Raw genomic sequence first — 143,664 nt, 5'->3', positions numbered from 1 at the left:
TGTACATTTTCTACAATTCAAATGGCTCACTGTTGATTTTAGCATTAATGGCTCTTTAGTTTTCCAAACCCCGGTGGTGGGCAAAAACTCAAGATGTGACGTTGCAATGAAGGTCTAAAACATGGAATCAATAATACATAAATTTTTCCTTTTGCAGCATCTCTTTTGATGGCACACTGTTGAAGCGCTAATCCCGTGATTCGGTTTCTATGCCATTAATTTGCTCTAATCCTTTACAACAAAAACCCCTGGATCGAGTAGTGAATAGCCAACACTAGCTCATCCCGGGAGAACCATTGATATGAGATTAGTTGCTCTGTAATAATGATGGCGGATTTAGTTTTCAGTTCGGTAAAACCAGTGTTCACTTAACAGACTTGTGTGTCGTCCCGGAGCCGGACTAATCCTCAAGGATAAACATTATCGGAGGCGGGGACAGCACTTTCATGGGCTACCATTAGTGCAAGGTGCTGTTGAATTAAAGATGCTATGTCAGATTGTTTGCTGATTTGACCAACAAATTTTGTTCTAAAATTCAAATAGGTATTTTGATGAGGTCGATAAAGTTACAAGCTTTCATTGAGCCATTGCTAAAAAAATATCTACCAATATTAAAATAAAAGGCCCAAAATTATTGTCGGACCCCGACAATGACCGATTCTTACGTGTTTTATAAGAATATTTTTGAAGTTTTTTCAAGGTTCCCGACCATTAAAAATAAAAGTACAAGTGAAACTATTTTTTCGTTGGAGCGGGATACTCTTTGAAATATTAATATTATCATTCACTCCAAAAGTAATTATTGTTTTATGTTCGGGGCCAAAAATCTGACATAGCATCTTTTGCTTCACCAAGGGTCGATCAGACAAAGAATTATGGAGGAGGAACCATGATCTGTCTAATTATTTCCCCTTCTCCGATTTGACTTGATTTCAAAGCTCCCGAAAAGTGACACCGATCCGAGAAAGAAGAAGCATAAGAAGAAACTCACAAGAAACCACGTTTGAACAAAAGACTCACAAGAAAGTTAGGCAGAAAATGTTGCTTGCTATACACAGTTCCATCTGTTTTCAAATAAATAGAATAGGCTTGAAAAACGGCCTGGTTGGTCAATGAGCATTATAATAATAATTATTCAAAACTTATTATTGATAATTTGGGCATTGATATGATGGAAGTGGGACATTGTTGTGCTTACAGCTCCACATGGGCCGATAAGCTGCTTAGCAGAACTGCTGGACACGTTTTTGCTCAGCAACCATGTTTTTAGGGTAGGGTGATCGTCACAACAATGCAAACCTCATGTATTTTTGGCTCGGTTTTTTTTTGTGGGGGGGGGGGGGGGCGGGCCCTGGCTGGCGGCAGTTCAATCTTGAGGGGAAAAATGAACGGGAAACTGGCCGCACCCAGGCATGGCCGCACCCCTCCCCCTGAAAAAAAAATATCAAAAAATCATGGGAACAATAACAAAATGTGTGATATATTATGATCCTTGTTTTTATCCTCTAGAAAAAAATCAGACTATTTTCCCCTCCAGCCTCGGTTTGGTTACGTTGATTTGAATGGAGAAAATAAAGGCGGCTGCATCAAAATAATGTCCACTTGTCTATAGACTGACTTTACTCTATAATATTACATAGCATTCCTCCATGCATACCCCCAGTCGCTAATTGCACCGTTTTTGGCTTGAGTGAAAAAAAAGTGACAAGAACTCAACCATAATCTAATATGCTTGCACAACCTTGACTTTTAGTCAAACAAAAGCCGACAAACGTGACTTTAAAAGACACAACTGAATAAATAAAATCAAGCAATTTTTTTCCCGACCGCAAAATCGCGAACCGTGACACCCGCACAGTGAGTGAGTTAAAAAAAATGTCCTTCCACGAAAAAGCCGGAAAAGCGGGGGTGGGGTCACCGCTTCAATGCATTCTGGGAAAGGGCAAATTGAAGTACTTCGCTGGTTGCCGACCTCTAAGTACCATTGAATAGCAACATATAGTGAGGCGGGGGCCAGTGGAGGCACCATGATGGCTGGCGAAGTCTGAAAATTGTATGTGTCGCGCGAAGGAGTGAAAATGACAGGGAAAGTGTCGAGTTTCTCTTGATAAATTTCACCGGTTTTCAAAGCCAACATGGCGGTGTAGAGGAAGATAAAAGGTAAATGAGTTGTTCATTGTCTCTTGGAAGTTGTATTATTTGCCCAACATTGGCGAAAGGAATGGATGAATACCGAAAATGTGTTTGACGTTCATTTGTAAAACACCAAGTTGTGACCGGCGAGATTTGTTAATTACACAGTGTACATTACATTGCAATACCTGCTGTCATGTATAGTGATAATCATAATGGTGAAAACAAACTTGTGAACGTCGTCGCCCACTTCTATTCTGAGCTTTAAATTATACACTTTGAAGTGAATGATTATGGCTTTTAGATGGCTGTAGTCAGTCAGTGACAGTCTACCAACTGACCGAAGAAGAAGCGGGTCAAACGTTTCTACGACCCCGGTGCTGGAATTATTACTGCGATATCTGAGAATCTTAAAATCAAGACATGATGTGTGACGTAATGCCAACTATATCCGAGGATGGAAGTCGGGGATCGAGCTACGGGGATGACTCGAACGTCGAGCAGTTGATGGTGAATATGTTGGACGAGCGAGATCGGATTATGGAGTCCCTGAGGGAGACGCAGGATGCGTTGAGCGGAGCCGATATGCGCATTGGAGAGCTGGAACGAGAACGGGAAATGTTACATAAACAACTCTCGACAGGTCTGCCAAGGGTGAGTATCTAAAAATAACAACAATAATTTACTCAAAACTAACAATAACATGACCAATTTGTTATTGCCGGCTGGCATAGTTTATGCATGATTCAAAACCACAATGGGTGATATTGAAGGGTCAGACGGTAGGAGGGTTGACTGTGTTATGGATGCATTCACCACATGTAGTTGCCGGCTGGCGTAGTTTTTACATCATTCAAAACACAATTGATGGTATTGAAGGGTCAGACAGTAGGAGGGTTTACTGTGTACTGATGGTGTTTACCACAAGATCATTTTGCAGGCTGACAGCTTGGCATTATGTACATGTACTATTTAATAAAACATTTCAAAACACAGTCTGTACAACTATGAAAAGGGTTGACTGTGCTCATCCTAATGCTTTATTAAAACTACATGTACCTTGTAACGTAATGTGTACCAAATGTTTGTGTGTGCAATCCACTAGGCCATTTCCACTTCCTTTTTATACAATAACAAAGTTGATTGTTTTAACTGCACACAATGTGAAATGCATCAAAATAATATACGGTTGTCCCAGGGCCTGGCCCACTGTCGGTTGATTGTCTCTGCTTTACCTCTCAGAACTATAACTTAAATTATTTACAAAACATGTACAATAGGCCTACTGTATCACCATTAAAATTAAATTGAAGCTTCTAGAATTTGTTTGGTACAATATTATGATTTCAGAGAGATTGTACACATGTTTGTTTTTTTAGTATGGGCCCAAATTCATAGAGGTACTTTTAGAAGCAGAAAATATGGTTCAGATTTCTGATCAGCAGAATTAAGCGGGACACCAGTTAACAGATGGTTGTGATGTGAATGGTATTTGAGTTGGTACCCTTATTATGGCTAGTAGAAATACTTCGTGCTTTTATCCTCTGGGAATAGGGTTGATGCAGCCCTATGAAATGGGAGACTTTCTGGGACGATAGAGGGCAGCAGACTTACCGGGTAAATCCATTGTTCTCAGAATTATGTGTATGTTCAGAACTACGTAAACAATGGAAATTTACCCGGTATGTCTGCTGCCACCTAGCGTTGGAAAGTCTCCTATTGGCTCAGGTTAAATGGAGAAGGGAGGGGGGGGGGTGCGTTGGGCCTAAGCTGTATGTACATGTGAAAGCTATCAGACCTTTGCATATTGGACATCATCCGCTATGTAGTCTACATACATAGGTACGTTTGCGTACATGCCTGTAATTGTAAAGGACATAAATAATGTGTGTTGCTGAGACCATTACAGGCCATTAGCTAAAATGCTATCATCACAGAATATCATCATCAGCTCTCTAATCGTTGCAATGATCTTGACACATTACCTGCTGGTGCTGTTTGACCGTAGTCTTTAATGGTTTTTCTCATGTTGCTGGATGAGATGACCTTCAGTGTAGGATTTATCGTTATCCTGGATCTTGATGTCTTCAAGTTCTAAAGTGCCAAACAAGAAGGAGAAGTGTGGCCTACTCAATACTTGGGGCTTGGAAATTCAGGAAAATATTCAGTAATGTAGATTACGGGTCATGTCAGTTTTTTTTTATGTTGTTGGATGAGATGACCTTCAGTGTAGGAATTATCATTATCCAGGACCTTGGTGCCAAACAAAAGGAAAAGTGTGACTTACAATACATGTACATCATAGAGCTACATGTGTGTAGGACCCAGCTCTATGCTTACTCATGTACTAGGGTACATGTACTAGGGTTCGGATATATTCAAGAAAATTTTCAGTAGATCATAGGTCAGGTCAGGGATTGCCATACATCGTTTTCAGTGACTAGCTAGCAGATGCGCTATTTATTTCTGTATTCTGCGCCTTGAACACCCAGCAGGGTGGATACATACATGCACATTACAAGTCTTATTATTATTATTATATTATTATTATTATATGTTATGTTTAAAATTTCACACTGTTATTTCACAATGAACAGCATCCATGGATGGGCAAAGATTATAATGTCATTTTTGCACTGTCCATATGCGGAGCTTGACGCATCGACACTCACAATATACGCAGAGTGCAACATAAAATTGGGAGTAGGTTATAGCTTTTGATACCACACTCCAGTCCGAGCATCTGATTGGTGGATTAGCGCGTACTGGAAGTAACCTGGAAGATAATGTTACAATGTACCTTTCAGACCCAACCCATGCAGTTGAATACCTTTAAATGGTTGGTCAACTCTTTGGAAAAAGTTACCAATCCAAATTTGTTCTTGAGTGAAGTAAACATTGTCCATCATACATTCTGATTCACTTCTCGTCATGAAAACCTGACGAGTCAGTTGCCCACGTAGAAATTTACACTCGCTAAGTACACAAACATGGGACGTCCCTCTGCTAACAACGTACAATGTAGTGTTTATACTGCGTCGTTCAAGGTCGAGCGAGGTGCTTTGTGCAACTCCCATCTGTAAATCTTTTATCCCTAATGGTTAAAGAGTAAGATTGAATTATACACGTTCCCGTGGGCTTTACAACACACCTTTGTTATTTTTTATTATTCCGCGGCGTGAAATTGGTAATTTTTTCTTTTCTTTGGAGCTCTTAGTGAAGGTGTGTAGGGTTCGTCTGTGTGGAACATGTACTTGGAGGAAGAATAATAAATACGACGAGGCTGTGTGTTGTCTGCGATTTGAATTGATTCTGTATCCCTTCTGAATTCATTGTAGTTGTTCAAATGGTCAGGAAATTCGTGGAGTAGCAGGGCCTACGTGTAATTTAACAGCTCCCCCCCCCCCCCCCCCCGCACACCCACATATGCAAAGGTTTGAGCCAGGATTTGGTAAAATTTTGTCCACAATTGTTAACGTAGGATATTCATTGAGTAACGGCCTCTAATAACACAGGTCTCCCCCTCCCCCACATGCAAAGGTTTAAGCCAGGATTTGGTAAAATGATGTCAAAATTAGTTTGAAATTTCAAAACTTTAGGATAGTTATCAGTTCATTGACTAACAGCCCCAAACTTACACACAGGGTTCCCCTCCCCCACATGCAAGGTTTTAGCCAGGATTTTGTAAGAGCAAGGGTGTGCAAATAATTTGCTGTGAATTTTAAAACTGGGTGTCCAAATTGTTCACTTGTACAATACATTGTGTAAATGACAGTATAAAACGGTACCATATAAAACAGGGTGTCAAATTTTTAAAGCAGGGTGTCCGGGTGTCCGAAAGACACCCATACACCCCCTGCCCTATGGCTAAATACTAAATGTATATGCCCACATGACAAAAGCAGCGAGGCCAGTCTCAAGACTCAAGCGTTGATGTCCAGGCTGTTTCTTGGAATCGTTTTTGATGACTCGGTCTTCAGTCTTTAGTGACTGGCCAGCAGCACCAGTCAGTGCCAGTGAGCTTGTCAATTCACTAGTCCGTCAGTATTTTCACTTGTCAATATTTCAAATGGTGCTTTTCAACATTGAACTAACGTAGCGAGAGCCGAACCACTTGGAGTGATTTTTGACTGATCCTCGAGTGTTTTAACTGGCATTTGGCCAGGGGACAGGCTCGCTAAGGGAGAACGCTGATCGCACTTGTATCCTGTCACATGATGTAGTAGTAACATGAATGTGACATCCATAAATGTTGTCAAGGCTGAGACAGCCACCATGGGGGGGGGGGGAGCAGTGGCTCAACATTAAACATTCCTGGAAATTAAGAAAGATCGCCTTGCAAAAAGGAAGAAAAAAAACCACGCAGGACACTACATAGCACAATTTTTCATTGTGACATTTAATACTTTGGCTGATAATTTTTATTTTATTTTTTATTTGCCAGTTTTTTTGCTTCTAAAAAAGCAGCTCTGGATGAAATTAGACCCAAGTCTGGCGTGTGTACGTACTTCCCTTTAAAATTACACTTAGATAATCTTCTGTCTACTTGAAGTAAATCCCCCCTTGGGGTCAACCTGGGTTCATTCCCCCTTGGTCTGCTGGTTGGTTTTTATCTCAAGGCTACGGCACTAGGGCTAAGGACAGCCGGGGTCTGGCATACCCATTTTCTATCAAATTCCGGTAGACTCTGGGCATGTGTTGTTTGTGTACAGTGTGCTGCTTGATGATTCAGACTAGAAGCATCTGTGTTGGAATTTTCACTTTACATGTAATGCTTCCCCAAATATTTAATCTGAAGTGGAGGGTAGATTGTCTGCAGCCGTTTTACTGATTACGGGAATACATATTGCAAACGTCAAGGCCTGAGACTTTAATGTGTACTTTACTAAGGTATCAGATGCCAGGCTTCTCCTTAGGATGTTTTTATTATTAAAACTGTGTGAGCATTCTGGACTCATATTTTGGAAGTTTGGCCGAAGGATGCTGAATTGAAACGAGGTCTTTGGAAATGGAATGCTTTCTACTTCCGTGTTTATCTTGGTTTCAAATGCCCTTTCTGAAGTGCATTTTGGAAAAGGTTTTAGCTAAATAAGATTTTTGTGAAACTATGTATATATATAAAAATTAAAAAGTGAAAAAAAATTGTGCATATTGGTCAAAATGTAAGTGTTATCAGATGGAATTCCCGAATGTACAGTATGAGACAAGCAAGACAAATGCCCTTGGTCAAATTTTCTGGAATGGTAAAAATAAAAATAAATCCATATAGTATTTTAGATAATACAAAATTGATAATACATGGAGTAATACACAAGTAACATTTTGTTTTTATTACATTCTTGACACTAAACAAAATGGGCGCAAAGGAGCCGAAAAAGATGGCGAGGCTCACTCTATGTAAATCCGCTCTTCAATTCAAGTTCACATCTGGTGCTATTCACCCCTTGGTTGTACTGTGCAAATATCCATTTAATATCCTAACAGTACAAATCAAGATCATCCTGTCACAATGGCAAAAAAAACAGAAGAAAAAAAATAGCCGAAAACATGGAGGTAATTAAACAACCATTTTATCAGGGCACCGACTTCTCTCCGTACCCTAATGCCCTTGAAATCAAACCAGTGCGGGGGCGACCGCATTGTTGGGATTTTCACTCCATTAGGCTTGTGATTGCAGTTTCATTAGAAACAAATGTTTGCAAACACGTCATTCTTGAGTGTGGCAAAGCCTCGGTCTGTAAAAGTCATCAACGATTCCCAGAGTGTTATTTGTGCTGTACTTAGACGTACAGGATTTCAACTCTTGTTGAAAGCTATGACCTTTGAGGCTCTTTGGGGTCACCGGTAAGGTCAGACGAGGTAGTAGTTGAGGAGTGAAGTGAAGGTGTACGTACAAGCTTGCAAATTACAAGCTTGCAAATTGGTTTTTGTACAGGGAACAATATCCTCCATGTACAACATGTACACATTACATTACAGTAATACATGTTTGTAAAACAGTGATTATTTTTATGCAAGGAAGGGAAAAGGGCATGAATAAATTTGTTCAGCATATTTTGGTTTCAGGCTTGGAGTTAGCCACACAAAGGCTTTGGTCAAGATGCATGTACCCAGTACTCAAAAGACAGTGGAAAGTGCCCTTTTGCAAAATGAAAATGACCATGCCCTCTCAACGATAAAGAAGATGAAATTCCAGCCCTGTTTATTTCTTTAGGCCTATGTTTCCTTTTCTTCTAAGGCCATCTGTATTTTCTCCCATTCAAACAAATGTCACCAAATCAAAGTTTTGAAGGAAAAAATTGTAAGGTTCCCTATTGGAATTGATTACCAGTAGTCATGACGGTTGACAGGGAACAAGACAAATATGGTGGAAAGATGATATAGGCTAGTGTATTAGGGACAGTTGCATCAGTCTCAGTCTAATACCTTGTACCATGCTATGACAACCAATTCTTATTCCCCACATCATTGATTAGGCGCCAGACTATGTACTAGCTTTATCGCCAAACTGCATTTTGAGTATTTTAATAGGAATTGAATGGTAGATAGAAAGGGCAAAAACAAATCATAAATAAATAATATTATTTACAAACAAATACAAAAAACAGGGCAACTAACTTGCCAGCAGCTTTATCTGTTTGTTTCTTGATAAAGATTCGACCCATATTTTCTTTGTGTTTACACAAAAACGTTGCAGAATTATTAGAATTTGTTTGTTGGCACCGAAAATTTTACAAGCGGTGTAGTAACCATGAATAGAAGTCAGCAGGCCCGATACTTCACGGAGGCAACGAAGACGATTGACTCCGTGTCCCCTGGTCATTGCCTTCGTGCCCTTGAAATGCTCCAGTACAAATTTGCAATTTCATCAAAGGGTGCCCTTTACCAAGAAGAAAATGCCTTGGTGCCCTTGCCCTTTCAAAAACGAAGCATACAGCCCTGGAAGTGACTGTTTAATGTTTTTATGTATAGTTTATTTTATTATAATTTGCACACAATGCGAGGCCAGAGGGCCACTTGAGGTGAGGGCTAATTTTTTGTACTAAAGAAAGTGTTAAAAACCTAAAGGTAGAGAATATGCCTGATACTTCACACAGGCAACGAAGGCACTTGCCTCCATGCCCCCTGGTCATTGCCTTGGTGCACTTAAAGGAGAGTATGCCTTGGTGCCTTTGCTTTTTCAAAAACGAAGCATACAAGCCTGAAAGAAGATTCATTCGTGTAGGCCATACTGGTCACATTTCTCTCGAACTAGAAAAATTGTAAGATGGTGGGAAAGTTGATCATTTCATCTCTGAGAGGGGCAAGACAATTTTATTTTTCAAAGAGCACTTGCCAATATTTGCAGGATTCCCCGTTCAAAAGCGAGCATAAAAAGTATTGGGCTGGTCCCAACGATTTGCATGCCAAAATGAACACATTTCAACTGAAATTATAATCTGAATGTACACAAATTTGTGCAACAAGGGTGTTTTTTTTTTCATCTTGCAACTTCGATGGCAAATTGGGGATGCATTTTGGGGTACACTGAGTGATACATGTAACACTGGTCTTTGACAGTTACCAAACATGCCCAATGCCTTTAAACAAAATGAAAAATATAAAAATAAATCCCCTGTTCGGACTCTTGTATGCTGTCTTATAAAGTGAACAGCATGCCTCGCTCAGCGTGGCCCGGCCAACGATGACGTTAATATTACAAGTACATGTGTGTAAATGTTTCCTGCTTCGGGGTTGAAAAATTAATCAAGTGGCATGGCCTGGCTGGTGAAGATGAGGATGCGAGGTACGCATTGTAAGAGGATCGAGAAGGAGGTTGGCACGAGCGATAAACAGCAGAGTCCATGTCCCAATGCTTAAAGGGAACGTACTGTTACCTTTGGTTTTTGGAATGTTTCAATAAATGGATACAAATTTATACAATAAAACTTGATATTGCATAAAAGTACTACACAAATTGGAATAAACACGCAAAATTTTGTTTGAATGAGATTTATCATTATTTGCCCCCCGAAAAAGGAAAAAAAAAAAGATTTAGTCTTTAATTTCGACCCAGCAGAGTCTTTCTCAATGGCTAAATGACAAGACAACCCACTTAGAAAAATAAACTGGTAGGCTATAGCAGTAGAAGTAAAATGGAAAGAAATGAAAAGAGAGAGAGGCAGACAGAAAAAAAAGAAAAAAAACGAGCATTATTTAATGCCCAGTTCCAGGCTTGTACATGTTTGCTTCGTTTTTGATAGGGCAAGGGCACCAAGGCATTTTCTCTTTGTAAAATTTGTAAAATTATACGGGAGCATTTCAAGGGGATCGAGGGAATGACCAGGGGCCAATTTCATAGAGCTGCTTTAAAGCAAAAAATTTGCTTTTAAAGCATGAAAATAGCTCGCTTGTTTTACACGTATGTTACTGGCCAAAATGTCATGCCATACGTTGCTTGTGACTGGTATTTAGCTATTGTTTACTTAGCATAACAATTGAGTGGAGTCTTGGCCGGTAATCTGATTTAACTAAGCAAGGATTTTTTTGCTTAAGCAAAATTTTGTGCTTAAAAGCAGCTCTATGAAATTGGGCCCAGGGGGCATGGAGGCAATTGCCTTGGTTGCCTCCATTTAAGCTTGGGCAATATCGATTTATTTTATTCACGATATATCGCCGACAAAATATCGCGATATTCGATATAATCGCGATTAATTAAATTTGACATCATCAGTCTTCAAACTCCAAGTGATGGTTGTAGTTAAGAGACAATCATAGCATAAGAGAGGTGTTCTAATGACCTATTCTTCGGGTTTTACTCCAAACCCATGGGGTGCAAGATGTCTGAGCTAGCAAATACATCGCGATGTTTAATCGATATCGCGATATAGCGCGATATATCGATATTTCGATTAAAACCAAATCCATCCGATGTCGAAATCGTTTCCAAATTAATATCGCGATATTCGATAATATCGTGATATTGCCCAAGCTTACCTTCATTAAGCATCAGGCCTGCAGTTCATATTTAGTAAGGTTGGTAATTTTGGACAACGTGAGCTACATTACGCTGTGTGTGTCATATCTTGTAGACCTAGTATGCAGTCGCTGATTAAACCTGTGTCAGTCTACATCCATGTAGTAATTGATAGCATCTGGTATCCATTGCTACAAAGGTCAATAGACCTAGCTGTTGCAGGTCACTGCTCCTTCATTTTGGTGTACTTGAACATGAATGTTGTGATTTGCCTGGCACTGCTATCCCTTTGGTTTTTGGCACCATGAGATTAATTTTTAGAATTCTATATTTAAAGCCATTGGACCCTTTCGGTACAGAAAAAAAAAATAAAAGTTCACAGATTTACAAATAATTTACAGGGTTTACAGAAGGTAATGGTGAAAGACTTCTCTTGAAATATTAGTCCATGAAATGCTTTACTTTTTGAGAAAACAGTAAAACAATATAAATTTCGTTAGCGAGAATTACGGATTTATTTTAAACACATGTCATGACATGGCGAAACGCGCGGAAACAAGAGTGGGTTTTCCCGTTATTTTCTCCCGACTCCGATGACCAATTGAGCCTTAATTTTCACAGGTTTGTTATTTAATATATAAGTTGTGATACACGAAAGTGTATTTACATGGCTTTAAATCAGGCATGGATAGGACTACGTATGCATTCTTCCTAAGTATTGTCTCTATTACACTGGATTGCCTCTGTGAAGTACCGGGCTTGGTGGTTAAACATTACACTCGGTAAGTTGTCATACATCAGGAATGGATTTCATGTTCGAGAGGGCAAGGCCATTTTCCATGTTTCAATGTACACTTCCATTGGAAAATCTTAAAGCCTATGATGGGAAACATCTGAAGGGGGACCAAGGCAAAGACCAGGGGCAACGTAGAAAATGGTCTTCGTGGTCTCCGTATAACCCCAGTCCTGATATACAATGTGTATGCAGGTGTAAGCTTGGGCGATATCGATTTATTTTATTCACGATATATCGCCGACAATATATCGCGATATTCAATATAATCGCGATTAATGAAATTTGACATCATCAGTCTTCAAACTCCAAGTGAAACTTGTAGAAGAGACAGTCATAGCATAGGAGAAGTGTTCTAATGACCTATTCTTCTGGTTTGACTCCAAACCTATAGGGTGCAAGATGTCTCAGCTAGGAAATACATCGCGAGTCAAAAATTTTACTCCCATAAATGGCCGACCGTGTTAGTCTACAAGGTAAAAGGAAAACCATGTAATTTGGAGTGATACTTGTGTGAATCATTATATTCTACTTTTAAAATATCTCTCTAACCATATGCATTTTATAACAAACGGTTACAAACGCTTTTCAAAGACCAACTCGACCGCGATCCAAGGCAATGTGTTCCTTTAACATCATGTAATGTGTACTATGGAGTCTCCAACAAAGCAACTATTCATTATGGAACACATTACATGCCTGTACATGTATTGTATGCTAAGTTTTTTAAAGGGCAAGGACACCACCTGAGGCATTTTCTCCTTGGTAAAGGGCACCCTTTGTAAAATTGTAATTTTCTACTGTTGTAAGGCACCAAGGCAATGATCATAGGGCACGGAGGCAATCGCCTTCAGTGCCTCCGTGAAGTTTATAAATGTATGAGGCCTGCACATGCATTGCATTCACGAATGCACTCTCATTCTCAACAATTTGTACAGTTCATGCACAACGTGCATCATCAGGGTGACTACAATGTGTAAAGGTGTGTGGACATAATGAAATTCTTTCACAGCTATTCTTGTTGTCATCAACTACGCGTACAATATACAGTTTCACTTTGTGAGTGTAGTGCACATAATACAGTGTACATTGTGTACATTTCTTACAGTACTTAACCGCAGAATTCCAGGCATACCTGACTGTGTGCACAGTGTGATAATAAACCATTGTTGCTAACTTAACATGTGGTTATAGAAAACAGTTACCGTGACCCCATTTCAAGAGGGTAACCACTTTATTGTGAGGTACAAGGTTCAGAGTGGGATTTGATTCTGGGTTCTTTATATCCTTGGTAAAGGATTAGGGTTCACTGATCTTTTTTGGATTGGTGGTGGTGAGGGGGCTAGGCTGTGGAGGTGTCTTTTGTGAAGATAAATGCATTGTCTGTGGGGGTTGAACATGCAATGTTTCCTGAAGCAATTTAGGCCAAGTAAAAAAAAAAAAAACAGTTAATCGTCTTGGTTTTTCTAAAAAGAGGTGGGCGAGGGCCTTTTTATCTTTCATTTTTTATTTCTTGTGGTGGCCGCCGAGCATTTTAATGCAAACTGGCCACCAGTTCTCCAGTTTAGAGTCGCCAACCACCATAGAGCTTATATTGACTAGAGCGCTAACTTGCCCTGCGTTTTGAAGCCACCCTGGGCGCAGACATGTTTGATGTGTTGCGCGAATTCAGAATTTTAAGAGAACACACATTGCCGCGATTATTTTACATTCGGCGTGTGCGCTTGCGTACGCAACTGTCCACTCGCGTACGCAAGCGCAACGAAAACCGTAACTTCGACTTGATTGCCGTACTAAAAAAAGTAAATGCGCCTTTTAATCATGACGCACATGACGCTCGCAGTTTGTGCGCTGATCAGCAGATTGTGCGTTCACATTTGATGCATTTTTTTGCTTCGATGGCACATAGAAAAGAACAAGCGCACTATCATGCAAATAGCCGTACATTTGCTGTACAAAATTTCAAGCTCTTGTATTGGTTTGTACATAAACATGGATGCGCCCACACGGCTTCAAAACCTTAGAGCGTGTATAACGGGGTGTTAGCGCTCTAGTCAATATACATTAGCTCTATGCCAACCACTTAATGTTAGTTACATGTTGTTACACAGTGGGAATTTTATTTAACTGTGGGTGTTAGAATGAGTGAGCATTATTTTTTAACAAAGTGACAGAAATAACTGTACATTGTACGAGTTCAGTGATTAGGTCCAATGTGCTTAGCCAATTTGTGTGCTTAATCGGCTTTATTAAAGCTGCTTTAAGCACACTTTTATAGCATCATGTATAGATTAGATATTTGCATCAGTGATAAGTATACGTACATGATGTTATTGATTGTTTTTTATCCGATTTGTGTCAAGCTCTATATGTACAAAATGCAAGGTTTGATTTTGACTTTTTTTTAGTTTTAGTTGCCTGTTGGACTAGGGTCCATTTTCATAGAGCAGCTTTTCAAGCAAATATTGCTGAACATGTTCTGCTAAGCAGAAATGAGTCCAGTCACAAATTGTGCGTAGCTACGTACATGTACAGCCGTCGCTTTCACAACGAGTTAGGACTCGTCTTATCTTGAGTTAGGACGAGTCCTAACTTAGGATTAATCTTAAGGTCTGCATGCTACAGTGCAGGGTTTGGAGTCGTCCGAACTAATAAGATTAATCCTAAGTTACAATGTACATGTAGGAAGAGGTTTGTGAAATCGATGGCATGTACAATTATAGCGTTATGAAATTGGGTCCAAAGTGTAAAGTGTGTGTCCATAGTGTCTGAAATGTGTATGCACGTGAGTACATGTAGTTGAAATGAAGAAAATGATTTGGTAACTGTACACTCTGGTACAGGTACATGTTGTGTGTGTGTGTACAAATGTATGTGTACATGACACATCGTACACAATCAGCCCTCGATACATTGTCAATATACCCTTCCCATGAAATATGGAAATTGCACATAGCGCTTGCGCACTAACATTTTGGTTGGCAAAATGAGAGAAAATCGCGCTGTTTTGTACACGGTGCACAACTCTATGGTGTTTGCCAACCAACAGGGTCTGTACGCATGCGTGAATGTAATTAGCATATTTCATGGGAAGGGTCCGTTGTCTCCATGCCTCTACACATGGTTTCAAACATGCATGCATAAATTTAACCGGAAATCATTACCTTGAGTTCACGTCTCAATTTCATTGATCTGCTTAAAAGCAGATTGCTATAACTTGTTTATTTACTACTAAGCATTTAATGAACAGCATACCAGTCAGTGATTGAACAAGTGACATTGTATTTTGTAAGCACTTTTTTGTTGTGCTTACAAACATGTAGCTCCTTTTTTGTGCACCTCCATAAAAATTTACCCTCTAGGCCTGCGCGAGTGTTTCAGAAAGATAACCTATTTTGTTTTTACAAAGGCTCCCTAATAAATTATTCCAACATGCGGGTGAAATGACAGATAACTTGAATATTCCCATAATTCATCTTTTTGATCTTCTTAGGGCAGGGATAAAATCAGAGTCTGGAGGATTACATGTCAATAATCCTTTCTCTCGTACTAGGGAAATAGAAAAAAAATCAAACAAAAAATCAATGGCGATGGAGGTTTTGAATGCACTCAGCACTCACTGTACGCCACCACAGTACACACACCTTGACGTCCTACTTAAAGGGGACGTCTGTCGGGCTGGGATGAAAGAGTTCGGCTCTGAGCCGTTCTTTGTTAAGAAGGATTAGATTTGGACAGAGAGGGGTTTGGAGGTTACTGGCAGGATTTGCTTGAATAATAGAGTAAGGTTTTACCAACAAAAGACGTTTTGTGTCTAGAGTGCTCTGTTGGATTGTTGCACTGCAGTTGTGGATTGATTTTTTGTCTGCCGCTGTGTTATTGTGTGGATGATTTTGTGTTTAATTTTGTTCAACGTCCTTGATGTAAAATCATCCCCTCTGACACTAGTTATTGGTGCAAGTTTTTGGTGCATTCACTATTCAAATCCTGTAGCAAGAAACATTGGGGACTTTTCGTTTTCGACGACGGATGGTTCTGCGACGGTAAATATGACATTTGGCGTCATCTGCGCATGCGTCGGCTTTGAGGACGGTCGTCCCTCAATTTCTACTACAGTACTTGGGATGAATCTTGGTTGTGCTGAAAACGACAACGTTTAGCTGAACAACCGTCGCAGAACCATCCGTCATCGAAAACGAAAAGTCCCTAATATTACAAAGGAATGGTACACCATTCGTCTTCAGAAGATTACATTCATTCCAATCCTTGAGTTATACATGTACACTACCTGACTACTATCAAGAAATGTATCATGAAGGGATTGTAGATTTACGTCATTAGTTATTCGAAGAGGACATTTATTCAAGACGTCTACATGTAGTTATCAAAGAAAATCATAAGAACTGTACGTAATGTATAGCACATTTATTCCAGACGTCTACTATCAAGGAAATATCATAGGAACTGTAGAATGTATACTCGTTGGTCGTTGGAAGAGTACATTTATTCCAGACGTCTACTAACAAGGAAATATCATAGGAACTGTAGAATGTATACTCGTTGGTCGTTGGAAGAGTACATTTATTCCAGACGTCTACTATCAAGGAAATATCATAGGAACTGTAGAATGTATACTCGTTGGTCGTTGGAAGAGCACATTTATTCCAGACGTCTACATGTAGCTAATCAAGGAATTATCATAGGAACTGTAAGAATGTAATACTCATTGGTTGTTGGAAGAGTACATTTATTCCAATCCTCTAGTTTTTAAAAAACATACATCTACGAATATCATGAAGCGATCATTGGTTATATTTGGAAGAGAACATTCTTTCCAATCCTCTAGCTTTCAAGAATATCCATGTAAACTGTGGTGCTCCTTGCCAAAAGTAAGCACTTCTTGTCAAAACTGTGTCCCCCCCCCTCAATACCACATGCAGTGAGATTAGAGTAAGAGCTTTTAAAAAAATAGTACAATTTACATCAACGACAGTGTTAACATCCCTTGGTACAATTTTTACAATAAATTTAAACAATGGTATACATACTGTTTTTAATCCTTTCCATCCTGCAGGCCCTCCTGTATAATTCCTTTAATGTTTTGCAGGCCTGATACTTCACGGAGGCAACGGAGGCGATTGCCTCCGTTGCCCCTTGACATTGCCTTGGTGCCCTTGAAATGCTCTGACAGTAGAAATTTACAATTTCCTCATAGGGTGCCCTTTGCTTAAGAGAAACAGCCTTGGTGCCCTTGCCTTTTCAAAAACGAAGCATATAGGCCTGGTTTTGATCATTCAGTTTATTTCATAGAATCCATTAATACCCTTGGTCATATTTTTTCTAATGCCTGTCACGGTCCGCCCCCCGGGGGGGGGGGGGGGGGGGTTGGGCAAGGGAGGGGGTGCCTTTGTCGTGTTTTGTTTGCTTGACATCACGGTGAAAAGTCACTCTGCGTTGGAATTGTTTGGAATTGTTCGATTATGGGCGAATGAACTTGTGAGTGCTAGTGAAGGGCAATTGTTCAACGTCACTGTCAATGCTGAAGGGTTAGAGTTAGAGCGACAACAAAAAGAGCAAACGAAAAAGAAAACCCTGTGTTTTTTTTATGGTCAAAACATCAGAGATGATTTGTTGTTTAAGGTTTGTACAATTGACAAGGTACATGTAGCTATGTACAAATAAAAGGCTCATTTGTTTTTCTACACCCCCACAAAAAAAAAAAAAAAAAAATCCAAGACCCTGTGTGTTCTCAGTCTTACCACTGTAATGCCAAGTAAAAAAAAAAAACCCACATATTTAGCTTCATGCCTTTTTGAAAAAAAGGAAGGAGGGCCTAATTTTCATCTTTTTTCCCACTTTTTTTTCCGTCTCAGATCGTTAAAATTTATCCCTTTTTACGTAAAAAAAAAGAGAGAAAAAAAAGAGGCAGCATTTAAAAAGGAAGCGGGCAGAGATACTAAACCTGTTTTTATTTTATTTGTCCTAATTATGTAGACCCTTGAAATTGTAGAGAATTTTTTGCTGGCATCGATGCCATCTGTCATAATAATATTTTCCCCCAAAACCACCTTTAAGATCGCGTTCGGAGAGAACCACGACAGAAATTCAGAAAAACAGAATTAAAAACACCACTTCCCTCACTAAGGAATTGGCCCAATTTCACAAACGCAGCCAGGGTGTGTGTCAAGGAATATTCACTCCCCATCAAAAACTCTTGTCAGTGTTTCCACAGAGACCTACAGATCGGCCGTTAATACTAAGGCAAAACAAAAAACTAGTGTAGGGTTCCCGACTGTATCCTTTTTAGAGGTCGCCTCTTTTTAAATTTTTTTTTTTTGTGTGAAAATATAAAGGATAAATTTTAACATTTCAGACAAAAAAAATGTCGGTCGGCCATTTGTAAAAATAAAATAAAGGCCAGCCGTCGATTTCACCAGACTTTTTCTACATTGTAACTTGGGATTAATCTTAGGACTCATGATAGATAATAATATGTAAATTCCGTATCCATAGATATTAGGACTAAGCTTGGGCGATATCAAATTATTTTATTCACGATATATCGCCGATAATATATCGCGATATTCGATACAATCGCGATTAATTAAATTTGACATCATCAGTCTTCAAACTCCCAGTGAAAGTTGTAGAAGAGACAATCATAGCATAAGAGAGGTGTTATAATGACCTATTCTTCTGGTTTTACTCCAAACCTATGGGGTGCAAGATGTCTCAGCTAGGAAATACATCGCGATATTGCGATACTAAAACGATATTGCGATATATCGAGATATATTGCGATATATCGCGATATATCGATATTTCGATTGAAACCAAATCGAACCGATATCGAAATCGTTTCCAAATTAATATCGCGATATTCGATAATATCGTGATATCGCCCAAGCTTAATTAGGACGCATTGAACCCATCCTACATATGTATAAATGTAAGGTAGGATGAGTACTCGTCCTTACCTACGTAACTCGAGATAGGATTAATCGTGAATCAACTGCATGCTACTCCTTCTTTTTTTTTTCAGCAAGGCAGGACCCAAACAAGTTTTTAATTCTTAATGGCCTAAAGTAGAAAGCAGGGTTCAGTCAACCGCGACACTGACAGAACGACTAGCATTAGTCTTAAAGATTCCGTGATCTTGTGCTGCGTTCATACTGTACGTGTACGATGACTAAATGTGATGTCACGAAGGCACGGCGATGCTTTTGTTGGGCGATCGGACGTCGAGCGTGCATGACAAATTAGAATTGGGAATAAACTAACCGTGAAAAGGTAGAAGAAGTTGAACTCGGAATGTTACATTTTTTTTGCAGAAACGGGTTACCAGCCAAAAAACTTTGAAGGGTAGACTGTGTACATGAGTTTACCAAATGGTATTCTATTGCTTGGCATACACGTCAGTGTACATGTAGTTTTAATGTGATAGTCAGAACCACGGTGGATGATAATGAATGGGCAGACAGTAGGAGGGTTAAACAAACATGCACTACAAAATGAGCCTGACTGAAGCTGTTGACCTTTAACCCCACTCCTCCTTCATGTGTGTCCATCATTGTCTAATCACTACCCATCCCTTGAGGTCTGGTTGTTGATCTCTATCAATCCCAAGCTAATGTGTTATTGTTTTTGTCTGCGTTCACCAGTCTTAAAGGGAAGGTCAAGTTTGGTAATCACTCCTAAAAATCAATGGCAATAAAAACTAATCAAGTGGTTATTTTTATTTGCATGCTTAGTATTGGTATTTTCATCATTCAACTGCTATTTTCATAGATTCATGGTTTGAGGGTCGGTTTTATACAATGTACGTATAGCTTCTTTTGCAATTACATTCTCGATGGACCCTAAATCAGTTGTTTTGTTGATAAAAAATAGACTGGTACCTTGTGCCTTTATCAGTGCTATCGTAAGACTCACACATAGGGAACCTAACTCAGCATCGGAATTATTTCATACTGTGTGCATCAGTCGCTGGCAGGTTGAGTTATCTGTTCATAACAAGCAGTTGGGAAGGGGAAGGGAGAGAAATGGGGGGGGGGGCAAGTCACGGTGGTGCATTTGATCCGACTCACTGTTAATCATTGGATGTAATTGCGCTGTGTGCGTCCGCATGCTCCAGTGGCTTGAATTCCCTTCGCTTGCGTAGACGCTTGTGAATTCAGCATATAATCTTCTCTGGCATTGGGTGAAGATTTCGTCAACGAGGGAAAAAGGCTGTACACCTAGTAAATTATCTGCGGCAACTCTAGAAAATATATTGTCAGTGTACATCCCTCAACTAAAAGAGGGACTTTGACGTGATCATAGCTAGGCTCAATTTCATAAAGTCGCTTTGAAGGCACTGGACACTATTGGTAATTAACTCAAAATAATTGTTAGCATAAAAACTTATTAGGTACCCAGCAGTGGAGAGCTGTTGATAGTATAAAACATTATGAGAAACAGCTCCCTCTGAAGTAACATATTTTATTATTATTAAATATATTATTTCTCACTCAAATAATAAAAGACCAGCCGTCGATTTCACAAATAGTTAGGACTCGTCTTATCTTGAGTTAGGATGAATAACTCGTCTTAACTTAGGATTAATCTTAAGGTCTGCATGCTGCAGTGCAGGGTTGGGACTCGTCCTAAGTCCTAAGATTAGTCTTAAGTTAGGAAGAGTTTTGTGAAAGCGACGGCAGACCTGAAGCCTTTTATTGCATTTGAAAGCGCACACATTTTTGTGCAACAAGGCTGTTTTTGTCTTTCATTTTTACTTAGCTAGCAAGAAATAAAGTAAAAACAATGAGGGCATGTTATCAGTGTTTTGTAGGGTACACTGTACTCAAGGAAAGGAAGGGGGCGGGAAGGCGGAGCCCAGAGTGGGTAAGAACGTATTGGGTTTCAAGGCTCCGGTTGCCCAGAAGTCCAGAGCAAACATGTTTGGTAGGATGTGAGGCTGAGGTTACACATTTCATTGCACAGTTGTACTAGCCTTGGTGTGTTGTTTATGTGGAGCCAGGGTTCTTACTTGAAGGATTTGGGTACCTTTTCAAAATGTCTATAGATTTACATTACACTTACAGGGTTTGAAGATAATGATAGTGGAAAGCTTCCCTTCAAATATTACTTACTGAGGTGCTGTAGTTTTTGAGAAATGAGTAAAACAATGTCATGAAAATACGTTTGTACACTTGTAAATGCTTTTAAAAAAATTGTCTCATGAGACGAAAATTATTTTCATGACATTGTTCTACTCATTTACCAAAAACTGCAGCACCTCAGCATGTAATATTTTCAGGGATGCTTTCTACTATCATTATCTTCAAACTGTGTCAGTTTAGTGTAAATCTGTGGACATTGTGATTTTTGTCCTACAAAAGTTACAGACACCCTTTAAAAGGGTGGCGATGTGCCCGGATGGAAAAGGCGAGTGCCATGCCGTATGGAAAACATTGAAGGATGATGTTTGCCAGCTTTGCCGGGGTTACGTTGGGGGAAAGTGTGGGTGTCACTGTTTGGTAATAGGAAAATTTAAAAAAATAAGGTCTTGTTTTTCAGCATGGAATTTCAAGCAACACAAAGTCTTCAAAATCTTACTACTCTTCTTGTACAGGGGCATGGAGACATTTGCCCTTGTACTTTTGCAGCCTCTTGAACTTTTCAGGTGGCATCAAAGTAATACCCAGAGGCGAGTCCCCCCGTTGTTTCGGGCAAATACAGGGGCAATTCCACGGTAACAGGACGTTTTGACTCATTAAACAACATTTAAATCATGGATATCTTTTAACAGTTTAATTAGTTTCATCAAGCAAATGTCAGAGTTTCTTTTTATTAATGATTGCCTTCAAAATGGCCTCCTCTTTTTGGCTGAAAAACTTTTAGCTTATAAAATATGAAAATTAATAAGGTCGGTAACTGAAGGACGCCGGAATGGCCCTCTAGGCCTTCTCCCAAATCACTTACAAGTTTAGAATTAAGTGGACAAAATCTGTCTGTTTGGGTCTTTTAAAATATGCTTGTCTAGGGATGGATCTGAGCTTCAAGCGTCATGGTTTTTAGATCCCAAACACCAAAAGAAGTCACCCAGTGCTAAAGTTAACCAGAAAAGAAAACAAAATTTTGTTCCGGTGATGTGAAAACATTTCTGGTGTATGAAAATGTCAAAGCTGCAAAGCCTATAGTCTCGGGGATAAATTTGCCTATATGTTGAGAACCCGCTGTCATGTTATTACAGAACACACTGCACACCAGTCCCTCGCACATCTCTAGTTAGAGGTTAATAAACATTCATATCCGTACGGCCAAATCCGGCCAAATTGCATAAATTAATGTCACCTCATTTTGAAAAACGCCAAGTGGAATTTATTAAGCTGATTGCCTGAGACGCAATAAACACACTATTTCATCGGATCAACGTACATGTCGTCTACTATCCCCCCCCCCCCAACCACTGTAGTTAAAGGCACTGGACACTAATGGTAATAACTCAAAATAATTGTGAGTATAAAAACTTACTTGGTAACAAGCAATTGGAGAGCTGCTGATAGTACAAAACTATGTGAGAAACTGTGAGAAACTACAGTACAGTATATAAAGTAGTTTTTGAGAAAGAGGTAATTTCTCACTCAAATAATAAAAGGCTTCATGCTGAAGCCTTTTATTATGCATCTGAAAGCACACAAAGTAATGCAACAACGGTGTTTTTTCTTTCTTTCATAAATCTTTCACAGCTTAGATGACCAATTGAGCCCAAACTTTCAAAGGTTTGTTATTTTATGCATATGTTGGGATACACCAACTGAGAATACTGGTCTTTGATAATAACCAAATGTGTCCAGTAGTGCCTTTAATGAAACTCTGCTGTTTTATATTATTATTTTTTTAGGCGTCAGAATCGTCGTAATGCTTCGACGGACAAAGAGTATAAGCGCCCATGTATGATTAATAATGATTGAAGACGGTGTACCGTCTTATGTTGACTCAGACCGACGGAAAGCATGTTTTACCAAATGCGGATGAACTTTCGGTCCTTCACATGTATTGCAAAGAATAAAAAACTGAGTCGGTGGATGTAGATTTCTTTTCTAAATCCAGAAAAGGATGTTTGGACGATAAATAAGCCAAGAATTGGGGCAGAGAAATTTTCACCTGACTGCATGGATTTTTTTTTATTATTGTGAGAAACCGAATTGCTTGGGGTTTATTAACCCTGCGTGGGAAAATTAAATAAATAAAGCGGGTAAAAATTAATATACTCCAGTGCTGTAGTTACCAAGTAAATACCTGTTGTTTTCTGTGTGTATGTCTTATTGGGTCTAGCCAGCAGGACAAGGGCCCAAATTCTTAGAGCTGCTAAGCACAAAAACTTGCTAAGCATGAAATTTCTTCCTTGATATAACTAGGATACCAACCGAATTTCCATTTGTTGCATATTGCTTGTTACTGATATTCAGCTGCTGATTGCTTAATCCTGAAAATCATGTAAACATTTTGTTGGTAACCCTGTTTTCATCAAGGAAGAAATTTTATGTAAATTTTTTGTGCTTAGCAGCTCTGTGAAATTGGGCCTAGTAAAGCCCGGTTCATACTTCCTGCGAAGGCGAATGCGAAGGGAATTTTGGCATCACATTGTTGTTTCGCAGTGTTCAATGTTTCGCAGTGTTTAATGTTTCGCAGGAGAAAAAGGCACCGCACACTATTGGTAATTACTCAAAATATTCATTAGCATAAAACCTTTCTTGGTGACAAGTAATGGGGAGAGGTTGATGGTATAAAACTTTGTGAGAACCGGCACCCTCTGAAGTGCCAGTTTTCAAGAAAGAAGTAATTTTCCACGAATTTGATTTCGAGACCTCAGTTTTAGAACTTGAGGTCTCGAAATCAACCATCTGAACACACACAACTTCGTGTGATAAGGGTGTTTTTTTCTTACATTATTATCTTGCAAGTTCGATGACCGATTGAGCTCAAATTTTCACAGGTTTGTTATTTTATGCATAATATGTTGAGATACACCAAGTGAAAAGGCTAGTCTTCTGCCTTTAAAGTTAGTGGACACTATTGGTAATTGTCAAAGACCAGTCTTCTCACTTGGTGTATCTCAACATATATGCATAAAATAACAAACCTGTGAAAATTTGAGATCGATTGGTCGTCGGAGTTGCGAGATAAATATGTAGGAAAAAACACCCTTGTCACACGAAGTTGTGTGCATTCTGATGCTCAATTTCGAGACCTCAAGTTCTGAACTTGAGGTCTCAAAATCAAATTCGTGGAAAATTACTTATTTCTCGAAAACTATGTCACTTCAGAGGGAGCCGTTTCTCACAATGTTTTATACTACCAACCTCTCCCAATGACTTGTTACCAAGTACGGTTTTATGCTAATAATTATTTTGAGTAATACCAATAGTGTCTACTGCCTTTAACACTATTCAAGTAACTGTTGAGGCTTCGTACTGTTTTTATGAAGTATGGGAAAACAAGTGTGATGTTGAATTGAATTGGAAGAACTTTCAAGTATATGAGAATCTTTTTAAGGGGCACCAAGGCAAAGACCAGACCTGGGTATTGTACTACAAGGTTACTTCTGGGTTTTTTTTAATAGAAAAATTGCCACCATTGAATAGAAATTTGATTTGCAAGATAGTAAAGTAGCAACAAAAAAAAACCTTGGACAGTTCATTCAATCTATAAATTACAGAAAAACATTACAATCGGTTATCAAGGAATAGGTTTAGAAATCCTGTGGCCAATTTCAAGCTGACATTTAAGGAGGCGTTGAAAAGAAGAAAAAAAAATCATCCCTCAATGCCTGGGGGGTTCCAAGAGTTTTCATCAACTGCTTGACTAACGATAACAGGTGCATTCGAGGAATGGACCTAATTTCTGAAGGCAGAACAAGAAATGACATTCGGGAATGTATCCATTTTGATCAACCTTAGAAATATCAGTAAACAGTTTCTGGAAAACACATGGATCGCGCTTAAAGGGCTTGGGTCCACAGATTTAAATTAAACTTCAACAGTTTGAAGATAATGATGGGAGAAAGCTTCCTTTAAAATATATCTTGCTGAGGTGCAACATTGTTTTTGAGAAATTGGTAAAACAATGACACAACAAACAAAAATTTGTCTCAGTGAGATAAAAATAATTTTAGCAGAACATCCCGACTTATCCCAACGTATCTCGGTGGGATATGTCGGGAATCCCGGCGGGATATGTCGGGATCCCGACCACATTTTTTAAGGGGTTGATTTTACGCGACTCTCCTTATTGCTCTGTGATTTTCACTGGTTTTCTCAAAAACTTGACAACTTATAAAGCTGAAACTTCTACCACCTCTACAGGTAAATTATATTACAATCTCCATTCACAGTGAGTAGGGATTCATGTCGTGGCCCAAAACTGGACCTACAAAAAGGAATCAAAAGCTTTTAAAATGGTACAAGTATACATGTATTTCAAGATCTCCTGGGTTGGCCAAAACTTTACTCTCTGTTTTTTTCCACATGCCCTTCTATGACCTAATGCATTCCCCCAAGCCCAAGCCCCCCACCCCCTAAAATTAGTAATGCTTGAGGCCATACTAAATTTATGAATGACCTACGTTATTGTGACTGGTTCCTGACTCTGAGTCTGTACCTCACATGACATTCCCCCTGTAGCCAGACTACAGTTAATTAAATGTTACTTGTCTTTACTTAAAGGGGTTTGATACCTTTTGTAGATGATTTTTTTTTGAAAGACATGGAATCCTACTCACTGTGAATGAAGACGCACAGTATGTAGTGTAATATAGTAGATACCTACATGTAGGTACATGTAGCAGTTTCAGCTTCATTTGTCGTTTAATTTTTTTTTGAAAAAAAAAGTGAAAACCAGTGAAAAGCAATGTTCTCAGGAGAGTCGCGTAAATCCGTTATGTATCATGCTAAAAATAATTTGTCCCATGAATCGAAAATTATTTTTGTGGAATTGTTTTACTCATTTTAACAAACTGCAGCACCTCCGCAAGCAAGGGAAGCTTTCTACCATTATTATCTTTAAACCGTGAAGGAAATAATGTAAATCTGTGGACTTTTGTGTTTCGTGTCGTACAAAAAGTACCCAAACCCTTTAAACAATACTTGTAAGCATCTTTCCATGAATTGTCAAATTTTTACTTCCCCCTGACATAGTTTCCTGCAAGGTTCTCCCCAGTATTTTGAGGGGGGGGGGGGGGGGGGGCGGAGGGGGAGAGGGGATACTTATTCTATACCAAAATATTGTGCAAGTGTCCCTCAGTTTTTTCACCATGTTTATGGTTGGTTCAATTCTCAAAATGCTTTTACTTCCATTAAAAGCGAGTGATCACAAACGTACACCTTCCCTTTAAATCAAACGTTACAAACATGCGATTAATATTCACACACCTAAACTAAAACACAGCCTGGCATCACTACAGGTGTGTGGGCAGCCCCCCTCCTATTCATCATGACATTTACTACGCTCACGTTGCTTGCATTGCGATGTTCGTCCCTTGCTACACAATTGGACTTTTCGGTCAATAATTCCCTCACTCAGAAAAGGCTGTCAAGGTCCTGAGGTTTTGAAGTCAAGACAAGGAGCGAGTGGGCAGCGAGACTGACCTAAACTTCATTATGATTCTTCTAGAGCGACAATCGGGGCATAATTTATCGACGGGGACAAATTATTGTGAGGAAGTCAATTTTTGAAATCATAGCTAGTTTAGGTCATGTGTGGACAGTTTGTTTTAGCGCCAGGGACTTTCTGCAATGCTGGTGGTTCATTGAGTTGACAAAAATAAATGGAAGGGCCCAATCAGAATTGTTAATGTTACATTTTTTATACTTCGAAAATCAGTTGTTAGATGTGGGAGGAAAACTCCAACTTTGGAAAACTACAAAGATTGTTTAAAATCATCAAAACAGTTGGTACATGTAGAATGTGTCCTACTGAGCTTATTGGTTAATTTAAACAAAATGTGTGTGCTTTCAGATGCAAAATAGCAGAATTTAAAAAGGCTTCAGGCCTGAAGTCTTTTACTATTTTTAAGCAAGAAATTACATCTTTCTCAAAAACTAGGTTACTTCAGAGGGAGTTTTTTTCTCACAATGTTTTACACTATCAACAGCTCTCTCCGTTGCTCGTTACCAAGTAAGTTTTTATGCTAGTTTAGTAAACAATTAGTTTGAGTAATTACCAATAGTGTCCAGTGCCTTTAATGTCTATGGGTAACCTTTGAGGTAGATTTATAATATGTTACAAATTATGTTGAGAGATCAACAAATTTTCGAGTTAGTCTATAGTTCGATTTGTCGAGATAATCCTATTGAGGGAATTAACATACGCTCGTTAGACACTCAGTGTAATGACTCAGCACCGGTAACCATTTGATTCTCATTGACTTTTCTACCAAGGTTTCCCGGTACTCTTCACAGTCGTTTTTTTTTTTCATGCCCTCTGACTTTCCTCCGAATCAATTTCGTCATTAACGTCGTGGCGCAGGAATCTCGTTATCGGTACTCGGCAGATTGGCAACGTGTGAAGATATACGCCGAGCACGGGGAACCGGTGTACGACTCATTAAACGATGGTTATTTGCATTATTGATGAGATTGCGAGGCTGCAGCATCATGGACGGCAAGTCTTAACTTTGACGGGACGAGAAACCACAGTCATGCTTGCTTTAATTCCAATTACCGGATAGCCCTAGAAAATAAAGTTTTGTTTGTGGGGCTTTTTTATTTTAGTGTAAAATAATATGTTAAATTTAATTTGTTTATTTAAAGAGATCTTTGATTTTAAATTTGTTTTTGTAAATTTTGTATGAACTTGATATTTTGTGATCATTCAAATTATAATTGGATGAATACCTGATTTTAAAATACAGTTAATAGTTCCCCAAGCAAAGACCGTTCATTTTCGTCTGATATGGTTTGACTTTTTTTTTTTAATTCTACAGTTTTATAGGACTTGAATTAATGTACTCTCCCAATAACTAATGATTTGCCATTCCTTTTAATATGATTGTTTTTTGAAAACTAGACGATTGGAATAATATACTCATCCAAAAACCAACGATGTTCCATGATCTCTTCAGGGTATAAATATAAAATTATTTATTTGGGTTGGAAACAAAAATCTACAGTAACAGATCTGGGGCCAATTTCATAGAGCTGCTTAAGCAAAAAAATTGCTTTAAAGCACGAAAATAGCTCGCTTATTTTACACATGGTAGGCCCTACTGGCCAAAATTTCATGCCATATACATTGTTTGTGACTGGCATTTAGCTGTTGTTTACTTAGCATAACAATTGAGTGGAGTCTTGGCTGGTTATCTGATTCTACTTAGCAAGGATTTCTTTGCTTTTAAAGCACCAAATTTTCAGCTCTATGAAATTTGGCCCAGAAGAATAAGACATGTTAATAACGAGGCTCGGATTTTGACTCTTGAGTAACACATTATAATTCTTACGCAGTACGCTAACTACCCTAACTGTAAGTCATGATTACTTTACTTTACTAATTATTCTCACAAACGAGCTGGAATAATAGAAGCTGCTTCCGGGTCTGGGTAGGAAATTGGTTTGTTGTGTGCACAATGCGTACGGTCGCTTAAGTGTTCTGTTGTGGTTGTTTTGATTAGCGATTCTTCTGCATTGGTTTGTTTGCTGGGTCACCGGACCCCCCCCCCTCCTCCGGATTGACAGACATGGAAACTAACATTTGGTTTTGTCTGAGCACATTTGAACATGTGATATGTGCTTGTATATTGATAGAGCTGCATTCGCGAGACATAGTTTGTTTTTTGGAGAATTGATTCATTCTTAACTGCCCTCTGTTCCTAAATTAACTTGCCATAAAAATCTCCATGTGATATTTTCTTCTAATAAGTTGCGCATGTTTTAACAGCAGTAAAGAATGGTTTGTCAGGCCTGTATGCTTCGTTTTTGAAAGGGCAAGGGCACCAAGGCATTTTCTCCGTGGTAAAGGGCACCCTATGAGGAAATTATGAATTTCTACTGGAGCGTTTCCAGGGCACCAAGGCAATGACCAGGGGACATGGAGGAAATCGCTTATGTTGCCTCCATGAAGTATCATGCCTCAATGTTGTACCAATTTATAAGTAGCCTATGTTTCTTGAAAACCAGAGGATTGAAAAGTAATGTTGTACCATCCCTTCGTGATATTATGATTCTTGAAAACTAAAAACTAGAGGATTGAAATGAATGTGCACAGTCCCTTTAACTGAAAAGGGATATCGGTAAAGCAATCAAATTACCGCAATCTTTCCTAAATTATGTGAACCCCCGACTGTGTGAAAGGCTAACTACTACGCATTGCACTATGCAGAGCAACGTATTCTCAAAGGCCCATTCATCTACACAAGTCTCAGGTGTCGCTTGGTTTTTATATGTTTTCCTTTCCTCAAAGGTGTTAATGTCAACCTGGAATATATCGTGGGTTCGTTCTTTCATTGGAACGCAGTTATTTTATCCCCCCGAGGGATTGTGTAATTAGAGGTGATGTTATGCAGTGTTGTCGTTGTGTACTTTTGTTGTGTGCTGTGTAGAGACACATGGAGAATGAAAAATTCTTCCTCGTTGGAAAATGTACACCATTCCGGTAGTCATGGTCTTGGCCATGGTGCCCCTTTAAAAGTTTCCCCTTGGTGCCCCTTTAAAGGATTTGGGTACTTTTTCAAAATGTCCATAGATTAACATCAAACTTACAGGGTTTGAAGATAATGATAGTGGAAAGCTTCCCTTCAAATATTACTTGCTGAGGTGCTGTAGTTTTTGAGAAATGAGTAAAACAATGTTATGAAAATATGTTTGAAAATGATTAAAATAATTTTCGTCTCATGAGACAAAAATTATTATCATGACATTTCCCAAAAACTACAGCACCTCAGCAGGTAATATTTTCAGGGAAGCTTTCTACTATCATTATCTTCAAACTGTGTAAGTTTAGTGTAAATCTGTGGACATTGTGTTTTTTGTCTTACAAAAGTAACAAAGACCCTTTAAAAGACTTTAAGATTTTCCAATGGAAGTGCCCTTTGCAAAACGAAAATGGCCTTGCCCTCTCAAAGATGAAATTCCAAACGGTATATAAAAAAATATGCAACACTCATTGAGTCCAGTTATTAATTATTAATTTTCAATTAGTGATTAGCAGCAATACAATTTTGTAACATAAATTCTAATGATAGTTTTTACTAATAGATATTATTTTATGTACATGTAAGATAGCAGAAATACTGAAATATTTAACGCAATTGACGGCAAAAAGTTGAATTTCTTTTTGTTCTCTGTCCTCTGTACTATTTTGTTCAGTAGATATTAATTATTTAGAAGAAATATTTAAATATTTACTCTAATTGTCAGCAAAAAATCTAATTGGATTTTTGTTCTCTAGGCAGATTATTACTAAGGGTGCGTTCGTTTAGCATTGGGTTGCCCCGCGGTGCTCACTCTGGTGTGCCCCTGACAAGAGCTTATCGAACGATCACACTCGCCATCTCGTGGTGACATCATGCACCTCGGGTCACCCCCAAGTGACCTACTCCACAAGCAGGGCACTGGGGGCTGACCCGGGTAAGCCCCTGGAATGACGTCAAAGCTATTCGAACAGATCGCGGGCAGACTGGGGTCGACCCAGGGAAGCTAAACGCACGCACCCTATGTTAGAAGAAATACTAAAATATTTACTATAATTACTAATTACTATAAATTCTAATGGTATGTGTTTTCCCTCTCTACTCTTCTCTTTCATGACCTCATCATTCCCATCGACCTTCATGAATATTCATCAATCAGGTAAGAAACACTTCATTCCTAATCAGTAATTAATAGAAATGTTGTTTGATGTCTAATGAAGTAAATAGATAAACATAGCCGCTTTAAAAAGCAGAAAGTTTTGCTTCAAAAGTTTCTGCTAAGCGAAATTAAACAGTTAAACGGTCGCAGATGGTATGTGACATGGCATTTTGACTGGTAACCTTATTCTCGTAAGCATAGTTTTGTGTGCTTAGGCAGTAAACTGCTCCGCTTTTCCCATCACTTTTTTTTGGCTTAGTTTTAATGATTAATGTCCCTCTTTGTTCCTTTATTCTTCTACGATTGTAAAGATGTTCAGATTGTGAACTCCAACTCCATAATTATTCACTATTTGTTTTGAAGTACAAAATGTCAATGGCTAGTGCGATCAGCAACACTTAGGCACAAGAGGGCAGCATTTACATCTTCCATTCTGTGAAAGACTGACAACTCTACTTTCACCAACAGAGGTCTTCCTTTAGACACTCCATAAATATTTTGTAATTGAGCTTGCCGCTTTAGTTCAACAGAGGGGGCTGTTAACTGATTGAATTGGCAATACAACATGGCTGTCTATGGCCAGTAGAGGGCACACTTTTTAAGGTCCAGAAAAATACTGAGAAAAGAGTCCCTGCAATAAGTGGGACTATACATATACATGTACATCAAAGATTGATTGGTTACTGCAGGCGGAACATGGGTTATTTGGGCTAAAATGAAAAAACAAAACAAAAACATTCAACAATCGATAGTGACTATTGCTGTCAATGCTATTACAAGTTGCTCACCGAAATGTCACCCATATTGTAAGGATATATTTAACATTAACACGCACAATCATCTGTCGATAATCCCCCTGGGCACCCCCCTTACCCTTTTGATCAAAATAAAATGCCTTTAAAAATGGTCCCTCAAAGAAACCATCTGGACACCGCGAAGCAATATTATCCGACCGAAAAATATCTCTTCCGATCGTTTTTTTTAAATGCCAGTCCCTCTCCATCTGTTTGTCTGCATAAAAAAAAGACGAAGAATGATTTGAAGCACACTAGAATAATCATAATGCATCCATGTGCCCAACATTTCTAGCTAAACAATGTTCATTTCCTTTTGTGACACGCGAGAAGGCTCTATGTTTTTTCCCCCGAGCCAACGGGGGGACAGGACGCAAATGGATTTTGTTTGTACTTTCCAGAGTGATATGCCCCAGAGGCAAATGACGTTTGTAATGCACCCATCAAGTTATTATTACATATATAAAACAGGTAACTAGTGATTCACACTCGCAATATACTTTCTTTTTGACTGATAAAACATACTACAAATGTGAAACTTTTTACCCGTTTTTTTTCTTCTTCAAGCCGAGCATGAAATTTAACTCTGTGACAAATAAGTCCCAATTCAAGAGATGCGTATGAGAATATCATTTCATGATGTTCTTTGTACCTGAGTCTGATTTTGAATTTGTTTTGTGGTTAATTAGCCTGCAAAGTCTATGAAAGCATACACCATACATTTGAACATTTAGGTCAGCCCTCAGGCCTCAGTGCGATTGCCTCAGTGCCCCATGGTCATTGCCTTGGTGCCCCATGGTCATTGCCTTGGTGCCCCATGGTCATTGCCTTGGTGCCCCATGGTCATTGCCTTGGTGCCCCATGGTCATTGCCTTGGTGCCCCATGGTCATTGCCTTGGTGCCCCATGGTCATTGCCTTGGTGCCCCATGGTCATTGCCTTGGTGCCCCATGGTAATTGCCTTGGTGCCCCATGGTCATTGCCTTGGTGCCCCATGGTCATTGCCTTGGTGCCCCATGGTCATTACCTTGGTGCCCCATGGTCATTGCCTTGGTGCCCCATGGTCATTGCCTTGGTGCCCTTAAAATGCTCACAGTAGAAATGTTCAATTTCTTTATGGTGACCTCTTCCAATCCAAGTAGAAAATATCTTGGTGCCCTTGCCCCATTTAAAAAAAACGAAGCATACAGGCCTGAGCCCTCGCTCTCAATAACATGTTCCGACTTCTTTCCAAGGGCCAAATATTGTGCATGATTTTATCTCCCTTTAAATTTTCTACATTTAAATTCCTTGTATTAAATTCCATGTAGACATCACTTCCAGTGGCCCTTTGGCCTTTTGTTGGGCGATTTTTCATTATACAAAAATGGGAAGGAAAACAAGCTATTAAAACAGAGTTCGATGGGCACTCGCAGCAAATACAAAAAGTCATTTGAAAAGCTGATGACTGATTGCCCACTCTTGTTAATGTTTTTTCGGGTGAAAAATTATCCAAACCATAATTACTTCGAATGGGATCCTCTCTCAGAATAGTTACTACTATCAACAGCCTCAGTGCTTCTGACCAAGTCAGTTTTTATGGTCGTTAATCTTTGGAGTACAAGAAAAAAAATCCTTGTTCTTAAAAGAGACTGGACACCTTTGGTATAATTTTGATCAAGAACCTGTGTTCTCACTTTGTGTATACAAATATGTGCATAACATAACGAATCTGTGAAAATTTGGACTCAATTGGTCGTCGAAGTTGCAAGAGAGTGATGAAAGAAAAAACGCCCTTGTTGCACAAAATGTGTGTGCTTTTAGATGCGTAATAAAAGGAAGTATTTTATTACGTGAGTGAAAAATTACCTCCATTACCTCCATCTCCATTGCTTTTACCAAGTAAAGTTTCTATGCTAAAAATTATTTTGAGTATTACCAATAGTGTCCAGTGCCTTTGTGAAAAACATCCTTGTCCTTTAAAAAAAGTAATTCAGTTTTCTGTTTGATAACTTCCATTCCATCCTCCTATATTTTGCCTTTAGGGGTCGATCTCTTAACCAAGACAAGATCTCATTTTAACTGATCAACCTCATTCTAATCCCGGTAAATCTTGGTCTGTACTCTGGTACATCTCGTCTCCCACCCCCCTAGGCCTGTATGCCTCTGAAAGGGCAAGGTCAAAAGGAATTTCTCCTTGGTAAAGGGCACCCTATGAAGAAATTGTAAATTTTTACTGTAGAGCATTTCAAAGGCACTAAGGCAATGACCAGGGGGCATGGAGGCAATCACCTTTGTCGCTCCACGAAGTACCAGGCCTGCCCCCCACCCCACCCATTAAGCAGAGTGACCCGAAACTCGTCCCCACCCGCTATACCTTTGAGGTCACGCCGCTACCAATCTCGGTCAGTAATGGCTTCTTGACATATCAATCTATTATAGTATCACAACTCTGATTTATATTGTGGGTGAAAAAGGACGGTCTGCTAAAGAATCCACACATCGATTTTACGATATAATCAATCCCTCGCTGTGTATTGACAGAGCTGCGACATGCAATCCACAGGCAAATCGGATGGGATATGAACCTATGACCTTTAAGTTGCTAGAACAGATGTCTTGTCACTAAACCACCAAGCTAGCCCGGTGGCGATACGCAGCTCGAATTGTTAGCGTAGCAGGTATCGCAACTATTTAATTGATCATTATTTTGCATCGGCGATAAAGAATATGTTTTTTTTTTTACCCTTACGCAAGACTTATTCAAAGATTCGTCTTAAAGGGGTTGTTAAGGTTTTATTCTATTTCTGATTTAACAAACAAGGTCACTAGGCTATAAATAAATTCCCAAAAGGCCCAGAAGTGGCTGCAATAGAGTGTGAAAGGATCTCACCCCGGCCGTAAATGTTCCTTTAATTGATCAACAAAAAAGAAAGACCTCTTCTACTCACCCGCAATCCAGTCAAGGAACTAATCATCGGATAGTCGGTCGTTGTTGCTGTGCATCTCGCCCTGTGAGCTCCCTAATGCAATAGTCTGAAGCGTTTTTCATTAGTTAACGTAATTCCAGTGACCGGAGTTTGTTTCTCGCGGGACTCATAATTCTCGGGCAGGGTGCGGGAAAAAAGAAAATGAGTTTTTTTTATATCCGAGAACCGTCGTTGCCTGGCTCTGTTTTTAAAGTTGTTTGGAGACGGCTGGTACTCTGTTGTTGCTGGCGGGCATGGCTTAGATATTGGGTGTTGTGCCAGCAACCGCTGTTCGGGACTCGTGGAAAACAGTTCTTTATTAGATAAAGTTTGGGGGGAAATTGGCACGTGCTCATCGTGCGTACCGACGTCGCGTGGGTCTTGCGGTGCGGGGTGTTATAACTTAACGATTTAGTGGATCGGGTAATGAAGTTAGGAAAGTCTTGCAGTTCTTGGGGGGCCGTGGTTGGAATTTGGAAATGTTCTATAGTCTGGTGTGGGTATGCAAGAGCCACGTACATATGTGATTAGGCACTGATGTGATATGGTAACTGCTTGTAGACTAATTACACTAGGGAGTTGCTTAGTGGAGCTTCTTTATCTTATTTATTTCACCTCTCAGTGTCTAGTATCAATTTAAAGGGAGTGAACGGAGTTGGCTTTTACGAAGAGTACTGTGACATTTTCTTTTAAGAAGTCCAACCGTTTTTTGTCGAGAAATCAACGTTTATCATAATGTATGCTACTGTACATCGTTGGTTTGTGGAAGAGTACATTCATTCCAATCCTCTAGTTTACAGGCATGCAACTTTTTAGCTGATCGGCTGATTTCCACTTTTTCTTTTCAAAACAGTGCCGTAGAAAACTGAAAAACACTGTACAAAAGTTAAGTGTGATTGGACATTTCCTCTTTTTGTTTGCGATTAGAAAGTGGCATGTTTACAAGAAACATCCATATAAATGGATGGTACATCCTTTGGTGTTTAGAAGAGTGCATCCATTCTTATCCTGTACTTTATCAGACGCAGCAAAAGATGATACAAGTGTAGACATCACTTTTTCAAGAAACAAACACAAGAGAGGAGTAATATTTGATGTGGACAGTCTTTACTTTTAAAAGGCACCGGGTACTTTTGGTAACTGCTCATAATAATTGTTAGCGTAAAAACTTACTTGTTAGCGATCAATGGAGAGATGTTGATAGTATAAATCATTGTGAGAAACGGCTCCCTCTGAAGTATTAAACGTTGTTTTCGAGAAAGAAGTTATTTCTCACTAAAATATTTGAACTTGATGTCAAGACCTCAGAATTTGATTTTGAGGTCTCGAATTCAAGCATATGAAAGCACACAACTACGTGTGACAAGGGTTTTTTTCTTCCATTATTATCTCGCAACTTCGACCTCCAATTGAGTTCAAATTTTCACAGGTTTGTTATTTTGTGTAAATGTTGAGATACACCAAGTGAGAAGACTGGTCTTTGACAATTACCAATAGTGTTCAGTGTCTTTAAGAAGAGTATCCATTCTTATCCGCTACTTTATAAGACACAACGAAAGTGGTTTAAATACAAATGTAGACATAACCTTTTCAAGAAACAAACAACGGAGATGAGGAATATTTGATGTGAACAGTCCTGACTTTGAAGGCGGACAAAAACAATCAAGCTGACATTATATTGTAATGATATTGGGAGGGTCCTGGGGAATCTTCTACCTCGACTGACATTTACAGTTTTTTAAAAGTATTTTGAAACATCCACTTGGTGGAACTCAGGGAAATAAAAAAGAAATAAGAAACCTTGTTTTAAGATCAAGATATATTCTCATTGCCTCTTCTCGCCCTTGGCGTTAATTTTTTCATTTTTATATATATATTGTTGTTTCTCTATCGGGCCGTTTTCTCTCTGGGAACAGAAAATGGTCAAGAAGCGATGGCAATATCAAGATGCTCCATCTATGTTTTCCAGCTCTCTATTCATTTCAGACAGCCGCCAGCGTTTGCGTACAAAGCGCTGTGATCTTGCTGCTCACCCCCAGGGGTCACATGGACCGTGGCGCTGTATTGTTATTAAAAATTGTTTGGATGAATTTTGTTATTGCCCGAGTTTTTGAAGATGGCCGGGGGAGCAGAGCTCGAAACTGAACGCTGTTTTGATTTCTTTTTACTTTAAGATGCGCATTCTATTCTGGCTCATTAGTTTGTTAGAGTGATTTTTTAAAACTTATGTTTGTTTATTTATTTTAGATGAAAAATATAATTAGGTGTTGCAGACTACTTACCAACCAAAAAGGACCTGTGGTATAAATGCGAAAAAAAAAATGGAAAACAATGAATGCTTTGACATTTTGAAGGCTAAAAAAACGCCACGCCAACTAACCCTGCCAGTCTTTTAGTTTAGATGTTGTTTGAGTCCTGGTGTTGACACAGTGTGTCGTAGCCGAGCCGTGAAACGAACTACGAACTGTACTCAAGCTCTGGTGTTTCTGATCAGCAGAGTGTGGGTTCGAGTCACGGTCTTGACACTTGTGTCCTTAAGCAACACACTCGACCATAATTGCATTGTCCTTTCAAATACACGTAGGACCTAAACTTTTAGGTCTCATGTGTTGTGTAATACACGCTAAACAACCTAGTATACTGTGTCTAACCAGGGCCCAATTTCATAACGCTGCTTAACGGTAAGCAAATTTGCGTGCTTACTGTAGCAGAAAAATTTGCTTTTAGGCTTTAGTGTACATATTTCACAGGTTAGCAGAAAAATTGGGCGGCCATTATATTGCGTGTTTATCGTGGATTTACATTGTGACGTCATTTATTTTCGAGCGGTAAGCACCGGAAGGTTAGCATGCCATTTCGTGTGCTTAGGATTAGCAGCGCTATGAAATAGAAATTGCACAGTAAGCACAAAATCGGCAGCTAAGCAGCGCTATGAATTTGGGCCCTGGTATGGTTTGCTAAAGATAGCGCCACAGCTTCTAAACCATTACATGATGCTATTGCTATGTAAACATGTGGGTCTTATTATTTAAACAAAGTTCCGTGTACGGAGTGTACATGTACCTTGCCAGTACTTGTAGAAAAAAAAAAAAACACGCGCTTTGAAGCGCCCTCGCCCTCGGGCTTGATCAAGCGCTGTATAAGAACTGCATATTTATTAGTATTATTATTAATATTATTAATTTGCGATGGACATGGTGAGTCTTCTTAATACTCATCTCAGTAATCCAACACCCAGAAGGGTCAGATACCTCCATCCAGGGTCAACCATGGAGGAAGAGAATAGCACCCAGAAGGGTCAGATACCTCCATCCAGGGTCAACCATGGGGGAAGAAAAAAGCACCCAGAAGGGTCAGATACCTCCATCCAGGGTCAACCATGGGGGAAGAAAATAGCACCCAGAAGGGTCAGATACCTCCATCCAGGGTCAACCATGGGGGAAGAAAATAGCACCCAGAAGGGTCAGATACCTCCATCCAGGGTCAACCATGGGGGAAGAAAATAGCACCCAGAAGGGTCAGATACCTCCATCCAGGGTCAACCATGGGGGAAGCAAATAGCACCCAGAAGGGTCAGATACCTCCATCCAGGGTCAACCATGGGGGAAGAAAATAGATCTATTTTCTTCCTCTGGGTCAACCAAGCCCAGGCATAGTACTCTGCTCAATTCTTGTTTCACTTTTTTTGTAAAAAAAAAAAACAGTTTTTTTTTTCACATAAAAAAAAACTGTTTGGCCGTCCTGCCTTGTTGTCCCCCCTCCCCCAAAAAAAAATTCCGCCAGACACAATTTTAAAGACAACTGGCTGGATTTGTTTTTGGAAGAAAACAAATAAAAATAGTCTGAGATCGTTAAAATGTATTATTTTTTTTATGAAGAAAAAAATAAGGAACTGGGCGGGGTGTTAAACATGTTTTTTTTTATTTGGCCTAATTGGGTTTTACAAATTAATTTGAAAGCTGATGGGGAAAGTTGCATCATCAGACATTATGATTTGTCCTTAATCACCTCAAGGGGTTCCTATCCTTCAATGAAAATATAATTTCACTTTTAGTATTTTAACAAATCTGATGAGTTGTTATGGAAGGGTCAGAGGAGAGCAATTGTATTTCTGTATGAGAGGGGAAGAATTTGTCTAGAGTATGGGGATGTTTTGTTGTTGTTGTTGTTATTGTTGTGATTGTTGTTATTGTTGTGATTGTTGTTATTGTTGTTGTTGATTGTACAATGTACTTCTGTAAAAGAGAGAAAGAGTATAGGTATAGAGTATGGAGACGTTTTGTTGTTGTTGTTATTGTTGTTATTGTTGCCCGAGTTAGCCCACACTACTACATGTAGGTCATACATGTAGTACGCTTCTCATACATTGGAGGTACATGTATAGTGGAGGGTTGCAAATTTTCCCTGGAATCTCCCAGGGTTTTATTTCCTGGGGATTAGGCTATTCTAAAAGTATTGTGCAAAATGGCAGGGTTTTGCAGTGGGGACCGAGCCTTGGGTGCCTGTTGCGATGATCTGCTTCTGTTCAATGATGATATCTGATGCTATGATACTCAGTCCTGGGGCTGCCATATACAAAAAGGAGAATCATTTATTGTACATGTTCTGCGCGGAGCAGTGAAAGAAATATCGATAAAATATATTGATCGTCCAGCATCATGATCTAGTTGAGAAGTCTCTGAAAATATTTGACGTTCGTGTAGATCCACCGATTAATGATATTGCTACATGTATGCCGCTTTCTTTAAATAAGGTGCTAAAAATAAGAATTAATATTTAGTCCTTTCAACCTACAAACACTATATGTTAATTACATTGGAATTCCTCTGATTCAAAGTGCCACTTAACAAACTCTAATTAATATTCACAAGAGCTTGCTACTCATGAATATGCATGATAACTTAGTCTATACCTAATATATACATAATTTGATAACACAATGGGATTGTTGTAATATTCATAACAACACGCCGCTCATGAAATATGCACGAGCAGCTCATGAAATATTCAAGACTAGAGCCTGACTCTTTATATAGCTACACTGCAAGCCCTAACCTAATTTTCTTTATTGGCAAAATTGGTCTGCGGCAATATTAAAAACAACATGGTTACTCCTGACTCTATAAATAGAATACTCCAATTTGAGGTACTTTACACCATTTTATCATTTTTGAGATGTTGTCATTTAAGAAACTACAACCCTCAGTCTATTCATGACATTTAAAGCACTTATAAATATGCATGAGAGTGTATTTATAAATGAACTGAATTACTAAATAGTCCGAACTTTATTTGCAAACATTCTGTTTCCAAAATTGGATTGTTCTCAAACAGACGTAAAGTGCAGCCCTCATAAATATTCATAAGGAACAAGTCACTCGTGGGTATGGAGGGGCCTGGCTCTATAAATAGCTGAGTGCTTGCCTTATTTACACACATTCTATTCTATTGATATAATTGGATTGTTCACTAACTGACATTCAAAAGCCAAATCCTCATAAATATTCATCAGACCAAGTTAGTGTTGAATATGCATGAGCCTGGCTTAACCCAATTAAATGAGTGACAAATTAGATTTGCTCAAACCAAATATTCATAAAACCTAAGTTATGTTGAATATGCATGAGAGCCTGTCTTAACCCAATTAAATGAGTGATGAATTAGATTTTCTCAAACCAAAGTTTAAAAGCATTCCAATCGTAAATATTCATTTGGTAACTGCAAGCAATCTGCATTTTAGTCTCGCTTCTCTAACAGCTAAATAGCTTAGCCATAACCTAATTATTGAAAGACTCAAATTTTAAAAGCATAACCTTAAAATAAATATTAGATAAAAAAAACAAGCCTTTTTGTGAAATAAAGCATTATTTTTATATAACCTAATTTTCATTTCAACATATTGGATTCGCTCAAACCGAATGGTTGTATTTCATCTGTAGTATTAATAACAAGCCAATCAAATCGACTTACATTTTATTGACAGAATCGGATTGCTCAAAAAAAAACATTTCTAAAAGCGCAGACCTCATTTCAATTCATAAAAAAAACTGCTCTACATTTTGGTTCCAGTTTTAATCTATAAATAGCGGCCTAGATAGATTTTGCATCAGTGACCCATATTTTGTATATTTTGTATAAAATGTGGGGACTGTTATCAATATCATTTCATTGGAATCACTCCCAAGTTTTGCAGGACACCGGAACGCTAAGCATAAGCTATGTAGATGGAGGACTGTTAAAGCCATTGGACCCTTTCGGTAAACGGTATTTTCCAAGGCCCACACTTCGTGTACCACAACTTCTATATAAAATAACAAACCTGTGGGAATTTAGGCTCAATCGGTCATCGGAGTCGGGAGAAAGTAACGGGAAAACCCACCCTTGTTTCCACACGTTTCGCCGTGTCATGACATGTGTTTAAAATAAATCCGTAATTCTCGCTATCGAGAATTGATATTGTTTTACTGTTTTCTCAAAAAGTAAAGCATTTCATGGACTATTATTTCAAGAGAAGTCTTTCACCACTACCTTCTGTAAACCGTGTAAGTTATTTGTAAATCTGTGAACTTTTTTTTCCTTTTCTGTACCGAAAGGGTCCAATGGCTTTAAAGAAACACGTTGCCTTGGATCGGACGAGTTGGTCTATGAAAAGCATATGAAACAGTTTGTTATAAAATGCATATTGTCAGAAAGATGTTTTAAACGTAGAATATAATGATCCACACAAGTATTACTCAAAATTGTACGGGTTTTCATTTTACGTCGCGAACTAACATGGCCGACCGTGTTTGTCGACGAGGTAAAACAAAAACCACGTAAATAAATGGAACATGGTTCATAGATGATGGCTGGGGGGAAAAAAAAGAAAGAAAAAAAGTCTACTGCGTGACATTTTACGCTTGGTTTAGCGGAGGAGTAAACCTCTCCGAACAGACAACGGACAAGTAATTTATGCCATGATTGGGTTTTGTAGTGGATGAAATAACAAAAGGCCAGGACGTCAATGCGTTGAAACAACAGACTCTGGAGTGTTGTTTTTGTTGGATGCTCCTGATGTATGTTTTGTGGCAATAAGGACTTGTCCTTTTTTTTTTAAAATACGCTTTAGGCGAGCATTTGTGTTAACAATAACGTCTGGATTTGTTTCTATTCGCTCGTCACTTTCTTTACCTCCTAAAACTGTTTCTGTATCATGATAAGGTTACAGTATATTGCAGGGGCGATAAGCAAAGAGAAAAGGAAAAACCACACCAAAACATGTTTAGCGTCCTACCATTTTGAAGAAAGGAAAACTAGGGGGTCCTTTTCCCCCTGTTTCTCCCCTCCCTCCACAATTTGGTCGCCCAATACATTTTTTTATTTAGACAACCTGTTGGCCTATTTAAAAAAAAGGGGGGCGCCCTCTAAAAAGGAAGCAGGCGTGGATTCTAAACATATTTTGTTTCCATTTGGCCTAAAATGTTGTCAATACAGTATGGTGAAATTTTTGTTGTTATTAGGTCTTGGTGATTGCTATCCGAATCCGATACATTGTAGACTCGATGTGGAACTGTGTTTTGTTGTCTGTCGAGCGATCATGTTGTGAAGCCTCTCAGATGAATAATTTAACAAACTTTATTGTACAAGTAATATTGTTAGGTGCTCGTGTTTTCTGGAATTGACTCCCGCGCTTGACGCACCATGTACCAGAGCATAGCGTGGGTTCCCCCCCCCCCCACCCCCTGTTTTTAATTGTGTGAAACATTTCACTGTAATATAATTGTTGTCTATTTTTTCAGTGGGACTGGATTCAAATCTAATTTTCTCTGGTTGATTTTGAAACGTTGCATTATTTTCGTCTCTTTGCTTTGCATCCGACTCCGTTCCGGCATACCTCTTTTGTTCGCTCATTGGTATAATTTTAAATTGTCTATTTGTGGAAATTTAAATCCAATATTTCCATTCCATGTGTGTTTTTTACACCGCTGCCATGGCAACATGGTGAATTATTTGTGCAAAGTTCATTTTAAACAATGAATTTAAACATCGCTTGAAGTGTTTACTCGAACCAAAAAAAAAAAAGAAAAAAAAAACCCTAATTATATTAAATCAATTAATAAATTGAGTTAAATTTTATAAAAAAGGAGAGAAATACACCTGTACATGTATGTTTGGTAACCATTCTTAAAAATAATGACAATAAAACTCTTACTTAATATGTCCATCAATTAAAAACTTTTATTGTGTGTAGTTAGCAGCTTTCGATTTTATTCAGCATTTTTGAGAATCATTTCACTTCGAACTAATGTGGTAACAACTTATGTGGTAACAGAAAAATGTATCAGTTTTTAAATGTTATCCCCCCCCCCCCAATTATAATTTGAGAAAAGTTACTGTGTATTCCAATCACAGAGAATTCCTCGAGGTGGACATACATGTACATGTACATGTAACCGGTGAACTCTCTGGATTTTCCAGTGATATTTCAAAAATACTACCACCTTTTTTTTTAAACGAGGTTGTCACTGGTTAAATTTATTGTAAAGCAGCAAAATTATTTATTCAGCTCAAACTCTCTAGAATTTAGCAATCACAAAATTACATTTAAAAACAATACAAAGAAGATACAGAAGTATACACATACAAATGTATAGGCTACACAAAGCAGAAATCAAACTAGTTAATATTGAAAGCACGAACAGCATAAGGATAAAAAACTATCTGTAAACCGCTTAAACGGTTCAAAAATAAAAGGCGCACACAAAAGTTAATGGCCTGATGTTTTTGACCCTAGCAGAGTCTTTCTTGAAGGCTTGAAAGAAGAAGAAAAAAACCACAAAAAAAAAAACCATGAAAAGGGTATGAAAGGTATAAAGTTCTTTAAGGAGTTTAATTACACAGATAAGTCACTCAGCCACTTTGAGATCACTCTAAATGTACTCCAGACAACACCCCCACAATTCCACACCCACAATTCCGTCTTGAAGCTATCTGGTGTTCATTTCAAACCACTGAAAAATATAAAAAGCACAATAGACAGTTTTAATCGGCTCCGAGGGTCCCTTACATTGATGTTGAAATGATCGTAAAAAAAAAAAATAATAAAAAATAAAAAAATTATAATAATAATAATAGTCAATGGTCTGATGTTTCGACCCTGCAGTGGAGTCTTTCTCGAAAGGCTAAAATGATTGTCAGTTTATCGATGAGAATAATTGATATAGCGAGTGTGAGAGCGCGCACGGCAACTTTATGATTGGGATCACATTCTGTGCTTGAGGTTTTTTTCACTAGCAAATCCACAAATGTCGCTTTCTTCTCTGAAATACGTAGGTCGCAATGTTCGCCCCTGAAAAGAGGACAGGGAAAAAAAAAAAAAAAAAAAGTGTAATCATATTCCTTCGTCCATAATGAAAAAACATTTTGCATTTCTAGAAGACTGCCTAGGCGTTTATAATCCACAGGATTATTAGTACGACAACGGCTTCCCCACGGGTGTTTACTGAGCGTGCTCAGAGTGTGACTGACTCCTGGCGGGCGGCGGGCACCAGGAGTAGCTCCTCTACACGGTCTACCAGCCACACTACGTCTTTCTCCCCCCCCCCCCCACGACAAGCGCACACGTGATTGTCAAGATATACAGGGTTGTTAGTATGTTATTACTCGGCTATATGTAATAAAACTACATAGGCTGTGAACTGTATACATTGCATGTAGTACACACACACACACTACACGCACGCACACTGGCTGGATGTGCTCAGGCATCCTTACCTACTCAAGTGTGGGTACCAACCGGAACATACAGAGTACCGGGTGTCAAGATATTTGGTAATTAATGCCGGAATGTTTCCAGGTCTGGACCATCTGTGCTTGATGTATCGTCGATGGTTATTTAACGGACAGTGCAGTTTGTGTCGCACCATAAGGGATCACGATTAACAGTTGGTCCGCTCTCGGAAGACAGGATGCCTGGAATGCTGTCTCCATCTCGGTGTCCGTGGACAATTTCACCTCGATGTGGTTATATTTCTATTGAGAGATTGAATTAGCGGAGTTGGTATCTCTCTCTGTTGCTAATAATGGCAGCGGGTCTTAAGTGATTACTAATACGACATCAGCTACATGTTTTGTATAAGTCTACTTGACGTTTTTGCACTGCAGACAGTTGTTGTGGATTCTTCTTCCACGATCACATCGTGCTGGTGAAACTGTCAAGGGTGTTTTGTTTGTTCGGTGGATTGATATTTCGACACTCTTTTCAGAAAGATATAAAGGAACGTTATCTTTGTCCAATATTTTGAAATACATTTTTTCTGCGTCTCAAATACCGTTTCCAGAAAAACATTCAGTCTTCTTTAAGGCTTGTCTATTTCTTCGGATTTTTATACCATTGCGTTGGAGAACATCGTTCAGCAATAAATAGGGTTACCAGCTGATCAATCAGCATTGTTAAACACGTTTTCATCGGTGACCAGTTGCACCCATTCCTAAAAAGTGCCAGTGTAAGACCAGCTCATTGAACTCTGAAGTTGAAAAGTGAAACAAGCATCATCTTGAAAGCATCTCAAGAATTTCGTGGTTTCGGACTTTCCTGAAACAGAGACCAAGTGTACATGTAACTGCCTGGTAACTGGAACTTACTGGAAAAAAAACCCACTGTATCTGAAAAAAATGTACACGTGTGCCTATTTTTTTAACTTACAAATTCTAAGAGTCAATTGTTAATTTTGTTTTAGAATTGTGGAGGCAGCCAAATTGTTCACAAGTTAAGGATCTTTACAGGGGAGTACAAAAACATCAATACTCATTCGTAAGAAAAAAAGAAAAGAAAATACATCCAGGGATTGATGCTGTACAATGTAGGTGTGTTCAATTCTGTGGAATGACGCAAGAGTTGATTTAGTGGCCAGCTACTGTAGAAGTGATTCCAGGCATCGTCTTTTTAAAGAAAATTCATTGCACTTGGATTATTATTCCACGGGATGTTGATATACAGTCTACCAGTAAACCATTAATCACTGTAGACTCGGAAGATACGAAGAATCTTGGCGAAACGCGAAACTTGGCAGCCGCTATTTTTTTCTTCAAAGCTGTGTCCTGGCCGAAGAATGTGTGGGTCAGAAGAAATTAGGTGAGGCGAATTCCTTAAGGAAAGCTGGGAATATTTGTGCTCCGTTATCAGTTTGAAATGCTGGTTGTATTTAAGACGTGATGCAGCGAGGACATCGTTGACTTCGCTGGATTATATAGCTGGTTTGAGATTGTCGCATGAAGCTTTATGTGTCTGTGGGTTTCTTTTTACAACGTTGGGAAATTTTGACAAGTGCAAGCACCTCACATCAGTTCAAACGCAACACTTACACATGTTCCGTCACCGGACGGACGAGAAGGACCCAATAACTGTGGAATTGCAGTGTTGCGTTGCTTGAAAGAATAATATCCAACCACACACACACAGTCGGAGAGTGTTATGGTAACCAGTTGTGAGGCATCCCAGCAAAGTAATCCAAAACCTGATTTAGGTTTTTGAAATCCCGGGCATTAACTCTAGCCGGCCGAGGAATATCTCTCGGAAGAAAACATACTGCACCAATTAGGATCTTAAAATAAAAAGACACCTGGTTGTTCAGCAGCCTCATCTTCTAATATGACGCAACCTTCCTGGTTCTGTAATCCTCGATAAAGAGGTTGCTTTCACTTTAGACAATTGCAGACTGGATAAATCTGTCTCCAATTCGGGATTCTCTATGAGCCGCAAGTGCATGGTTTTGAAATCTTAGCGTCAGCATGGTTTGAATTTATCAAAGCAGGTGACTTACAAAAATCCAAGCAAGATTTAGAGTTTCTGTTCTGAAGTTTTTTGAGGACATTTTCTGCTCTGGAGAATTTTTCTGTTCTGAGGACATCTTTTGGTCGACAGACAGTTCCTTTGGTAGTTTTCCAATCACATGATTTGTAAAAGTACATTGTTTGCGTCGATGCATTTGTAAGCAATCACATGGGTGTGCTTTTTGCAATTTATAGACAAAAGCAAAATAAACATTCAAACAAAACTGAGACGTCACAAGTTAAACTTTTCTCAAATAAAAGTTGACCCATCTTTGGAATATAACTGTCATCTTTGGAATATATGTTCAGTGAGGAGGCTTCATCAAGAAATAACTTTGTACTTTTTGTCACGAAAATCTTCAAAATTCAGTGAGTGAAGGCAGATTTAAAACGCGGTAACAATATCAGTCGATGCCCGTGGTTTGACAGGAATTACTCCGCTAGCGAAAAGCACTCTGCAGCATCCAGCAAAGCTTGATGGATGGTCTATCGAACGAAAGCATACATTAAACATTAAACATTAAAAAAAGGGGAACGATAAAAAAATACCCACTCTGTATCATTTGGATTTTTTTATAATTCGTTCAAGAGGGATGGAAATGGACTGCTAAGACCATCATCATCCTGAATTACCCCAGAGTTTATTGCCGATTCGTGGAGACAAACAACGATTGATCAACGACAGCGTAGAGTGGTCTTAATCGTGAGCACCGAACATCGGGGGCTTTGACATCCGAGCGGTGCAAATCAGACGAGTTTTTCTAAATTTGTTGAGCAAATGGTGACTGGCGTGAGGTTTCAACACTCTAGATTGAATTAAAGTGGGGATTATATTTTTTGTCGTCGTCGTCGTCGGGAGGATACATTTTTTTATTTGGACGAGATGAACAGTCGGCTGGCAGATTTGAAGGCGAAGCATGGTCGGCAGAAAGGTCAAAGGTGAACCGACAAAATGTCAACTTGCGCCGCTGGCAGAGTTAGGGTAAGAGACCTTTATTTTCTGTGGATTTATCGAGAATTTTTTTAAAAGTTACTTTTGTTTCTGTAGAATGTGGTCTTTATTGTGAAATAGTTTATTGCCAAAGTAATTGATGCCCACATTTTTAAAATGCCATTTATTAATCATTTACTTGTTTATAATTACTGAACATTCATTTTTTTTTTTTACAATTAATTATTCTGAATTACCCTGATGTGCTAAATGTTTGTATACAGATGTTCATCATTGTTCCTGATTTAAAGGCACTGGACACCTTTGGTAATTGTCAAAGACCAGTCTTCTCACTTGGTGTATCTCAACATAAATGTATGCATTTATAAAAATAAAAAACCTGTGAAAATTTTGACTCAATTGACTCCAGTCAAAAACCCTTGTTGCACTACTTAGTGTGCTTTCAGATGCATAATAAAACGCTTCAGACCCGAAGTCATTTATTATTTGAGTGAGAAATTACCTCTTTCTCAAAAACTATGTTACTTCAGAGGGAGATGTTTCTCACAATGGTTTATAACAGCTCTCCATCACTCATTACCAAGTAAGTTTTTTGTGCTGACAATAAATATTTTGAGTATTTACCAAGTTTCCCAGTGCCTTTAATGGAATGTAGAATGCAATACATGCACTGTTAATTAAGGCACAGAACCACCCTCCTTGTTATTGTTAAAAAAATAAATAAATAAATAAAAACGTTTCCAACCTCTCACTCAGCGATCATAGAATTCCGACACAATACCCAGACCCTCCGACTACGCCAATCCCGACTAGCTCGAAAAAGAAAGAAAGAGAACACCCTGTCCTTGCATAATTGAAAATCGTTACGGCCGACTAACGACGTCCCAGCCTCTCGTTAACTACTTACAAAGGAAACATCTTGTTGTTTCATAAAACTGTAAGGTTGCAAACCAGAATCCCTCGTAGACAATAATTAAATATAGGGTCCTCCTATTCTTCTTCTATGGATCAATATATTGATAGCGGTGTTTTGTTGTTGTAGTTGGGAGGTCAGTCGTTTGATTGGGGGGGGGGGGGCGGTTGGAATGGCTGCACGATCGGCTGATGTTACAAGGTAGTCTCCTAAGCAGAATGGTTGAAACAGAGCAGGTAAATCGTTGATGTGAGGTGGTCCTCTGTGGTAGAGAAGCGCAGGGTTCAGTCCAGGGATGGGAATAGTTCAGATCTACATCTGAATTCAGATTTTTTTTATTAGGATGTTGGCCTTGTGAAGAAAATCAGCACAGGAAGTGTTTTTGTGTTTTGTAGTGTATTGGGAGGTCGGTCAGTTGAGGGGGGGGGGGGGGATGGCTGTACGATCAGCTGATGTTACAATGCAGTCTCCCAAGCAAAATGATTGAAACAGAGCGGGTAAATTGTTGATGTGAAGTGGTTCTATTCGGTAGGGTCAGTCCAGGATGGGAATCGTTTAGACTTCTATCTGAGTTTAGACTTTTTATGTTAGCCTGGTGAAGAAAATCTGCCCAGGCCTCGAAATAAACCATGGCACCCAAAGCCATTGCCTTCAGATACTGTGTTTCTGCTGTGGTGCCCTCTGCAAAGTTTCCTTACAAAAATGAGATTTTCCTCATCGGAGTGCCCCTTACCAGTGGAAAATTGCTGTGCCCCTTTCAAGTGTTCAAGAACGAAATTCAAGGGGTGTTTAAAACCTCAGAACCTAGCACAGGCTGCAGGTTAGACTATGGAATGGAAACCTGCTATAAAGAACAGTGGGGTTAGATCTAGGTAGGTCTGTATGTCTCTGCACAACTTTTTTCTCTCAAAGTATTGACCCATCATTTCACCTGACAGCATCATCAGAAAAATCTTGAATGCGCCATACTGGTGGGCAATTTCACTGTGCGTTTTCATATATAACTCAGATGTGCAGAGTATGCTGTGCGTTATGCAGTGAGGTGCGCATTTTATGCAACGCGGCGTTAATACATGAAAACCTAACTGCCCACCAACATGGTGAGCGTGGTATCAGTCGCCGCGTGTGACGCGCGTGCAAGGGGTCAATATGAATGTTTTCTGCCCCTCATAAACTGCACAACTCCGGGACCTGATAGTGTGATACCCCTCTTAGATTCATGGAGTGGTCCATTGTAGGATACCAAGGGCTTTGACTTCCCCAGGGCATTGCACTGTGGGGAAAAACAGCAAAGTAAATAAAAATGTGCCATGACTTAGTGTCACCAAGCACTCACTTTAAGAATTTAAATCTTGTGCCTGCTCACTTCAAGAAGGTTGGAGGCTTCAGACGCTGCAGATCATTCATGTTTTTCTTTTCTCACAACGTTGAATTTTCAAAGTTGATTAAATAGAAATTACCCGACTCGTTAAAACAGCACAAGCTTAAATTGCATTTTAAATTTAATTATTACCGGTGCCGCTGCTTCGCCAGCCTTAGCGTGAGCTTCTTTCCTGTCCCCCCTTGCGTACCGGCCCCGCTCGACAAAATAAACCCCCCCTCGGCTACGAACCCGAGCAGAGCAAACAAACCCAGTCATTTTTAATCCTCAGAAAATAGTGTACAAATGTAGCGGGGTCGCCGGGGGCCCGTATGACGTTTAACCGTTGTTGATTATGTTAACGGCGGGTTCAGGTTGCCGATTCGCTGACGTTGGGTAAACAAGAGTTTGTGTTTTCGTTTGGTGGACGGGCTCGGAAAAGTTCCTGTCATGAGTGAATGCGCGGAGGGTGGTTAGGTTGGTCTGAACTGTAAAGAGGGATATGACATCATTTTTTTAAAATATTTTTTTTCTGGATCTGAGGAAATTCAGTCACATGGACTAGTTTGACAATAAACACGCAGACCTTTTTGAAAATTTCATGAAAATGATTTGGTTGTTGTCATGATTTAATGATTTTGCATATGTTGAGATGCACCAAGTGAGAACACTGGTCTTTGACAATTACCAATAGTGTCCAGTGTCTTTAAAATATCTATCTAATAACCATTTGAATTTCATAACAAACGGCTTCAAACGCTTTTCAAAGACCAACTCGACCGATCCAAGGCAGCGTGTTCCTTTAAGCAGCTTTATGCAATCAGGACGTGATTACTGTTCATGTACATGAACTACATTTATGTCATGTATGCAAATGTTGCAGCCTGTAATCAACCTAGATCTAAACATAAGGAAGGTAACAAATAAAATAGAAAATACTTGTATCAAATGTAAACGCTTTAAAGCATGTTATACGTGCAGCGATAGCATTCGTCTTCTCCACGTATAGTGCTTGTGCGTCGAGCGTGACTTATTCGCCACACTCTGCACTTGACATTGTACAGCCCAAATATTTTCACTCGCTTCACAATATTGCAAATTATTCGCACGTTTGGCGCTTGGTGAGAGCGGATAACACATTTTGGAGTGGTGGACTTCGGAGGGTAATAGAAAGAGTCGGATAAAAAAAGTGAGATTTCCAATCACAATAATTCACTTCAATTCAATTCTATATTCACTGTCCATTAAAAGGAATCTTGCTTTGTTGAACACGCTCATAACACTCAGTTTATACTAATACAATTTACAGAATAAGAATTTATGCTTAAGTATAACTAACATGCCTCTAGCTACTGGGCAACCTCGGTGGTCTAGTTGGTAAGACACTGCTCTGGAATTGCAAAGGTCGTGGGTTTGAATCCCACCCAGGTAACATGCCTGTGATATTTTTTCACAGGACTCGGGAAAGTACTGAGTATACAGTGCTAACACACATCGGTGTGTATGGGTAAAAAACACAAATTAATAAACAATTCTTTGAAAGGATCCCTTGTGTGACATGGTCCATTGTTTATTGTCGGGCGTTGCTTGCAGTCTTACAACGCAGATGTTTGCGTTAATCGTCTTCTATCATAAGGGAGAGGTGACCTCTTCAAACAAAACATTTAAAAAAAATTGCTAAATTATTCTTTGAAAAAAATCAAGTAAGTTGCTGCTAACTGCTAGCCAACCAAAATGACCTATGGTATAAATGCAAAAAAATAGTTAAAGATGCTATGTCAGATTTTTGGCCCCAAACATTAAAATGATTTTTTTTGAGTGAATGGTATTTCAAAGAGTATCACCCGCTCTAACGAAAAAAAGGTTAACTTTTACTTTTAATGGTCAGGAACCATGACAAAAATTTAAAACATTTCTTATAAAACACATAAGAATTGGTCACGTGATATATTGTCGGGATCCCGACAAAACTGATTTTGAGCACTTTATTTCACTGCTACTAATAATTGGGGGACTTTTTCGAGCAATGGCCCAAATGAAAGCTTGTAACCTTCTCGACCCCCATCAAAGTACCTATTGAATTTTAAATCAAAATGTTTTGGTCAAATCGGCCAAAAATCTGACATAGCATCTTTAATTGCCTAAGGTTTCATCCCTAGCAGAGTCTTTCTCCAAGGCTGAATAACAACACGACAAACCGGACAGGTAATTATACATAAAGCAGTGACGTGGTAAAACATAAATAGACAGAGAGAGAGAATCAGAATTTAAAAAAATAATCTTTCTGACAAGAACTAAAAATGATATTAAAATTCCAGAGACACCATGTATCGTCATTGCCAGCAAAACATTGACCGAAGCCACAAGATTAAAATTAAAATGTCATTATACCCAAGTCGAAATCAATACACTCCCTTCTCCCCACCCCTCCCCCCATCCTTCACATTTTGAGAGTCTGTCTCCACATTGAAGGAGGAGTTTGAGACGCTCGTTTCCGATCGGGACTCGACGATGCGGCAAGCAAAAACAAAAAGAGAAAAGATGTGACGGAGTAGGATTCAAGGTTATGCTATTCTTGTGATTGATTCAGGAATAGCACCCGTAACAATGGACCCGCACAATTTATAAATTCTACGCTCAGAAATTGTTGTCGGTGCTGTTGTGGGAGAAATCTTTGGAGAAACTATTATTGATGAGATTTTTTTGTCACTTTATTTTGGGATTCAGTTAAAGAAAGTATACCGGATTGGTTGAGGTGGTACATGTATTACAGTCGCACACCAGACAGTGCTCATGTTTTGCGTGATCAAACACATTACATGTATGTACACGTGTACAATATTATTACTATTAAGTAGGATTTGAAACTTTGCATGGTGGAAATCCATATCTTTGTATCTCTTTTGTGTGTCATTTTTAACGAACTTGTGGAGAGAAATAATAACAATAGTGATTATATGGAAAGGTTTGCGGTAATACCATGTAATGACTATTTCTAATGAGTAGGGGTGGTTCTGAAAAGAACCGTTGGTTTCAATTTGACATTTCGATCAATATGCTCTGATCGTGTTTGGGAGAAAGCAGAAGACGATCAGAGCATACTGATCGAAACGTCTAGTTGAAACCAACGGTTCGTTTCAGAACAACCCCAACTCATTAGAAATAGTCATTACATGGTGTTACCGCAAACCTTTCCATATAATCACTATTGTTATTATTTCTCTCCACAAGTTCGTTAAAAATGACACACAAAAGAGATACAAAGATATGGAGAAGGCTAGACTGAGTAGAAAAATAAAAATTCTTCTATTATCTAAAAGTTCAGTCTGCCGATAACAATACTTCTAAAAGATATTTAGACTTGGTATACAGGCTTGACAGGGGAAAAAGGGATAAACGTGAAGTGATACATTTTTAAGTGAACATTTGGGCATTTGGAGTATTTAGCTTATAGTGGCTACAGCTGCGACTGTTGCTAAGGGCAGCCATTGCTTCAACGCATGTTACTCAGAGATTCAGCCATGGCCGGCTCTAGCCAAAGCCTCCAATTCAGCTTGATAAACTTTCTACTTCTTTAAACTCAGTTTTGAATACTTTATTTTTTTTTCGCAGACAGTGAACTCTCTATGTTGACCCGCCTTATTTTAACAATATTTAAATTCCTTTTTTTTCCCCCTGGGGACCAGACAGCAATTACAGTTTTGATGACCTGGGGGTTTATTTTTAATTCGAGAAACTCAACACCAAATTCTCTTGTGGTTACCTGTCTATTTTTAAAATCCAGTTTTGAATACTGGCGGTCTTCAGGGAACTAGACTCTCGTGGTTACCTGTCTATTTGTTAAGTCAGTTTTTAATACATGATGTGTTAGGGGGGACAAGACAAGGGGTAGCACTATTTCAACAGCGGTCTGTCAGAAACAATTCCATCAGATCTTGTCAACCGCCTCTTAATGCCAATCATTTCCCTGGTCCCCCCAGACTGATTCCCCCTCTGATTAAAGGAACGTTACAGAATAGGTAAGAAACAAAAATCATTGAAGATCACAGATTTTACATGAATCTTACTTGGTCTAATGATGATGCTAGTAGAAACCATCCTTTTGAGCATTTCTTACTGAAATGTCATTTTTAATTGATGAGAAATAAATAAACTAATTTCCCGTTTGGAGTTTATCACTCAGTGAGCGTTTTATTAAAAAAAAAAATTAGTAAATGTCATTCAAAATGTGTAACCATTTTCACTATTTTCTAGTGACCCAGATGGCCGATTGATCTCAAACGGCTACAGGTTGGTCAGTTTATGTACATACAGTGGTTTACATAAAGTGCTTACACTGCCAGCAATTTTTTTGTAAGCAAATTCCAATTCTGTAATGTTTCTATAGCCAAGCCCCTTTAAAATACATTTTTCTGACTGAGCCCGGCAACGTCGATGACATAATGACGCTAGCTCAGCAGCAGATCAAACCAGTCAAATGATTTCACGGCCAGATTTGTTTGCTCATCAGGGACGTGCTCGAAAATTTCTCTGGGGTCGGCAGTGGCCGTCGTTCGTTTTAATTGGACAACGAAGAAACTGGGCATGTGTGTTTGTGTGAATGGCAATCATATGCCATGTGGAGTGGCAACAAACGTATGTAATGAAACTCTACGTGTTTGCCGGCAATTTTCGGTTTATTGTTAACGTCAACATTGCCTGCGTTTACGTGTGGCTAAGGAAATCAAAAAGTCGGGAGCTCGGTATGTGTGGGTGTGTGTGTGTGTGTGTGTGTGTGTGAAGGTTGGGGTCTCTGCATGTCACTTTCCGTGTTGTGGTGAATTTTGAACAGCACCTGTGTTGAAGAAAGGAGGGGGACTTTGCAGGGCCTGTTTATGAGCAAATATGGTTTGAGGAAATGTTTTTAACCCCCATCACTTGATAAGATTTTGTGTTATAAAAAAAAACAAAAAAACCTGCCCCCCCCAAAAAAAATATATATATATAAATTATATATACTGGTTCTGAATTTTGAGAACATCTCCAGTAGAAAACACAATTGTGCTTACCAGAACAATAAGGTTACCAGCCAAAACGTAAATTACCATTTGTGACTGGTGTCCAGGGCCCAATTTCCTAAAAAGAAAAAAAAAAATTCTGCTAAGCAAATCTTCGGGCTAAGCAAGAAATAAGACGGTGCAGGGGTTTTGTGTGGGTGGGGTGGATTCCTGATGAGATGATGCTTTGAAAGTTTGTACAGTTATAAAAATCAAGACAGGGTCACTTCACTGACAATTACAAATACCTACTGTATGTAAACCAATAGAAAAAACATCAACAACAACACAAATAAAACAATATTGAGAAATACTAACTAAAGCATTTTTTACAAGGTAGGTTTCTTTGTCCGTAAGCATCACAACATGCTTATGAGATATGAACCAATTCAAAAACCCATGGTCAGACGGTGGGGAATATTTGTCTCCCCCCAACCTCCTCGACAGTGTTCATAACAAAAAAAAATCATCACAATAACAGGCCTGTATGCTTTTGTTTGAAAGGGCAAGGGCACCAAGGCATTTTCTCCTTGGTAAATGGCACCCCTATACCTCGGGGCCCTATGAGGATTAACTTCTGGAGCATTTTAAGGGCACCAAGGCAATGACAAGGGGGCATGGGGTCAATCGCCTTCGTTGCCTCCGTGAAGTAACAGGCCTGCAATAAACTAATCAAGTTAAGAAATTTCATGATGACATAAGATTATCCTCCAGCGTTGCCCACAATGGGAACACTCACATCAATGGAAGTGTTTCATCTATAGAGTAGTCCTGACATTAAAAACCCCCACATTGCAATGTGTTTGAGACGACCCGGTTCGCCAACACATCGTTAGATTATTAAATGTCACGCTAAACAACACTTTCGCAGAAGTCCCAACTCTCGAAATGTGATCAAGTCCTCTGGGTGGTGTGACATTTTGACAGAAATCACTTGTTGTTTTTTAAAAAGGTCGGAGTCGTCCAAAAAAGTAACTTGTCTGACTCCCCCACCATTCCAGTCTTTAAGCGGAATCCATTCTCAGGCATGTATGCGAAGTTGAAAGAAAACAAAAGCGATTGCCTCCATGCCTCCTGGTCATTGCCTTGGTGCCCTTGAAATGCTCCAGTAGATATTTAAAATTTCCTCACAATGTGCCCTTTACCAAGGAAAACAAATTCCTTGGTGCCCTTGCTCTTTCCAAAACGAAGCGTACACTCCTGGCAATATGACGACAAAATTCGCTTCACATTCGCAGGAAGTATGAACTAGACTTTGCTGTCTATTCCCCCTCCCCACAGACTCTCAGAATCCTGCACTTGGCTTTCAGACGTTAAACGACGTAGATCTTATTGAGATTAAGCAAGCTGCGGACAGTTTGCACACTTTTGTATAATTGTTAGTAGATTGGTTTTTTTTAGTTCAGTGTGTGGGCACAAAACCCCGGATTTGGTTGAATATCAACCGATGGTTTCGCTGTAATGTGTGGGCTTAAAGTCATTTCGTCTTTTCCCGTCCGAGGGTTTCTTGAGGCTTATTGCGAGAAAGAGCTCCAGGCAGTTTTTCCCCCTTAGATATCCAGACAGATGTGTTTCTTGAACTTAAAGGCAGTGGACACTATTGGTAATTACTCAAAATAATTATTAGCATAAAACTTACTTGGTAACAAGTAACGGGGAGAGGTTGGTAGTATAAAAATTGTGAGAAACGGCTCCCTCTGAAGTGGAGTAGTTTTTGAGAAAGAAGTAATTTTCCACGAATTTGATTTTGAGACCTTAGATTTACATGTAGAACTTGAGGTCTCGAAATCAAGCATCTACACGTAAAAGCACAGAACTCTGTGTGACAAGGGTGTTTTTTCTTTCATTAATATCTCGCAACTTCGACGACCGATTGAGCTCAAGTTTTCACAGGTTTGTTATTTTATGCATATGTTGAGATACACCAAGTGAGAAGACTGGTCTTTGACAATTACCAATAGTGTCCAGTGTCTTTAAGAGCGCTTGTAAAATAGTATAATTCATAAAGGGGCAGGGTCATCAATTGGGGAATACTTGTGTACTCCATAAGTTTATGACCATAAAACCAACTGAGAAGCACTGCAGGTGTTGATTGTTTGAATTATTTTGAGAATTCAAGGATTCCATTCTATGTCCTATGGTTGGACAAGTTTTCACCCCAAAACGCTTGAATTTTAGAAACAATTTATGCATGAATCGTTTCTCAGAGATGCAGTTTGTAACTGCTGTGAGTGAGGCTGTCGTCTCACTAAAATGAAACGTGGATGGATTTGACATTCATGTGAAAATGCCACGACAGTGTTCTGTGGGTTTCTCACTGTATTCAGCTTGAACTTTCATTTGTGACTTTTAATTGTCTCTTTCTTGATAATTTCGACTATAAATCAGCAAATAATTAGGATTTTTTAGATGAATTGAGATATAAAACACAAATAAATTAACGTCATTGTTGCCTTTCGAGGCCGAGCTGTTAAGGGCACTGTACTCAAGCTCCGGTGTTTCTGATCAGCACAATGTGGGTTTGAGTCCCAGTCGCGGCACTTGTGTTCTTACGCAACGCACTTTACCATAATTGCTTTGTCCTTTGGTTGGGACATTAACCTGTGTACTACTACAGAAGTTAAAACTAGGATTGGTCTTGCACGGAAAAGAATTTTAAAAATCCCTCGAAGTTGTGTGGTTTTCCTGTAACTTTGTGAATTACATAACACGGTCTGTCGTTTTCTAGAACTACTTTGTGAACTAACAGGGTCCACTATTGTAGAACCAAATTTTGGACTCTACAAAATAGGCACAGTGTCCGAACGCTTGCTTTGAAAAGCTTCAAAGCTCTCTGTAATTAAAATAAATAAATAATACAACAAATTATGAAGGCAGCTAGTACAGAAGAACAGACTGTTGCATGCTTGGTTTCCCCTCCTGGTTTTTGCCGATAAATATTTCAAAGATGTACTTGGGCGAAATGAGAAAGTGGATCCTGGTTGACTGGGGCAGAGTTTCCTCATTCGGTTGGCTGGTAACCATAGCTGGTAACCATGGCTGGTTACCATAGCAAGAGGAACAATATTAATAATGCCGTCTTTGAGCAAACAATCGGAGTGCCATTAATCAGATGGTTTTTGAAAGATATCGCACGCAATTACAGTCGGCCACACTAATGGATCATCCATACATGTAGGCGGAAACAAAATTTCCTTTGAGGAGAACTATTGTTCGCTTTCTTGTTGGTGAAAAACGAGTAGACATTTGGTGTTGAAACTCCTCCATCAAACTGGAATACACGTGGCGTCGGAGCAGCTACATAAATTTATGTTTTGACGGCCTCAGAATATCCAGGGGACCACAATTTAAATGTTTTCAATTTGTGATAATTAAATAAATATTTGTTTGTTGTGTATATCAACCCACAACTCGCACATTGACACAGTATTCTAGATTGTTCTTAGCGAGAACTCTATAATCTATTTAGTAATTAAATAAATTTGACAATCCATTCTCTGCGAATTCCCTTAAAAAAAAAAAAAAACTAATTTCACAAATAATCTTTGTTTCAATTTGGGTACATAACATTTCCCCTGCCGGCGTATGTTTCACCTGGTGGTGAAAACAAATACTTCTTCCCCGAAAAACATGAAATTAGAGGGAAAAGCGACGCAACCTGATGTCATGAGTAGAATGTGCTCTCAGATTACGCTGATCGACTCGCCCACCGTCGTCCCCGGTCGTCGTTTCTTGTGTTGAGAGCACGTTCTCTTATTGTCAAGACTCTACCTCTGTCGTTCCGTGAGATTAGAATGCAAGGATCTGCTGTAGCAGAACATGGTTTTTGTAAGGGTGCGACTTTGAGGAGTGGAGTCAAATGTTATGTGAACTGGTGATTTTAATGTTAATGTTCACCCTTAAAGCCATTGGACACTTTCGGTAGTTACACAAAATAATGATTAGCATAAAACCTTTCTTGGTAACGAGTAATGGAGAGAGGTTGATAGTATAAAACATAGTGAGAAACGGCTCCCTCTGAGGTGGCGTAATTTTCAAGAAAGAAGCAATTTTCCACGAATTTGAGGTCTCAAAATCAAGCATCTGAAAGCACACAACTTTGTGTGACCATGGTACGACAAGGGTGTTTTTTATTTTATTAATATCAGTAACTTGGATGACCGATTGAGTTCAAATTTTCACAGGTTTTTTATTTTATGCATATGTTGAGTTACACCAACTGTGAAGACTAGTCTTTGACAATTACCAATAGTGTCCAGTAAAGAAGGAATAATTCTCAGAGTAAACTATCTTTATTGTACTCATTTAATCCTTTGACTAGATAGTTTTTCGTTCTGACAGTCTTTAAAGGGAAGGTGTATGTTTTGTAATCGCTCTTATTTTTGTACCTCAGTTCATTCCTGAGTTTTGATCAAAACAGCATTGGTTTTGACCTTTCGGCGTGTGCAGATATTTATTAGTGAGACCCATTTTGTATTGTTTCAAATTTTCCTGTGAAAGAGTGTCAAAAAAAATTACATTTTACACCACATTGACTCAAGAATAGACAAAAAGGACACCGTGAAAACTGAATCTCTAAAAGATTTTTTAGGCGATCTGTGAAGATTCAAATTTTATGACATAAGTGTATGTACTTTTATCGATTTCACTTCCATTACCATAAAGGTTAGCTTCAAGTTAGAAATTGCAAATTTAAATGTTTTAATTGTTATTTTCTTTATTTATTTCTTAATTACTTTTTATTTATTGTTTTTGGGGGGAGGGTTTAGCATTATGAAATTATTATAACTCCCAATTTTTAACTCTCTTATTCTTTCAAATTGAAATATAACTTTCTTTGAAAAGGAAGTAGGTCACTGTTATTAAAACCCCACTGTAGTGTAGACTGTCCCAGACAATCATTACTAGTTAGCGTTAGTCATGCATGACGTGGCTGTGTAGATAACTCCATTATACGCAAAGATTACTTGCCCATCCTCGTTCGTCAGTTGTCGCAACTGCTGATGTATATCAACGCGGATAGAAGGAGATGTGTGTGTGTTGGTTGGGCTACACATTTAAATTGGGGACCAACACGTATGCACAATGTATAAGAAACGATGACAATAGGGTTCACTGGTTAAAATGAATCCCCAGTTGGGTGAAGGCCTCAGTTGGGTGAAGGCCTGTTGTTGGGTGAAGGTCCGTAGTTGGAGAGTGTTTACACAAATTGAGGACCTATAACATGATTCGTTCATTTGGGTAGAGGTCCTATTGTCATCTGTTAGAGCCCCAGTTGGAGAGCCCCATTCACCCAGGGAACTATAACACATGAGGACAGAAGGGTCTCCAGTTGGGTGAAGAACCCCAGTTGGGCGAGGGGCCCCAGTTGTGTGAGGGACACAGTTGGAGAGTTTGTACACATTCACCCAGGGAACTATAACACATGAGGACAGAAGGGTCTCCAGTTGGGTGAAGAACCCCAGTTGGGCGAGGGGCCCCAGTTGTGTGAGGGACACAGTTGGAGAGTTTGTACACATTCACCCAGGGATCTATAACACATGAGGACAGAAGGGTCTCCAGTTGGGTGAAGAACCCCAGTTGGGCGAGGGGACCCAGTTGTGTGAGGGACACAGTTGGAGAGTTTGTACACATTCACCCAGGGATCTATAACACATGAGGACAGAAGGGTCTCCAGTTGGGTGAAGAACCCCAGTTGGGCGAGGGGCCCCAGTTGTGTGAGGGACACAGTTGGAGAGTTTGTACACATTCACCCAGGGATCTAAAACGCATGAGGACAGAAGGGTCTCCAGTTGGGTGAAGAACCCCAGTTGGGCGAGGGGCCCCAGTTGTGTGAGGGACACAGTTGGAGAGTTTGTACACATTCACTCAGGGATCTATAACACATGAGGACAGAAGGGTCTCCAGTTGGGTGAAGAACCCCAGTTGGGCGAGGGGCCCCAGTTGTGTGAGGGACACAGTTGGAGAGTTTGTACACATTCAACCAGGGACCTTCATGTATAACACATGAGGACCTATAAAACATGAGGACAGTATTGGGTCCCCAGTTTGGTGAAGAACCCCAGTTGGGTGAGGGGCCCCAAGCACAAAACATTCTGGCTCAACAGAAATAGGTTACCAGCCAAATTACCAATCTATACAGTTACCATCGCCGGAACTGGTACCCCAGCCTTTTTATGCTTAGTCACGGAATTTGCTAAGCAGAATATACTGCTAAGCAGCTTTATGAAATTGCCCCTGAATGGCAGTGAATGATTTACTGTGTTATTAGTAGGGCTGTGATTTATAGAAGAGGAAGTTGTCAACCAGTAGTGCAACCAGATGGTTTGGTCATTGTCCAAAGATTACGCTGGAGCTTTACGTCGCGGCGGCGATTCTGAGCTCCGTAATCGGGATGGAAACCCCGACAAATGAAATGCCGATTGAGCACTAAAACCGTGGCATTTATACATAATTGATGTGTTTATTGGTGACGACTCCATGTATTATGTGCATTTTTAGATCTCCTGGGACTCGTCTTCGATTAGACAAGTCCCATGTACTTTTTCTTTCTCTGAGACGATCATCGTTTTGAAAGATGAACTTTCTTTGGTGGTTGCTAAGTCTCTCTTTCAATTATCTCTCGTCTGTTAAAGGCACTGGACACTATTGGTAATTACTCAAAATAATTGTTAGCATAAAACCTTACTTGGTGTAATGAGCAATGGAGGAGGGTTGATACATGTAGTATAAAACCTTGTGAGAAACTGCTCTCTCAGTTGTGTAGTTTGTGCAAAAGAGGTAATTTCTCACTCAAATAATAAAAGACATCAGCTGAAGCCTTTTATTTGGCATCTGAAAAAAAGCAGCAAGGGTGTTTTTTTTCTTTCATTGTTTTCTTGCAAATTCAATGACCATTTGATCCCAAATTTGTTATTTTGTGTTGGGATACACCAAGTAAGAATACTGGTCTTAAAAAATATCCAAACGCGTCCAGTGCTTGTCTAATGTCATCCAGCTATTTAAGCAAAACAAATGCTGAGCAAGTTTTTCTGCTCATCTAAAATTTAGCAGGGAACCAACAGCAAAAAATGTACATTACTCAGTGTTTTTGCTGATTGACCTGTTTTGGGGTTTTGTTTTACTCCCTAAGCAAGACGTTTCTATGCTGGGCGATTCTGATGAAATTAAGGATCTCTTGATTCGTCACTGCGATGTACCCAGGCCTCCTCCGTCATCATCATAATTTAATTTCGCTCAACCGTGAACTTCATCCATATTACATGAGCCTAACACCTGAGCGGGGTCCCAGGGGGGCGTTGACCCGGAGGTTTCCTTCGTGGTGGGGTAGATAGAGGATGGTGGTGAGACTTGTTTCGTCAAGTAGGTAGATCCCGCTGAAGGGGTGGGGTGAATGGGTAGTAGTTTATTCAGGAAGTAAATGACACTTCCCCCGCTGTGTGTTATAATTAGTTTACTGGAGCACTAACTCCCCTCCAGTGGGGTTTGATTACGGAGTAGCCAGCTTTATTGTCTAATAAAACTAGTATCACATTGAGGCGGAATATTAAAGATGCTTTTGAAAGGAAGTTACTTTTGGTACTCGCTCTTTAAATTCAGGTCAGATACTTCACGAAGGCATCAAAGACGATTGCCTCCATTGCCCCCCCCCCCTGGTCATTGCCTTGGTGCCCTTGATATGCTCCAGCCTTGGTACATGGGTACCGTAAATGGGTACCTGTGAGGGCAGAGATGGTTCTTGTGATTGATTTAGCCGAGTAGCGCATATTAATCTTGCACAAGGCTGCATACTCCCCACCAGGGAGCTGAGATGGTTTAAGGAGTGATTTAAGGCCCAGTGACCAGGGGTAATAATGTGAAGCGCTTTGGGACGCCCTCCGGGTGTGAAAAGCGCTATATAAAAACGGGTTATTATTATTATTATTATTGGTGCCATTGAATTGCTCCAGTAGAAACTTACAATTTTCCTCCCCCCAAAAATGCCCTGCCGTCATTTTCACAAAACTCTTCCTAACTTAAGACTAATCTTAGGACTTAGGACGAGTCCCAACCCTGCACTGTAGCATGCAGACCTTAAGGTTAAGCGTCCTAACTCGAGATAAGACAAGTCCTAACTCTTTGTGAAATCGACCTCTGGTGCTTTTGCCCTTGAAGATGAGGCATACAGGCTTGCAAATTTTACTTGGTAAAAACCGGCAACCTTAATATATGGTTATTATAAATTTCAATTGGAGCTTTTTAAGGGTATATGACCCTTGACTTGATGACACAAAATGGATAACCGTCTGTGTTTTTTCCTTCTCTGACTGAACACGCGATGTAGATTGAGTTCAGTGTAACAGATGGGCTTTGGTTAATTTGATATCTTAAAGCAGTAAGCAATCGCCGTGATCAACAAACATCTCATTCCCGACTTCCGACTAATATTTCGCAAAGATACCTCAAAGATCATGTAGAAAGATCTCTCTGATAACTCACAGAAGGGAATTTGGCTAAAAAACATTTAAATAAATGTAGCGTCCTGCCTTTTTGAAAAAAAAGAAGGATTTTTTGTTAACGGACCTCTGACAATCCATGCTGATTGCTCACAGCAAGTATTAGGCCGAATAAAAAATAAAAATCATATTTAGCGCCCCAACTTTTTGAAGAAAAAAATGGAGGAGTAGCCTTAAAAAAAAAAAAAAAAAAACATTCTTAGGCCACATATGGGTTCTTTTTGAAGGATACAAAACAAAATTGTCCACAGATTTACATTAAACTTACACGGTTTGAAGATAATGATTGTAGAAGGCTTCCCTTAAACCAAACCCTTTTAAAGACAACTGGCTGGGCTATTTTTCAAAATTGTTTTTTTCTTTTCGCGTCTGAGAAAAAAAAAGGAGGCAGCCTTTAAACAGGAAGCGAGCGGGAACGCTGAAGAAGTTTTCTTTATATATTATATATAACCTTATCCTAACCTTGATATTTCATTACGCGACCCCTATCCTTTTCTCCTCCGTCTGTGTGCGGAGAAAGACGGACGAAGAATAGCGACAAATGGAGTGTCAGGAGAAAAAGGAATGTCCATTTGTGGCTAGGGAAGCGACTAACTTAATTACCCCCATTTTCATGTCTTTCTGTAATCCTGTTACTCACAAACCGAGGCTCTTTGTAATTGTCTCCCGACAGAAAAAATGACACATGTTTTTCTTCTTCTTCTGGTCGGGCCTTTCTTGCAGAACATGAAGAAATTCAACTCAGTGGATGAGAAAACTATTATAGAGTGTTGGAGAGGTTCTGCCAGTGTACATGTAGGCATTTCTTTTCATAAGGTTAAGGCATTTAATGCTTTAATTTACAAATCAAGGGTCTTTATTTATCTCCCAACTGAAAAATGACGCATGTTTTTCTTCTCCTTCGTGTTCGGCTTTTCTTGAAGATAGGTTGAGAAATTCTCAGTGGTTGAGAAAAATTACGTGTTTAAGAGTTTGTGCTAGTGAAGCAATATTTCAAAATGTTATGGCATTTGATCATTTTATTCACAAACCAAGGGTCTACATGTATTTATAAGTAACTAACGCCCAACTAAAAATTGAAGCATGTTTTTTTTTCTTGTTCGGCTTTCTTGAAGACAGGATGAGAAATTCTCGGTGGTTGAGAAAATTTATTGAGGAGTGTTTCAGAGGAGTTTCTGCTAGTGTAGGAATGTTTCATAGTTTTTAGGCATTTGATCCTTTTATTCACAAACCAAGGGTCTTAGTAGCTACTATTGCCCAACTAAAAATTGAAGCATGTTTTTCTTCTCCTTCTTCGGCTCTTCTTGGAGATAGGTTGAGAAATTCTCGGTGGTTGAGAAAATTTGAGGAGGAGTGTACAGAGGAGTTTCTGCCAGTGTAGGAGTTTTTTTGTAGTTTTTAGGCATTTGATCCTTTTATTCACGAACCAAGGGTCTTTGTAATTATCTCCCAACTAAAAAAAATTAAGCATATGTTTTTCTTCTCCGTCTTCGGCTTTTCTTGAAGAAACGTTGAGAAGTTCTCAGTGGTTGAGAACATTTATCAGGGAGTGTTGGAGATGTACGCCTGTTTAGGAATGTTTAATAATTTTAAGGCCTTTGATCCTGTTCATATATTGAGGCCTTCTATCGTTATTATGGATTTTAATTGTTTTAATGCCAGTTTTTCTTTTGCAGTTTGAGCTGAAAATGCCACAGGTTTTGGAGGTTTTTCGAAATTCTGTTAAAATAAAGTCTTTCTTGACAACTTGCCATAGCTCTTTGAAAAAAAAAAAAAAAAAAAAAAGGAGTGACAATTTCTCAATGGGTGAGAAAAATCCTCATGGGATGTTGGCTTTTTACTGATGACATGATCAAAGTTCTAATCATAAATATTTATTTCTTCTCTTTTCATGAACGTATCGTCCAACCCCTCTTCCTTGTTCATCCATCAGGTAAGAAACATTTTCTTCCCCCCCGACCCCTTATTTTTGGTTTAAGATTTGTACTCCCCAAGTTTGTTAAAAACGAAGTGAGTGAGTTCAGTGAGAGATTGTGCCTCAGCCGACGCCATCTCGCTTTGGAACCTTTGATGGTCATCTTTCACTCCGTTAACCATCGTGTTTTTTTCCTAACCCTTACCCCAACCCTAACCCTAACCCTGCTTGTATATCATCAGGATTATTTGTAACATGGCTGTCGAAACATGGGTGGTTGGGGGGGGGGGGAGTTGGAATATAGAGCAGTCACCCAAAAATGCTAAGCAAAATCTTTCTGCATTTTTAAACTTGGCTGTAAGTCGCAACACGAGTCGGTCTGGCTCTCAGAGTTCATGGTCCAACGGGTTACACATGTTAACCCCCCCCCCCACACACACACAGTCCACTTATCTAATAGTTTGCAAACCCTTCATTGATTGACCAGCGCTGTCTTCATAAAAATTGTCCTCCTCAGTCCGCTTCGTACCCGATTTATATATTTCTCCGAATTGAGGGAAGAATGTGGCCCCCCGGGGGTGATTGATCGTGCCACGTGGCCTAAGATTAATCTTTACTTGACTTCACGCCGGAAATATAGAGAAGAAGCCACAGGACTAGTTGTCTAGTCTAATGTCTGGTTCCCCGAAGGGTTTCCAGTAAAGATGTGTATCATGTCGGCACTGGCACCATGCTTTTTGAGGGTATGGCGGTTTGCTCCTGAACGTCACCTTGGACAGTAGTAAACTAATACAGAACATCATGGTGATTAATTGAAGTGAAAATCCATAAGACTGCAGGCCTTGTTGCTGAAACTTTTTACCAGATTAATTTTTGTTTACAAGAACCGAATTGAAAGCACAGTTTATGATGTGATTGTGTACTGTTTTAACTTCAGAACAAGCACTAAGAGAAAATTGTTTTTATTTGTATTAGGCCATCGCCCCCCCCCCACAAAAACAAAACAAAACCAAAAACAAAAACAAAAATGATCTAAGCTTCCCCTCCCGCTTCCTTTTTAGAGGCCTCCTTTCTTTTCTTTTTTTCTAAAAAAAAAAAAAGGACATATTTAACCACTTTACACATGTCAGACAACAAAAGTAAATTTTGAAAAATAGCCCATCTGATTGTCTTTCAAATTGCATGTATTTCCCAGGTAGACAATGTTCTGTTTAGAACTTTTCTTGCTTTAAATGTACATTTACATTTTACTATCAGGGAGCTACTTAGATTTGTTTGGAATTTGGGAGACTTCTCAATTCTGAAAAGAACTGTCCTGCTTTTCCTACATGTACTCATGTAGTTGGAAGGTTGAAAAATTGGCCGAGGCAACTACTTTAGCTTTAATGGATCGTGGTGACTTCTCGTTCAATATAAACTTCACTACCGCGGAGTGAGTTCTTCATTGGTCTCAACTAGCATGCATGAGAAAGAAGTACGAAGCCATTTTTCAAATCTAATGCATGGAGTGAAGATAGAATTGTTGTTCTCCCTCGTTCAGAATTTGATTTTGATTCTTGTTTATCTAGCTTTGGAAAGGGTGAGGGGAAGTTGTCATTTATCCCACTACTTTGACACTCCTCTAAATTTCGGCTAAATTGTTTGTTGTTTTTGTTATTATAGTATTGCGGTAGTATATTCTGTGCGTCACCGACCATTCCTGTTTAATCAAACTGGCCTTGTTTTGCCCATTACGGACGTGCCGAGGTATTGTTTCAGCCTTGGCAATTCTGAAAGCCAATTATCCAGTCGTTCTGACATGTGTGGTACTTTATTTTAAATTTGTAAAAAAAAATTTTTAACTCGGTGATGATAATCATAATGCGATGGATTTCTAAGCGAGGGTGCCCGCTCTAAATATGAAATTAATATTTTGTACCTGTTTGACATTTTGCGGTTCGTTCAAATGGCCTGGCTTTGGATCAGGGGTTTATTGCTTACTGCTTAGCATGGATAAATGTAGGTCACCGGATAGAATGCTAAGGGGAGGGTTTGTTTGGCTGGTAGCCTGATACTTTTCACTCAGCAGTAAGTTCGCTTAGCAATATTATCAGCATTTATAAAAAGGTTCTTTTTCCAAAAACTTATGCACAATCCGTTCATGATATTTTTTCTTAAAAACTATGAGGACTTGTATGAACGTGCTCTATTAAAATCCAATGGTGTACCTCCCCTTCATGATCTGTGTCTTGAAAACTAGAGGATTGGAATTAGTGTACTCTTCCAAAAACCAAAGATGTTCCATCCCTTCATGATCTGTGTCTTGAAAACTAGAGGATTGGAATTAGTGTACTCTTCCAAAAACCAAAGATGTTCCATCCCTTTATGATATGTTTCTTGAAAACTAGAGGATTGGAATTAGTGTACTCTTCCAAAAACCAAAGATGTTCCATCCCTTCATGATCTGTGTCTTGAAAACTAGAGGATTGGAATTAGTGTACTCTTCCAAAAACCAAAGATGTTCCATCCCTTTATGATATGTTTCTTGAAAACTAGAGGATTGGAATTAGTGTACTCTTCCAAAAACCAAAGATGTTCCATCCCTTCATGATCTGTGTCTTGAAAACCAGAGGATTGGAATTAGTGTACTCTTCCAAAAACCAAAGATGTTCCATCCCTTCATGATCTGTGTCTTGAAAACTAGAGGATTGGAATTAGTGTACTCTTCCAAAAACCAAAGATGTTCCATCCCTTCATAATCTGTGTCTTGAAAACTAGAGGATTGGAATTAGTGTACTCTTCCAAAAACCAAAGATGTTCCATCCCTTTATGATATGTTTCTTGAAAACTAGAGGATTGGAATTAGTGTACTCTTCCAAAAACCAAAGATGTTCCATCCCTTCATGATCTGTGTCTTGAAAACTAGAGGATTGGAATTAGTGTACTCTTCCAAAAACCAAAGATGTTCCATCCCTTCATGATCTGTGTCTTGAAAACTAGAGGATTGGAACGAATGTACTCTTCCGAAAACCAATGATGTTCCATCCATTTAAATGTTTCTTTATAACTAGAAGATTGGAACGAATGTACTCTAACAAAAATTCCTTTATGATATGTTTCTTGAGTTTGACCTTCCAATGGCAAACCTTGTAAGATCCCTTTTGTATGAAAAATACTGTTGTTGATCACCAGACACTTGTAATAGGTAATAAGTCTTCACAACCCAAGCATACGTACGTCTGTACGTACGTGTGACAAGGCCTGTACAGAAACCATTATTTGACGTTTTAATTGCAGTCCGTCTTCTTAGGTCACGTCACTGGCTTTATGATCCTTAACTTGATAATAGCAAGCCTAGGGTTTGTACTTTGGCTGAACAACAGCCCTCCCAGGGCCCTACTCTTATATTATAAGCACAAAAAGCAGCTAAGCACATTAAAATTATGCTTACCAAAATTAGGTTACCAGCCAAACGACCATGTCACGCGTACAATTTGTGCCTGGTATCCTGCTGATTCACGCTAAGCAGAACATTAATAAGCAACACTTTCTGCTTGAGCAGCTCTGTAAAATTGGACCCTGGTGTCATTAGATGTACCCATATCAATTTGATGAGAAGTATTAGATTAGCCAATATTGTGGCGTCCTTTGAACACGTGTCCCGTTCTATATATTTTTTGAAATTGAATAACCCTTTTTATTTGATATTGTCATGGACACGACTCTAAGGATGCTATATTTTTTATACCCTTGGATATTCATGATGGTATAATTTTCCTTTTTGGGGAAGTTTACTTGAGCAAATTCTCCGGTTTTGTAAGAGATCTACAAAGGAGCATTAAAACTAAACTGGTCCGTAAATCCTAGTGTCCGTTTTGCGTAGTAACTAGTTTAAATAATTGTTTTCTTCTTTTTGTTTGGACAAATAACTGTGCAAATATTTTTTTCCCTCTGAAGTATAAATGGATTACAAAAAAAAGCTAAGCATAGATATGTTTCGGCTTTTAGTCCTTAAAGGAACACGTTGCCTTGGATTGGTTGAGTTGGTATTTGAAAAGCATTTGAAAAGCGTTTGTTATAAAATGCATGGTTGGAAAGATGTTTTATAAGTAGATTACAATGATCCACACACATTTGCCTCGAAATTGCGTGGTTTTACTTTTACTTTGTGAACTAACATGGTCAAACTTGCGAACTAACTTGTGGGAGTCAAAACTTTGACTCCCATAAATGGCCGACCGTGTTTCTTAACGAGGTAAAAAGAAAACCATGCAATTTGGAGTGATACTTATGTGGATCATTGTATTCTACTTTTAAAATATCTTTCTAATCATATGCATTTAATAACAAACTGTCACAAACGCTTTTCAAAGACCAAATCAACATGTTCCTTTAAACTTTATGAATTGCAAATGAACTTTCTCAAAAGAATTTTGATTGATGTTTTCTCTGACAAAAACACAATTGATGCTTCGTGTTTGGTAAATTGCAAATATCTGTGCAAATATTTTGTTTGTATAAAAGGAAAGTTTATAACAACTTTCCTGTAAAAAATGGAAGTAGTTGTTGTTCTCCTTTTCGATTTGGTCAAATTGCAAATAAGTGGTCAACTTTATTCCCAAGGGGAATTTAAAATCAGTGCTACATAAATTACTCATTCATAAAAGGGTATTGTTTTGCTTAGTTTGGTCACTCAAATTTCTATCCATTCCAATTTGATGGGTTTAAGGAACAATTCTTCATTGTTTGTTTGGTTGCTTTTGTGAAAGTTGAACTTCTTCCTTGAAAACCAGAGGATTGGAATAAATGTTCCCTTTATGATGTGTTTCATAAAAACTAGGGGATTGAAAGGAACGTACTCTTGCAAACACAAATGACATACCACGAGGCTTGTATGCTTTGTTTTGAAAGGGCAAGGGCACCAAGGCATGTTCTCCTTGGTAAAGGGCACCCTATGAGGAAATTATGCATTTCTACTGGAGCATCATTCAAGGGCACCAAGGCAATGACCAGGGGGCATTGAGGCAAATCGCCTTCGTGGCCTCCATGAAGTATCAAGCCTGTACCATCTGTCAAATTTTTGACTCCCATAAATGGCCCACCGTGTTAGTTCGCACTGTAAAAGGAAAACCACGCAATTTCGAGGCAAATGTGTGTGGATCATTGTACTCTACTTTTAAAACATCTTTCTAACCAATGCATTTTATGAAAAAACGGTTACAAACGCTTTTTATAGACCAACTCGTCCGATCCAAGGCAACGTGTTCCTTTACATAGTAAACTTCCTGGTACAACCATGTGTAAATCTCTTTTGTGGAAGCGTTGGCTCTGAAAAGTGCTGGTGTGGTCTCAACGTTTCAAACAGAATGTGTAATGTTCATGCACTCATTGTGACATTTTGCGTTGGCACATACTTCATTAACCTTAACCAATGTTATGAATTGACCCTATTGAAGGACACCTTTTCTCTAACACGCTAATTAATTGGCTGGCGATAAATGCTAATCAGGGGGTGTTCTGTACTCCATTTCTCTTCAATTAAAAGCTTACCTATTAGATCCGGAGAACCTTTGAGATTCCTGAGTCCTTCTTAACGAGCTTCGCTAATTAGTTCTTGAAAGATCTTAAAGGAACGCTTTTTAAGAAGAAAAAAATCGTGAAGATCACAGATTTACGTAAAACTTGCTTGGTCTAATGATGATGATAGTAGAAAACATCCCTTGTAATATTTCTGTCTGAAATGTCATATTTGATGAGAAATAAGTAATCCAATTTCGCGTTTGGAGTTTATCGATCAGTGAGCATTTTATTTATTTTGTGAAAATTTGTGGATGATTTTAGGATACATGTATGTAAGTAACTATGGACATGGGTGTTGCAATAAGACTGGACAAATGGCATGGATGATGTTTTAAAAAATCAGTGTAATGGTTGTAAAATTTGATTTCATTTCATTTAATAATTTCAGGCTGGTAAAAATGGAAAGTACAAAAATAAGAACGATAGAAAACATCCGTAACAAAAAATTATAAAATTATCATTAGTTAATCTCCTGAGATGCCACAATTTGAAGAAAAAAAAACCCAGACAAAATTATTGGACATTATGGAATTAATAAACCTTGACTTGCAGTATAAAAATAGAAGAATATGAGCATCACGGCTTACAGTATAAAAATACGAGAACTAATTAAACTATAAAAGCTCATTAAATACAAAGATGCATAACACATAAACAAATTCTGCACGATTGTGTAAACGATATATGAAAATGCGATGACGATTTAGGGATTTGGAAGTATCTACACAAATTGCACACAAAATATCAGCGTATGGTTGGGAATTTTCATTTCATTTAATTCCTTAACTTCGGTTATTAATTTTATGCAGATACAAATGCAAAGTTCAAAAAATAAGAACGATAAGGAAAACATAACCTTGCCAAATCTCTGAAAAGGATTTAGGGATTCAGAAGTAAGTATGCAACGTGCAATTAAACAGTACAAACGGCACAGATCACAAAAGAAACAAAAACTTGTCAGCGTATGGTTTGTGAAATGACCATTATATGTAGCACGGGAGTAACTACATGTATGCAAATTACAATAAAACAGGACAAATAGCACGGATCATGTTAGAAAGAAAAACACATCAGCGTATGGTTTCTAAAATGACCAGTATGTACATGTAGCGAGGGAGTATGTACACGTGACCACTGCACACGTGAGTCTCTAACCAGTGACCAGGGTGTCCCTCCCCCACCCCCATGCTTATTAAATATACCATGCCTTTATTTCCCTTTCACCTCACGGACGTACAGTGCTTGCACTCAACGAATCGTCCACACACAGATTCACCATAAGTCAGTGCTCAGACGACTGTAGCACTGCCGTGCACACACACACACACACACGCAGCGACGTTAAATATTACTGACGTTTTTTTAATATTTTAAAGAGGTAGAGGGTCCTGACAGAGGGAGATGTACTCTGAATGATCTCATCGTTTGTACTGCATCGTCTTCTCAGGAGTGTCATCACGTCTCAAGACGCTCGGTACTTGGCGGGATTATTCTAAGCCGGTAACGTGTGACGGAATAAATAGTGGATACACAAGTTGTTCATCGGAGTTCTTGAGGATTGGCTCTGGCGTGAAGTGGCCGCACTTGTCCTGACATTAATTCTTTGTTTTTGTTTCATTCCCGATCTGTGCCTTGGGTTTAAAGAAGGGACAGCGTTTTACTTTTAGAGGTGATGTTAAGGCCTCTGAGCTTTAAATCCTGGAAATTTGATCTCTTTTCCCTTTTTTTTTTAATATCCGGGTTTTTGTTGGTGTTGTTTCAGATTAATGTTGAGAAATTTGAAATATTTGCTTGTGTATAAAGTCACCACAGATGTCAACATATGATTTGGTGTTCGTGTGTGGAGTAGGAAACGCTGAAGAAGTTTGTAAAGTGACGGGAAAATGTTCTGCAATCGCGGTTATTGATGAGTAATTTGAAACAGTTGTTTGTGTTAAGTAAGCACAGATCTCAACATCTGATTTGCCGTTTGCGTGGGGAATAGGAAACGCTGAAGAGCTTTGTAAAGTGACGGAGACATTTTCTGCAATCGCGGCTTCAACTCTTGGAAAACAAATATAAACTCAAAGCCGAAGCATCTGAGACAGAATAATAAGAAGAAAGTCATTGGGAGTTAAAATCTTAAATAGAAGGAGAGCGAACTCGTCGTCTTAAGAAGAAGGTTTGTAAAGTGACATTTTCTGCAATCTAGGCCTCAACTCAATTGGAAAATATTAAATCAAAGAGTAATGTGAGACAGAATAATCAAGAGAAAGTCATCAGTCTGGGGGGTTACAAATTTTAAAGAGTAGGAGAGTAAACTCGTTGACTTAAGAAGGAGAGAAGAGGTGAGCTGGAAACGAGGACGATTGCTATCGGCATGGTCGGCTAGGAAATGATGCGCCAAGACTTGACGCACTCGAAGATGGAGAGCAAGGGCCCTCTCGGCGGGGTATCGGTTACAAAACTGGTAACCGTAACATTGTAAAGCTAGCACCTGGTACATCGTCGGAAGCTTTAGAAATACCCCCTACTGGCCTTGCTTTCAGTTAATGTTTTTTTTTGTGGTGACATATTTAGGCGGGAATTATAAGCACTTTCTGTAGAATTGCAGCGGTTGTCATGGTAACTCATCCTGTCGTCAAGCGTCATGTATGAGGAGAGTCGTTGAGCTCAGAGGGGGATCAAAGTCATGTTTTTTCCCATCCTGTGTCTAATTAATCGGCTTTTGCACTCTGTGATCGCTCCAAACTCACTCCCCCCCCCTTCTTGATGGCTTCGACAAACACCCAATGTGGATGTACATTCCGGTTGCCATGGAAATGTATCTGATTCCCAATGATGTCTCGTTTCGTCTTACTAATGTTGAGGTTTCAACTTGTCCTGGACTGATGACAGCCGTCGCTGTTTTGTTTTTCCAAACAAAAAGCTCATTCCCCGCTCCTCTTGATATTCGATACAACGGCATTAATTCATTTGTCCCCTGATAGTTCTGGTATAATTACTGATCGGTAAAGAAGAAGAAAAAAAAAAAGTGATCTAAACTTGCGGTCGTCAGGAAAGGAAAAGTCCCCCGGATTTAAGTCTGCCCTCGGAAGCCATCACAACACGTTCATCTTCTCTTGTAATTAACGCCACCCTATGATTGTATCACCAGACGCGTGTGACCAACGAAAAAACATAAATAAATCAGCTTCGAGGAAATAACGATGTTGACATGTTCTTTTGCGAAACAAGTCTCGAGTTTGTGTAAAGAAGGAGGAGTTGAAAATGTGATTTTCTTTTTTCCCCGTCACTCCGGCTTGTCCGACCGACTGAATTTGACTCCGTCATAATCTGCGTGACATATGCGTCTCGTATTGTTCGTTTCGAAAGGATGGAATGACGTGAATACAATAACAACGCCTGATCATTGCCCCGAAGAGGTGAGCCCTAGTGAAACTTTACTCCTGCCTGGTCGGTGAGGGAGATTAGAGAGAAGGGAAGAAGGAAAAAAAAATCCTCAAAGTCTGTCGGCCAAATTGGATTAACCATTTCTGATGGGAAGTGCCTACATACTCCACGTGTCTTATATATTATGATCTGTTCGAAACCCCTGTATGTGGGAGACAGATTTGCTGAGATTGGATTATAAAAAAAAAAAAAAACGGGTGGATTCTGATCGACGTTAAGACAAGTAATGCATGGGTACTGGTCGATGCCCGGGTACCAGTCGACACCAGAGAAACAACCTGATTACCAGTGTACACACCTTAGTGAGAAAACACTAGCCGAGTGCCCTTTGTAAGACGACACTGTTTAGACCCTCGGGCCCTCGCTTGGGGGATTCTTGCCAGGGCACGTAGGCCGATTTATCGGACTCGTAATGATGGAACATAACTGTTACTTCAAGCAGCGCCAACGATCTTTCTCCGTTTGTCTCCAGTGCCAAGTAAGATTTAATAACTCTTTTTATCTTTCTTTACTTGTTTTTATTTTGCCCATAGATACTTTTTGCATTTTATTTTTTGCCCTTTTTTTTCTTCGTTCTTTTCAAAGTTGATATTTTGAAGAGTTGGATCTTTTTTTTCTTCTAACACATGTTTTTGTTGCATGTACATGTACATCAACTCGGCAGTACCGCAAAGTTTGCAAACGTAATTTTTTAAAACTTGTTTGTAACATTTACCTAGGGCTTGTTTCTTGCTTTAGAATAGTTTAGGTTTTTGAGGTTTTATCAAAAGTAACTAAAAGAATCGGTTAATTCTCTGTCATGTATCACCCTTGTTTTTTTTTGGTCTTCCTCATCTACACCAGCAAGAGGGGACCCAAGCCCACTAACCTAGATTTGTAATTGAAGAATTGTAAAAGTGGTTTTCTTTTTCTAGACCAATGGCAAGCCCGGACCCACTACATGTAGTTCTTTATTTGAGGTGATGTAGAGATTTTAAATCCACTGTAAGGAGGTTCAGGGGTTATATCTGTATCTTCTAGACCAAGGGGGAGACGCAGACCCCCTGCCCTAGTTCTGTATTTGTGGTGATGTAGGGAGTCTGTAAATCCTCTGAAATGTAACACCCGGGAGGTTCGGGGGGGGGGGGGGGGGGGGCTTCATCCTCTAGACCAATGGAAGACCAAGACAAACTACCCACAGTGGACTGATCTTTATGATGTCAGAGAGTTTGTAAATCCCCTGTAATGCAACAACCAGGAGGGTCAGCCTGGCTAAGTTATCCCCAACCAACACCAAAGGGAGTTTAAGGACCCCTCTTACCTTGTCATATATTTCTGGTCATGCTGAGTGATAATGTAGTTAGTCCAAAGGAAATTCTGCTGAAATCTTACACCCACATTTGCCAGGGTCTCTGTCCTACGTATATAGACGAAAAGACTGCTCTTCGTTCCCTCAAGAAATGAAATATTTACCGATGCCGTAAAATGATCTTACATGAGAAACAAACGTTCCAGAACTCAAGCCTGTATGCTTTGTTTTTGAAAGGGCAAGGGCACTAAGGCATTTTCTCCTTGGTAAAGGGCACCCTATGAGGAATTTGTAAATTTCTACTGGAGCATTTCAAGGGCACCAAGGCAATGGCAACGGGCAACGGAGGCAATCGCCTCTGTTGCCTCCGTGAAGTATCAGGCCTGAGAACTGCATGTACACAGGATCAGATAGAGGTGATATTTGCTGCGCCTTGTACCCAAGCCTAGTTTCTTGGATACAGACTTGTACACTGTATCGTTTCTAAATCCACTTCTAGTGTTTTTTCGCCGGGGGCTTTTCCGATTTTATAATCTTGTTAAGGTGCATAAAAGGTTGAGTGGAGAGGGGATTTGTGCGGTTGGACTAACTGCAAAATGCATGTAATCGTTTCGTGGGGGTTGCTGGTGAGCTCACTCTGTGGGTGTACAGTTTAGGTGAGTGGGGTTTGAGGGTTCGGATAGAAGGGGTAGGGTGAGTAGGGTGGGGTGGGGTGGGGTTGGAGAGGGGATTTGGGCGGTTGGACTAACTGCAAATTGCATGTAATCGTTTCGTGGGGGTTGCTGGTGAGGTCACTCTGTGGGTGTACAGTTTAGGTGAGTGGGGTTTGAGGGTTCGGAGAGAAGGGGTAGGGTGGGGTGGGGTGGGGTTGGAGAGGGGATTTGGGCAGTTGGACTAACTGCAAAATGCATGTAATTGTTTCGTGGGGGTTGCTGGTGAGCTCACTCTGTAGGTGTACAGTTTAGGTGAGTGGGGTTTGAGGGTTCGGAGAGAAGGGGTAGGGTGAGTAGGGTGGGGTGGGGTGGGGTTGGAGAGGGGATTTGGGCGGTTGGACTAACTGCAAAATGCATGTAATCGTTTTTCGTGGGGGATGTCTGGTGAGGTCACTCTGTGGGTGAACAGTTTAGGTGAGTGGGGTTTGAGGGTTCGGAGAGAAGGAGTAGGGTGGGGTGGGGTGGGGTTGGAGAGGGGATTTGGGCGGTTGGACTAACTGCAAAATGCATGTAATCGTTTCTGGGGGGTTGCTGGTGAGCTCACTCTGTGGGTGTACAGTTTAGGTGAGTGGGGTTTGAGGGTTCGGAGAGAAGGGGTGGGGTGGGGTGGGGTTGGAGAGGGGATTTGTGCGGTTGGACTAACTGCAAAATGCATGTAATCGTTTCGTGGGGGTTGCTGGTGAGCTCACTCTGTGGGTGTACAGTTTAGGTGAGTGGGGTTTGAGGGTTCGGAGAGAAGGGGTGGGGTGTGTGGGGAGGGGTGGGGTGGGGTAGGGTTGGAGAGGGGATTTGGGCGGTTGGACTAACTGCAAAATGCATGTAATCGTTTCGTGGGGGATGTCTGATGAGCTCACTCTGTGGTTGGTGGGTCAGGGATGAGGGGAGAGAGAAGGGGATGGGGGATAGTGTGGGGGTTGAGGTTGGGAGAAGATAGTGTAAGGGATGGGGATGGGGATAGTGTAGGGGCCGGTTATAATGTAAATAGGTATACCTGAGGTGTATTGTTGGCAAGTGTGGGGGAATGGGGTAACTGACAATTAAAGGATTTTTTTTTTTTTTTTTTTACAAGGTATACATTTACTTGAGTGTTGTCAAGGAAGGAAAATGGATTACAGAATAATAATAAAAATGCTGAAAACGGAAGTTTTTTCAACTCCCTCTGAAGTAAGAGGTAATTTAATACATCTAAAAGCACACAAAGTAATGCAACAATGGTGTTTTTACCTAGATATTTCTCTTTCAAATTCGTTGACCAATTGAGTAAAAATGTTCAGTTATTTGATGCATACATGTATGTTGGGATACACCAAGTGAGAATGATGGTCTTTGACAATTACCAAAGGTGTCCAGTGCCTTTAAGAATTGAATATTTGGCTTGAGAGGGATCAAATATTGAAGAGGCCTCACTTTAGCAGATGTTTGCAAACGCTACAAAATGCACTCAGCTTATCCTAGTGTATATTGGTTTTCAAAATTCTTCAGATGCTTCAGAAAATAAAAAAAGGTGGCCGGCTTATATCTCCATCTCTTTTCCTAATCTACCCACGACATTAAGAGAAATGGCTCGGCCGACCAAGTCGTTGAAAAATTCATAGTCTGGCATTACCGCAAAATGTAAACGGCGAGGACCATGCTCTTCTCATGAGTGAGTTGTTGTGAGGGGTCGTTGACTCTGGGATTGGTTGGCGCGGGGCACCGGTGTCAAGCCTGTGAGCTTGATATGCTTTTATAGTGTTGAAGCCCGCACCAATTTGGCTGGTGTACGTCGGGGTTATTTGCTTCAGCCGGTGTGGCGTTACAAGTATTTTTGTTGGCTGGTGACGTTTTGTTGTAATCCCATCTTGGGTAGAGTCCATCGACCTCAAGCTAAGCATTTATTTTTTTGTGAGGAGCTTGAGGTTTTGAGTTATTTATTCAAACACACAAATTCAATTTTTTTTTATCTACATTTGCATAGGATTAAAACAATCAAAAAGTTCCAAAAAAGAACAAAGGTATACTTTTGTCTTTAAAGGCTTTGTCACATGAGGCAACTTTTACAGGCAATATGGAGGCAACCAACTGCAGTGAATGTCACCTGAGGCTTTTACAGGCAACTTGGAGGCAACCAACTACAGTGCATGCTACACTGAACTGCCGTCGATTTCACAAAACTCTTCCTAACTTAAGACTAATATTAGGACTTAGGACGAGTCACAACCCTGCACTGTAGCATGCAGACCTTAAGATTAATCCTAAGTTAGGGCGAGTTACTCGTCCTAACTCGAGATAAGACGAGTCCTAACTCTTTGTGAAATCGACGGCGGGACCACTTCAGCACCACATGACTGATTTTCCCCAAAATTTCTTTCGATCCCAAAGAAAAATGTGTTTTTCAAATGTAACTGCCCTTTTCTTCTTGGAGATAACTCTAGTTGCCAGTAAATTAGCTCGTGTGACGTGGCCCTTAGTCAGAAAATATAATCACAAGCCTAAATTTGTGAATATTTTGTCAATATTTTTTATATGCTCTCTAATTGTATGCACAAATCCATAGATCCTCGTCCATTTGCCATGTTGGGTTATAGACTATTTTTAAACAATCATCTCTTGTTGTTTTTCTCCCCGTCTCCGCTGTCTTAATTGTTGCCATTTCTAACCTTTCAGAGATCGTGACATTGCATCGAGGACGACATCCTGTTTCTTGAGTGTTTGCTCTCCACGATCGTTCTCCACGACTTGCAGCGTCCTCGACAGCCACAAACAATTTTATTTCTCTCTCCTTTTTTTTTTTTACAAGGACGGGTTAAATATAGTATCAGGCTGCCCATAAATTTAATGGAAAAAATCAAGGATGTGAAATTTTCTATGACTCTGTACAAATGTATATTTTTGTATTTAATACCTAGTCTTCCAAGCACCTTGGCCTAGCTTCATAGAGCTGATTAAGCGGCAAATATTCCTGTGCTAAGCATTAAATGAGCAGGATCCCAGTCATAAACTGTACATGTGGAATGGTAGTTTGGCTGGTAGCCTTATTCTTGTAAGCTTAAGTGCTTAGCTACTTTTCGGGGTTATGGAAGTGGGCCAAGTGCCAAATTTTACAAACCTGTACACTGTAAAAGTAGAAGATGATGATTAGAAAACATTTCTGGACGCAGAACTATAGACCATTTCGACGAAACAAAAAATGGTAGCGCCCTCTATAGAAAATTACCAACTGCAGTGTCTTTAGGTGCACAATCGCAACAAATGGCGCGCAGTGCTCAACACTTGCGCGCCCGGTGCGCGTTCGAGTGAGTGCGTCACCGTTGCTGGTCAGTTGTCGACCAAATGTGCGCACTCGATTTTGCTCTAAAATAGCCACAGCTGTTTTCGATGTTACATGTAGTGAGAAAGCCTTATGGAAACCCAAGACAGCATCATGAAAGTACGTAACATTACAGACTGTACTGTACTCTGCAATGTGACTGCACTTTCCTTTGCTTAATTACCCTCTACAAATACCATTTCATTAAAGATTGATACGACTGTTCCGAGAGAGTTGGCTTTGTAATTTGTTTCATGTACGTTGCCGAGTATGATTTATTTAAATGCGCAATAAGCAAATGAATCCCTTCCCCTCGGGCTAATTCATGTTTTTCAGCCGACAAAGAACCAGATATGTGAAAAAAAGGCTTTATAAATGTAGGGGATTAGTTACAAATTTGTATTACATTTGTACTATGACTATTATGAAATTTCTTTCCAAGGGGTTCATTTCGTGCTGATTTTTTCCCTCCCCTTTTTCCCCCTTGTTTATTTGTTTACCCTGATGTACATGTAGTGTACATGTTATTGATGTTTGTGAATGAATAACTTTGGAAGTGGTTATTATGCAGTCGTCTGAATTAACACTGAACCGTCGGCGGCAAGTAACTTTGGCAATGGACAAGTAAACTCATGACTGGCCAAGTCCAGCTGTCTTGTTCAAATTTTTGTTCAAATATGACTTTCTGTCTGAAGAAAAAAAAAAAAAAATCTTTAAAAGTCGCAGGTTTCATTCCAGCTCTAACAATTTTTTTTTTTTTCAACCTCAAATTAGGTAACATTTTCCCTTTTGTATTTTATAATGTATAGTATCCAACCTGATTATGGTTGCAAATAAATGATCTTTATCTTACCTTGTGAGTTATTACTTGAAACTTAAAATTGAGTGAGAAAACAAACAACAAAAATTAAATGCTTTCTCCACAAAGCCTTTTTTTATTTTTCTGTTGGGGAATTTTGTTGTTGCTGCGAGTATCTGATATCGATGCAAAATGTAAGAGACAGCCACTAAACAAAGCTAAGCAAGCCAACCCACGTTCAGATTATCAGGGGAAACCGTGTTAGGTGCGCAGTAGAATTTACACAAATAAAAAGCTTACTTGTGCTTGTGGGTAATCCCCAAGCAATCCTCAAAACGTCAACCCAAGCAATTTCACTTTTTCAACCATACAAAAAAAAAAAAGGGGAAAAAAAAGGGAGAGAAAATTCTGTAGCAAACTCAACGTGAGTGGTTTTTGTTGTTGTTAATGTTTATACAAATTTCTCAGAGGCAACGATTCCTTTGCTCGAGCAATCCAATAATTTCTGTAGGATTAAGGCCCATAAATTTAATCAAGAGTCGCATTTAAGCGGAATTTTTGTCTGCCGGCCTTCCTGAAAATCACGATTGAGAAATGTCGCTGGGAATTAGGGGAGATGTAGCAACATTATAACATGAGCAACGGGAGAGTGGAGCAATTAAGCGCAGTTTGAGGGTTTGTTTGTGGTAAATGATGGCGTGATGTAGTGACATGAGATGGTAGTTTGTGTCGCGGTTGTCGATGTTGATTAGTGAACTTGAACTGTTAAGAGAGTTTGATCGCTTTGGGACACGGCCAGGGAATGTTTGAGGAATGATTCGAGGCAAAGTCTCTTGACCACGTTGACCTTGGTTGTCTGTAGGCGTTTTCTTTTGTTTTTTTTTGTAATTCGGCGACAAAATATTATTTATTTGTTTCTCAGTACAATACATGCAGAGTTGCAAGTCTGCTTCATTTAAAACTGTTTTTTTAGTGATGAAATAATTGCGTTGGGGATGTACAGAATATAACTTTCTATTTGTACTCTTTGGGCCATGTCACACGGGGTAATTTACAGGGCAAGAAGAGAATCCATTTGAATGTTCCCATATTTGTGGGGAAACCGTAAGTGATTTTCCCCCTAGAAGTGCCCCTTACGAGAGAGAAATTACTGTGCAATGCTGAAAATGAAATTCAAGGCCTGCTAGCCCTATTTTTTCTGTCTTCCGGGAGACGTATAATTTGCACCCAATTTCATAAGGACTCTACAATCCCGGCCAAAATGCTTGGGCCACCCATTCCTATTGTTATATAAAACCATTCCCTGTCCACTTCCCACTTAAAATAAACATTGGCTCATGTTATGTCTTTTCAGTGCAGGAATGTTGTCAGTCCATCTGGTTTTCGGTCTTCCTCTTTTGCAGCACGACCAGCCCTCCTCTATGCCCCTTTAATCTAAACCCTATCCGACCCGAATCATGATCGGCTACTTGGCCTTCTCAAATCTCACTAATCGGATAAAATATGCTGCAGTACCCCCGTCCCATTACACTGCTCCGTACACCAATCTATCCTCTCAGTGAATTTAATTCACTGGAAAAAATTTCAAGATAGGATTCGGAGGTGGAAAGAGAGAAAAAAAATAAACCAAGGAATTTTACTCGGCCATTTTGTCAGCGCCACGTAGATTTTTATCAGGAAAGTTCATCAATGGTCAGCTACAGCGATGGCCCGTGGGCGACTTTGATATGAGTATATATGAACCACGGTTACTCATGCGGAATAGGTAGCATGCTATCTCTCCCTTCTTAAAGGAGCAGTCGTGATGTTTTGCAATGGCTTTAGAGGGGCAGTTGTGTTGCGGTTAGGGCGATGTGCCAAAATAGGCCTTTAGGGGACTTTGATATGAGTGTATATGAGCCATGGTTACTCCTGAGGAATGGGTAGCATTCTATCTGTCCCTTCTTAAAGAAGCAGTTGTGATGTGTTGCAGTCGGAGCGGTCAAGGTTCGAAATTAGCGGTCGCCCGGTCGCCAAATGCGAGTGAAAATAGCGGCGGGCGAGTGAAAACCCTTTCTCACTAGCCCGCCGGGCGAGTCAAAATAATTATTCCAAATAATTATTTTTCAGTGGCAAAATCCCACAGAAAACTTTTACTGAAGCTTTTAAACTCGTAAGTTTGACAATTCTAGATACTTGCTAGATTTAATTTTGCCGTGATCAGGACCGGAATTGCTGTCGTTTGTTTCAGAAAACACGTACAATCAATTGAAAACACGATGCACAAACCACATGGTGCCGAGTATCCTTGCAGTACTTGTACATGTACACGGTCGCCCACTGGTACGTCCATGTCCATGCAGTATGCACAGCACATACACAACACACACACAGTCGTCCAAAGTCCATTCTGACCAACACTCTACACGCTGTGGTTGGCTGTTGGTGGCTGTTGATAATTCCATATTCATGATGTTCTTGACTAGACTTCAATGCAGTACACGTTCGCGAACGGAGTAAATAATTGCCGCACAGTGTGCAAAATGCCTGCAGACTGTGCACAATGTACAGACTTGGAGGAATTCCAATAACATGGACAACTTTTGCCAACAGAGGGCGTTGCGAGGCAAAGTTCATTGAATTATTTATCGATGTGCGTTGTTGACTGGTTGTTGATTCATGAAGATTTTGTTGCAAACGGAGTTCAAAACATATTCAAATCAACCGACCCCCTAACCATGAAGTCATTAAAGTTGTTGTTGATGGAAAAGGGATAGTTTAAAGTAAAAATTCAGATATAAAATCCTCCAAAAAAAGCAATTTTGAGGGCTTCATTTTCGTTTTGTTTTTTTATTATTTATTTTTGAAAATTTTGCGTATAAATACATGCGGGCTAGTGAAAAAACCTGCGGGCGATCGAGAATTGTGGTTGACTCGCCCTGCAGGCGATTGAAAAAAAAAGTTAAGGGAAACCCCTGGCGGTGTGCCAAAGTAGTCCTTTAGGCGACTTTGATATGTACATGTATATGTATGAACCCTGGTCACTCCTAAGGAATGGGTAGCATGCTATCTCTCCCTTTCCTAAAGGAGCAGTCATGACGTTTTGCATGGCTTGAAAGGGGCAGTTGTGTTGCGATTGGAGCAATGTCCCAAAAGAGAACGGCTGATCGTGAACAAACATTGAATGCTGACAACGGATGCACTTCAAATTGAGCTTCTATGCTTTCAAGTGTTTTATATAGGGTATGTACGAGCCACCTCAGTGCATACATGTAGTATATCAATTCAAACGGTGAGAACCTGCCTATTCTCTGACTGCTCCATACCTCACTAGGCCTGGACGATTAGTGAAATTTACTACTCAACTAGTCGCTCCTCAAATAGTCGCAACTTCTTGACGACATTAGTCACAACTGATTGTTAATTCTCAAGATGCACTGTGGCATCCAACTTTTCTTTAGCCGTCCCTTTTCCATTGTCAGTGAGTTGACTAACATAATTCACCTGATTTGATGAAACCGAGTGAGCGTTTACACCAAAGCAGATGTTGCAATAAACTAGGATTTGTAACTTTGCATGGTGGAAATACGATATGGAAAGCTTTGCGGTAACACCTAGTAATGACTGTCTCTCAATGAGTTGGAGGGTTCTGAAGAGAACCGTTGGTTTCAACTCGACGTTTCGATCAGTATGCTCTGATCGTCTTCGGGAGGTTCTTTTCAGAACCACCCCAACTCATTTAGAGATAGTCATTACATGGTGTTACCGCAAACCTTTCCTTACTACTATTAGACAGTACCTTGTTTTGACCGTACACCGACTCACTTTGTAACTGTAACTTCACCAGAACCAAGAATAATAATAATAATATGGATTTATAATGCGCACTTTTCCAGAAAACCGATCAAGGCGCCTACACAAAATGAAAACATTATACAATAGAAAATGAAGAATAAACAAAACATAATGAAACCCAGTGAAAGTCTAAGTGAACAAGTGTGTTTTCAGTTCCCTCTTAAAGTTGTTGAGAGATGTTGTTTGGCGAAGTGAGACTGGGAGCTTATTCCAAAAGGCAGGAGCAGCTTTGGCGAATTGTTCTAGACCATGGCTCTACCAGCAAGTGAGACCCAGCAGATCGTAGAGCACGACTGCTGTGCTTAGTCAAGAAAGCAAACAACTACCCTTTTCCCTCCTGAGCAATATCGATGAAAGTAGTGCGTGATTTGTTCCATTTACACCCGAACGGTATATGATTAAATTTCTTTACTTCAACCAACGATCAATACATTGTTGATTGAGTTATTGATAGAACATGATACATGGAGCCAGGACCTTGTTTGTTGTTAAAAAACACAAAAACCAATAATAGATAAAAAGTAGAAACCTCGGCATAGAAAATTGCTCATATTTCCCTCCAATCGAATCAATAATGGTAAAGCCAAACTGAAATGTCAATGGGTGGGTGAGTGTTACCAGTCTGTTAAAGGCACTGGATACTATTGGTAATTACTTAAAATAATTGTTAGCATAAAAAACTTACTTGGTAACGAGCAATGGGGAGAGGTTGATAGCTTAAAACATTGTGAGAAACGGCTCCCTCCGAGTAATATAGTTTTTGAGAAAGAAGTTAGTTCTCACTAAAATATTTGAATTTAGTTAGAGACCTCAGCTGAGGTCTCAAATTCAAGGCATCTGAAAGCACACAACTTGTGCGACGCTGATGTTTCTTCTTCCATTGCTCTCTCGCAACTTTGACGACCAATTGAGTCCAAATTTCCACAGGTTTTCTTATTTCATATGATGAGATACACCAAGTGAGAATACTGGTATTTGAAGGTGTCCAGTGCCTTTAACTCCTGATGTTTTGCTGTTGGTTGTATGGTTCGGGCCAAGGGGAGTGTAGGCGGGTGTAGGTGTCCGGGACGGTTTTGCTTTGAAAATCGTTGACTTTTATTCAAGGGCTGGTTTGGTTGAAGATTGTTGAGAGACACTTGTGATAAGGAGCTGCCCTTGTGTTTACTTCATTACTTCATAGAACTAAACGTTTTTTTTGTTCAGTCATTAGTTTACTGGCCCGACACTAAAACCACTTGCCTCAAGCCTGCAGTCCAGTGTTAAGAAAACTCAGGCCTTGTAGCGTTTTTGTTTGCAAGGTTTTAAACTAAGATAACAGAGAAGATAAAAAAAAATGCTAATGCCCACGGGCAAAAAGAAACGGGCAACAAAACAGACGGGAGATATTAAGGGTTTTTTAAAAGTCAACTGGCCCCACAGGACGTGTTTCATGCACCATGCAACTTCAAACAGAGTAGAAATTACACCCCCATAGAAATCAACGGGTAAAAAATCGAGCGGTACAATTTTTTCCCCGGCAAATATTTAAAAAATTTGACTTAAAAAAAGAGAAGGGCAAGTGGGCATGGCAAAAGCATGTTTATAATCAGGAGGAAGTAGTCAAAATAAAGTAAGGAATGTTTTTGGCGTTTCAATTTTACTAATTTTGTTGTTGAAAATTTCATTGTTGTCCTGTTTTATCTGTAATTCTTTGTCTGATTGTCCTAGCTCTTTCTTTACTGTGTGAGGATTCACTCACCTTAATTTGGTAGATTTTGGCGCCTTACAAAACTACTTTATATTTCTATTTGTCTTGTTTAAATCCATAATTTTATTTCTGACAGTTGACTCTTTTAGCCTGATTGCATCACACATGTTGTAAATTATATCAACACCTACATCTTGTAGACTTATTACATCTTCTTTCATTGTGTTCAGACAGCAACCTCGAACCCCTCTCTCATCTCACACATCCCATGAGACCTTTTCACGTAGGTGGTTTCAACCATCTTGTTTTCCATCGCCGAAGTCACAGTTACACAATTGATTTTCTTCTCGTTAACGATCACGTAATGATATGTGTAGGATGATGCTTTCTCTCATTGTCCCTTCCTCCATTCATGTCATGTTTTAAAAAAGATCAGGCCGCATTCAGAAGATGTGACCTTTCGTATTTCATTTTTTTTCCCCTTTTTTTCCCCTGGTCTCCTTTTGTTCGGCGTGTTTTTGTGTGCGCTGTCGAGAAGATGTCGTTTGCTCGGTACTCAAGTAGGAGACTCTGTTTCTAATTCGGCTCAAAAATCGTCTCCATGGAAGGTGTAATCAAATATCCACCACCCAAGGTCTTTGATGACAACTGCATGTTTTAATTGCGGTTTTCTTTATGTATGATGTTTGGTTTTCAAAAAAATTACTGTTTAAAGGCAGTAGACACTATTTGTAATTACTCAAAATAATTATCATCATAAAACCTCACTTGGTAACGAGTAATGGGGAGAGGTTGATGGTATAAAACATTGTGAGAAACGACCCCCTCTGAAGTGACATAGTTTTCAAAAAAGAAGCAATTTTCCACGAATTTGATTTCAAGACCTCAAGTTTAGAATTTGAGGTCTCAAAATCAAGTATCCGAAAGCACGCATTTCTTGTGACCATGGTGCGACAAGGGTATTTTTTCTTTCATTAATATCTCGCAACTTTGATGACCGATTGAGCTCAAATTTTCACAGGTTTGTTATTTTATGCATTTAAGGTGAGATACACCAAGTGTGAAGACAAGTTTTTGACAATTACCAATAGTGTCCAGTGTCTTTAAAGGCACTGGACACCTTTGGTAATTATCAAAGACCACTATTATATTATCACTTGGTGTATAAAATAACAAATCTGTAAAAATTTCGACTCACTTTGGTCATCAAATTTGCAAGAGGTTAATGAAAGAAAATACACTCTTGTTGCACAAATGTGTGTGCTTTCAGATGCCTAATAAAAGGCTTCAGGTCTGAGATCTTTTATTATTTGAGTGAGAAATTACCTCTTTCAATTTTATCAGGGTCTGTTCATCTAGAGGTTGCTATATATACAAAAGCTTGCCCCGAATCATGTGACATAGAAAACTGTGTCTATTGACCCAATTCACCCGACGTCATCATCAGAATAATCTTGGATTCGCCACTTTGGTGGGCAATGTCACTGTGCGTTATTCAGTGAAGTGCGCATTTAGGGGACACAGCGTTTACACGTAAACCTATTGGCCACCATAATGGTAGGCATGGCACAGTCGCCGTATGTGACGTGCGTGCAAGGGGTCAATAGTCTAAGGAATTCAAATGTAAGCGGTAACTTGAGACTATTAAGCAAGTCATCGTACCAGACATTATTCAAATTTATATAACACCCAAGCAGATCCTTGCCATTTGATTGGAGGATTGTCCGTCACGTGATAGCAAATAAAAGTACCATTGCACGCTGAGTCACTCGCCGTGCTTTTTCGTTCCATCCGAAAAGTACCATTGCACGCTGGCACGCTGCCAGCGTGCAATGGTACTTTTCGGATGGAACGAAAAAGCTGAGTAAAAACATCACTGCGTGCGCGTGTCTTTGGTAACGCAGCAGGTGTTACTGCAAGAAAGCATAGTAAAATTACTAGCATTCGGCTTCTACAGTTGAAATTGTTTGTTTTGGAAGTTGTTTCTTTCAATCAAAATGACAAAGTTCTACTTGGATGTTATATAAAACAAATAATGAATGTTTTTCATTCGTGCAATGGTGCGAATATGTTCATTCGTTGAAAGCTGGAATGTTCCATTCAACGAGGCGGAGCCTCGTTGAATAGAACATTCCATCTTTCAACTCATGAACATATTCGCACCATTGCACTCATAAACATTCATTATGTGTATACTAACTCTCAAATGGCTTATTGAGGAGCCCATGCATAGCACCATTTCACGTCACAGACCAATAATTCCATGCAGCCACCCCTTGCCAGTTAGCAACACGGATGCACTATACCCCCCAGTTGGCGACATGCACCTCTACAACAAAACGCACCCGCGATTAACTCTAACAAGCATTTTGACCTTTTTAATATTGCATCAGAACATCACGTCATACTACAGGTTTTTTTTTTTTTGCAAAATAATTCCCGTTAAATAATCTTCCTTTCCTTAGGTAATTCAATCAAATGGCAATTCGTGGGAGTCCGAGTTGACCTTTTCCCTCTAGTGGTTAAAAGTATTATATGGAAGCTTAGCATTTATCGACTGGCTCAGTTTCCAGTTTCCAGTTTAAAGGCAGTGGACATTATTGGTAATTACTCAAAATAATTATTATCATAAAACCTTACTTGGTGACAAGTAATGGGGAGAGGTTGATAGTATAAAACATGGTGAGAAACGGCTCCCTTTTCGATAAAGAAGTAATTTTCCACGAATTTGATTTTGAGACCTCAGATTAAGAATTTGAGGTCTCAAAATCAACCATCTAAAAGCACACTACTTTGTGTGACAAGCGTGTTTTTTTTCTTTCATTATTATCTTGCAACTTCGATGACCGATTGAGCTCAAATTTTCTTAGGTTTGTTATTTTATGCATACGTTGAGATATACACCAAGTGAGAAGACTGGTCTTTGACAATTACCAATAGTGCCCGGTGTCTTTAATAGTGAAACTGAAACGGCTTGACGACTACCTGTGTCTAAAGCATTTATCAAGCGCCTTTTAAACAAGCGACCTTTCTCAAACCTCAGCTTAGGCTCAGGCTTAGGCCTTTGACCTGCATCTTTCGGCAGCGTATTGCACGAACATCGGCTCACGAAGGCCTTGACCCGGAGCCTAAGACGAGATTTGAGAAATGCCCAAGATCAAAGCGCTACAAAGTGACCAAACCAATGCAACTATACTACGACATATTACATTTGATACAGATAAGTTTAAGAGATTTCTTGAAGTAAGGCAAAGAGTTACAATTTTATAATGGATACTGGGAGGTTGTTCCACATTTGGGGAGCCACAGATAGGTGAAAGCAGATGAGAGTGTTCTGATGGTTGAGTGTTCGGTTAGGCGTGTGGTGTCAGAAGCTGATCGGTTAACTCCGAAAATGGTGAGTGGGGCATGTTCACCACGTTCGACGTGCACGCAAGGGGTCAATAAAATACATTAACACACAAAATAAAACAAAGAATACACAGCTACTTGTATTGTACATCAAACAGAAACCTTTAACCAGCCTTGACAAGCTTAATCAGTCATCGATCATCATCACTCTTGTCAAGGTTAGTTAGGCTACCCAACCTCAACTAGCCTTTAGTTGTCTATCACTAACTCCATCTTTAATCTGTCATCAACCCCCTTCTCTAATCTTAACCAGAAACTCCAAGTTTAACTGCTCACTGGTCATCACCTCATCTTGCAAATCCTCTGCCATCTCCATCGCCCCAGAGTTCCCCACGGACATTGCTCCTAACCCTTCTCCCTATATTTTTGTCCTCTTCAATTCGTCCCCCCCCCCTCAATCTATCTCGGGGCATTGCCCGATCTGCCATCACGGTTATTATCATTTAGTTGTCGAGCAGGGCAGCCTTATATGTCTCGCGGGGGACCGTATTGTTATCAGAGCTTCCCTGATTTGAGGGGATTAGATTTACCATTTTGTCGCGGCCTGATCCACTACGGGTCAGTGAAGGGTATCTAGTTTGTGAATAAGGCAAAATAAATAAAATTATGTTTAGCGTCCCCGTTCCCTTCTTATTTTAGAGGCCGCCTCCTTTTTTTTAATTTTAAAAAATTTATTATGAATAAGTCTGGAAAAGTAACAGTAATATTAGGAATGAAAAAACAAGCCCAACACGCACACAAAAGGGATGGGGATGTATATGTACATGTACACATGGTTGTACCCGCAAGTTTACTACTATTCATTTATAGTTTCTTTCTACAATGTACATGTATGTATGTATAAACTTAACAAAAGGGAAATTAAAAACCAAAACGAAAAGCCCAGTATTTAAAAATATTTCAGGCGGCCATTTTGAAAAGTAAGAAAAAACCCTCCTTCCTTTTTTTCAAAAAAGGCGGGATGCTAAACAATTTTTTTTTTTTTTTTTACTAAGCGGTCGGATGGGACTTGAAATGAAGCCCAGAGTGGACATTGCACCTAATACGCAAGACCTCTTGTGTTTTTTTTAAACGAATAAATTGGCTGAAAACGTTTCTTGGCTTATATGCTCTGCTGATGAGATTGCATTTGATGTTTTACATTTTAAAGGGAAGGTACAGGGCTGGAATTACACGTAGGCCCTGAAGGCCATGCCCTCCATTGCTCTGGTCTTGTCCTTGGTGCCCCTTCAAAAGTTCCTGTTAACTTTGAGGTTTTCAAAAGGGAGTGCCCTTTGCAAAATGAAAATGGCTTTGCCCTTTTAACATGTTCAAGGATGAAATTCCATGTATTTCCACTTCACTGCTTATGTAACACTTAGTTACTTAATCATGTTTGTTGTGTTGTCTTTTAGCCCATTATGCCATTAACATTTTTTTAATTAATGTGTATTTTTTCCTGTGACTTTTTTTTTTGAGGGGGCAGACTACAAAAACAAACGTCAAACGGATTATTCCAAGACTGCTCTTAAAACCTTCAATAAATTATTTAGAGAGAGAAAAAAAAACCCACCATAAACATCTTTTGGGAAATAAATTTTTAGAGGTAGTGTCGCTAATCCGAGGTTTAATTTTCACAACGATAATAACCGGGGAATTTGGTTCGCGCCTCATAGTATAAATTCAGATAGAAAATGCACGACACTGAAAGATGAGACACACACCACTATATATTCAGCTAATCAAGGCGCTGTGAAAATGTGAGCGTTTTTCTTCGGCGGTAATCATAAATTGTAAGTTGACCACACACAGCCCGCCCACTCGTTCTTTGTTTATTTTTTCGGAGCTATATCGGGGCGAGGGATAGAGGGGGACAGGTTTGACGACATTCCTGGGATGATCTGTAGAGATAGTGAAGTGTTATTTTATAGGGATGGATTGTGTGGGACCAGAAGACTGTTAATTAACGGAACGTCTCGGAACCGTGAATCAAGAAAATTCACTTGACACAAATTGTAGCATTTGACGGGATGTGGCACAAGATGGGTAGTTGTCGGAGGGCAGTTTATTTGCTGATCAGAGTATGCTTTGGCTTCGTTAGAAGTACTGCCGTCGATTTCACAAAACTCTTCCGAAACTTAAGACTAATCTTAGGACTTAGGACGAGTCACAACCCTGCACTGTAGCATGCAGACCTTAAGATTAATCCTAAGTTAGGAAGAGTTACTCGTCCTAACTCGAGATAAGACGAGTCCTAACTCTTTGTGAAATCGATGGCTGATCCCTATTTATGGGTTGAATAAAGAAAATACTGCCTACAATACATGTACATTAGGACTTGAACTTGTGAACTCCGGATTAACGTGCTGGCGCTCTACCAACTGAGCTATCTAGCCCTATGATGGCGATCTCCCTATTTTGGCGGTATCTTTGTTCGGGGTGTCAGAAAGAAGCCATACAACCGTTTGTGAAACAACCTGGACAGCAACAGCTGAGAGGTCACTCAAAGGGCTCACATCTGTTTATGTTGCCACATTCTTTTTTTTTTTGCTTAGCAGAGCAGTTTGCTAAGCAGCATTTTCTGGTAACTAGCTTATAATGATAGGGCTGCACGGCACTTGCTGCAGTCTCCTTGCCACTACTTATAGATAATTTATGTTTTATTTTTTCGTTTTTTGATTGCAGGAATTTGCATCTCTAACCAAGGAACTAAACCAGTCGAGGGAACTACTTCTAGAACGGGAGGAGGAAATTGCGGAGTTAAAAGCAGAAAGGAACAACACAAGGGTAAGAAAGGAAGATGGCATACTTAAACTTGCACAGCTTGTCTTGAATTTCAAGAAAATTTCCACTAGACTACTGTGCCCAATTTTATAGAGCTGCTACATGTTAAGCCCCTTTCACACCAGAGCAATTTAGCAAGGGTCCCTTGCTAAATTGTAGCATGGTTGTAAATTTTTACAATGTACCTCATGTGAAAGGACAATTTGTTCTACTGTCCAAGTTCTCTTGTAAAGTCTTGTCAAACATTGCTACATTTTACAACCATGCTAAAATTAAAGGCAGTGGACACTCTTGGTAATTACTCAAAATAATTATTATCATAAAACCTTACTTGGTAACGAGTAATGGGGAGAGGTCGATAGTATAAAACATTGTGAGAAACGGCTCCCTCTGAAGTGACGTAGTTTTCGAGAAAGAAGTAATTTTCAACGAATTTGATTTCGAGACCTCAGATTTAGAATTTGAGGTTTCGGAATGAAGCATCTGAAAGCACACAACTTCGTGCGACAAGGGTGTTTTTTTCTTTCATTAATATCTCGCAACTTCAACGACCAATTGAGCTCAAATTGTCACAGGTTTGTTATTTTATGCATATGTTGAGATACACCAACTGTGAAGACTAGTCTTTGACAATTACCAATAGTGTCCACTGCCTTTAAACAGCTCTATGAAATTGGTCAGTGGTTTCAAAAGGGCCAGATAGTGGGTAGTTAAATTTCTGTTAGGTGAATAGCACTTTAAACACAAAAACTAGCTCATTACAACAAAATATTGTGTACCGGCCAACATACCATTTTACACCTGTAACTATTTTGTTCATTTTTACTGTGCAGAAAACGTTAGAAGCAATATATATTGTCTGTTTAAGCAGCTCTGTGAAACTTGGCCGAGAGCTGATTTCACAAAGAACTAAGAGTCATCTTAAGATGAGTTGTCAGTGTTACCATGGTGATTTCTACTGTGACATCACAGTTTGCTTTAGCAATTAAGATTGATTTGCACTGATTGATCAATCTTAAGTTCTTTGTGAATTCGAGCCAAGTCTTGTCGCTCAGAATGATTTGCCGGAGTGCAATACTGACCATATTTTGTTATGGTGCTGTTAGTATGTAGGTGTGAAATGAATAAATTAAGTTTGCTTTTTAATTAAATTTTCAAAAGTTTTTGTTTGGTGAAAAATGCTAGCCCTCAACACGAAGGTGCTGTTTTGTGATGTAAGGCAATCTCTCATAAAAAACAGAAAACTAAAAAGACCCCCCCCCCCCTGTTTTTAAATCAGGATTGTTTGAGGCTCAGTGTTGTAGCCACGGTGGGCTATGCTGGGCGGCCTGCCCAGAAGTAACAAATTACCCCCAGCACTCTGAGCAAAATATTGTACACTGTGCTGCCCAGCACAGATTTCCCATAGATTTCACTTCAGTAATGATGGCCCCCATATCTAAACATGAATAAGTTTGTTAAACCACTCGCCCTTGGTGGATTGAATTGGATTTAAAGCCCATCGCTAAATCTGGTCTACATGTTGCTACAACACTGTCTTTAGACTGAGATGATTACATTTGAATTCAGTTTGATTTTGATTTTTTTCTTCTTTTTTAAATCTCAGTTGCTTCTTGAACATCTCGAGTGTTTAGTATCGCGGCATGAGCGCTCTCTAAGGATGACCGTGGTCAAACGTCAAGCCTCGTCTCCCGCCGGGGTCTCGTCCGAGGTCGAGGTCCTCAAAGCTCTCAAGTCGCTCTTTGAGCATCACAAGGCGCTGGATGAGAAGGTGCGGGAGCGGCTACGGTTAGCTCTGGAACGGGTGTCGTCACTGGAGGATGATTTAGAGCGGTCCAATCAGGAGGTGAGTGCTTATCTTGTTGACCAATCAGAAAAGCCGTTAGTCTGAATTTTTTTTTTTTTCGCGGGAAACTTTTTTACTAATTAGAGAAGCTTTTATTCTGAAAACAAACTTAATCAGGAAACTTTTTGAACTGCAAATCCTACTTACATGTATGTAGTTTACAACTTGACCATGGTGTGGTTATTATAATCTGGTTCATGGTATACACAAATTGAGTGAAAGCTGCTAAGCAGACATTTGGCTTCAAAACCTCAAGAAATTGGTCCCTGCAGTGCCCAATATGATAGAGCTTGTTAAGCAGAAAATTGCATGCAAAACATTAAGCAGGAAACCGGCTAAAGCAAATAATTGGATGCGTTCGTTTAGCTTCCCTGGGTCGACCCCGTTGTGTGGCGTTTTTTTTGACCAGGTCGAACGTGGGTAATTATCTGCATACGTTCGTCCTGGAAAAAACCCCACCACACACCGGGTCGACCCAGGGAAGCTAAACGAACGCACCCATTATATGGCATTTTGGCTGGTAACCTCATTCTGGTAATCAAATTTTTGTTGTACTGAGCTACATTTTGTGCTTAGACAGCTCTATGAAGGTGTTGGGGCCCTGAGTTTGTTTGTGCTTAAGCAGCTTTATGAAATTGGGCGCCAAGTTTATAAAGAACGAGGTGGCTGAAATAGGGTGCTGAGTTTGTTCCGAACAAGATGGCCACCTTGTGAGAGAAGGTTGTGTATCTAAGCCAGAAATGTAGAAAGACAGACGAGGCGGATTATTTGACCTTGCAGGCGAGAGACAAAATCAATCTCTCGCTCATTGTTGAAACCGAGAATATGACATATCATCCCTCACTGCGTGGGTGGGTGGTGCAGATTTTAATTGACGTTCACTTAAGGCCCAAAAAATAATAGAAAATATACTATCCCAGAGGAAAATTAAAAAGAAACTGAAAAAAGTCCGGCCGACTGTCTTGAAAAATGTGTCAGGCGGCCATTTTGAAAAGAAAAAAAGGTCCATCCTTTCTTTTTTCAAAAAGGCAGGATGCTAAACATAACTTTTCTTGTATTTGGCCTTATACCATAACGGATGATGGGTTGCCAGCAACCATGAATGGTTTGGGCTCAATTGGTCATCAAAGTTGTGAGAAAATGATACAAGAAAAAAACACCCTTGTTGGACGAATTTGTGTGCTTTCAGATAGGAATAAAAGACTTATAATATTTGTTTTGAGTAATTACCAAACGTGTACATGTACATGTACATGTACCTTCACTTTAAGATATGTTTATTAAAAACTAGACGATTGGAATGAATCCACTCTCCTCAAACCAATGATGTACAGTAATGCACCTTCATTTTATGTGATTCGAAGAAAGCTGTTCTCCAGACAACCTTTAAAAGAAAAAAAAATCTGACGACAAAGGGAAACTTTATACTGACGGGGGAACATTTCTTTCTAAATTCAGATGTATTCGAGAATTGATCAAAAACTGCTGAGATCTGTCTCCGTCACAGTCCCCCAAAGCTCTGTGTATCGATTTCATTGATTGGCTATCGGTTCCCAGTTAACCAATCAGAGGCTAGATGAGGCTGACCTTCATCCAATTAAGGGATCCTTTACAGGAGGAAGGTGTAAGGACGGAGATAGTGTTTCAGGCAGTGCCTTTGTGAAGTTGTCTTAAGTCTCCGATATTTTCTGGATGTGTCGATGTATCGTCTTACCTTTTACTTTCAGGCACATGAAGGCCTTCTTTTAGGCACATGAAGGCCTTCTTTTACATCGTTGTCATGTGCCATGTGTTCAGTCCAAAAAAGGAGCTGGACCATTCTGTCTACCCACTCTCTGCCCCTTTTGAAACCACTGACCAATTTCATAGAGCTGTTTAAAGACACTGGACACCATTGGTTATTGTCAAAGATCAGTCTTCTCATTTTGGTGTATCTCAACATATGCATAAAATAACAAACCTGTGAAAATTTGAGCTCAATTGGTCGTCGTCAAAGTTGTGAGATAATGTTTAATAATGAAAGAAAAAAAACCACCCTTTTCATCCATTAAGTTATGTGCTTTTTTTTTAGATGGTTGATTTCGAGACCTCAAATTCTAAATCTGAGGTCTCAAAATCAAATTCGTGGAAAATTACTTCTTTCTCGAAAACTATTTCACTTGAAAGGGAGCTGTTGCTCACAATGTTTTATACTATCAACCTCTCCCCATTACTCGTCACCAAGTAAGGTTTTATGCTAATCATTATTTTGAGTAGTTACCAATAGTGTCCACTGTCTTTAAGCACAAGTAGCTAAGCACATATAAAATTATGCTGACCAAAATATTGTTACTGGCCAGCCAAAATAAAATTCCACATGTAAATTTTGTGGTCGTCATCTGCTGTTTTATGCTTAGCAGAGACTTGTTTAAAGCCATTATGTAGTGTTTAAGTCGGTAACCTGCTTATTGCTAAGCAGCATTTGTCTCTTCTAAGCAAACTTAGCAGGAATTCAGGACAAAACAGATTACATTATGTAGTGTTTTAGTCAGTAACCTGCTTATTGCTAAGCAGCAGTTGTCTCTGCTAAGCAAATTGAGCAGGAAACCAGTACGAAACAGGATACATTACAGTGTTTTCGCCGGTAACCTGCTTAATGCTAAGCAGCATATTTTGTCTCTGCGGAGTAATTTGTGCGGTCGAACAGCGTTGTGAAATGGGAGGCCGGGTTCCCATGGCAAGGATGGAACAATATTTGTGTCTCCGCTCACACTCACACGCCCAGTGTCAGTGACACGCATTTTGTGTCAGCATTAACGAAAAATGTGAGTAAGAAAAACAGGTTAATGGAGGAATTACGGCGAGTAAATTTGATTTAATCTCGCAACGAGGAGATCGAGTGATCACAAATATAGGTCTAGCATGTTGGAGGGGGGGGGGGGGGTTCCAGAGTGGTTTATGATGAATGCTACTGGCCGTGCTGGCATGACAGGCAGGGGGAAAGAGCTCATGTATCACAGCTGCAGGTGGCATTGTGAAGTGTTATTTAAAGGGCTGTGCAATCCTTTGAATCAGTTTGTCTATAACGTTGATCACCGGCCCGCTATCATGGTTCGGCCATTGTGTTTGTCTTCCCTGCATTTGATCAATGTATCCAAAGTGAGGCTTGAAGGGACGAAATGGTCTTGGCCTCATTATAGGGAATTTGTAGGTGTACGCGTACATGTGTACTTGAAGGTGTACTTGTACTTAGAGCAGTTTAATCAGTGTTGACTGGTTTGGTGTTGGAGTTGTTAATACTGTTTGCTGTTGGAATTTGATAAATTTGTGGAGGAGTGAGCAAGATAGTACAGATTGAGGAATTGGTAGGGGCCTGCCTATTGACTTGAAAAATACAAGATCTGACACAAGTTCAAAGATTAGTTTACTGAAATCACTGTTCACTGGCCTGCTGTCCAGTGTAAAATTTTAGCCCGCTGTTACTGGTTGTGCATGGCAAGATGCCAGGCAAAAATGTACTAATAGTCTAGAATACTTATCATTAATTCAGTCAGCTTTTCCAGGTTTTGTCATGTTGGTAGTTTAACTCCTGTAATGGGATTTGAGGTATTGCACGATGAGGTATTAATTTGGTTTGCTGTAACGCCATGAGTATCTAATGTACTTGCCAGGTTGATTTTGTTCTTTAGAGAACTGTCTTGCTTTATATTCTACAACATGGGAGTAGATTTTCAATTCGGGAGACTTCTCAGTTTTGAAAAGAACTGTCCTGGTTTTTAACTACTACTACCTGGGCAGAGAGTAGGAAGTCGGTCGGTGCTACTACTTTAGTTTTTAGTGGATTGATTATTAACTTTACTACCACGGAGTGAGTTCTTAATCAGTCTCAACGTTTCTACTAGCTTGCTCTAGTCATCGTCATAACCTACATGTGTATCTGTGGGTTCTTCAAGTTCTTGGCGAGGGCAACTTCTTATGAACAACTGCCAAGGCGTTTGTAATTGAATCAGCTTTTCCCAAGAATTGCAACAAACACAAAAAAAAGTACTGTATCCTGAGTGCGAGTCAATCGTCTAGAAAACGAATGCTATCCCCACAGTGATAATGATCAATTCTTCAGCCTCCAATACCTCTCCCACCTCTGCTGTCCTCTCGCCCCGAACGAATACAACTACAAGCATTGAAGGAGAAGGAAAAAACGGTATCTGTCACCTTTTTGCATTATTGTACCCCAAAACACATGTTCCAGTGCAGCCCACCGGCGAGGACAGCTTGCCGTGCACGCCCCAACACCTTGGCAGTAGACTAATTGGCTTGGTGTAACCGTGCCGACAAGCCATGACTACTCTTCTCGTGGGGGTGGTTGGAGGGGAGGGGGGGGGGGTTGGAATGAAGGCAATGAGGCAACCAGGCAGAAGACGAATATATGAAAACTTTATGCAGGGAAGCAAAAGGGAATGCATTTTCTTCTTGAAGGAGCAAGGGCACTAAGGCATTTGCTCATTGGTAAAGGGCACCCCTGAGGAAAATGTAAATTTCTACTGGTGCTTTACAAGGGCACCAAGGCAATGGTGTCACCAACCGGTGCTCATTTTCAAAAACCATGTTCTAACTATTAGTGTTTCCCTCGTGCCCTGAAGGCATAGTCCAAATGGAAACGAAACATTCCGTAGATTGTCTTTCCGTACATTCAACTCGATACGAAACGAGGAAATAAAAAACCCATCAACCGTTCCCTACCCTACCCCCCCCCCTTTATCAACGAACATAAATTTAAAGGATTGATCAAGTTTTTCTTTTTGAACCGGTCCTTTCTTGGCGAAGATCCGCTTGCGAGACGAAATCAATAGGTTTGGCTGACACAAGTTGTGAAGATCGATACAAAATAATGACATTTTTATGGGGGATTTTTTTCATTCAATCACAGTTTTGTTGTTGATATTTTCCGGTTTTTTTTTAATAAAATTTTTTTTTTTTTTTTTTTTTTTAAATGTCTCTGAACTGAAATTTCATCTGTACAAAACCCGCGGGGTGCAAAAACCACTCAATGCTGTAATTGTCTCACATTCATCGGGCGAGTTTGTTCAAAGTAAGACGTGACTTATAAATTTTCATCGAAAAAAAAAAAATGTAAAAGAATATTGCAGGTGCTAACACACATCGGTGTATGGGTAAAAACCAAAATTAATATTCTTTATCCCCGATGCAAATTTAACATCTATTATATCGTTGCGGTACCCACTGCCAAAACATAGGATTCGAACTGCCTCTAGCTGCCGGGCAACCTCGGTAGTCGAGTTGGTAAGACACTGCTCTAGAATTGCAAGGGTCGTGGGTTCGAATCCCATCCGAGTAACATGCCTGTGATATTATTTCACAGGACTCGGGAAAGTACTGAGTATACAGTGCTAACACACATCGGTGTATGGGTAAAAACCTCCTATGGACTGTAAAGCTGTAGAAGCCTTTATCCTGAGGCAAGAATCATAAATAATTCATGAGGGATGTGGTGCAATAATCATGAATAATTCATGAGGGATAAGTTTGACACCAGGGCCTCTTACTCTGGGATTAATTTGTGAGATGTTAGTGACAGTCGAGAAAAGTTGTCAGCTTTTGGCCGTGGAAACTCTGAAATTGTGTGAAATATATGTAAATAAGCTGGGAAGAGAAGTGCACGGTTTTCCTTTTACGTCACGAGCTAACACGATCGGTCATTTATGGGAGTCAGAAATTTGACTCCCATAAATGGCTGACCGTGTTTCGTCGACGAGGTAAAAAGAAAACCACGCAATTTCGAAGCATAGTTGTGTGGATCAATGTATTCAACTTTTACAACATCTTTCCAACCATATTGCATTTTATAACAACTGATTACAAACGCTTTTCAAAGACCAACTCGACCGATCCAAGGCAACGTGTTCCTTATACTCACAAAGCCAACTGCGATCAATCTTGTTAGTGCCAAACTCAAACTTTTCAAATCAAAACAGTTCAATGCATATTAAACTTTGTCAGGACATCGGGAAGATTTTGTCTCATTTTATTCTTGCCTTGTACAAAGATTTCTGGTCCAGTAAAAATATTGAGCACAAGTCCTGATGCCTTGTTTATTTTTTCTCCCGAATTCAAGCCCTGGTTTTATGGAAGGAAATAGTCGGACTCCTTGTTGTCTTATTAGCCTTGGTTGCTAATAGTACACGGGGATCATGACATTGATCAGTGGCCTGGTGGTGTACTACACAGCTTGTATACAGCTGTCAATAAACTCAGACAGGATTATAGAAAATTTGAAAACCAAGCAACGGGAGATCACAGGTTAGAAATCTGCGGTCTTGTTTATTTTTCTCCCGAATTTAAACCTTTGTAGATGGAAGGAAATAGTCGAACTCCTTGTTGTCACTTATTAGCCGCGGCTGCTAATAGCACGCGCGGATCATGACAACGATTTTGGCCCAGCTTTGTGTACAGCTGTCATAAAACTCAGACGGGATTTATAGAAAATTGAAAGCCGAGCAACGAAAGATCGCCGTTTGGAAATGTCAGACTTTGAAACCATGGTATCCTATTCCGATTCAGTGTGTTTCAACACAGGAACCCCTTTCCTGTCATTTTCACCAGCACTTACAAATCACCTGCCAGCAAAAAAAAAAATTGACTGAAATTTTATTTTGCCAAAAAAAATTTTAAAAAAATTACAGCCTGATGTTTTCGAACCCCTTTCTTGAAGGCTGACATTTTATTTTATTTACATGTAATACCGGCTTATGAAGTATGATGTGTCGAGCCATTGATACCCAGGGGAACTTGTGGGCGGAGTTTGATGAGGGGTTCGGGAGGGGGTGAGATGGAGGCGTCTAGCGCTGGGATCCTGAGGGAGGAGTGATCGGTGATGAGTGTGTTTGGAGAAGTGAGACTTGCCCATGGGGTAACATTAATGTAACGATCTTTGACAGCGTGTTTTCTTAATGTTTGTTGAGGGTGGCAGTCTGGTGATGATGGCGGGCATATTGATGAACGGGTAGCAATTCGGCGATCATGGTTTGCAGATTGATGGCTGGGGAATGTTGCACAAGGTTGACGGAAAAAGAATGGTGTTCAGAGAAGTGATTATTGTCCAGGGTGTAATATTAATGTAACAATCTTTGACAGTGTGTTTTCTTAATTTCTTTTGAGGCTAGCAATTCGATGATCATGACGGGCAGTTGAATCGATGGATGGGGAATCATTCACAAGGTTGATGAAAAAAATGTTGTTCAGAGATGTGATTATTGGCTGTGGTGTAACATTAATGTAACGATCTTTGGCAGCATGTTTTTTTTAGTTTTGGTGAGGGTTGCAGTTGAGTGATTATGACGTCCAGATAAATTGATGGACAGGGAATCATGGACAAGGTTGACAGAAAAAAATTTTGTTTAGAGAAATGAGACTTGTCCGTTGGGTAACATTAATGTTACAATCTTTGACAGCTTGTTTTCTTAATTTTTGTGGGGGTAGCAGTTTTAAGCAGTCTGGTGATCATGGAGCGCAGAATGATGGATGGAGAATCATGCACAAGGAATATTATTTGTTTTTTGAAGTTTTTTCCATTCCAATCTTCTAGTTGTCAAGAAAAACATCATAAAGGGAAGGTACATCATTGGTGTTTGGAAGAGTACATTCATTCCAATCCTCTAGTTTCAAGAAAAATACCATAAAGTGATGGTACATCATTTGTGTTTGGAAGAGTAGATGTATTCCAAGAAACTTATGGAAATTCGTAGAAACTAAAAACAAAATAGTATCCACAGATATATAAATGTTTATAGTTTCGAATCATGAAAACATTTTGTATAAGTGGTTCAATTTTCTGACAGTTTTTGGTAGCGTTGAGTACCCATATATACATAGCTCTAATGTATGAACACAAAGTCACGTACATGTACTTTAATGTTCAAACAGACTCGACACTTGCACTTCTATAGCAAGTTTTTATTTTATCGTGGAAGAGTGGGTGAGGTGTGAATTGTGGAATTACATGCATATAAGCTAAGCTAAAAATTACTTTGCAAGGTTTTTAAATTTATTTTTTTAAATACAATCTAAAAAAAATATTCATTGCTTTTTGGATTACTGCCAAAATGAATTCATGCTGTGCCAATGCATTTATTGATTCGTTACGATGAGAAAATCCTTGCTTTTAGAATGTTTATTGGACAATTCATTCAATGGCAATAGGTCTTGTAAAAGCAGAAAAAGAAGTAGATGATTTTGTTTTCTTCTGACGCCAACTCGAAATGAACCCTCTCATACTAGCCTCTTAGAAAGCATCTCCCCATCGGAGACGAAACCCACGGGTAAACATGGGAATGTATCGCATCTGTGAAACAAGTGTAGTCGAGAAGCCCTCAGAGAATGGTTCCGTGATAATGGGTCGAGAAAGCTTCAGGAGAGTCAAAGACGGGCCAAGGAAATGTCTTATGTCTGCCTCCTCGACCTCAAGAAGCGATGAGGAGGATTCTTGTGGGAGAAACCCGAGAGATGTACAAATAGGTCGTCTCGCGGTGATGGCCTCCGTTTTTTTTTTCTTTCTCTCCGACGTTTTTGTCACTCAGGCAGGAGTAACACTGGGGAGGGTTGATCAATAGCAAGAAACATCTTAGAGAAACGCCCCGCCGGGCGGGCGAGAACTAGAACAAATGTTTTCAAGTCGAGGGGATTTTGCAGGAGTGCAGTTTGTTCAAGGGGGGGGGGGGAGAGCTCGGATGATTATTTTGAGTCATCGTGCTTGTCGGTCCGCAAAGAAAAGGCGGTAAATACAGGTGTATGGCTAGAATAAATATTTTTTGAGAGCAGAAGCAATTTTTGTTTGCTTCTTTTGAGAAGAATTCATGGTCAAGAGATCATATAAATGGCTGCACCCTAAATTCTTTATAACCTCAATTTTTGCTCTTGGATTGATTTCTGAAACAGTTGCAGAAAATTAAAAGCAAAATTTTAATTGGAAACCCCCAACTAAGAAGTTGTTCCAAAATTTTGGTCTTGAAATCCTCTCGATTTTGAAAACTCCTTGGGAGAACCTGGATGGTAAAATTTAAACTCATTCCTTTTTTCAAGATTGTCTTAACTCCTTTATTTTTACTTTGTGTTCTCAATGTTTAAGCAACTCACGGCATAGTTCTGGTGCTTAATCAATTTGGGGCATATTAATTTCCCATTTTTATCTTTTTAAAGAATGGACCATAACATAATGCTGATTTACTGGAAGGACAAAAATTTAAAAAAATTACCAATTGTGTTTTATTTTTTTAGAATATGGTCTTGAGGGAACAGAGCTCCATAAGAAACCAGAATGGTGACATGAAATCCATCTCATCTGTTAACCACGAAGACGTCGTCAGCACCAATAGACGGAACTCAAAGGTGAGGTTATTGCGTTTTTACTAGTTTAGTTTGAGGGGGCTACATGAACAGTGATGTTCAGCGCCCAGTTTCAAAGAGTTGCTTAAAGGCACTGGGCACTATTGGTAATTACTCAAAATAATAGACCAATCCATTAAGCCCTGCCCCATTATGTATAGACCATTCACAACCCATTGCGCAACCAAAAGTCCGACAAATTAAGGTCCGACATGCGTGCGCGTATGCTTGGCGTGCGCGGCAGAGTTGTGCAGAATGGCATTGGAGAGGCTCATGTGTTCTTGCTCACATGTGCGCCGTGTGCGGAGCCTAATGGATCGGTCTATTGTAAGCATAAAAAGTTACTTGGTAACAAGCAATGGGGAGCTGTTGATAAAATAAAACATTGTGAGAAACGTCTCCCTCTTCAGGTTGTTTCTCACTCAAATAGTAAAAGACTTCAATCCGGAGCCTTTTATTATGCATCTGAAAGCACACAAAGTTTGTGCTACAAGGGTGTTTTATTCTCTTTCAACTTTGATGACCACTGGAGTCCACATTTTCACAGGTTTGTTATTTTACGTATGTTGGGATACACCAAGTGAGAATACTGGTCTTTGACAATTATTACCAAACGTGTCCAGCGCCTTTAAGTGAATGAACATCAGGATACTTCATACCCACTAACTCTTTAACATTACATGTACTTTTTTCTTTTCAATCGCGACGCCGTGCTCCATTTCTCGTCTTCACACCTTCTTCGTTCCTTCCTCCCACATCAAGAATGTATGCACATAATGACATTTGCGCCAAAATGTAGCGTGACATTTTATCAATTGTTTAGCGACGACTGCGTAACTAGTATCTTTTCTAGCATCAATAATGCCTGACTCAGCACACGGGCTTTGGCTTCTCGCTAACCGGATCATGGGTTATGTATGAACCACGGACGACTGAACTGTGTGTGAAGTGGGGGAGTAGGGAGGTGACGTCTTGCGGGTATTGCATCCATGTTTAAAATGGTCCCTCGTTCAAGAATGATTCCTTTAGACACACTGTTAGAATGGCTTGGGGAAAGATACTGCTGGCATAATGCCAACTCTTTACTCTGTTACGTGTGGTGAAATCGCAGCATTTGTGAAGCATTATTGAAGCATTATTGTCTGATCATTTTGCAGTTTTGTCCTTGTTTGTATGAGGCAAAAAAAAAATAAATAAATAAAATGTTCAAGTCTTGAACTTTGCTGAATTCCACTTAAAATGTTTTCGATGAATAAGGAAATCGAGTCATATAAGTGCCTTTGAGCAATTATTTGGATATATGGCGCTTTATAAATGCTGTTATTATTATATGATTATAAATAGGTTTCAATTGTGTAAAAAAAAACAATCATTTTGTATGCCCTTGTCCAGAGTTTTTCTGCGAGATTTGTGAAAAGCCCCGTTACGTAATCACTCTCAAAACGTCATAAGTAGATAAAGCCGCTTTGTTGCAGCGTGGGTGTATAACAAAGCAAACTCCCACAAATGACGTCAGTGGCATTGTCCTTTGACGCCCGCTCTCAACAGCAGAAGTGTTTTTAGTTTTTCAAAAAACCTTTAGGTAGGGGCCTGATTTTTTAATCGATAATTGCGAAAAGTTCAGAAGTGTACACATATCAAAATTACATTAAAATGGTGAACAAGTGCGTTATAAACAAGTAAAAATAGCATTTCTGTTGAAAACATTCCGCTCAGGTAGCTGTTTAAAGATGATTTTTTTTATTTTTATAAATATAAATTTGTCTTTAAAAGTTAGAATGTAGATTAGCTGTTTCTTTATTGATGAACTGAAAATTTACCTACATGAACATGTATCATCACATGTAGATTAGCTCGATCAATTTTTTATATTGATCAATCTGTTGATTGATGAATTTGAAATTTAACAAATAATCTGATTGATTCCATTGATTGAATCCATTAATTGATTCCATTCTGTTTGTCTTCACAGCGATTGTCCAACGGATCGATCGATCCAGACGATGACGTCTCGAGGGTCATCGAGCTCCAGGACACCCTGGAGAAGCAGAACAACGAGCTCAGCCTCTCCAAGGAGCGAGTGACGGAGATGACGCTCAGAGTAGCTGACTTGGAGGAAGCCTTGGCCAAGACGCAGAAGGAGGTCCTCAGAGCTCAGGAATCGGCCACTAAGTTTCAACGAGATGTCAGGGAGGTGGGTGTTAACAATCCTCCCCCCCCCCCTCCAACCCTCCGTCGTTTTAAAACTTGTGGTTTTGTACAAGTACCGTTTTTAGCACTGTACGAGTAATATGCCTGGGTTTGTTTTTCACAGAGCTGGGGAAAGTACTGAGTACATGGAGAATACAGTACTCATTCCTGTTATTACTCTTTAAAGAAAAATGCATAAAAATGTGTGTGGATGTTGGTTTCCCAGGCAATGGCCCAGAAGGAGGACATGGAAGAGAGAATCGCCACGCTGGAGAAGCGCTACTTAAACTCCCAACGGGAGACTACCTCATTACACGATCTCAACGATAAACTGGAGACGGAACTCGCCAATAAGGAAACGGTGTTAAGACAAGTAAGTTCCTGGCTAGTGGTTTCTAAAGATTTTCCTTTGGTCTCCCTCCACCTTTGAACTTTTCTTGGAAGAGGCGAAATTGCTATCACAAGGGATGCGGGTTTTTTAACCCAAAAAATTTGACTCCCATAAATGGCCGACCGTGTTAGTCGACGAGGTAGAATGAAAACCAGGAAATTTCGAGTGATACTTGTGTGGATCATTATATTCTACTTTTAAAATATCTTTCTAATCATATGCATTTTATAACAAACGGTTACAAACGCTTTTCAAAGACCAACTTGACCGATCCAAGGCAACGTGTTCCTTTAATAATAATGCACATTTTTCTGCACTATATCCAAAAATAAAAAATATTAATAAAGCGCAAAGTATTTTGCACAAAAATTGGGTGACTCCAAACATGCACTTAAGAGTTTCCATGCCCAGTGTTATTTAATCGAGGCCCTGCCGATGAAGTACACATAGTCCAGGCGATGATTTAATTAAAATCATTGGATTTGCCTCAAAGTAACTCAAGAGGCTGTTATGTTTCGTGTTTTTTAGTCTAACTTAATCTTGCGACGACCGCGTTAGGCGATAAATCAAGTGCTGCCCAGACATCCAATAATATCATTCACCTGATATTTCTATGGTGGTACATCTATTTATTTGTTTTCTTTGTCGTGTTTTCTCTCTCCGCTTTTAACAGACCGAGGATAAAATGCGCCATTACCAAGAGAGATTGGAGATGTCCGAACAAAAGTTGTCGCAAACGCTGCGGAAAGCCGAGGCACTACCCAACGTTGAGGCGGAACTTGCAGAGAGGATGGCTGCACTGTCGCAGGTATTCTAACTTTCATTTAGTGCTGAGAGGTCGATTGGTTAATCGTCTCGGGAGGAGCGAGTGAAGAAATGATTTGAATAATGGCATCACATATTTTAACTGCCAACTCTTCCTGACTCTGCAGAAGGTCCCCTCAAAATAAAACAATGTTTCCTTGTTCTTATGGACAAATGTTCTTTAAGAACTTGTTCTTTGAGATTTTTCTTACACAAACTTGTTTTTTGAGATATTGTTTTATAATAATAAATAATAATAACAACATCAGTTATAAAGTTCCTTTTCCTAAGATTGCAAAGAGCTCATGACAGTGAACAAAAAGAGAAAAAGAACAACAAAAATGGAAATGAAAATCAGGAAACCAAGAGGGAAACCACTACCAGGCCAAGAAAGTCCAGCAAAAGCCGGTCTCTCTATAAAACTATTCATTGAGAACGTGCTCCTTGACATTTTTGAGATTGTTCTTTGAAAACTTGTTGTTTCAGATCATTCCTTCAGTTCTTGTTCTGTGAGATTTTTCTTTGAGATTGTTCTTTTAAAACTTGTTGTTTGAGATTGTCTTCTGACAACTTTTTCATTGAGATTTTTTTATGAGAAATTTGAGATTTTTTGACCGGTTCAAAGAACAGTGGAATTGGGGTTTCTGTCAGAGCAGCGACAGATAGGCCGTATCTGAATTGCTGTCTACAGCTATGTCTATGGCTGTTGCTAAGGGTGTTACTAAGGACGTCCTATACCTAAATGCAAGATGACGCTGAAATCTAGCCGTAGCCGTAGCTGTAGCCGCCAATTTGGACACGACGTAACACTCTATAGTTTTTGATGTGCGCCATTTTCTTCATCTAATACTTTGAGATTTCGTTACGGGTTAAAACGACAGGAGAAATGGGGGTGATGTCAGCGATAGTACGGCCATATCCAAAATGGCGGCTACACAGCTATGACTGTGGCCACTAATTCCAGACACTGCCAACCACTTGATAGTTTTTGATGTGCGCCATGTTTTTCTTTTAATACTCGAGCAGGCGGAGGAGAGACAGGGAAGTGCAGAAGAAAAATTACGGCAGCTGAGGAGCGAGCTGGAGGAATGTAAACAAGAATTAGAAAGAGTAAGTAGAGATGATTCACAGAGGTCACTGGCCCCACCCCCTCCCCCACCCATCTCCTGGCACACCCTTAAGCTTGTATTGTCCTAAATTGAGGAATGTAAACAATAATTAGAAAGAGTAAGTAGAGATGATTCACAGAGGTCACTGCCCCCCCCCCCCCCTCCCCCACCCATCTCCCGGCCCACCCTTTAGCTTGTATCGTCATACATTGAGGAATGTAAACAATAATTAGAAAGAGTAAGTAGAGTTGATTAAATCATCAGAAATAACGAATTCAATTTCATGAAAAATCCAAAGAGGCCAACCCTGTTGACAACTTAGTTATAGATAATTTTCAAGAAACCCTAAACATTTTTCCAATCTTCAGTCTTCTTTCTTAAAACAGGAATCAATGTCTAAAGTTTATCACCCCCCCACCAAACCTTTTTTTCGTCTTCTACGCCAAAGAACAAGGCGTATGAACGAGGAACACAACAAATGTCTATCTGTCCAGTACTTCTGACCACTTAGTTATCGATAATTATCAAGAAATCCTAACCCAACCTTATGTCTGCTTTCTTGAAACAAGAATCAATGTCTTAAGTCCTCCTCTTTCTAGGCCAGTGAACGAGAATGTATTAACAAGGAGTACAACAAACTTCTGTCCAGTACTGTTGACAACTTAATTATCGATAACCTTATGTTATCTTTCTTGAACCAAGAATCAATCTCTTACATCCCCATTTCCATCTCACTTCTAGGCCAGAGAACGAGGACGTACATCTATGATTGACGAGCACAACTAATGTCTTACCAGTACTGTTGATAACTTAATTATCGATAGTTGTCAAGAATCAATGTCTTATGTCCCCCTTTTTCTCTCTTCTAGGCCAGAGAACGAGAACGTATGAACGAGGAGCACAACAAACGTCTTTCCAGTACTGTTGACAAGTTACTATCGGAGTCTAACGAGCGTCTTCAGCTGCACCTGAAGGAGAGGATGTCAGCGCTGGATGACAAGGTCAGACTCCCTCTTTAGTCTGGAGGTCCCGTCCCTTTATTAATTGGTTAACTCGAGGGGGCTTGTCAGATTGTGCCCCGGGGGCTTGCTAGATGACATGTTGACGATCATTGACAGAAATATTACGTCGGTACGTGCACAGACGTACGTGAACAGCTTGGGGGTTGGGAAACAAACAAACAAACAAACACACAAAAAATAAAATAAAAAATGAAAAACTTTCCCAAAACACGCACACACAACCTTACTGTTCCAGTTATTGAGGTACTGCTATTGTTCCTCTAATATTCCCTTTTCTATATTTTCAACCAGTTTCTTAAAAAATATTTGTTTGTTGAAAGACAATTTTACAGGAAAAAAAAGATTGGTCATGATGCAAATGACGGTCAGTCGGATGTGGACAAAAATAAATAAATTGTTTCGGCCCAATCTTCTTAAAGTTTGTGAGGGAAAGCTTCCGCCCCCCCCCCCCCAAAAAAAACCCCTTAAAAACAACTGATGAGATTTTATCTTTCTTTTTAGATTAATGTACAAATGTATTGAGCGCTCTTCTAGTGGACTTAGCCATTGTTTGTGAAGTGTTTCACATTAAAAAGCACTTCAAGAAAATGCAAAATTAGTCTGGAATTATTGATTCTTGTTAAATTCCAGAGAATCTTTGCGGATGTTCTGTTTGTTGCGTCCTGGACTGCACTTTATTTGGAGTACTTTTCTTGCCTAGAAAGCAATTTTTCAAACAGTTTTGTCTCAGTTCACTCGGACGTAATTTTTTACATTAAAACTCTGAAGTAATGCAGATATTAAGATTGACTGAAATATTACATGTGGGGCGACATTTGGTTTTAGAACTTCATTCCAATTTAGAAATGATCACGACCATCATTGGTTTTTGGAAGAGTACATTTATTCCAATCCTGTAGTTTACAAGAAACATATCATAAAGAGATGGTACATCATTGGTTATTGGAAGAGTACATTCATTCCAATCCTCTAGTTTTCAAGAAACATATCATAAAGGGATGGTTTATCATTGGTTATTGGAAGAGTACATTCATTCCAATCCTCTAGTTTTCAAGAAACATCATAAAGGGATGGTACATCATTGGTTATTGGAAGAGTACATTTATTCAAATCCTCTAGTTTTCAAGAAACATTTCATAAAGGGATGGTGCATCATTGGTTATCGGAAGAGCACATTCATTCCAATCCTCTAGTTTACAAGAAACATATCATAAAGGGTTGGTACATCATTGGTTATTGGAAGAGTACATTTATTCAAATCCTCTAGTTTTCAAGAAACATATCATAAAGGGATGGTACATCATTGGTTGTTGGAAGAGCACATTCATTCCAATCCTCTAGTTTACAAGAAACATATCATAAAGGGATGGTACATCATTGGTTGTTGGAAGAGCACATTCATTCCAATCCTCTGGTTTTCAAGAAACATATCATAAAGGGATGGTTCATCATCGGTTATTGGGGGCACTGGTTGCCAAAACAAAAAGTTACAGTGTTAAATTGCCTGTGATAAAGCACCTGACTATGACAATTTGATCTCGTCTTTTCTTGCAGAATGCATTGACTCATGAGCTCGACAAAGTCAAGAAATTCATGGATGAGATTCAGATGGAGAATAAGAGGTATAGAGACGAGCTGGAGAGATACAAAGTGGAGCTGAAGAGAACGAGAGAAAGACTGGCTCAACAAGGAGCCCAGGGTAGCTCAAGCAGTATTAGGTGAGTATACCAACAGGATGGAACCAGTTATTACCAGTTAGAACCAGTTAGAACCAGTTAGAACTAGTGAAAACCAGCTGCAATCTCTAGGCTGTACATGTAGATCCGGTTTTAGATTTGTTTTTTTTTATTCTGATTAACTTTCTCTGCAAGGAGCCCAGGGTAGCTCAAGCAGTATCATGTGAGTATACAGACTGGATGGAACCGGTTAGAACCAGTTAGAACTGGTGAAAACCAGCTGCAACCTCTAGGTTTGGTTTAAGAATATCTAAATGAAATGGAGTTGAAGGGATTCACTTTCTCTGCAAGGAGCCAATAAGGGTACGTAGCTCAAGCAGTATTAGGTTAGTGTTCAGATTGGATGGAACCGGTTTGAACTAGTTAAAACTTGTGAAAACCAGCTCTAGGCTGTATTCACATCGGGGAAAAAAATATATAAGAATTTTATACAAGAAGGTTGCACAGTTTTTAATGGCCCACAAGACAGGTTGAGAAGTGGCGTTTACTAGCCTGTAGCAGTTTTTCCTAGTTGGTAAGATATATACTCTAAAATTGCAAAGGTCTTGGGTTTGAAATCTCACTCAAGTAATATGCCTGTGAACTTTTTTTCACATAACTTGGTTGGAAAGTTCTGAGTATAAAGTGTTGAACACACACATGTATCAGTGTGAGGGTAACACAAGTAATGTTCTTTATCCTCGATGCAAATTTAACATCTAGTAACAATCTTTTTTTGATTTTCTGCCTCAGTGAAATGGGTCCAAGTGGGGCGGTGCCGGACGTTGTCATCGCGAATGCCACACAGGCGACAAAATCGCTGGATGACGATGATTACGACATGGCCGGTGTGGTCAGACGACCGCAGCCCGGACGTCTTCAGGCGCTTAAAGCTGACCCAGCTAAGGTAACTTTGGTGTTGGGGAGGGTGGGGGTGGTGTCTGTCCAGCTTACGAGATGCAGGTTTCATGAGACACCATGAGATCTGGGCCAAATTTCATACAAATCTGTAAGCAGAAAAACCTGCTAAGCACAGAAAAGTATTGCTGAGCAGAAACAGGTTACCAGCCAAAATTACATTTAGTTTGCAGTTTTGTGGCTGGTGCCCCACTAAAGTGGTTTCTGCAGTATTTCCTGCTAAGCAGCGTTATGAAATTGGTCCCTGGGCCCAATTTCATAAAAAAAAAAAAAAAACTGTAAGAAGAAAAACTTGCTAAGCACAGAATAGTATTTCAATTTCCTTAACGAAGAAAAAAATATTTCTTAGCAAACTGTATGGTTATTACTAGCTGAATTGCCATGCATTCTATACTACTTGTGCCTGGTTCCCTACTTGATTTTGACAACTACATTAATTTCTCACGCACTGTTTTTTTGTGGATGAAATCTTTGCCCTAGCTTCAGCCCCAGCTTAAGCTATTAAGTCAGTGTCTTTTTTTGGTGCGAGCTTTAGAAAGTCACACCTGTGGTTTGAAAAGGATAATTTGACATTTAGGTTCTAAAAGTTTGCAACTCACACAAAAGCTAGCATCAATTTACATCAGAAGCCCTCAGTATTTTTCAACCAAACATTACATAGCCCCGCAGGTGTAAGATGTGCAACTTGAGCTCAAATGTGAAGTACATGCACTGGATGCCATTTTAGTAAGCAACGCTTTTGATACAGTAATATATCTGTGCAGACAATGACATTGCTGTCAATGCTATCACAACACATTTGCTTAACAAAATGGTGCCTAAGTACTTGGTTTTCCATCGTCTGTTTTTGCGACTCAACACAATCTTTTGTTTCAACTCTTCTTCTTGTGCATACTTGTTATTCAACCTTTTTATCGCAAGCCCACCTTGGCACAATTAAATATTCCACCACCCTCTTTTTATGTCAATGGAGTGTTCCATTCACACTATTCTGAACATGCTGAACATGTGTCAACAGTTACTCTAGCCTATTCTATTACGTTGTGGGTGACTATTTCTTTTACACCTTTTTCTTCCTGCATCCTTTATGTCCTCACCAATCCATTGTGTGTGTAATATTCCCCTCCCAAAAGTGTTCACCCCTTAAGGTCTTTGAATTGGAATCACCCAAGGTAATTGCATGAACACAAATTTGGTTCAGTTTATTTTGTAGAGTAGGGTAGATCCTTTTAAAATCATCTTTACTTTCAGATAGCTTTTGTTGATTTATTAAGCATGATGTGGGCATCTTATTTTGTACCAAAGTGCAGAGACAAAAATAATTGTGTATAATTTTTTTTTTTTTAAACTGCTTACTGAGTGGCCCTAAGCAGAGCTTCCATTTCATAACCACTGCTAAGGGTAAAAAGGCTAAAGGCACATTGACTAACGAGTCCCACTTTCATTAAGCCTGTAAGCACACACATGTGCTAAGCACTGAATTTTTTCCTTAGGAGACACCGAATCAAGCCAAAATTCCATCAATTTCACATTGTATCAACTGGTGCCTCACTCATTTGTTGCTTAGAAAAGGAATTTGCTAAGCAGTATTTTCTGCTCAACAGCTTTTTGAAATTGGGCCATAAGCAATTTTTTTTCTTCTGCTTAACAGCTTCGTGAAATTGTGCCATGTGCCCAGTGTGCCCAGTGCCATGTGCTGTTAAGCTAAAAACACTGCGTAGCAAATTTCTTTGCCATGTGTTTATGTAGGTGAATAAGCCATTTGAGTTTTAAACGTAAAGTTTGAAAATTTAATTAAGTGCATTTGATGTAAGTGTCAAATCAATATGGACAGTGATTGTTATGCCAAAATGTCCATCGGTGTCTTGTCTTGCCTGAACAAAAAATGTTTTCCTTGTGTAGTACATTTAAACGTTTACCTCTCTCCTTTTCTCTTTTTGGACAGTGGTAGTGCGACAAATATTTGGCTGCATTGTGACTTTTCAAACAATATTTGTGTCATTGTCTTTTTGTTTAGGTTGGTTGTGGGGGGGGGGGGGGCGGTACATAAGGCTTGGCTTGACAACTTGTTAATGAACAGGGGCATAGAGGCACTGAACAGGGGCACCAAACTAAGGCAATGAGGGCAATTATTAGGGCGCACATGGAGTCAATGAACAGGGGCACGTTGGCAATGAACAGGGGCACCAAACTACATGTAAAGCAATGACCATCCTTGGGCATGGAGGGCAATTTCCAGGGCGCACATGGATTCAATGAACAGGGGCATGTTGGCAACTACAGGGGCATGGATGCAATGACCATGGGCATGGAGGGCAATTTCCAGGGCGCACATGGAGTCAATGAACAGGTGCATGTTGGCAATGAACAGGGGCACCAAACCAAGGCAATGACCATGGGCATGGAGGGCAATTTCCAGGGTGCACATGGAGTCAATGAACAGGGGCATGTTGGCAAACTACATGTACATGTTGGCATTGAACAGGGGCATGGATGCAATGACCAGGGGCATACATGTAAAGACATTTGCTAGGGGCACCAATACATGACCAGGTGAATAGATTCAATAGGAGACTTTCCAAAGCTAGGTGGCAGCAGACATACCGGGTAAATTTCCATTGTTTACGTAGTTCTGAACATGCGCATAATTCTGAGAACAATGGATTTACCCGGTAAGTCTGCTGCCCTCTATCGTCCCAGAAAGTCTCCCATTTCCTTCATTGCCTCAGTGAAATACCAGTGAAATACATGTAACTGTCTCAAATATTTGTTCTGCTCGTTATTTGAAGATGTTGTGTGTTTTTTGGTGTATTTGTGTTTGGTCTCTCTCTCTCTCTTTTTCTTGGATTTGTTGCGTTTTTAATCTTCTGAGAGAGAAACATTCTACAATGTATGTCCATCATGTTTAATATTTAGAAACGGTCACTAACTGAGTAACTCATAGTTTTTGTCTGTAAAAATTGTAGTCTCGCAAAATGCAACATAATGTTACATGGAACAGTCTAACAAAGTTACTTGTCTGAAAACTATTCAACTATTTAAATATTGATTTTGTTCAATTGTTGAAACTATTCAGATGATGAGATTATTCAAATAGGATTGAAATGTTGCTGTATACACTCGTACTTTCAGAGTATTAGGGGTAAACAAAACTTAAAAATCCTAAACTGCCCCTCTGGATACCCTTTTAATGAGGCCCCCCTTCCCCTTACTCCACCCCCACCCAGCCCATCTTGTCCCTAGATCTAATAAGCCATTTGCGCAGTAGACTTGAATCTGGTATAATGACGTGCTTGATCACAACTCAAACTTAAATTTGAATTCCTCGGACTATAGAGATAGTTGCTATACATTAAAAAAAAATTTTAACAAATTCCTTTATTTACCCAGGGTGAGCCAAATCAGTAAGAAACTGGTTTCCATTTGGGCCCTGCGAACAAACTAACATGTTAAAAGTAAACATAAAATCACATGATAAAATTACGATATATAAATTACGTAAAATATTTATGAATGTTACGGAAAATTAAAAGCAATACGAACAAACAAAAAAGAGTAAACAAATAATACAAGAGTAAATTTTATAAACTGTCACAGTGAGAGGAGGTTAATAAAAACAAAAGGGGCAAGCTTTTGTGTAGTTACGGAAGAGACGGTGAACACCCGTACACAATAAACAATTCTGAATTGATGTGGATGACACAATGGTACCAGGGTTTGCTCATCTGGAGGTTGCTATGCAAAGGCTTGCCCTGGCAACTGTCTCTATAGTCTGAGGAATTTATCTGTAAGCGGTACATTGTGACTAAGCAAGTCATTGTACCAGACATTATTCAAATCTAACTCGCAAGTGGCTTATTCTTAAGTGACATTGCTAGCAATCTTGACACGTATTGCATGTAGCCACTGTTCAATATCTGTTTTGTTGGTGTCAGCACAAGGCCTAACAATCAAAAACTTGTCTCCAAGTAAAAAGCTAACGCCACTCGCTTTCTTTAACAATGGATCTTTGTGACCAACAGAGGGAGCTGTTGCTGTCGGGAGGTCGAGAGACAACAAAACGACAGTGTTAAGTTGTGTACTCATTTTGATTTGTTGTGTTTTTGTGAACAGGTAAACACGCTGAATGAGCAGGAATGGGAGAAAGCCGAACAGGCGAACGTCCTCGCCAACATCGCTCACGCGTTTGAGAGCGATGAGCCCGCCCATCAGTCGGAAGACGAGTCGGAGTCAATCTTCGGGGCTGTGGATATGTTGTCGCCCCAGGGCCACACGGACGCCCAGACGCTGGCCGCTATGCTCCAGGAGCAACTGGACGCTATTAATAATGAAATCAAGTGAGGAGAGTCGCCAAACTTCATTTAAATATGGCAGTTTCAAACAGTAGAAAAAATAATTAAAAGTCAGAAAGGCAAAACTTAGGATTGGGTGAAGCATTGGCTTTTGTACCAATAACCTATTGACAGACTAACACTGCATAAGACACACAAAGACAGACGAACAAATGTAGTTGTTCCAACAATATACCAAAATCAAAGCCTTGAAGAAACCTCCTAAATTAGCAGAAAAAGTTAACCAGCTAAATTACTACATTATATTTATATGATGTAGCTGGTTCCCTTTTTGAGGAGACGTTTCCTTGTAAAGAGTTTTGGAGTTAAAAAAAGAAGAAGAAATATTTTACTAGGGCGGGATTTGAACCAACGACCTCCGGAAACATGGCGGCGCTTGACCAAATGAGCTATCTATCTAGCCCTATGTTGCAGTCTCCCTGTGTGTCAGTATCTTTGTTCGGGGGTGCCAGTCAGAAGCCATACAGCCGTTAACTGCCATGTAGCCAGAGATCACACTCAAAATAACGATACAATCTGAGAATATAACAGTTTGAAATCACTTTTTTTTTGTTACTAAAATTAACGAACTCAAATTATCGATACAATCTGAAAATATAAGTTTGAAATCACTTTGTTTTACTTTACAATTAGACTTATCCAAGAGGAGAAATTTTCCACCGAGCAGCGCGCCGAGGAGATCGAGCATCGCGTCGGGAGCGTCGACAACTTTGATCTCTTCCAAAGCAGCACGGGGCGGAGTCGTTACTACTGGAACACGGAACCCCGTAACCTCACCCGCTCCCTTCCCGGCAGTATGGTCATGCACACCGACCACGAGAGAATATCACCCCCGGGGAGCGAGGAGTCAACACCGCGGATCGAGAGGAGAGGACCGGCCGATGTCTTAGGCAGCCAGTACAGCTACAGCCAGCCGCAGATTCCTGCCCTGGCTGGTTTGGCTGGCCAGGGGGATGAAGACGTACTTGGTGCTACTGGGCAGGTAAACGGCTTTTTAGAAACTATTGTGGCTTGTATTTGTACTTTGTAAATCAAAGCCAAAAGTGTGATATGCAGAAGCACAAACCATCACCCTCCCCTTCCTAAGAAAGAGATCGTCAAAGACACTAAGTAGCATGAGTTGTATAAGAGTTGGACAGTCAAAGTTGGCTTGTGGCTGGTGAATAAAGAAGCCACTTTAGCGGCCAACTGCATGTAGTGACCACCATAAGCCACTTACATGTACACTTATTAGAGTCCAACCCATAAGTGTAGTTGCTTTTCACTACTGTTACTCTTGGTTCGTGGCCCGTGAATCAAGAAGCCATTTGCCTCTTATTAAAGTCATTTTGGTCACCCTGGGTAAGTGATCAAGAAGCCATTTTGGTGGCCAACTGCATGTTCAGGCCAGCCCAAAGCCACCTGTTGTCAATTCCAGCCAATGGGGTTAGTTGCTTTTCACTAGCATCAGACTCGGTGAATGGCCTGTTAGACACGAGGCCATGATGGAAGCCAACCGCATGTATTGATCAGCCACAGCCACCTTTTTTTTATGACCTGCCAATGCGACTAGGTGCACAGAACATCTTGTGTGGCCCTTTATTTAGGAGGCCGTGGTTGTCAAGAGCATGTTGTGGCCAGCCACTGTCGCTCGCACTATATGGCCAGTTCACGGCCTGTCAACCGTCTCATTGTGGCCAGCACATGCATGCTTCCCAGCACAATATGGCTAGTAGGCAGTGGCGAAATGAGGCCACCTCTTCATTGTTGTCAGGCACCATAACGAAAATGTGTTGTACTTCAATGTGGCTCGCTAAATTTGGCTGTCATATACTTAGATGTGGCCAGGATCAAGGTGGCCTGTTCCTACAAGCCATTGTGACCTCTTCGCTCACTGTTGGCCACTGATCGTGGCTATTGATTGCAGTTTAAAACAAATTTGACTGTTCATCACTCTCGAAAGAAAGCTTGAAATTTGACAGGTTTATTATTGCTTTTTTGATAAAAATTCCCCAAAAAATAACGCATACCCCCAAGCTGCCTGTAAACACTGCAGAATTCAACACCCCAAAGCAAGCCAAGTGCGCATTGCTGTTCAAAATATACCACCTGCTTAATGCTTCTCAAGAAAGTAAAAATTTGAAGTGAACTTTGCTTCTTTTAATGTGAACCACATGTCTCCCATTAGACCCCTTGCATAATACACCGATCTATTAGGCTCCGCCCACGGTGCACATGTGAGCAAGAACACGTGAGCCTCTCTCATGCCATTCTGCACAACTATACAACTCTGTCGCGTGCGCCAAGCATACGCGCACACATGTCGGACTTTATAGTGTCGGCAATTTGGTTGTGCAATGGGTTGTGATTGCTCAATACGCAATGGGGCGGAGCTTAATTGATCGGTCTATTGGCATCAATACTGGTTAGTAGATTCGCTCGCTCGTTTTGACATGGCCATCGTCCAATGATCTGCCTCCTTTTGCCTGGGTGAGGGCGCTCTTTGAGTCTGATGTCATATGCAAGGGGTCGTTAGCTGGCAATTTCCAAACTGCTTCTCGCTATAAAGCTTTATTAATATAAAATTCTCTCTTTTCGACCTTATTATTTATGAAATCAAAAACGCAAAGTTTAACACAAATTCTTTAGCAAGTTTTAGATGAAGGATCAAGTGGTCGAACGAATCTTTATAATATGCAGGCCTGATACTCTAGATTGAGGCAATTGCCCCTATGCCCCTGGTCATTGCCCGGGTGCCCCCTTGAAATGCTCCATGAGGAATTTTAATTTCTCTCAGAGAGTTTCCCTTTTTACTCGGGCGAAACTGCCCTGCCCTTTTTTAAGATTGAATGCCTTTATGTGCCTTTCAAGTCAAGAAATCAATCCAACTAAAAAAAAAATTATTTTATAAATATGAAGAAGAAAGGAACTGCACCTTTTTTTTTTTAGTTAAGGCACCTTCTAAAAACAACTCCAGGATAAGTTAAGGTAGAATTCACCCACAAAGAGTAAAGTTTGGAGGATAAATTGAGGGAAAGTATCCATAAGGGTACAAGGGTACATCATTGAGGTATAATTGCTGGGAAAATTCTTCCACAAATGGTAAATTATTTAGGACAAGTTGCAGGAAAGTTTATCCACAAATCATTGAGGATTAGTTGTGGATGGAATTGATTTTCATGAGGATTACATTAGTTGTGGACGGAATTGATTTTCATGGTTGCCCAGAACAAAGCTCATTTTATCTCGGAGCACACTGACTGAATTCCCACTGAGCAGTTGATCGTTTGACTAACTCATAAGACGTCATAACCATTGGTAATGGTTAAATCTTGTGACAACCCTTTTGTTCAACCGCACATTTTAGTCTTGGTACTTGTGGGAAGTCAATGAAAGTGCCTAACCTGGACCACTTAATAGTACAACAGAATCTGATGGTCTGTGGTTTAGTCATCTTGTAAACAAATTGCAATTGCCTGTTGTTGTTGCTGTCATACTTTCCCATCAAAAGTATCCCTCAAACTTATCCACAATGTAACTACACTGCCTATGGATATCTTGAGGGTTGGAAAACCAACTGTGGACAAATTTTATCCGCAATTTATCCCGGAAAAGTTTTCCAGAAGGAGCCTTATAAATGTCGTAGCTACTGCAAGAATACTTTTACAGCACTTGCTAAGGCTTCACATTTTTTTTTTTTTACAGGAGTACTTTCTCGTACAGTTGTAGAAGCTTTTTTTTTTTTCAGTCAGTCAGTAGTAGATGCGCTAATATTATAGTATATTTGTCCATGTTTTCCCCCCTTCTTCTCTATTTGCCAACCCCCATTCGCTGTGTTGCTGTTCGACGTCTCGCTGTGCTTTTTAGCGCAAAGGCGTGTACAGCCGTTCAATGTCTTTGTCCGAGTCTCAGCTGCACTATTGGCAAAGAAATAGAAAGGTTTGAGAATTATCCAGATTTTTTGCAATCGCACGTTGTTTGAGGAATGCTTGGAATGAGTATGGACTGCCTATAATAAAAGGAGACAAAAAGAAAAAAGTTTTAAAAAGAATGACATTGTTGCACGGGTTTCTTCATCACATGACTTTTGCCTCGACAATTTCTCCCCAAACATGGAGAGAAACAAAGAACAAAAAGTTTTTTTTTTTTTTTTTCAAACGTTTGCTGTGATTTTTCATCCGAGCGTGGTTTGGTTTTGCACCTGGCATTGGTTTTTACGTTTGCAACGGCTGTTTATTCTTTATACGCTTTGTGTGCAATCATAGGGTTTATGATTGTTCTTTTTTTTTGGTCATTTGTTTCTGACTGTGCATGTTTCTTGTGACTCACCAACAGCCACTACTTGATCTTCATTAAAGGGACACTTTGCCTTGGATCGGTCGAGTTGGTCTTTGAAAAGCGTTTGTAACCGTTTGTTATAAAATGCATCTGAGTAGAAAGATGTTGTTAAAGTGGAATACAATGATCCACACAAACATGCCTCGAAATTGTACGGTTTTCCTTTTTAATCGTCGACTAACACATTCGGCCATTTATGGGAGTCAAATTTGTGACTCCCATAAATGGCTGACCATGTTAATAGTTCGCAAAGTAAAAGGAAAACCACGCAATTTCGAGGCAAACTTGTGTAGATCATTGTATTCTACTTTTACAACATCTCTCTAACCATAAGCATTTTACAACAAACGGTTACGAATGCTTTTTATAGACCAACTCGTCTGATCCAAGGCAACGTGTTTCTTTAACAACACTCTAGGGATCATAAACATTTGCCGATGCTAGTGCCTTAAGATTTAATTAAGATTTAACTTCAAGATTCCTGCCATTCTTGAGCCATATCTGAATTAACTGCTACAGCTACGACTCAACTGTTGCTAAGAACGTCCTTTAATTCACTGCATGATGACGCTGAAACCTAGCTGTAGTCGTAGCTGTAGCCACAAATTTAGACATGCTATCAAGATAGACTATGCAAGATAGACTATAGTTTTCAGATGTTGCAAGATTTGATGTCTCTGTGGGAACTTATGGTTCCCCCCAGACAAAATTTAAATATTTGCAACACTTGCACGGTCGTTCTATTACTACTTTTTAAAGAGTATCGAGAAATTATGTTTCCCCTTTTTGGTACAACAAAGTTTACGATTTACAGAGTGTTGCTGTTTGCTCCAACTCAATAATACCAGTTTTTACATCAAGTGGCGGCCATCTTGGTCTGATTCCCTGAAGCCAGTAATGTGCATTGTTAGTCTTTTCAGATGGGTGCCAGTCTAAATATTTCCACGAATGTATCCAAATTAACTTTGACTCCAGCTTGGGCGCCGTCCTCAATTTGGAGCAGTGTATATTTTGCATCGTGCTTCAAGATCACCAATCACACGGAGCCCAGAGCTGGAGCCTAGATCGAGGTTTAGAAAACGCCTTACACCATGGCAGCTGTTTAATCACCAATAGCCCCAGCCATTGCCAAATAAATCCTCAAAATTATGGCTTCAATTGCATGGAAAATGCAGCCAAGATGGCCTCCACTTGATAAAAGTTGTGTTCCACCTCATCTAAGGCCGTGTCCGAAACGACGACTTCGGCTACAGCTACGTCTAGATCAGCGCGTCTACCAGTGTTGAAGAATAGGCAGACGCGCGCGATCTAGCCGTAGCTGTAGCCAAAGTCGCCGTTTCGGACACGGCCTTACCATGACTTTCTTAACTGTCTTCAACTCTTAACTTTCCTCCGATTTTCTTTTCCTCATAACTTTCATTTTTCCTTCATGTTTCAAGGTATCAGTCATGTCTGGCTAGACTTTGGTTACCTTCATCGAATTCATAAAGTTGCTAAGCACAAATGAGCAGGGGACCAGTTAAAAACAGTGGCTCTTGAGATGCTACTTTGGCTGGTTTCAGCTAAGCAAATTTGTGTGCTTAGAAGCTGGCATAAGCAGATTTGGGATTGTGCTATGAGAGGGGAGTGGAATTAGGAATGGAGATGTTGGCTGGGAAAAAGGGAGACAATTTGAAAATTTTTAATGTAATTTGAAGTTTGGTTGTAAGCAAATTTGTGTGCTTAGAAGCTCTATGAAACTGGCTAAGCAGCTTTGGGATTGTGCTATGAGAGGGAAGTAGAATTAGGAAGTAATGGGGGCGGGGAAAGGGGGACTAAATTTGATTAGATTTTTTCAATATAGTTTTAATTTTTGGTATTTGAAAAAATGTAAAATGATGAATCTTGCATTAGTTGATTAATCATGAACTTCCCCATGCTGTGCCTCTTTGATCTTTCTCTATTATTTCTCAAGATTCTGACATTTATCTTTCCATCTGCTTCTTTTCTTGCTCGTCTGGATTGTATTTTTTCTCTCATAAGTATCTTCATATCACGTGAATAAATATAAGGTCATTGTGTCGGTGCAAAAATGTTGTATCTCAATTTTCTAAAAACGTGATTCTCGCACAAACACGCCATGCAAAAACATTTTATCCCTGCCTTGTTTCGTGTGTACATCCAGGCTTTCTGAAGCGAGATACAACGTTGTAGTAGATATGACCTTTTTTTGCACTGGCACAACGATGTTTGAATCGTGTCACATACATTTTAATTACATTTGCTTCCGTTTATAACTTTGCCCCTGAAACAAATTCCTTTGAAACCCTCCTGAAATAAATCCCAGTTCATCTGTAATGTACATAAATGAGAAATTTCATTTTCTAGGAGTGTTTCAAATTCAATTTTTCAGAGGTTTTATTCTTGAATTCATACAGGTTTTAATGTCAGGTTTCCCGGAAAAGTCATGGAATCAAATTCATTTTCCTGAACCTTGGAAAGTTGAGGGGAAAAAACAGGAAACTATAAGTATATAAAAAGCAGAAACTGTTGAAATTGTTTAGGGAAGTTTTTCTTTAAAAGACAAGTTAAGCTTGGATGAAATCTCTTTAAGAAATTCAAACACTTTTCAATGTTGATTATGGACAACTTTATATCCGGGAAATATCATGAAACTTCTCTGACTTCTCCAGGAAACTTGGACTAAGACTTCCAGGTGCATCCCCTTCATTGGCATTACATCACCAACCTCGACAGGGCTCAAATTTTGGATGAAATTCCACAAGACTGTGGTCCAGTTTAAAGTTCGAGCCCTGTTCGATGAACTAATGTGGCATGATGTGGAAACACAGTGCATGAGGGATCAAACAAAACAACTGATCAGCGGTTATTTTAAACTACATGTAGTGCCTGTAGATGTTAAATTATATGGGCATCTGTTAAATCAGGTCGCTGGAAAGTACTGATTATGATTACAGTGCTAACACGAATCGTGTTTATGGGTAAAAACCAAAATTTATCCCTGGTGCAAATTTAATATCTATTATCGTTGCAGTACCCGCTGCCAAAACATAGGATTCAAACTACCTCTAGCCACCGGGCAATCTCCGTGGTCTAGTTGGTATGACACTGCTCTAGAATTGCAAGGTCGTAGGTTCGAATCCCACCCGAGCAATATGCCTGTGATTTTTTTCACAGAACTCTGGAAAGTACTGAGTATACAGTGCTTACATCCATTGTTGTATATTGGGTAGAACCAAAATGAATTTACTTTTAACTACATATGGATTGTAAAACAACCTTTTATTTTGAAGCGAGAAAATACAGATAGAAATAATGGTCCTTAAAGTGTAGAGAATTATTTGTTTCTTAAATGACAACAGTTTGTGAACGCTTGAAGAAAGTTAAAGTTTTTGATTAATCCTCTCCATTTCGGTGATTTATTTTTACGAATAGCCCGCTGCCAAACCTACAGAGGAAGGAGCAGCAGATGAGCAGCAAAGTCAACCCCGAGCGACCCCGCTGTCGCCGCGGTCGCAGCAGTTAGAGAAGATTGCCGCTGCCATCACAGCGCAAGGGAACGAACAAGAACAACGGAGGTACTGTCTGCGAGAACAAATTCTGACTTTATTAGGAAGTGCTAAATTGGTCCGGTTTCTAACATAAGAAAAGCTGGATTTGACTGGTTTGGTCCGATTTTTAACATAAGACATGCTACATGTAGGTTGAACTGGTTTGGTCCGGTTTCTAACATCTGGTTTGGTCTGGTTTCTTATGTAAGGAAAGCTGTCTTGAAATGGTTTGGTCCAGTATGGCTGGCTTGAACTGGTCTGGTCTGGTTTCTAACATAAAGAAGGCTGGCTGGAACTTGCTTGGTCTGGTGTCTATCTACCATGAGGAAAGCTGGATTGAACTGGTTTGGTCTGGTTTCTAAACAAATATCAGCTTGACTGAACTGGTTTAGTCAGGTTCTTGACAAAAGAGAAATTGTGTTGATCTGGAATTGTCTGATTTTTAACCATACAGGTTCAACTGGACTAAAATGGTTTTTGTGAGGTTTAGACTTGAAATGTTAGACAAAGAGCATCACAAAATCTTGACCATAAACCTTTCTTTAAATGACTCCTCTATTTTCACCTCTTCCCTTCTCCCTCAGGGGTTCCCTCGACAGCACCCACAGTACCCCAAGCCCCCAGTCCAGCAACAACAGCAGCCAAGACTCTCTCCATAAGCAGCAGGCCAAGAGACCCGGTCTGAAGGGGTCACTAGGTAGGTTTTTTGGAAAGAGAGACAAGGCCGGATCGCTACGGAGAGGAAGGGAAGGCAATTACGGCGAGAGCGAGAAAGGTAAACAAAAATGAGTAAACGAGTAAACAAAAACAAAAATTACGATCACCATTTTTACATTTGTTCTACCAGATTGAAAGAATCCTCCAAAGTGAATGAGAAATCAGTGTTGCAAAAAAAAGAGATTTTCAACAACAACAAAACAGTCCCTTTTTCACTTTTTTTCTCCCCGACTAAAGGTGTCCTCCAAAGTGAATGACACAAAATCAAATTTGATAAAATGTTTCTGAGACTTCAAAAAATCATGATCACCATTTTCATATTTCTTCTACTCGACCGAAGGTGTCCTGTGAAAATCAAACTGTAAAAAATATTTCTGAGATTTCAGAGGGGAAAAAGTTTTTTTCCTTGACAAAAGGTCCACTGAGTCCCCATTCGCGTTCTGCCCTGATTATCATCTGTTAAGTTCAAAGGTCGCACAATTCGAAACGTTAAAAGGTTGTCAAATTTAAAGTACCATTATTAGGTCATCAATTTTAAAAGTTCAAAGATCATCATTCATACTTTTTTGTTTTCATTTGGAGTATGATAACGTCACGCTGTCTCTATCTCTTAGACAAAATGGTTCCATAGGAGAAAAGTTTAAGGTTGTCAAATTTTGTGTAAGCATAAACAATTTGGTTCACTTTTTATAAAATATTATAAATTCTTGCAACGATTTAAAAGAGAGAAAAATGCAACTACGCTTTGTGCAAGTGCTGTTTTGGAAGAATTTACCCCAAGAATGTTTTGCAATTTTCTGCAAGACTTCTCCCCAATCCAAAAGATTGGGGGTGTAAGAAAAGTGAAAACCATAAAAATAAAAAAAAGCTCATAATAAAATTGATGTGTATGAAGAACACAATAAAAAATGTACAGATTTATTGAAATTGGAAAAGTAAATTCTTTTTTAAAGTAAATTGAAATAAAAAATGTGTGAAGAAAACAAGGTGTAAGGAAAGAAAAACCCTACACATTTGAAAGTATAATCTCTGGGGGGGGGGGGGGGGACCTTCATACTAAACTTTTCTCCAACTGGTTCAACATTCTCACTAATTTCATTTAACATACATACTCCCTCCATCCCATATTAATCCACACAATCTAATCAACCCCAATCACTACTGATTCGCTACTAACAGAGCAGGCCTGGAATTTCATCTTCAAAAGGGCAAGGCCATTTTCATTTTGCTAAGGGCACTTCCATTGGAAAATCTTAAAGACAGTGGACATTATTGGTAACTGTCAAAGACCAGTCTTCTCACTTGGTGTATCTAAAATTTTAGCTCAATTGGTCGTCAAAGTTGCGAGATATGAATGAAATAAAAAACACCCTTGTCACACGAAGTTGTGTGCTTTCAGATGCTTGATTTCGAGACCTCAAATTCTAAACTTAAGGTCTCGAAATCAAATTCATGGAAAATTACTTCTTTCTTGATAACTACATCACTTCAGAGGGAGCCGTTTCTCACAATGTTTTATACCATCAACCTCTCCTCATTACTCGTTACCAAGTAAGGTTTTATGCTGATAATTATTTTGAGTAATTACCAATAGTGTCCACTGCCTTTAAAAGTCAACGGGAAACATTTGAAGGGGCACCAATGCTAAGAACAGGGGGCAACAGGAGCAATGGCCTCCATGGCCTACTTGTCATTCCAGGCTTGCGCAGATGCCATTCTAACCAAACCACCTCCTCATCCACACTAACATCAACTTTTTTCTTCTTTTTTTAACGGCAACTTATAAAAGCATGTTACTTTGCTAGAAATTCCTCACATTGTTTTCTTACTTAGCTTACTTTCCGTATTGATGTTTTTTAACAGCGCAACTAGAATGTTATCAATTTAGAGTTGCGAAACATGTAGTATTTTGTTTGGTTTTTAGAGTGTTCTTTTGTTTACCAACTATTTTCAATTTTGGTCCTTGAGTCTTGACTTAGTTGTGTAAAGAAATCAAATTTCTGCCTCAATAATAAGAGTCGATGGGCAAGGACTCCAAGTTTGGGTTAACAAATAAATCACAGTATTTGGATTTTCAAGAGCGAATTGAAGACCAGGGCCCGATTTCATAAAGCCTGTAAGCACAAAAACTTTCTTAGCAAAAATAGGTTACAATCCAGAATACCATGCGACTGGTATCCTGGTCATTTCTTAAATAGATGTTAAATTTGCATCGGGATAAAGAATATTAATTTTTTTTTGTTTTTACCCATATACACCGATGTGTGTAGCACTGTATACTCAGTACTTTCCCCGAGTCCTGTGAAAAAAATCACAGGCATTTTACTCGGGTGAGATTCGAACCCACGACCCTTGCACTGCCTCTAGCTACCGGGCAATCTCGGTGGTCATTTCTTGCTTATCCAAGAAAATTTGCTGAGCAGAAATATCTGCTTGATAGCTTTATGAAGTTGGGCCCAGGGCTGGCTACATGTAGCTGTAGTCGCCATTTCGGAACTGGTCTAAGGAACTGTCTTCATCAATTTTCTGCAAGATTTGTAAGAACTGCAAGAACTGCCACTTTATTAAGTGGCAGCCATCTTTGTTTGTTCACTGTTATGTAGGCCAAACACAATCATGGCCATGATTTAGCAAATGTGTCTAAAATCACAACAAAATTAGCAAAATTCAGAGTGCATGCTTTGGCTGTGACTTACGCCTCTAGCAAAGTCTGTCTTTGTACATTGTAGGTATTTCGGAGGGGAATTACATAATGTTGTTGAGTTTAAGGGATAAAACACGTAAATCTATTCAGACCGTTGGCTGAATCATTTGTGCAATGTTATTTTGTCCGTTCCTTGTAAAGCAAGATTGTTTTTTTGTTTTTTTTATAGAGAATATTGAAGTGAATTCAGTTTATGTTTGATTGGTCTGTCCAGTTTTAAGTTTTGAGTTTTGTAATGCATACATTTTGATTGATGGCTTTGTGTTGGCTCATTGCTAAGCCTTGCGCATGGTTGTGATTGAGCTGGCAGTGTGCCAGCCAACAGTTTGCCTGACTGCATGAAAAAAGTGTCATGGTTACGGAAGAAAATGGCCGCCTGATTCTGAGCTGAAGCTCGACATGAAAAGAATTCCTGATCCCTCCAGATCATGTTTGAAATCGCCAAAAAAAAATTTCTTCATATTTTTTGTTTATGACAGGTCAACTTTTTTCCACATACACAAATCAAATCAAATCAAATCAAATACAGTCTTCATCATATGAAACAATTTTATTGCAAGTTATTTCACATTTGGGTCACTTGTTCAGAATTTATTTATTTAGAATTGTTTGCGTTTAATTAATATTATATGCAGCACCTGTAGTGGAATGATCTCCATGTAGACTTCAAAACATAGCAAAATGTGAAAACTTTCAAGAAGGGACTGAAAACCCATTTTTATACTTTTGCACCTTTGAAAGTGTTTCTTTAGATACTTGAGCTTTATAACGTAGTTTGATTGAGTGAGTGTCATCCTAAAGAACAAATTATGTTATTGATTTTTTTTTTTTGGGGGGGGGGGTTGAACAAAGAATTGACTAGAGTGGGATTCGAACCAACGACCTCCGGATTAATGTGCCGGCGCTCTACCAACTGAGCTATCTAGCCCTATGTTGGCGGTGTCCCTATTTTGTCAATATCTTTGTTCGGGGGTGATTTATTTTGTAACACTATAGGGCATAAAGAAGTATTTTAAAGGTAGGGTGTCCCATAATTGTAAAGCCATCACAAATGTCCGAGGGCAGCCTTCAGAATGGAGTGAATGTCACATAGTCATTTAGTTAACACATTTTGGGTTAAAACATTGCCTTTGGCTAGCAGTTACGGTGTTTAGGATTTTACTTGTTTGATTTGTAAAGTTTTATTGTAATGCATTATTCAAGCATCAATGTTACTGCGCCTTGAACACCCAGCAGGGTGGATATGTGCGCATTACAAGTCTTATTATTATTATTATTATTATTATTATATGCTTGGCATGTGCCCTTCCAGCTAGTCTTGATACAAGGCTGTTTTAAAGCTATCTCTGCTCAATACATGTACCTTCAGTATTGCACGCTCCCCCACACCCCTCCCTGAGAAAAACCCACGACTGAAAAGTAAAAATGGCAGAAAGCATATTGAATGTGATGAAGCATTTTTTCTCTGCAATGTATATGCATGTAAAAAAATAAAGTGCCTGTTTAACTTTTAGACTGCATTTTCTTTTTGTATCGTCGAAAGAGATAGTGACAGCTCGTTTAACCTCTATCATAGAGCGGCCATCTTGAATTTGTTTAATTCCCATTCAAATTGAATGATACTAAAATGTGTGGTCCCCTGTTTTGTATGAGGAGAATCGGCATTCTTTAGTGCTGTTGTCTTCCGGGAACAAGACAGAGGTCACGATCAACGACTTTCAAAAACAAACATCAATAAAACTGAACAATATCGAGCATGCCTTCTTAAACTGATCAAAAAATTTGAGCGGAACAGACATTTCAAACCTCAATCTTTCCCTTCCCATGATTCTGAATTGAACTTTGACCCCAAACTTCAACCAACTATAACCCTCCTCTTTCTGCTCCAACTGTCCAAGAATTCATCTTCGAAACCAAATTTTGTATCTTGTATTTTGTCCAACCCGTAAATCAGTAATCATTTGCCCCTCCCCATTATTTTCCTCAGTACCACATTTGACCCCCAACTTTGACGCCTTTTCTCCCCTTTCATCTGGACTCGTTGCCTGATTATATTCCATCTTCAAGCCTTTCTCGCCTCTCGATGAGAACTCGCCTGTATTTGCCTTTCTTTCATATTCCATCTGAACATGTCTGGTCCGGTTCCATCTGGCATGAACCAGATGGAACCGGTTGCAACTGGTTTGTGCTGGATCCAAACTTTCCTAAAAAAAAAAATCTTTGTTTTGAAAGAAAAAAAAGTACAATCAATTAAACCAAACCACTGCAGAAAAACGAGATGGAAAAAAACAAGAAAAGTCTGCACACAGAACCAGTTTGAATCAGTGAGAACCGGTGCAAACCAGTTCGGCCCAGTTGTTCACATTTCTTTGCATGTGTAACATGTCTTTTCCTCTCCATGATATCTACTCTTCCAGTTTCAACATCTCCTCATCTCAAACTGTAAGACGATTTATTTAAACTTTCTTGAATTGTATTTACCGAGACCAAGGTTTGACTATGTTTGCGCCAACGATTAACAGAATTTTTTTCCAGACTTTCCAAAAAATGTTGGACTTGTTCTGTAATCAATTGTGATGAGATAGAAACAGTTTGTTGATACTTAAATTTTAAATTTGGGTCAAGCAAAGAACAATTACCTAGAGTGTGACTTGAACCTGCAACCTCTGGCCTAACGTGTCAGCGCTCAATCAACTAAGCTATCTAACTCTTATGTTGGTGGTCACCCTACTTTGTCAATATCTTTGTTCGGGTGTATTTTCTGTAAACATGGCCGGATTTTTTGTTAATGAGGTTTTGGGGGTTTTTCAAAAGTGTTCCTTGGGTGGGAGGGGTAGATCGGGGTGAGGGAGGGGTAATGTTTGAAGATAACTTTATAAGGAAATTGGTAGACACTAAATCAGAAATGGTTATGAACCTAAAATGTCACTGTTTTGACTGTCTTGATGAGTAGAGTTGGATTCTGTTTCAGTTTGTCGAAAATAGCTTGGCATCTTCCTAATAACCAAAAAAGTATGGTTCTGTTTTTGTACTAACAGTTATTTGAAAGCTGAAAGGCATGCCTTTACAAAAAACAGCAGAAAAATATTCTGTAATTTTAATTTTTTTTTATTTTTGTTTTTTATTATTATTATTATTTTTTTTTTTGGGGGGAGGGGGAGTCTTATTTGAACATTTGAAGCAACTTGTAGAAATGGGATCATCGTTTGTTATTTTTAATTTTAAAGTTGTTTAGTAAGTTTAATATGAAGTAAATTTCTTACCATTCTCATTTTCTTCCATTCATGGTTTTTATTTTCCCTCCATAAATTTCCCAACCCCTTTCTGAAATTTTCCCCTACCCATCTTTTACGCCCCATGCCCCCTCCCATCTTTTGTCCCCCCTGCCTATCTCCCCAACACACCCCCAACTGCCCATGTGATCGGCAACATAATTCCAAAACAACTCTCCTGCAATATGCTCCCTCAACCATTCCCCGTCTACCCTCCAATTGCTATCAATTAATTTTGTTCATTAATCCTATTAACCTCTCCAAATGACCTTTCACCAACCCACCTTGTCCATAACCCTTACTCCAACTGTGCCAAAATTTAACATTTGACAACAATCATAACCATATCCTGTGCAATCTATATAACAACACCCTGTGCAATCTATATAACAACACTTTACCCCCTCACCCCAAATGACCTTTGACCGCAATGACCCCCTCACCGCAAATGACCTTTGACCGCAATAATCCCTCACTCCAAATGACCTTACCCTTATCTCTAACCCTTCCATGAAACAAAAATACATTTTGAAAAAATGCAACAAATTCCCCCCACTGCAAAACAAAATCCTGTCTCTCCCCTCTTTATCACACACGACCCCGTGACCTTTCCCACAAAGCAGCTGTAATGCTGTGGAAGCGATATGAAGGTACACTTATGGAACTCCCATAATGCACTGGTCGTGTTTTCGGCCACTTTTATTTGTGTATGTCTTGCAGCTCTTGTTATGCAAATTATGCAAATTATGTTTAGATGCATGAAAATAAACAAGCCAGAGCTCCACAGTCCTAATTCTTTTGCACCGTTCATTCTTGTTCAGCTCAACAAATTTGCACCGTTCATTCTTGTTCAGCTCAACAAATTTGTTAGCGTGTAGTCAGTATCGACTGTTAAATTGACTTGAAATGTAAAAGCTTTTAGGATAGTCAGCTGAAGCCAATGAGTTGTCAAAGTTGCCGTACAATTTAAGTTGTTTAAGAGAGTCTCATTTTGGGGGACATAGCTTGCAGGATTATTCTCGATACAAGCCAATTCTGAGCCGATGCGCGCAAGTAACTTTTTATATTTGTTTATGTTCACAAAAATGATAAAGAGAAAACCGTATAGAATGCTCAGGTATTTTTTTTATTGGGGAAATTCACTGAATAGTTTGTTTGGGCAGTTTGTTTGTTTGTTTGTCCTGTTCATTTGGTTGTTTTTTTTTAACAAAGGAGGCAAATTATTTGTAATGTGTGTTTTTTGGTTTGTTATTCAATTCAATTATTTTGTTGTTTTGTGTGTTCTTGGTATTGGTTTGTAAGTTTTCTTCAACAAGCGACAAAAATAGTTGTACATGTTACTGCTTTAAAAAGGACCCGTTAAAGGCAGTGGACACTATTGGTAATTGTCAAAGACTAGTCTTCTCACCTGTGAAAATTTGAGCTCAATTGGTCATCGAAGTTGCGAGATAATAATGAAAGAAAAAAACACCCTTGTCACACGAAGTTGTGTGCGTTTGGATGGTTGAATATGAGACCTCAAGTTCTAAATCTGAGGTCTCAAAATCAAACTCTCGGAAAATTACTTCTTTCTCTAAAACTATGGCACTTCAGAGGGAGCCGTTTCTCACAATGTTTTAGACCATCAACCTCTCCCCATTACTCATCACCAATAAAGGTTTTATGCTCATAATTATTTTGAGTAATTACCAGTAGTGTCCACTGCCTTTAAGTATAATCTGTTAATTAAATCAAGTAATCCTCCAAGAAAATCCTGAGTACATGTAGTTTCTTGAATCGTAGCAAAACAATCAGTTGTTTTGGTCATTACAGATTTGAAAAGTTGTAAACCAAAATTTCACGATGTAGTTGTTGACTATCACTATTAAATTAAACTAGATCAACCCCTGCTAGTTGTTTAGTAGTTTAATAGAAGTAGAATAGCTTAAATGTTGGCATGTTATTTTAACCAACATTTTGCTTAATTTTTTTTAGAAACAAATTAATTTTAAAGTTGCCTTTTTTTGTTGTGCACCACTAAAAAAATGTGGACATTATTATTGTTTATATATATATCATAAACTTAAATGCAATTGTATGTGGGGTGTGTTTTTGGAGCCTGTGATCAAAAATGTGTCTATGGCCTGAGCAAAATCATGGACCAAACTGGCTGTGGAGAGATTTTCACAGAGGAATCCCTTAAAGGAACACGTTGCCTTGGATCGGTCGAGTTGGTCTTTGAAAGGTGTTTGAAACCGTTTGTTATAAAATGCAGAGGGTTAGAAAGATATAATGATCCACACAAATGTGCCTCTTAGTTGCATGGTTTTCAAAAAATTTACTCCCATAAATGGCCGACCGTGTTAGTCTACGAGGTAAAAGGAAAACCACGTAATTTCGAGTGATACTTGTGTGGATCATTATATTCTACTTTTAAAATATCTCTCTAATCATATGCATTTTATAACAAACGGTTACAAACGCTTTTCAAAGACCGACTCGACTGATCCAAGGCAACGTGTTCCTTTAATAGATTGTCACGCTCCAGTGTTGGTCTTTTTAAAGTTGTCCAAAAAATTTGGAACTTTTTTTCAAATCTGAAACCAACCTTGAATTGCCCAAAACAACATACGAGCCACGAGCAGTGTGAAAAATATTTTTAAAATGATAAAATCACAATGTTGTTAATGATCTGATTCCCAACAACACACCCTCGTTCAAGATAAAAACTCCATACAATTTTTTCGCTAATAAAAAGATAAACAAATTATATAATAAATTTAACAAAATTAAGCTATATTTTGAAAATGTAAAAACAACAATTTACCCTAGCCAAACTGAAGCCATCTTTTTAAACCCTGTTTAAAATCAAGATATGTCAAATAAAGCTGGTGCTTTTGATTTATTGTACTGTAAACACATCCAAGCAGTAATGGAACCTGACAAAGATGGCAGCAGTTTGGTTGAAATCTATTTATATTTCATGTTTGACTTCACAACGAAAAGTTGACCATCTTAACAGGCAATAATACATAATAAATTTAACACATAAATGGCAATGCATGTAAATTCTGTGAATCAAACTGGTACTTTTTGATCAAAATATTTAAACAACGATTATATTTGATCTGGTTTTTTTTTTTTCATTGATGATTTGTGAATTTTTTTTATTTTAAATTTTTTGATGATAACGTTTCTGTATTGCGTTTACCCCCGGCAACAGCCCAGTACATGGATGATGCTACCTCCCAGGATTCATTGAACGTCAGCTCTGGTAATCAACAGAGAGACTTTGACAGGAGGAAGAAGAAAAAGTAAGTTTTGAAATATCGCAACTTTTTGTTTTATATAAAGGCAGTGGACACTATTGGGAATTAATCAAAATAATTATCAGCATAGAACCTCACTTGGTAACGAGTAATGGGGAGAGGTTGATAGTATAAAACATTGTGAGAAAGAAGTTATTTTCTATAAATTTGATTTCAAGATTTTGGTCAAGTTTAGAATTTGAGGTCTTGAAATCAAGCAAAGCTCACAGCTTCGTGTGAAAAGGGTGCTTTTTATTTCAATCATATCTCTCAACTTCGATGCCCAATTGAGCTCAAATTTTCACAGGTTTGTTATTTTATGCAAATGTTTAGATACACCAATTGAGAAGACTGGTCTTTGACAAATACCAATAGTGTCTACTGTCTTTAAAGACATTGGACACAATTGGTAATTGCTAAGGCCAGTCTTCTCACTAAAGGTCAAAAAGCGGTCGTTCATTGGCCAGCCCTGTGCGCCATGCGTAAAAAATCTGTGCGTTTTGAACATTATAGACCTTATGCACATGATGTCATATCGGTAGCGTTTTGATTGTTTTATCTTTGTTTTACCTCTAAGACGGCAGCTGGATGACGTCACCACATAAGGTCTATACCTAGATGGTGGATAATTAGCAATGATTGTAATTTCTTGTCTTTCATTGCAGACATGAACTCTTAGCGGAGGCTATTAAAGCAGGTACTCCCTTTGCCCTATGGAATGGTCCAACCGTCGTCGCTTGGCTGGAGCTATGGGTCGGCATGCCAGCGTGGTACGTCGCAGCATGTCGCGCTAATGTTAAGAGCGGGGCCATCATGTCCGCTCTATCCGATACGGAGATCCAGAGAGAGATTGGGATCAGTAATCCACTCCATCGGCTCAAGTTGAGATTAGCCATACAGGAGATGGTTAGCCTGACGAGTCCGTCGGCGCCACCAACGTCGAGAACGGTAAGGTTAAAGGGTTTGGGTACTTTTTGTTTGATTCTTTTTGTATATATGCTGTCTCTCGATGTCGAGGAAGACTATTTTATCTGAAGTGCCCCCGTTGATTAGAAATCAATTAAAGCCAGTGGACACTATTGGTAATTACTCAAAATAATTATTAGCATAAAACCTTACTTGGTGACGAGTAATGGGGATAGGTTGATGGTATTGTGAGATGGTATTGTGAGAAACGGCTCCCTCTGAAGTGCCATAATTTTCGAGAAAGAAGTAATTTTCCACGAATATGATTTCGAGACCTCAGATATAGAACTTGAGGTCTCGAAATCAACCATAACGCACACAACTTCGTGTGACAAGGGTGTTTTTTTCTTTCATTATTATCTCGCAACTTCGATGACCGATTGAGCTCAAATTTCCACAGGTTTGTTATTTTATGCATATGTTGAGATACACCAACTGTGAAGGCTAGTCTTTAACAATTACCAATAGTGTCCACTGCTTTTAATGTATGTCAAAGAATTTTAATCTTCACAGACACACCTAAAGCCAACTTTTGAAGATTCAAATTTACACGGTGTCCATTTGTCTATTCACGCGTTAAAGTTGTGCAAAATGTAATTTTATTTGGTCCTCTGTACTTCTAACCAAATTTTTTGTTAAACACCATATGTAAATCTCTTTTGAGTAGTGTTGGCTATGAGAAAAACCATTGAGTGACAACTCATTGTTTTTCGATCAGTATACTCTGATCGTCTTCAGGAGAGTTGCCAACCACAAGTTCTTTTCAGAACCAACACTACTCAAAAGAGATTCACACATGGTGCTACCGCAAACCTCAACTAAATAATAAGAACAAGACAACTAAAATATTTTAAAAAATTCCTCTGGCAAAATGTAGACTCTGGCATTTGGGGAGATGAACCATGAATGGATTGGAAACGAATGGCTGCCCAGTATAGGACTTCCTCAGTATCGATCTACATTCATGGAGTGTTTAGTTGACGCCAGAATGTTGGACCACCTGAACAAGAAAGACATGAGGGGTCAACTTAAAATGGTCGACAATTTCCACAGGTGAGGAAACGCAGATTTAAAGTTGAGCTTTATTTGAAGCTTTTTTTTTAAACCTATGCTTGGGTTTTGGCACTGGCTTTGTCTCAGGCTTCAGTTTGGGCTCTGGCTTGGGCTGGGGCTCTGGCTTGGATTTTGTCATCGAATGTAGAGGAGTGTGAATTTTGGAAATATGCCCCAGGCAAGGATTTTCAGTACATGGACTCTTTGTTCTATACCTCAGCAAAGCAAGAGTATATCCCATGCAATGATTTACATTAAGGCTGTGTCCGAAACGGCGACTTTGGCTACAGCTACGGCTAGATCGCGCGCGTCTGCCTCTTCTTCAACCTTGGTAGACGCGCTGATCTAGACGTAGCTGTAGCCGAAGTCGTCGTTTCGGACACGGCCTTAGATTACAATGGCCATGGCGGCCTCTCTTGCTCCCGGTCTAGGCCTTGGTGCCCCTTCAAAAGTTTCCCATAGGTTTTCCAATTGGAAGTTTCCTTTGCAAAATGAAAATGGCCTTGCCCTCTCGACCCGTGAATTCCTCTTAAAAAATCTTGAGATTCCCAGACAACAATGAAGGCAAACTGAGGAGGGGGACACCTTGGCATAAATCCAGCACCGAATAAGTTTTCACTATCGACATGACACGTTTCTTAGCAACTTACCCGGCAATTCTTGCATTTTGAAAGTCTGAATTCAGTTTGTTGTCTTCTTTGTTTACATGTACATCAGGACCAGCTTCCAATACGGCATTTTGTGTCTGAAGAAAGTGAACTACGACACGAACGAGCTTCAACGGCGAAGAGACCAGACTGCTAATGAAATAAAAGGTGAGTGTTTCCCAGACTCGTTCTTACAAAACCACTTTATAGACAGTTACATGGGCCCTGACTTATTTTGGAATCTCGCCTCATTCTGATTCTATTATGGTCTTGTTCGGAACACTGAAAAGGTTTATTCTTCAACATTGTAGCCGCAGCCAGCCGCAGCCAATAGCCATAGCTGTAGCCATAGCTGTAGTCAAGCTGATGTTGCTTTGCTTGAACCAGACTGGTCCCCTGTCTTTATCTGTAAGGTAAAGAGGATAAAGAAAGGCACTGGTCTTACAAGCGTGTTTTGCCAAAATGAAATGAGGGTGCGTTCGATTAGCTTCCCTGGGTCGACCCCTGTGTGCCCCCGGTACGTTCGAATAGCTTTGACGTCTTTCCAGGGGCTCACCCGGGTCAGCCCAAAGTGCCCTGCTTGTGGAACGGGTCACTTGGGGCTGGCCCCAGGTGCATGACGTCACCATGAGTGATCGTTTGATTAGCTCTAGTCAGGGGCTCACCCGATAGAGCACCGAGGGGTCGACACGGGGATGCTAACGAACGCACCCAAAATATCAGGTGCTTATCACTGGGGGGCCAGGCATTCCAATCCAAGTTCAAACTGTCATTCTGATTCTCATTGAGATGTATGTAGAAAAAAAATCCAAGATGTCCGTCTGTGCTGTATAATTGGCGTGTCATGGCCGAGCGGTTAAGAGCTCCGTATTCAAGCTCTGTTTTTTGATCAGCAGAGTGTGGGTTCAAGTCCCGGTCTTGACACTTGCTACGTAAAATTGGGGAGGTAGTGCTTTTTGCTCTACCGGCAAGTCTTCGGATTGATGATACCCAAGCCTATATCCATATGGACTTTAAAGTAAAGGGGGTAACCCTGTTTCAGCCCTAGGAGTAGGTGGCAATGGCCTCTGCAATAAAAATAATTGTAGCCCACACCTTGAAGTGGCCTTGTGTGTCTGGCGACTTGCATTAAAAAAAAATTATAATTAAGTATATCTCCCAATACTGTCTTTTTAGACGTACTAGTGTGGAGCAACGACCGCGTCATCAAGTGGATCGTCTCCATCGGTCTGAGAGAGTTTGCCAACAACCTCATCGAGAGTGGCGTCCACGGAGCTCTGATCGCACTGGATGAGACGTTTGACCACCAGGCCCTGGCGCTGGCTCTTCAGATACCGACCCAGAATACGCAGGGAAGGCAGCTACTGGAGAGGGAATACTATAATCTGCTGGCTCTAGGCACAGAGAGACGGATGGAAGATGTGAGTAATGTTTTTTAAGATTGTTCGTAATTTTGTATTAATAGTTTATTATTATTATTATTATTTTTTAAAAGGTATTTCTTTATGCTTACTTAAAGGCAGTGGACACTATTGGTAATAAATTAATCAAAATAATTATTAGCATAAAACCTTTCTTGGTGATAAGTAATGGGGAGAGGTTGATGGTATAAAACATTGTGAGAAACGGCTCCCTCGGAAAGGCCATAGTTTTTGAGAAAGAAGTAGTTTTCCATGAATTTGATTTTGAGACCTCAGATTTAGAACTTGAGGTCTCGAAATCAACCATCTAAACGCACACAACTTCGTGTGACTAGGGTGTTTTTTTCTTTCATTATTATCTTGCACGTTCGATGACCAATTGAGCTCAAATTTTCACAGGTTTGTTATTTTATGCCAGTGTTGAGATACACCAACTGTGAAGGCTAGTCTTTGACAATTACCAATAGTGTCCACTGCCTTTAAAGATTTGTTTTCTTGTGCAATTTTTCAAATGTTTGTTTTGTTCAAATGTTATATCTCATCGTTGTTTTTGCGTTGTGATTGTGCTTTCTTAATTAAATTTTATTTTAATACTCTTATTGTAAATTTTCTTGCAATTCGGCTGATGCCGCGATTTGTAAACATGTATAATAACCATTGATGAAATGAAATCAAAGACAAATGTCCTCTTCTCTTACATTGTCCGACAGCATCCAATACCCTCCCCATTGCTCCTATTTTACTTTATATACTGGTACTTAAAACCCATTAATCAACTTAAAGGAACATTACAGATTTGGTTTTGCTAGCAAAAAAGTTGCTGGCAGTGTAAGCACTTGATGTAATCCGCCATATATACATAAACTGACAAACCTGTAGAAGTTCGAGATCGATCGGCCATCTGGGTCACGAGAATAGTGAAAAACCAATTGCACTGCATCGATGCCAAAACAAAAATGATAAAACGCTCACTGAGTGATAAACTCCAACAGCGAAATTAGATTATTTATTTCTCATCAAATATGAAATTTCGGACAGAAATATTTTAAGGGATGTTTTGTACTATCATCATCATTAGACCATGTAAGTTTTATGTAAATCTGTGATTTTCACAATTTTTTTTTTCTTACCAATTCTATAACGTTCCAACATTTTTGAAAGGAGTATTTTTGTACTACATACATGTACAAAGTGTTTGCACAGTGGAGACAACATTTATTGCCACAGGGCATTTTCTTGCGAGATTTTTTTTGCAAGATTTTGCTCTGATGCGATGTTATAATCTCTTTGTGTCCATCGTCTCATACAGGATGCAAGCAGCCGGTTTAAACGTGGCCCCTCCTGGAGGAAGAAAATCTTCAAACCGAAAGATGGCTCCTCACCGAAGGGCAAAGATACGGCATCCGCCACATCTCAAGACTCCCCCACACCGGGGTCGCCGAGTCAAAGGTCAAATGCAGCTCAGAAACCTCAGGGTCAGGGGTCAACGACGGCGGATGGGCCGGGAGTCAGGACATATTCCTGTTGACATAAGGAATAAGTGACAACTCAAATCTCAGGTAGGAAATCGGCTAAGCTTCAGGTTCATCTTGGAAAGAGCATTTTCGTATTTTCCTGTGGATACGACGTGTCTTATCTGATTTTTTAGACCCCCCAAAACATCGGTGCGTCTTATCTTTCGTTTGCGCCTTGTCTGCTGACGATTGATTTTTTTTTTAAATGATAACTGCATGAAATAAAAAATACCTTCTTGTCCAGTTCAAATCAACAATGACCAACTGTCTTTGTGTGAAGATTCCTTACTCAATAATGCTGTCAAACAAGGCTATTCAGACAGTGAGACTGTATTTTTGTTCGAACAGTGCCACAACCCCCCAGACCGTCCTTTTTTATGTAAAGTGTAAATCACAATCACTAAGGTTTTATTTCTGTTTGTCTTTAGGTGGCAGCTAGATAAATAAGCTATGGGACCAAGATGGGTGGTGTGCCACCGTAGACCAACCCTTCTCACATTCCATGTGGAATCCATCACAAGCGGTTTCAACCAGTCAGAACTGGTTTGAACTAGCCGTATCTGACCAAACCCAGCCCGGTGGAGAAGTGGCTGATGAAACATTTGTTTGTCGAAACCAGTATGGACTAGTTGAAACCAGATGAAACCAGATGAAACCAGATGAAACCCGAGTACTAGTGGATGATGATTATCTTGATGCAAGAGCAATGCTGTCAGCCAGATTGGATCTCTCTGCAGGATCCAGCTTGGACTGGTTGTAAACCGGATCCCTCTATCGCAGATCCAGTTTGAGCTGGTTTTAATCAGTTTTCTCTTGCGCAGATCCAGCTTGGACTGGTTGTAACTGGATTCCTCTATCGCAGAACCAGTCTGAACTGGTTGTACTCAGTTTTCTCTGGCCCAGATCCAGCTTGGACTGGCTGTAACTGGATTCCTCTATCGCAGAACCAGTCTGAACTGGTTGTTATCAGTTCTCTCTCGCCCAGATCCAGCTTGGAATGGTTTTATCAAGGGAGGTTTTTGATCATCATTGATGACCAGATTCAGTCTACATGTGTTGAAAAGTGTGGATCACCATACTTGGCAGGCTATTACCGGATACAGCCGGTTTGTAGTGGAATATTGTCCTCTGGGAGATCTGGTTCAGACTTGATCAAGCGAGTTGAAGATTCGTCAGTTTTTAGTATTCAACATGGATTTGTGACCAGATGATACTGGTCTGAACCGGTTTCGAGCAGCAGTTGTAGAATAAAAACACATCCAGCTTATAAACTGGATTGAATTGGTTGCTCAGCATTTTTTACTCTCTTGAAAAGCAGCTGAAACATGTCTGACTGTCATGAGCAAGACTATTAAACCAGTTCAATCTGGTTCAATCCAGATTTGACCACTTGGAACCAGTCAAGACCAACCACAACTTAGTACCACACTGCGTACAACTCAAATTGGAAGAAACTAATTTGTCAAATGCAACAGCACGGCTTGGTACTCATTCCAGCAGAAGCAGTGTTGTCGTATATTATGTAGGATCCAGATCTGACAGGTTCCATCTAGTGTAAGCCAGTCACAGCTGGTCAGAACCGGTTACATTTTTAGGTATTTACTAGATTTGTAATATTTATTGCAAAGTTATGAAGGAAAAAAAAACCAGACATTTTATCGTAAAAAGGTGATCCCACCAAGAGGCTTGTACTTAGTCTCTGTTTATTTATGTTCGTTAGAAAAACATTTGTCTCTCTCTCGTGAGAAGTACGAGTCTTGTTAACATTGATCTCTGTTTGTGTTACCATGGAAACATCTTCCATGGAGATACCTATTTTGCATTATTAAGTCATTATCAAGGACTAACAAGTTTGGGGTTTTTCAAAATGTCCTCCTGAATGGCAGGTTACCTCGATACAAATAATCGGATTCTGCTGGGAAAAGTACATGAATTGAAGTGCCAGTTAGTCAGGAAGCGTGGCCTTGCTCCTCCTTGAGTATAAACTCCAGACCCGATACCAGAGTTGTAGTTGAGTACTTTTCCATGAAAATAAGTACAAGCACGAGTACGAATACTCATCCAAGAGTTTCTGAATAAGCACTTTTCAAAAGAGTAGAAGTATGCGTTCTGTTCTCGTGAGTAGAGGTACGAGAACGTTGTCTCTGAGTACACAAACTTATTCATGAATTTGAGTACAATTACTATGAATAAGAATGAGTATGTGTACTTTTTCATGACTTGGATATCGAGTATACGTTCTTTTCTCACGAGTAGAAGTACAAGAACGTTTCTCTGAGTACAAGTACTTTTTCATGAGTTGGATATTGAGTAGTATGAATACTTTCTCCATGAATTCAAGTAAAAGTACTTTTCCAAGAGTACGAATAATGAGTACTATTCCATTGGTACAAGTATTTTTCCATAAGTATGAATACTTTTCTATGAGTAACTGTATGTCTGATTGCGCGTACTTTTGCAAGATATCAAGTATGAATAATTTTCCATGAGTATGAATACTTTTCCATGAGTACAAGTACTTTTCCACGAGTACCTGTATGATTGTGAGTACTTAACTTTTGAAAGGTATCAAAGTATGAGTACTTTTCCATGAGTATGAGTACTTTTCCATATAGTTACGAGTACTTTTCCACGATATTGAGTATTCAAACTTTTGTATGAGTACAAGTAAGAGTGCAAGTACTTATGCAAGATACCAAGTATGAGTACTTTTCCATAAGAACCAGTAAGAATGTTAATACAAGTACTTTCCGAGTGCAAGTCTGAACACATTTGATGAGTACTACAACTCTGCCTGATACTTTATACTCGTGTTTCTTTACGTCAACCTCTTGTTCTCTGCTTTAAGGAAGTGTTACCTACTTAGCGACATTTCCTTCGTATTGTCTCGCAATTTCGATTTAAAAAAAAATTGACTTCAAGGAACAAAGTTCTGGGTATTTTATCATCTCACCAAAGAGTAATGACAAATTCAGGAGGAAAGCTTTTATCAAGTTTAAAATGTTATATATGCAAATTGGATAATCAAATGATTATGACTCTAAAAAAAAAAAAAAGACAAAACGTCTGACCTATTTTGAAAAATGGTATCTTCTATTTCTTTTATTTATTTAGCTGAATGGAAGAGTACATTTTTTTCCGAAGGTAGGGTATCCGATTGTACATTATGCTTTTTTGTAAATTATGAAAATTCTGAGTCTGTTTTAGGAGTAAATATACTAGAAACTTCCATTTTTATGATAACAAAAAATAACAACTATTTCTTCCTAATTGTAAAAAAAATGTACAGAAAAATGAGATCTGAAACCTGCAATGTCCATAAAAACCCTTGTGGGGTGACTCTTAAAGGCAGTGGACACTATTGGTAATTGTCAAAGACTAGCCTTCACAGTTGGTGTATCTCAACATATGCATAAAATAACAAACCTGTGAAAATTTGAGCTCAATCGGTCATCGAAGTTGCGAGATAATAATGAAAGAAAAACAACCCTTGCAACACGAAGTTGTGTGCGTTAAGATGGTTGATTTCGAGACCTCAAGTTCTAAACTTGAGATCTCGAAATCAAATTTGTGGAAAATTACTTCTTTCTCAAAAACTATGGCACTTCAGAGGGAGCCGTTTCTCACAATGTTTTATAACATCAACCTCTCCCCACTACTTGTCACCAAGAAAGGTTTTATGCTAATAATTATTTTGTGAAATTGCCAATAGTGTCCACTGCCTTTAAACAGAAGGAACCAACTTCACTCGTTGACAAGTTGACAAAGTTCTCCTCAAAAGTGCTAAGTTTTTTTTTTATTATTCTTCTAAGCCAGGGCCCAACAAGTTTTAAAGTGGGGTTAAGGTTCACACAAACATTTTTAAGCAGAAGGTTTCTTTAGTAAATGATTTCAGCAAAATATGTTGTGCGTCACCAGTTGCAGCAATGTGAACACCATGGGTTTTGCTTGGTAACTGATTTCTATCGAGCTAAATATTTCTTTGTGTAGTGACATTCGGGCTAACCAGATTCACTTTAGACCCAACTTTGGTTTGTCATTTGTTTACCCCCCCCCCCCCTTTTTTTTTTCCTTTTCCTCCCAGAGCCTTGTCAGATAAGAATTTGGTTCTTGGTTTTATTAAGGGTCGTTTCACAAAGGTGAACGTTGGTGAATTTTGATCGATTTCCGTGTCCAGTCATCAATGTTGGAGAGAGCACAGGGCATGCATTATATCATCGGGACACCGTGAAATGGGAGTAGATGGGTTTCCATTATTCAAAATGGAGATCGCCATTTCTGGATTCAGAAGAAAAAGAGCTTTTAAACGACATACACTTGATGTCACAAATAATTATCACAAAGCAAATTTTTTTACAAAATATTATCCTGGGGGTTTCTTCCCTCTTAAAAAGGATCAGTTTTGAAACGCAAAATAGACTGGTCACTTGTTTAAGGTTGACAATTAAAACTTGGGGTATTAGATGTCCTGTATACAGGGAACTAGACTTACCTCTGTATTGGTATGGATTATGAAATCGATCCAAAACATAGCCAACTCTGTAAATCACCCCTTGTATAGTTCCTGCTAGGCTCAGATATTTTCTGTTAGTATATATTTGTAAAATCACAAGACGAAGACTGGGAGAGACCACTGGTTTATTTCCCCCTGGGTAATGGAGAAGACAGAATAAGAAAAGGAGTGCCACCTCCTTTCGGAAGAGTGGAGAGTATATAGCTATGCAGCAATAATTTAAACTGTACAGAAAACACAACTCTTGAACTGTACACCATTGTCTGATAA

General features: G+C 39.4%; 1 protein-coding gene and 1 non-coding gene across 10 annotated transcripts; one reads left to right on the top strand and one right to left on the bottom strand.

Moving 5' to 3' along the window:
- Positions 1-74,133: 74,133 nt before the first annotated feature.
- Positions 74,134-142,295, top strand: LOC117304987 (liprin-alpha-1-like). 9 transcript variants are annotated; one of them, XM_033789656.1, is made up of 25 exons: positions 74,134-74,401; positions 91,609-91,710; positions 93,314-93,553; positions 102,824-102,934; positions 104,904-105,125; positions 105,348-105,494; positions 106,186-106,320; positions 107,340-107,426; positions 108,295-108,426; positions 110,002-110,165; positions 110,916-111,069; positions 112,214-112,252; positions 115,194-115,417; positions 116,066-116,414; positions 119,279-119,350; positions 123,185-123,327; positions 123,885-123,997; positions 130,617-130,643; positions 133,196-133,286; positions 133,946-134,228; positions 135,124-135,299; positions 136,017-136,114; positions 137,123-137,367; positions 138,677-138,926; positions 139,310-142,295. In XM_033789656.1, exons 1-24 carry the CDS (start codon positions 74,336-74,338, stop codon positions 138,893-138,895), a joined length of 3,639 nt encoding a protein of 1,212 aa, XP_033645547.1. In that variant the 5' UTR covers positions 74,134-74,335; the 3' UTR covers positions 138,896-138,926; positions 139,310-142,295. The 9 variants fall into 9 exon arrangements, with proteins under 9 accessions (XP_033645547.1, XP_033645546.1, XP_033645544.1 ...); XM_033789655.1 differs by having other exon boundaries at positions 130,614-130,643; XM_033789653.1 differs by lacking the exon at positions 130,617-130,643 and having other exon boundaries at positions 105,360-105,494; positions 123,885-124,075.
- On the bottom strand, positions 127,577-127,649 carry Trnan-auu. Its single transcript has one exon. It is a non-coding gene; the product is annotated as a tRNA-Asn (tRNA).
- Positions 142,296-143,664: the final 1,369 nt, after the last annotated feature.

This window comes from Asterias rubens, chromosome 22 (genome assembly GCF_902459465.1).
Source record: "Asterias rubens chromosome 22, eAstRub1.3, whole genome shotgun sequence".
Classification (NCBI taxonomy): Eukaryota; Metazoa; Echinodermata; class Asteroidea; order Forcipulatida; family Asteriidae; genus Asterias; species Asterias rubens.
This window is presented reverse-complemented; position numbering and strand designations above follow the sequence as displayed.

What these genes read in the sequence shown, in the direction of transcription:
- LOC117304987 (XM_033789650.1), top strand. Translation starts at nt 74,336, where the DNA reads ATGATGGAACATAACTGTTACTTCAAGCAGCGCCAACGATCTTTCTCC. An exon ending in CAGAAAGGAACAACACAAGG is followed by an intron (nt 91,711 to 93,313) that starts GTAAGAAAGGAA and finishes TTTAAATCTCAG; the next exon opens with TTGCTTCTTGAACATCTCGA. An exon ending in TTAAAGCTGACCCAGCTAAG is followed by an intron (nt 111,070 to 112,213) that starts GTAACTTTGGTG and finishes CCCTCCCAAAAG; the next exon opens with TGTTCACCCCTTAAGGTCTT.